Genomic DNA, 121,896 nt, shown 5'->3' on the forward strand with positions numbered 1-121,896 from the left:
AGAAAGTTTACTGCAGGCCCTTTTTGTCACCATCTCTCTTCTGTTCAACACTTACAGCCTCCTTGCTCTCTCCTTATAGCTCCTTTGCCACCTAAACCTTTGCACTCTGCTCTCCCTGCTGAAACACCTCCTGCTGTCTATTCCCATCTGCATGGCACACATGCACTCCATCATGCACGGAGTCTGCCTTGGGGCAATATTTCTGTCAAGGTGTGGCTGATCTGGGAAGCGGGTTACCCATGGAAATGTCTCCCAGAGAGAGAAGAGTGTCTTGGTTTCAGAGCATGAATGTGGCTTCAGAGAAGCTGGGTGACCCCTGATATGACAGAGGTTTGTAGAAATGGGTGTGTGTTTTTAAAGAGCATGGAGGCTGTTGGCATAGTTATTTTTGTTACTTGATCCCATAATCCTATCTCAGGACTCATTTCTCCCTTCGGGAGGGATTCCCACTGTAGGAGAAGCTGTGAGCTACTGAAGAAGAGAATTAGAAGAGGTCAGCTCAATCTTGCCTTCCAGGCTCCCGAAATACCCAACCAGTTTCCAGGAAGTGACTAACATCAGAAAGGTTAGTCTTTGATGGGACGAAGAAATGAGGACCATGAGAAATGACGCTGTCAAACAGGACACTTCAATATTAATCAAGATCATTAGTCACACAAAGAAAACAATGGGAATGTAGAGAGCTGCAGAGGACAACAGCTGTCAGGGGCCAGTGGCAGGGGTCCCCAAGCTGGTGGCATGTGCAGCACACTTGCAGCTGGGAAGACACCACGCTGCTCCCAGAAGTGGCCTGTCGCAAGGTGAGAGGCAGTGTGATCAGCCCTGTTTTGACAGCACTGGAGATCAGGAGCTGCCCGCCAGCTCACACACATGTTCACACACTCAAGCTCATCTGTCCACTGCAGGGCACAACCTTCAGTGCAGATCTGTGGGGCAGCTGTGGGAGGCTGGGGAACACGGACATGAACTTGGTTTCCATCTGTGCACAACAGGGAGGTAGGCAGATGAGACGGGGAACAGGATGCAGGCTGATGTTTCAAACACTGCCAAAGTCTCAGCCCGTGGACTCAGATCCAGTCCTGTCTTCAATTACTGCAAACCTGTAGCCTTGATTCTGAGGTAACTGAAAGGACACCACGAACCATGCCAAGTCCTTTCTTTTTCCTTTTCCTTTTCTTTCCTTTTCTTTCCCTTTCTTCTCCCTTCTACTTCCTTTCTCCCTTTCCTATCTCCTCTCCTCTCTTCTCATTTTCCTCTCCTTCATTTTGTTGGTTTTTTTTTTTTTTGAGCATATACTATTCACAGTCTTCAATGCTCCGTAAATTTTCAGTTATAACAAGTTCTAATCAAAAAGTAAAATCTCCCTATGGATTTATAACTGTAATAAAGCAAGCTGCTCATCGTCGGCCACTAATAGTCATTTGCCGAGGCGAGTATCTCCCGAGAGGAGCCTTCAACCCCGGAGCGACGGCAACCCCCGCGTCACGGAGCCCCCGCTCTGGGCGCCGGGAGCCCCCGCGGGAGCCTCGAGCCCCCGCCAGGCCTCGCCCAGGAGCCGCAGCTCCGCTGCCGCGCGCAAGGACCCACCGGGGGCGGCGCCGGGAGGGAGGCACCGCCCGAGCGGGGAGAACCCGCCCCGGGGAGCGCGGGAGCAGCGCGGGGCGCGGCACTTGGCCCGGCAGCGCGGGCGGACAGCGGGCGGGGCGGGGAGCGCTCGGCTCAGGGCGGGGCCCGCGCCGGGAGCTCTGCTCCGGCTGCCCCGGCGGTGGCAGCGGCGGCACCGGACAGAGCCGAGGGGAGAGGAGGCTGCGGCGCAGAGCTCGGGGTGCACAAAGTGCCTCCGCTCGTCTCTCGGGGCGAGGGTGCGCAATGGGCTGGACTGCGCTCGGTGCGCCTGGTGCGGGTCCTCCTGCAGCAGGGGCTGAGCTGCGGGACACTGTCAGCAGCTGAAAGACGTCAGGGGAGCTGAGAGGGAGGTGCACGGCGGGCTCCAGGCCCAAAGTGTGCAGGGCCACAAGCGTCCATCGTAGCGCATACAGGAAAGGAGGAGAGCGGTAATCCAGGGAGCTGGGAGCGAGTAACAAAAAAAAAAAACCCAACAAAACAAAACCCACCAAAAAAAAAAAAACCAACAAAAAACCAAAAACCCCCACACCTTAAAAAAAAAAAAAAAAAAAAAAAACACCAAAAAAAACCCCACACAACACCAAAAAAAAGGAGGAAGAGGACAATTAACAGCAAGGGGCTTCCTCCAAAATCTAACGTCCCCACCCAGAACCGCTTCACAGCTCTGCAGGGGGCTAACAAGGAAACGCACACTGCACCAAATGAACAACCAGCTGGTGCACCAGTAAGGAGGATCACTACTGGTGTCTCCAGGAAAAAGCAGCGTGTCATAGTAGTAGGGGACTTTACTTTGAAGGGCACAGAGGCACCCATCTGTTGGCCTGACCCAGTCTCGAGGGAGGTGTGTTGCCTGCCAGGGGCTCGGATCAGGGGTGTTCCTGAGAGGCTGCCTGGTCTAGTGAGTCCTGCTGACTATTACCCACTTCTGTTCCACGTGGGAGCTTGTGATATTGACAGCAGTAGCCTGGGCATCATTAAGAAGGACTACAGAGCCCTGGGAGAGGTGGTCAGGGGCTCTGGGGCTCAGACAGTTTGTTCATCGATTCTCCAGGACAAAGGGGAGGACCTTGAAAAGGCCAGGTGGATTTGGCAGGTCAATAAATGGTTAGAAGGGTGGTGCCATCGTCAGGGGTTTGGATATTTAGAACATGGGACTTGATTTGGGAGCCCAGGTCTACTGGAGGCTGGTGGGGCTGGTCTGACAGAGAAGGGGAAGTGCTGCTTTGGTAGGAGACTTGGCAGGCTGGTCAAGGCAGCTTTAAACTAGATGTGTTGGGGGAGGGGGGCATTGATCCATCCCAACACTCCCAGTCAGTTGCCAGCACCTGTAGTAAATGCTGGGAGCAATGCAGAGCTATTTCAGCTGCTCCAGCCAATGAGTGGGCTTCATTTGGAGCTTGGCTCAGATGCCTCTGTACAAATGCCCATAGTATGGGGAACAAACAAGAGGAATGTGTGCAAGGCTACAGAGATATTATATTGGCATCACAGAAATATGGTGGGATGGTTTCTATGGCTGGAGTGTTGGAATGGAAGGTTACAGGCTCTTTAGGAAAGACAGGCCAGGCAGACGGGGAGGGGGAGTTGCTATTTATGTCAGTGATAGGCTGGAGAGCATGGAACTCTGTCTGGGGACGGGTGATCAGTCAACAGAGAGCTTGTGGGTCAGGGTCAAAGGGAGAACAGTGATGGGGGACATCACTGTGGGGATCTGTTACAGACCGCCTGATCAGGAGGACTCTCTGGATGAAGCGCTCCATAGACAGATAGGAGCAGCCTCACACTCGCGGGCCCTTGCCCTCATGAGGGACTTCAACCATCCTGGTATCTGTTGGAGGGATGTTACAGCCTAGCACAAGCAATCCAGGAGGTTCCTCGATTGTGCAGAAGACAACTTCCTCTTGCAAGTAATAGAGAAGCCAAAAGGGAGAGGTGCCATGCCTCGTGCTCACCAACAGGGAGGGGCTGGTTGGGAATGTGACGCTCCAGGGCAGCCTTGGCCGTACCAATCATGAGATGGTCAAGTTCGAGATCCTCAGGACAGTGAGAAGGGATAAATCCCCAGAGGGCGGGGGGGCCAAGACTGCTGATTGATATTCAAGGATCACTTGCTCCAAGCTCAGGAGTGTAGCGTCTCAACTAGAAGGAAATGTGGCAGGAGGGCCAGGAGACCCCCATGGATGGATAAGGAGCTGCTGAGGAAACTTAGAGGGAAAAAAGAAGCTTATAAAAGGTGAAAGCGAGGACAGGCGGCCTGGGAAGAATACAGGGACGTTGTCTGGGAAGCTAGGGACCAGGTTAGGAAAGCTAAGGCCCAGTTGTTAGAATTAAATCCGGCAAGGGATGTGAAAGATAACAGGAAAGGCTTCTATAGGTACGTAGCAAATAAAAGACAGACCAGGGACAACATGGTCCTTCTCTGGAAGCTATCGGGAGAACTGGCTACCCTGGATTTGGAGAAGGCTGAGGTTCTTAATGGCGTCTTTGCCTCAGTCTTCACTGGCAAATGCTCTGACCACACCACCCAAGTCTTGGAAGGCAGATGCAGGGGCTGTGAGAATGCAGACCTTAGGCCCACTGTAGGAGAGGATCAGGCTCGAGACCATCTTAAGAACCTGAACGTGCACAAGTCCATGGGACCTGATGAAATCCATCCACGGGTCCTGAAGGAGCTAGCGAATGAAGTTGTTAAGCCACTGTCCATCATATTTGAAAAATCCTGGCAGTCAGGTGAAGTTCCCGATGACTGGAAGAAGGGATATGTAATCTCCATTTTCAAGAAGGTGAAAATGGAAGACCTAGGTAGGGAATGACAGACCAGTCAGTCTCACCTCTGTGCCTGGCAAAGTCTTGGAGCAGATTCTCCTGGAAAACATGCTAAGGCACATGAAAAACAACGAGGTGGTTGGTGACAGCCAACATGGCTTCACTAAGGGGAAATCCTGCCTGACCAATTTGGTGGCCTTCTGTGATGGAGCCACAGAACTGATGGACAGGGGCAGAGCAGTTGATGTCATCTACCTGGACTTGTGCAAAGCATTTGACACTGTCCCGCATGACATCCTTGTCTCCAAATTGGAGAGACATCGATTTGATAGGTGGACCACTTGGTGGATAAAGAACTGGCTGGATGGCTGCATGCAAAGAGTTGTGGTCAATGGCTCAATGTCCAATTGGAGACCGGTAACGAATGGTGTCCCTCAGGGGTTGGTGTTGGGGCTGGTCTTGTTCAACATCTTTGTCAGCGACATGGACAGTGGGATTGAGTGCACCTTCAGCAGGTTTTCCGACGACACCAAGCTGTGTGGTTCGGTTGATACGCTGGAGGGAAGGGATGCCATCCAGAGGGATCTGGACATGCTTGACAGGTGGGACCATGCCAGCCTCATGGAGTTCAACCAAGCCAGGTGCAAGGTCCTACACTTGGGTCAGGGCAATCCTCAGGCACAGCTACAGGTTGGGCGGAGAAGAGATTCAGAGCAGCCCTGCAGAAAAGGACTTGGGGGTGCTGGTTGACGAGAAGCTTAACATGAGCCGGCAGTGTGCGCTTGCGGCCCAGAAACCAGCCGTATCCTGGGCTGCATCAAAAGAAGCGTGACCAGCAGGTCGAAGGAGGTGATCCTGCCCCTCTACTCTGCTCTTGTGAGACCTCACTTGGAGTACTGCGTACAGTTCTGGTGTCCTCAACATAAAAAGGACATGGAGCTGTTGGAGCAAGTCCAGAGGAGGGCCACAAGGATGATAAGGGGGCTGGAGCATCTCCCGTATGAAGACAGGCTGAGAAAGTTGGGGCTGTTCAGCCTGGAGAAGAGAAGGTTGCATGGAGACCTCATAGCAGCCTTCCAGCATCTGAAGGGGGCCTACAAGGATGCTGGGGAGGGACTCTTCAATAGGGGCTGTAAGGGTAGGACAAGGGGTAATGGGTTCAAACTTAAACAGGGGAAGTTTAGGTTAGATATAAGGAAGAAGTTCTTTACAGTGAGGGTGGTGAGGCACTGGAATGGGTTGCCCAAGGACGTTGTGAATGTTCCGTCCCTGGCAGTGTTCAAGGTTGGACGGAGTCTTGCGTGACATGGTTTAGTGTGAGGTGTCCCTGCCCATGGCAGGGGAGTTGGAACTAGATGATCTTAAGGTCCTTTCCAACCCTAACTATGCTATGATTCTATGATAAGATGATTGAACACCTTGAGTGGGGAAATTCTGCCAAAGGTACCTACAGTTCACACAGGTAACTACTGACAGTTCATCAGGATTAGCAGGAAATGAGGAGGTGAACTGGGAGGTGGTTGTATGCTGTTTTCTTGTGCAAGCTGAGCAAAATGGAAAATGTCAGAGAAAAGCATGAAGAATGAGCTAAAAAACAAAACTTGAGCATCCTTTCAATAGGAATGACTGCAGAAAAGAGCTTTTTAAAATCCCTAGTGACATTTGGAGATATCTGAATCGAGCAACAGGGGGCTGAGAGCAGGTGGTGGGGCAAGATAGGGATGTGCCGACTGACTGAGGGAAAGGGAATAGTCATGAGCCTGCTGAAGATCGTAAAACTCTGACTTCACTGTCCATATCTATCCATGCAGACAAACCAAAAGCCTTTAGTTTTCAAAGTCTCTCAGATTCAGAAAGTGCCCCATACTGAATGGGCAAAATTGAAGGAACTGAAGTGACAGGCCACTTCTGGGAAAGATCAGATTTATCTATTAAAAAAATAAATAAATCTTATTTTGAAATGATTTGTAGTTTCATCTCTTGAGGACTTTTGTAATATCTTGAAATATTGGAAAAGGTTTGCGTTTTTGGAAGAAACAGCATCAATTATCTTTTATTTGAATTTGGAAACAAAATGGAGCCTTCCTAGTCCTTCAGTCAGCACTAAACCAAGGAGGATTAAGCAGGGTGCGGTGCATTTCTTAGTTGTGCCCATTTGGCCTTTTTTTTTTTTCCCCTAGAAGGTTATGGCCTCTCATCTTGAGCTGACATTACACACCAAGTGGTGCTGAAAGCTAGGCTATTTGTGGCAGCAGCTACTTCTCAACTAAATCCCAAGGTTTACCTTGAAAAATGCCAGTCATCCTCCAGTTGCAATACCCAAACCCTGCAGGGCTGGTTAATGACAATGTTTACCAGCTGCAGCAAAAGCATCATTGAGCAACATTCTTCCAGGAGAGGCAACTCCAACAGTGGTGGCAACCTATGGACCTCCTTTCTTTATGGGAGCCAGGACACCCAGAAGCTAAGGATTGGGTGGGGGGAACTATTTTAGGTCTGGAAACACCTGAACTCCTGGAGCCTCACTGAGAAGGGGGAGTTACTGGAGGTGATAACAGCCTGACTGAGGTTCTTGCTGAAGTCTCCTGTCATCTAGAGTTTAGAATTTGTGGGAATTTGGCCCTCTGTCTCAAGAGCATTGTAAGATCAAACTATACTTTCCAGCAAATCCCCTAAGGTCTGCAGAGCTCCAGTGTAAGAGCTGGGGAGTTTCTCAGATAGCTCACTGAAGTGGGAAAAAAGAAAAAAAAAAAAAAGAGGTATTTTAATAAAAAAAATACAAACCAGGGTAATAAAATAAGTATGGTAGATTCAGTGTTATTTGTTTTCATATTAATTTTATGCTGCCCCCACAAGTTCAATATACCACAGCTTTGTATATTAAGAAAACATGTGCAACATGGAAAGTATTAAGGAAGTGTTGTAGAGGCTAAGTTAGAGGAGGGTCATTTCTTTTGGCTGTCTGAGAAGCTGTCTGGAGCTGAGGAATGTGTGTGTCAGCTGATTAAGACCACAGAAGTGATTAGCAAGGGAACCATTAACAATGCTGCATGTCAATGCACATCTTTAGGTTAAGGAGTTAATTGCCTTTCAAAAATGGTTTCAAGACTTCTGTAGACCTGTGAAGAAAACCCAGTGGCAGTTTGTACTTCACATTTTTCAAAATTCATTTCCCAAACACAAAGGCTAGGTATGTCTCCTTATAATTCCTGCTGAGCATTTCAGTGTTGAGGTAAATGGCGAATTCTGTAAAGAACAAGGTAGCCATGAACTACATGAGTGTTTACCCATCACCGCTCTTGTTTGCTACAACTTTCCATTTCCAGGGAAGCTTTTCCTTGATTTATGAAGTGCGCTCCTCTAGAAGTTCAAGTGCGTGTACAACACAGCACCTTCCTCCAAAGTGCTGATGTGCAGCAACCCTTTCAAAATGCCCTCTCCACCCGCTGGGAACAAGCACTTGACATTCCTCCCATTAAATTGTCCTCTTCCCACCTCTTACCTGTAAACCAGGAGGAATAAATATGGTCCAAAAATGAATAGATAAAGATTTTGTAGGCTGAAGGAAGAGAAAGACTCTTGCTGAAAATACTTCGGTGTCTTCATTTCATCTACATGTGAGAAGCCGGGGCACCTCTGCTTGGCAGCGCTGCCTGGACCCACCCTCGGGGACACCGACTGCCTTCCAGCCTTGCGGGTACTGCCTGGAGAGCTGTCCTGGAGGCCTGGGTGTCCCCGGCAGCCTGGTCTGTTGCCTGGACCCCAGGCTGCCTTTACCAAACCCCAAGCCACTGCTCTTCAGCTGAAATACTGAAGTGTGACTGTGAGAAAACGAAGTGGTCTTTCACGAGAGGAAGTGCCACACCATTTCCAGCTTTCAGAGATCTTGTGGAGTTGTCCCTAGCTGGACGATGGAAATCAGGGGTGAGACACAGGCACTTTTCAGACAAGAGGTGCTCACACAAGGTGACTACTGTCCCTACCTACTGTCCCCCACTGGAGCTGCCGGGAGGACTGCACTATACTTACCCAAACTTGGGGTGCGCAGCTATTGCTCACTGTGCTGCAGTCCATAAGCAAATTAAACCCAACAGAAGTCCCAGCTGAACAGAGGAAAAGGAGGTATTTGTTCAGGTCAGCTGCTCAGCTCACATTTTGCTCAGCAACCCATACACTGCAAGACAGAGTGATCAATCCATGATAGACATGATCCATAATCAAGTGGGTGTTTTCCTATCGATAACATGCAGGCACAGTCAATCCTACCTTGGCCAAGGTCAGCTGGCTCAGGCTGAAACCCTACCCTCAGCCAGCCTTGAGTAAATTACTTTCCCCTCTAGCTCTGGGGCCACAAACACTGACCCATGCCACTGCACCGGCTCACAGGCTGGGAAACAATAGAAGCAGGGCAAGCTTACAAGCTCCATCCGTGCCTGGAGAGAATCAGTCTTTTCAGATGATAGATGCTGGGAGGGACAGCTGTGGTTGCGGACACTTTGTGTCCTTGCCAGCACAACCACAGGTTCTTGCAGGAGTCAGGCACCAGCAGGTTTAAGCAATAGGCAATGTCTTTTGTGACTTCAGCTAAATCTTTAACCTGAGGAGAGCAGCTTTGGTTTGCACAAGCACCTACAGATTCAGATGCTTATTTCAGTATTTTTATTTTTTTTTTTTTTAACAGCTGGGCTTGTCTTCTCTAGATATGAGTTTTTCTTGAGGTATTCTGCATTTAATTATCAGCTGGGATGGAAAGCTTGCAAGCACAGCTGTTATTGCAACATTTCAGTGCTTTGACATTCAGGCCCAGATGGAATGAACTGTGCAGAAATGAGAAATCAAGAGTAAAGCAAACTTTCTCAAACTTTCAAAACAATTTGATGTGAGAAACAGGCTGGGATGGATTAAGCAGACACGGAGCCGCTGTGGTGATGAGTCATGGTGCTACACTGATGTGATGCCATGCCATGGTTATTCTGCAGCAATGCCAAGGGAAAGGGCTCTTCCACAATGGGTGGCCCGGAGCCCTGGCCTGCCAAAAATCTCCCTGCAGGGCTGGGTGAGGATTTGACTCTGCCCTTATTTGGTCAAATAGCCTTAATTCTTTTCATGGTTGGAGCCCATCACAGATAATGATGTTATTTGCAGCAGAAGGTATTTGGCTATTGAGTGTAGACGTAGGGGACGGTACAGGCTCCTTGGCTTGGTTGCTGAAGCAGCACCATGGCCGTCACTGCGGGCAGGTATATGCATGCGTGTATACCTGTGTCTACCTGTGATCCCCACAATGCCCAAGAGCTTGGACCCTCTCTAACAAGGTGACTGCAAATTACAAGCATGTGTTCAGACACAACTTCTCCCTTTGTTTGCTGCTGAAACACTGTTTCATGACCTTAAAAAGTTTAAAAGTTTTTGCTTGGGGGAAGAGAGCTAAAATAGGATGGACACTTGCCTCACAAGCCTCCTCCTTCACTTACCCTTGACATTACCTTTCAAAAATGAGAGGAGCACTCAGGACTGTAAGGGTGCAGTTTGGGTTCCTCCATGTGGCTGGGTTGTCCTGTGCATTCACCATGGCAGAACCCACCTGTATGGCAGAGACGTGCCTCCATTCACAGCCCAGGACAGCAGCTTTTGTTTCACATACAAAGCTCACAGCCAGGATATTCCTCTTTCATGCTCATCCTTTCATCAGCCCCAGCCACTGGGTTGCTGCCCCCAGCCAGCTGTTGGGCTGTGCCAGACGTGCCGACAATGCTAGGTCTGGATTTGAAAGCCAGCAGCGAAGTTGTGCTTATGATGAGTTTGGTGCCATCCTCTACCTGCAGTGAGCTTGTCCCAGGCATTCCCAATTTGTGTTAGTATTTCAGGATCCAGAGGGCATCACTTTCCTACCGCTTCCTTCAGGCTCCTGCCCAGCTGGTGCCTGCCTGTCCTCATGCTGGGGCAGGACCCATCTCTCTGGCAGCACACACATCCTCGCTTTGGCAGAGGGAAGTGCCCTGGGCCAACACAGAGAGGCCAGTGATGGGGCTCACCTCCCCTCATGCTAACCAGTTAGAAACCAGGCATCTATTTAAGGTCTCCCATTTGTGGCAGCCCTGCTCCCCACATGTCCACCACCACCACCTTGTTTCCCACCACTTCTGCCTTTGTGCCAGCACAAATGGCCTCACAGCAAGCCAAAGGAAGAAATCTGTTTGTGTTAAAAAGACATATTTTTTGCCAGGTTGGCGTTAATTCATTTCTTTCCCTTGATTTGCGTGGCGCAGGTCTCACAGGGCATTGCCAGGGTGGGAAGGAGGAGCTGTGGGGCCGGGAAGGCAGGACGGCAGTGGTGCCAAAAGGTGGTTTAAGGTGCAATTGTGATGTGCTGAGAGCCCTCCGGTGCTCACCAGCCCTCCGATGATCTTTCTTTGCTGGGGGCAGGCATCTGAGAGCCAGACTGTCGTCTGCAGTGTCAGTGGCAAATAATCAAACACCACAACAGTAGAGACAGGCTCAAGCACTTTTTCCTCTTAGAATTAATCAGATTATTTCCTCAGGATAATATTTTATTAATGTAACTGTAACCCATTTCATTAATACCTTTATTTACGAGCGGTGCCGATCATGGACTTACACTGCTGTACACTGGGCAGGATGCTTGCTGAGGAGGTTCAGCACCTCCCCCCATCAGCAGCACCAGTAGAGGTCTTCCAGTTGTCTTGATGCTAATGCTGAATAAAGTCCCAAGTTTCTGTTTCGTGGTTAGCTGGCTGCAGAGAAAGGGAATTATGTCCTGGCTCCCTCTGGGGGGGCCAAAGAATCTAGTCCACAAGCTTAAAGGAGTGGATTTCTGTGAAGACAGGATTTCAGACAGCTTTATGGAGCTCTCCCTGTTGCCTGTGCAAGAAAATAATCTCTTTGGCTGGCTCATCCCATATTAGCTTCCTGATTCATCCCCCAGACTCCTGAGCCAGGGCCGTCCATACTTCATTAGTTCACTGAGCCTTGTTGCACCTGCCACATACATGTCATTAGGTTGCGGCTGATTAAATAATTCAGTCTCTCTGAAAGGACAGTCCTCAAAAAAGTAGGTTATGTGCTGACGGCAATCCTGTTTGCCTCAAGGAAGGCTGGTGGTACTGGCCAGCGCTGTTGGGTTGAGTGAGATTTTTGATGGAGAAAGAGTTGCAGTAACAGGCTGGCTTTGTCAGAAATACAGGCTGTGATTTCTGTGCCCCAAAGTGTCTTCAGAACAAAGATGACTGCTCTCCTGCCTCTCCAGGGCACAGAAACAGGAATTCTGCTTCATAGATTTTCCCTGTAGAAACTCAACTAAATAATTATATAGGCTGATGCCTAAACATGAAATATATGCAGAGTACAATACATAAGCAAAATACAGCAAGGAATGTCTTCTAATTCCTTTTAGAAAGCTGGATATAGTGGTTAATATAGATGTGATGTTCCCCTTTCTAATAGGACAATACTGACCTTGTATTAATCACAGAATCACAGACTGGTTGAGGTTGGAAGGGACCTCCGGAGATCACCTGGTCCAACCCCCATACTCAAACAGGGCTATCTACAGCTGGTTGCCCTGGGCCATGGTCAGATGGCTTTTTAGTATCTCTAAGGATGAAGACTTTATAACCTTCCTGGGCAACCTGTGCCACAGCTCGGTCACCCTCACAGTAAAACGTGTTTTCTGATGTTCAGGGGGAACCTCTTCTTTCAGGTTGTGCCCTTTGCCTCTGGTCCTGCCACTGAGCACCTCATAACCCAAACACTCTGGAAATTGTCTCTGAGAAGGAAGCCTTGGTGCTAGAAGAAAATAGTGCTCGTGTCCATTTAGTTCTTTATGGTGGGCCCTTGGAAGTGACAATCGCTGAACCCTCCACCAGCAGAAAGACCTTTAGAAGAGAAGCTGGAAACACTCCTATTTACAGCAACAGGAACTCCACATCCAGGCAAGTCAGTCTGGCAGCTTTCATGCTCTGCACTTGGTACCAGAGACAGGACAGGTTTGAGTAAAGTAGTAGCCATTTTGACACTTCTGATTTAGAATAGAAACTGTGCAAAATAATGATGCACTCACTGAAATTCTTTTATTTGTTTTGGAGAATGACAAGAATTATACCGAAGCTGTTTGAGGGTTTTTTTATATGGCTATTACTTACACATTAGATACAATGCTTTAGGATAGCAGCAATGCTGTTACGTGTGTATCAACAGCTGAACAGCAATGCTGCCTATTTGCTCTGAGTATTGACAGTGTTTCTTAATGCTCCAGCTGCTGGAAGCAAGGGATTAAAAAAAAAAAAAAAAGTAAGCTTAGCTGCTTTAATTCTGAAAAATCTGTGGCCAAGCATTAAAAAAGTGCCCTGGATAAAGAGTCAGGAGCCAGAAGTCGCATTAAATAAACTTCCCATTTTGTTTTTAGTTCTTGCTGGTTTTAAGCCCACCCTGTGATTTTGAAAGCTGGATTCATAAATTTCATTCACTGGGGCTTGTAGCACCTTGGCCAACACAACACAGGGAAAGCAAAAATCAAACCCTTTTAGATTAAGTTGGTTTTCCTACTAATTTCTTAAGCCCCTAAAGAACTTCTAAAATTTAATTTATTTTTACCACTTGTGTATTGACTTTTGCATTTCACTCAACTTGGACAATGAAAACAAATCAGCCTTTCTGTGTACTGTGGCTGCTTTAAATTACTGCTTTAAACCTTCCACACCTGCCTACAGCAAACTTAACTTACACATGCAGTGAGCAAATTCAAATTCCCTTATATGTCACCCACTTCCCATTGAATTAAAAGATGCTTAATGAAACTATTGTTGGAAAGTAACAGCTACTAACACATACATCTAGGTTGAGGATTAACATAAATAACTTGTGCCCTTCTAACAGATGAGAGGATTATATGGTATTGTATTGTGTAGGCAGTAAATAATCAACCTGATTTCTTTTAGACAAAAGTTAATTTGAGGCCTGAATTATTATTTCTTCCCTAATGATAAATCAGCTGCATACGGCAAAATGTGCAGTGATGTCTGAGCACAAAAATGAGAGCAACTCTCAAAAGGCTTTGGAAAATTCAAAGAGGATCAATAAACACTCCTATTTGAGGGAAATAAAAATTGAGTTATTTCTAATTTTATTAGAACTGATTCTGATATCTCACTCCTCTCCTGCCTTTGATCCCACTTCTTCTTGAGACTAAATAGATTAGACTGCTAATGAGACACCTCAGGATGTAAAATTACCTGCAAAATTGTCCTTCTCTCTGGGAGCTCCCCAAGCCCAGGCTCACAGTCACCATTACCATAAGCTGCAAAGCAACTCCTGAGCTTGGGATTTGCATTCTCAGGAGATGCACACAGCAGTGCTGTTATCTGAGGGAGTGGAAATCAAAGTGCATGAGGTCAGAGGACAATTTTTATCTCTCTGAAGAGACAGCTAATTTTAGCACTGTTTTTCAGGGAGATGCAGGCTCTCCATCAGATAAAGCCTGAGGTTTCCTCTCCAGCTCATGCAGAGACTTTTCCATGCAGTTCTCTGAGAAATGCACGGTTACAGATTACCTGCTATGGGGCAGGGTGGCTCACACCCTCTTCTGATGGCTTAGCAAAACAAATTATTACTTTAAAATGATGCCTCAGGTTTGATGCAAGCATTGAGAAAAGAGAGAGACAGAGATTCACACCTTCTTCTACTGACTTGTACAGTTATTTACAAATTCTCAATCGACCAGGATGATCCCACCCTTCCAGGGTGCCAGCTCATGTTTGCAGGGCTGCCAGATAGAGAGAGGGGGGAAGTAAAAATCCTGTATTTTACAGAGTCACTGCTTTAGAAATGAGGTGACAACAGACTGGCTTCAGTTTTGGCTACCTATTTAAAAAAAACCGAAACAACAAACAACAAACCAAACAATAAAAGGAAGGAGAAAAGTCCCAGAGAGAGGCAGCAAAACCAGCTAGAGACAAAGAAATGTCTGGAAAAGGCCAGGCAGAACAGATGGGAATTCCTCTGTCTGTACTGGGGAAAAATTACACAGGAAATGATAAAATAACCCCACATATAAAATAATGAATGGCAAATGGAAAAGTAAAGCAGAAACTTCTGTAAATACGTTTGTGTACAGATTATACTGGTGAGTGTGTATTACAGGTATTCCTCTGTCTCAATTTATAGGAGAGAAATTGCTGTGGTCAAAAGCAAAGCAAATGCTGGTCTTGAGCAGACTGTAGCAATCAGCTACTTCAGCTTCTGGAATATACTTCAGCTTCCAGAGATGCCAGGAGAAAAGCCAGCATGTCAGCCAAGGCAGTGGTCATCCAAAGTCTATTTGCTGAACTTTTTTTGACAACTTTGAGATTCTTCCTTTTCCTCTAACACTTTCTGGCACTGCCCAATGTCAGAGTGACATCCTGGATGAGACGGGCCAACATGGAGCAACAGCTCCACGTGTTCTGCGTTAGTGTTGCTATTAGTCTCAGATATTATTTCTGAAACTTTTCCCAAACTCTGCCAAACACCCTTGGGCTTCTGTGCTCAAAGTCTGAACTGAGTGCAGGTTTACATGGACTGCTTTGATATCTAGCTTGCAAAACTGCAAGTAATAGAATCACAGAATGGTTTGGGTTGGAAGGGACCTTAGAGATCATCTAGTTCCAACCCCCTGCCATGGGCACAGACACCTTCCACTAGACCAGGTTGCTCCAAGCCCAGTCCAGCCTGGCCCTGAAACACTGCCAGGGATGGAGCAGCCACAGCTTCTCTGGACAACTGTTATGTCATAAAGAGGCCCCTGAGTTTCATCACCTGCAGCCAAAGCCACCTCCAGAATCAACCAAACCAAAGCAAAGTAAACCCAGAGTAAACCCAATCACGTATTTGTACATGAGAGCAAAATCATGCTGAGTCCCCAGGTTATGGGCTGGAACAAAGACCAGCTAGTAAGCACCTGCACTCTGCTCAGTCTTTCCAGTTTGTGCAAAACCAAACAATTGCAGGGTGCCAGACAAATTCAAAACAAGGCAAAGAATCAAACTCGAGGGAAGAGTAAGAAAGCATGGCTGAGGATCCAACCCATTAAAATATGCATTAAGCTAAGTTAGCTTCATAACTAAGGTGGGGAAGATCAAACTGCATTTTTCTTCCTTAAATTAGAGCTTACCCATGCTGGTAAAACTCAGAGCAGGAGGAAGGTGCTAGCCCTGCTGCCTGCCACACTTGACACAAGCACTGTTACTTGCTTACTCTCACTTTGACATAGCTCCATGGGCACTTAACGGCCAGCACTAAGCAAAGCATGATATATGTAAGAATAAACATACAGGCTTAAAAATGTGGGTTATCATTTGCACTAATGTGGGTGATTAGAGTAAATGGGTTGGGGTGAAACATGAAGGCTAGTTCCACATAAGAGCACCCTAAAAGACCTGGGATGCCTGGATCGAAGTTCCCAGGGGTTTTTGCAGTAACAAAGAAAGCACAGCCCTGAAAAGGCACCTTCTGAGTAACACGATCACCCAGATATCTGGAGAGCAATCAAAGCAACTTTTTTTTCTTTGCCATGCAATATGGTACTACGCACTGGAAAAAAACTTCTTCCCAAAGAGGAAGAATCTCTTTAAATCCCAGGAGACATTTTGTCTAACAGCTTCAAGTGACTGATGCTTCTGGCAGTACTGATTGCTTTGACATCCAAGCTGAGACACCCAAATGGGAGTTGCTTTTCTGATGGTGGAGAAAGGTGCCTCCCAACATGCCCCCCAGGAGAGCTAATTGCTTTGGAAATGCACATCTCTATCACCTAAGGTGATTACTCTGATGGGAAATTGCTGTAAGGACTCATTAATGAAACAGGAAGCCATTATTTCTCATTGAGTATATGGTGTCCTTCAGGAACAGCACGGAGGTATGAAACAAGACCCAGGTGAGATCATGTGCTGACTTTTTCCTCTCAGATAAGAGGGTGAAAACCATAGTAAACAATGCATGCTCTGTATCTGGCTGCTGAACACCGGTATCACTGGTTTAACACACCCTAAACCTGTGACAGACAGCATGAACTACTGAATTCCTTAAGTGACCTTGGAACAGAATAGCTCGTGTATCCAGTGGCAACCCTACATCCAAGCCTCCTGGTAGCAAGCAAAGCTTTTTTAAGCATGGTATTCTTTTGTGTGGGGTGAAGCAAGGTGATGGAGGTAGACTGCCTCCCTGCTACCTCAGAAGCACAATTACTTTTCTTGAGTCACCATTTCCCTCTCTTGTGGTCCCACCAGAGCTGCCATACTGCCTCCTCCTCCTCTTCTTTCCTCCTTGCTGAGCTCTGCGTGCCATTTGCTGTCATGTCACGGGGTTGCACACGCTATCGCTGCTCCACTACTGCTCATCTCCATGGGCAAGGAGGGCCTTATCCATGTGTTTGCCCACTGTTACATCCAAATTTCATTGAAGATAACAGCACAGCGGTGAATAATTTCCCTAAATGAACTACAGGGGAAGTAAAAAAAAATGACATTTCTTGTGGGAGCAGCCTAGCTAAGGGGAAAATCCCCTCTTCCTCCCTTCTTCCCTTTCTCCTTCCCTCCCCTCCAATAAAAAACAGACTAGATGTAATATATAGCCTTGGCCTTGTCTAGCCTATCACATTTCTGATACACAAAGCATCCTCAAAACATCCTCAGGTAAGACATTCTTCCTACCCTATACTATTTATGTTAACAATCAATAAACTTAAAACAATTCAGGATTTAATTGGGAATACTGATTAGGCATTTAGCAGGGGAACCTCTGGGACACAGCTAATGCCCCAGCTTCCAGACATGTGCCCAAAACACTGGGCACCGAGAGAATACTTGAGAGACTGCTGCAAGCTGACCTTATGTACCCAAGGCCTCCTGCTTCCAGGAGCGTTTGTTTGGGGGCACACAGTGCATGAGGGGCTGGCGGGGGAAGTAGTGATGATACCATCAGGTGAAAGAGCTCTCACTCAGCTATGGACTATGGATACCCAGGGGTTTTGTTCACTCAGTTCTTAATTTTCCTTTATTCTGCTTTGCCACAGAAGCAATGTAAGCATCCCAACTAAGCAGGAATGAAGCACTGTAACCTTAAAAACAGCAGAAGGATAAAAAAGAACTTCTGAAGCTTCTGTTTCTTTTCTCTCCCACTTACACACTAAGAACTTTTCTTCCTAGAGCAGGAAGCTGGATCTTTTAAAAAGAGTATTTGGAATATAAATTTAAATATGGAGACCCGATCTAGATTTGCATGAAGGCACCCCAGAGTACCATCTAATTGTAAAAACTAAGAATGGAGGAGCCATCTAAATCCATCCCACTGCAGATGCAGAATAGTTCCCTACAGGACATTTACGAGTTTTTAACGCATTGGCCTTGTGCCTCACATGCACCAGAGACATACATTTAGGCCAATAAAACATCCATTGTCATGGCTTAATGCTGTAAGAATTAATTTATCACTAATTATTTCCTCTTCTAAAGCCCTGTTCTTTGGATAGCTGTGACATAATTCTTAAAAACCACACTAGTTGAAGAGCAGAAGTACACTGTCCCCTCCAGCTCCCTGCCCATGAAGGCCAGCTATTCAAATGTTTCCCTTTTCCCAGTTTAATTACAGCTCTTGCAGTTGACAAGGGGCCAGAAACACTGATCAAAGGGGTGCTGGGGAAAACGGCATTAGTCCTCTTCTGCTCCTGCCTGGGCATCCTCAGAACAAGGGTCTGCTGGAGGCTGGGAAGGGCTTTGCCTGCGTGGTGGTACCTTCCAGGTTAGAAAAGGGTGCGCCTGCTTCGGCTTCACCATGAAGCTACGTCTGAATGAAGACAAAGCGAGGCCTGAGAAAGTAAAGGTGAAGTTTTGACTTAACTGAATCCTAAGGAAATATGATTTCACTTTAAATAAGTCTCTGTCCCTCTTGCTTGCACACAATCCCAACGTAAGTGATTTCATCTTTCATAGTTGAAGGTCAGCCATTTCAATGCCGTATTTTTTCCACAGCGAGTCACAGTTTCTGCTCTCCTGGCAGATCTGCACAATCAACATCCTAAATAAACCACAAAAGCAAGGCAACTTGAAGTTATTGGACGCTTTTATTTTAATGTAGCACCCAGCTCCGTATCACATACATTTTCCAAAATTAGATGGGCATAGTAGAGAACACTATACATTTTGCAGCTTACCACGTGGACAGCCTGCAGCTGTGAAAACAAATTGCTTAAATCTGGATATCTACTTTATAAGTTAAAATTCAAATATATACTAGCCTCAGGGTATTTTTTCTTTTTAGATTAACAGCGATAATGCTTGCAATATGATTTTTTATATAAAAAAAATCAGTAACAGAGTAAAATGTAATGCGTATGTTCATAGCACATTATCATGAAGATAACTGAAAAAAAGCTTGAGAATACATCATCTCTTCTCGAAGGTACTACATCACTTCTTTTCCTGAAAAAATACTTTTACTCTTTAGTCAATAAAATATGTGGCTTCATGAGCCTGTGTATTTTCTTGTCAAGAACTGTGTGTGCTGAAAGCCGAAGGGCTGATGGTCCTGGAAAATGGACACCCCTCATTCCCTGACTCGCAACTTTTACAGGCTCTCTTTCTTCCTGATCTGAAGTTCAATTGAGAGGAAAGCAGCTTATACATCACCAAATGGCAATTTTCCTATCATGCCCATCCTAAATGCTTCCTGGGAAGGGTTCAAAGTCCCAACCATCCCACTCGGGTCATTTTACTGTGCAAGCTGCCACCACCCCATGCTGGTTAGCCCTGGCAGTATCAAGCTGGGACTGTATGGATGATAGCTGAAGCAAGTTCCTCTCTCCAACATGGATACAAAATTCTCAGCAGCAAAACTACTGCCATACACGTGAAAACAGTTTGGAGATAATCTTTTGAGTTAAAAAGGATATTCACCAACTTACCAGTAACAGGGCTGAATCCACTAATCACTGACATTTTGCTACGTCACCAAAATTCTCTGGAAGAAAGAACTGAGAACTGTCTGGAAAGAGGTGGTAATGTTTCCACTGCATCCTACTATAAAATTAATAACTAGAAGGAGGACATTGATCATTAAGGATTAATGTTTGTTCACAGGCAATTTGTTTAAAGGAATGCCTCTGAAATGAATGTGGAAGCTGCTTGCTTAATTACCAGGTCATTATTTATATTTAAAGGCTCAAATAAAAATGGCTTGATCTACAGAGGCAACCAGTCACTACACTTAGATGGGAATTTTTCTTTTTTCACCGCAGAATTACCATGTACTGAAACAAGTATTTCATAGAAAGATATCAGGTGATATGAACATTAACAGATCCATAAAGAAATGCCTCATCAAAAGGAAGACATGTGAGTACACACTTACACACACACTGAGGAAGACCCTTATCTGTTCTGCCTAGTCTTGTCCTGCAGACAAAAATACTTAATTGTCCAAACCAGAACAGCTGCAGGAAAACGAAGATTTAGAAGGGGCCCCAGGTTCATGGTCAGCACATCCTCTCAGATGCAGGGAAGTTGTGCTCCAGCTCCTGTTACCAGTTATCCTCTCTTGCTGGGCATGTTTTGTCCTGCAGAAGTACCTACAGAAACCAGGAAGTAAGAAGAGTGAGACCTCACTTGTGGGAAGGTGCTCTCATTCCTTGGTCAGGCAGATCCTAGTTGCTGTCCTGGGTCAGGTATGTCAGGGGCTTGAAGTTAACTGCTCTCATGTAGCTCAAGAAAGTCCTCTGAACACTGGCAAACTGCTTGTGAAGTTCTCCCTTTCTGACCAGATGGTCTGTTTGGGTCTAGGAGCATCTCCAATCCAGCGTTTCAGAAAGTAAAGGTTTCTGCAAGAAGCGATCATTTTGCTGTACCCACATTCTTCCAAAGGAAAAATATTTTTTGAGAGAATCTGTGAAACTGGATTCATATGTGAACAGACCAGCCAGGGTCTGTTCATAGTAGCCATGACTGTGGCTGCATGGAGCAACTGCCAGAAGCACTGTCTATAGCTTCACAGTGCCTTCCTCTCCCTCTCGAAATGCTAACAGCCTCCCAAAACCAGACACACTTTCTCATTTTGCATGGGTTATCATAAATGCTTAAGTACAGAGACATACAGAAGGAGTAACTTCCCACATTGTATGTATAACCCACCAACATTTCTGCTTGAATATTGTGCTTTACTCTCTCTGTGAAGTAGTATATCATCATCATAGCCAACATTTCACCAAAGAGAATACAAATTAGCTCACTCTAGGCCTTGAAGCTGCGTGAGACATTTGAATGCAAAAATGCAGGGATATTTAAAATTTTTAATGTGTTAAGTCCTGTGGTAGAATAACAACTGAGCAAATATTTCATTGTTGGCTAACCAGGTATCCTAATTTCCAGTGGACAAGAAAACCCTAAGCCCCTGTATTATTTGAAGGGAGACATTTGAAAAAGACATATAAAGCAGACTTTTCCACTCTTCCTTTGAACAGTGTCTATTCCATGAATAACACAAGTGAAATAAATGGAGGATTATTCTAAAGGATGTTCTTACGAAACATGAAAAAGTCCTCCACTGCCTTAAAAATGCAAGGTGCACAGTTCTTTGTAATAATGGAAAAGCTTTCCTTAAAAAATCACCCATAGGAGAAAAAACAAACATGCCACATGATTTTTTCCTATTGAATAGTAGGGGCTTATTAACCAAATGACAATGTAAGAGCTAGAAAGCAAACGGAGTGAGCACTTAACCTCATTAAAAACTCAGGAATGAAACGTGACCAGCAGGTCAAAGGAGGTGATCCTGCCTCTCTACTCTGCTCTCGTGAGACCTCACTTGGAGTATTGTGCACAGTTCTGGTGTCCTCAACATAAGAAGGACATGGAACTGTTGGAGCAAGTCCAGAGGAGGGCCACGAAGATAAGAGGGCTGGAGCACCGCCCGTATGAAGACAGGCTGAGAAGGTTGGGGCTGTTCAGCCTGGAGAAGAGAAGGCTGCGTGGAGACCTCATAGCAGCCTTCCAGTATCTGAAGGGGTCTATAACGATGCTGGGGAGGGACTCTTCCTTAGGGACTGTAGTGGTAGGACAAGGGGTAATGGGTTCAAACTTAAACAGGGGAAGTTCAGGTTAGATATAAGGAAGTTCTTTACTGTGAGGGTGGTGAGGCACTGGAATGGGTTGCCCAAGGAAGTTGTGAATGCTCCATCCCTGGCAGTGTTCAAGGCCAGGCTGGACAGAGCCTTGGGCGACATGGTTTAGTGCGACGTGTCCCTGCCCATGGGGACACCTTAAGATGATTTTAAGGTCCTTTCCAATCCTAACTATTCTATGATTCCATGATTGTTATGAAGATACGAAATAAATGATAACTCCTCAACAGTACCACTACTGACAAGAGGGCAGCAGCTCTTTTGCAGCTTCCCAGAAAAGTCTGCGGTTCTCACATTCTGTCATAGACCAGGAATGACTGTCTGACCCCAGCTATGCAACAGCTGCACAGAAGTCCCAAATCCAGAGAAATGGCTGTTGCTTGTGATGCATAGTGATGTTTAGTTGAATCAAAACCAACATGTTACAAAAACAGATTTTCAGTAACAATTCTGCAAATGCTTATTTTCACCTTCAGACTTCTGGATCCATGTCCCACATCCGTATCGCTTTCAGCAAGAGTAGGCTGTTTCCTCATCACTTTAAACATTCTCATTGATGTCTGTCTTATCTCTCAACAAAACATTTGGCTGCTTTGTAGTCCTCTGATATCCCACTGCAGCCATTCTGTGATACACCCTGAAGGAAGGCTACCCAGCTACTTCAAACCCACTTCTCCTTCCTCTCAGCCCCAGGGCCATCCTGTAGCTATGGGGAGAAAGCATCACACCAACAACAGTAAACACCCTTGCCATTGTTTCTGCAAGGCAAACTTGTACACTTAAATGAGGTCACTGAACAACAGCACATGAAACACCTGCAGCATCACATTTAAGATGGATAACAGGTAAGTGACATTCTCTTGCATTGAAGCACACATCATATGGTGGGAGCAGGGCTGACATCGTTATGTCTGAAGTCACTCAATCTAAGAGTAGTAAGCCAGCTTCCATTGACAGAACTGAGACCAAAGCCAAGGACCACTGCATCCATGGAAGAATCCCCATGGGATTCAGTTTGCCCTGGATCAGCTTAAAAAATAATCACTGCTTCTTCATTTAGAAAATAAATGGGCATTAGCAGCGTCACCCTATCAGTAGCATCCCCAGCGAGGTGCAAAGGAACCTTAATGAAAGCCTGTTGTAGAAGGCAATTATTTCCATCACACATTTTATACCTCATGTATAGCACTTTTGCTATCTTTCTTCTTCTGGAAATACAGTTCTTGTATACATCCTTAGAACAGATCAGCAGCTATGAAGACAACAAAGCAGACTAATACAAATGTAGATACAACAGCTTTTATAAAATGCCCCGAATGCATTTTCAACCTCTTGTTAGAAATATACTCTTGGTTAAAAAAAAAAAAAAGAAAAAAAAAAAGAAAAAAGGAAGAAAAAAGCTATAAAGCAGTGATCTCAAACATGCTAAAAGTATGCAGAGACACTGGCAGTTGCAAGCAAGTGATCAAACACTAGTGGATAGGAAACAGTTATAGCTTAAAACCCACTTTTTTCTTTTGTAATTTCCAAAATAATTATATTTTCATATTTTTCACTGTTCTCTCATATGATTTGAACTTATAAAATACAAGTTCTCTAACATTAAAATACATCCATGATTGCATAATAAACAGTACTAAGAAAATAATTATCTGACGTGATTGCAGATAAAGACTCTATGTCTATTGAGTTTTATTCCGGTAGCACATTAAACTCACAGGAACTCTACCATGATACAATCTTACAGGAATCAGTAACATCCAATAGCCCACCTCAGAGAATGAGTTTTAAATGTAAGCAAGAATCTAGTAATGCTGTACCTCTTAATGACCGGGGCAGGAGGTGATCACAGAATGCGTATAAATCAGGAATTCTTTACATAAATAAAATACTCTCAGGTTATTCATTTCAGTGATAAACCGCATTTACACATGAGGCTGGGAAGAGGGAGGAAAAAAGGCAATGCATCCCTCCGCTCAGAAATATCCAGCAGTCAGATATTTATTTTCTGTACCTTCTTCACCTGCAAAGGCAACTGCATGCCATGGGGTGAAGGGAGACCCAAAAACCGGTCCTCCCCACTGCCACCAGCTTGGCAGAAACCCTGCTCAGCCCCACCATGCTCCTCTTCTTGCAAGGCTGCTGGGACACATGCTCTGCTCTTCCTGCTGCACGGCAGTGTGGGAAGTCACAAGACAGTGACAGGACGAAGCTGCTCCAGCTGCGTTTCCAAGGCAATTCGTTCCTTGTGAACCTCCTGCAGGAGGGAGAGATGTGCTGTAACTTTTGGGATGCTCACATGCACCACCCCGCTCCAATGAAAAGCAGCCAGGCAAACCACCGGCACTGACTGGAGGCTTGGGGCTCTGCTGTGAAGTAATTCTCCTTGCAGTCTCAAAACACTGTACCATTGCCACACAACCACCCTGCACAGCCATCTAGTGCCTCCTCCTTAGAGTGGAGCAATATGGAGGCTTGTTTGGGCAATCACGGAGAGCAGCAGTCACCCAATAGCTTGGGATGCAGCGAAGCTGGCCATAAATGGCTATTTTTACCCAAGAAAACCAGGTTATCTTGAAATCACGTTTCCCTCAAAACTGCTTTTTGATAACTTTTGGTTCACCCAACCAGCCTCTTTCCTTGTGGAAATGAATGAGACAGCCTTTCTAAGACAACACAGGTTTTGCAATATACCTCTTTGACAGTTGTGGCAGGAAGATCACCAGCCTCAGTCAGAAACTAACCGTGAAGGCTTTGGGAATCAGTGATTTTGGGAAAGCCCTTCCTGGTCTCAAGGCTGGCTCTGCACTGAGGGACATTCATAAAAACAGCAAAGCTCTGCTCCATCAGAAAGCTTCCAGGCAGCAATATGACTTAAAGGACAAATTCAGTTTTCTGCTCTCATGTGAACTTAAGCAAATCTCTGTCTTTCCGTGCCTTTTCTACCCTGCTGTAAAATACAGGTAACAGCATTGGCCTGCTTTGTGAAGGTCAGAGAATTTAAGCATACTGAAGGTAGTGCATGGAAGCAAATAAGATCTGAGCCAAGGAATGACAGCAATGTGCTGTCATTAAAAGCTTTAATCTCCATGCCTATTTCAATTGCTGTCCTGTATTTTGCTATGAGTTCAGTAGAAAGCATCCACCCTACCTCTCTCTCTGGGAGATCCCTGAAAAGCAGGTAAAAAATTATATTAAATAAAGTTGAATATGCAATCAAACTTTCACACTGACTGAACTGGGGGTTCACCTCCCTTTCCAATCAAGTGCCCATTCACAACATTCAAGGTAGAAAAAGCTGTAGCTGATCAAAAACTAAAGTCTGTATTATCCTTGAACTAAGACAATAGAAAAACAAGAACTGATATTTAAAAGAAAACAGTCCCTTGAGAACTGTGTTCAGCTCTGGGGCTCACAACATAAGAAGGATGTGGGCCTGTTGGAGTGAGTCCAGAGCAGGGCCACAAAGATGACCAGAGGGCTGGAGCACCTCTCCCAGGAAGACAGGCTGAGATAGTCGGGGTTGTTCAGCCTGGAGAAGGCTCCAGGGAGACCTCAGAGCACCCTTCCAATACCTAAAGGATGCTGGGGAGGGACTTTTTACAAGGCCATGTAGGGATAGCACACAGGGGAATGGCTTTAAACTGAAAGAGGGTAGATTTTGATTAGATATTAGGAAGATATTCTTCACTATGAGGGGGAGACACTGGAACAGGTTGCCCAGAGAAGCTGTGGCTGCCCCATCCCTGGCAGTGTTCAAGGCCAGGCAGGATGGGGCTTTGAGCAACCTGGTTTAGTGGAAGGTGTCCCTGCCCGTGGCAGGGGTGTTGGAACTAGATGATCTTAAGGTCCTTTCCAACCCTAACTATTCCATGATTTGATGTTAAAAGAGAAATCAGCAGACACTAAATATTAGTATTAGATGTTCACGTAAAGCACAGTTTAGGCAGTCCATGTTATACCCAATGCCTGGCTCCAGGAGACAGTTATGTAGCACAACTGATCAGAAGACAAGAAAGCTACACTTGAGTTGCTCTCCTGCACTAGGTGACTCCATCACATTACCAAATTTTTCAGAAAGACAAAATTCACCCTTTCAACTTACTCTAACTGCCAGTGGAGCTGCAGGCCCACAGGCTATAACTTTTCCCAGAAAGCCTCATCCAACCCACTCATACAGCATACTTATCCCCTTCCAGAAAGCAGGAAGTAACGCAGCAGGTCTCATCTCAAAGGATGAACAAGATTCTCTGCTGGAGTTGACACATAACCGATTGCAGAGAGCTTTGTCACCGATTTTCAATGCATTCCTTACCTTCAGCTGCTGCTGGAGCTCACTGTTCAACCTGGCGAGCACAGCATTGGCTTCTTTGTTTTTTCGTATAGCAGTCTGAATAGCCCTTTTCTGCTTGGAAGACTGTCTGCCAGACAGATAAATACAAAACGTTTCAATTAAGAGCCTCAACAGTGGCCAATGCCAGAAGACCAGCCATCCATTTTGCATGTCTGTACTCTACACACACTGAACTACAGTGGACTACACTTCAAAGACAAGATACAAACTACGGATTTAAGAGAAGAAAAATGTAACACTGAAATGAATCAGGTAGACTAGTTGAAAGTAAAATGGTCACATTTATTAACCTGAATGACAGAAACATTTCAGGCTGTCTCAATTATTTCAAAATCACTGTATTCTGATTCAACTTTCAGAATAATCCCTGCATAGCCATGCTTATTGTAGCATCTTGGCATTAGCTCCTTTCAGACACTTGTAGAGTTTGAAGATTCAGGAGTGGTTAACAGAAAATACAAAAATCATTCTATGTGCAAAGAAATGACATTTGCATAAAAATACTGTCTCAGATTTTGGGGGGCACTGCTGACTCTCATGTTTCTTTACTTCAAAAACTAGTGTTTCTTTCATTCAAATCAGTCCACCAAAAACATCTGATGTCACAAACAGGAACAGGTAGATGGCTTATAGATTTTCCTCCTCTATTTTACTGCTTAAATAAAAGCTTTCTCTCCTATTAATATTACTCTATAACCCATGGTAACTGATCCAGAGGAAATCAGAGTTAGGCAAACAGGTATAAAAAGAGACAGTTCTGTACGTAAGGACCAACCTGTTCCAAGAAACACAGGTAACAACAGCAAAAAGGAAAGAAAACACAGAAAATTTTCTGGCTGCATATCCAAGCTCTTTTCCAAATAGATTATTTTAAAGTTTGCATGAGGCGCCAAGACCTCTTGAATGACAAATCTGATCTAAAACAGATGCCCTATTTAATATGGTCCACAGTCCCCACTAGCTCTTCTCTCAACAGAGCTGATAGCACTGATCTTTGCAACAGAATCTGTTTTGCAGCACAGACAGGTCTTTATGCTGTTATCTTCAGTGAACTGTCAGTTTCTTGCTTCACTATTTTGCTTCAAACTATTCTCCATAGGCTATAAGGTAATAAATGATAGGAAAAACAATTAAAAACAGGGCAATATAAGTCTGTGGTCATTTAAACATTTTAGGAAAGATATAGCGAAAGGAGGATTAAGTTGAGGTGTGAACAATGCTATTATCTTTCTTTGAACCACTACTGAATATGCACTCCCTAAGCACAAAATAGCACTTTAAGAGCATCCTAGGAGTCTTATTACTTATTCTAATCTCCAATTATGCAGCACAGTCTACTGATAAACAGTTTGCTAAGAGCTCCTCAACTGATTTGGGCAGCTTGGTTTAGTTTCAGACTGAATCAGATGTCTTTGCAAGGCTTTTGGTGAAGATGGGCTATAATGTTTGCACACTGTTTCAGTTGAGGGAGATGTATATATCCAATAGGGCTTCAAGTGCCTTCATTTACCATTTGTACAGTCCCTCCTCCGCCATTAAATAAACATATAGTGAAACACCTACAAGTCTTTGTTGCTGACATCTTTAACAGCTATATTTATGAGAGCAAATGCTGGGGTTGGCAATCACTGTTTATCACAAGTGGTCTATGGCTCAGCTCATACCATGGCAAGCTTGTTTCTAATCTGCCTTGCGATAAAGAAATATCACAAGGATATGACCAACATCAAGCATTTCATGACTCAGTTTCCTTGACATTTCTCTAGTTGTATCTGTCCATATGAATGAGGAAAATTTCAGAAGATATGTGCAAGGAAAAACCACACCCCCACAGACCTAAAAAAGGTTGTGTAAGAGATGCTGGCTGAACAGCTAGGTTTGCTCTTCAGACATGTCTATGACATACAGAGGTAAACACCTTTGAAGAGGCTATCAATCAAATATTTCCAACTTAAACAGTCACCACAGACTTAGTCTGCATTTGAGAAGACAGTTGTAGATATCAGAGATCTGTATCTTGTGAAGCATTTTCAAAACCAGAACTATTAAGCACAAAATCATGCAAAGAGCAAACCCTGCCACATCAGATCTGAAGGTGCAGTTTGACATGCTTGGTATGGGTTTTTACTTTTGGACTGGGAGGTGAGGCTTGACTGCTGGCGTGGAAGAAGTCACATTTATAGTGGGAGAAAGCTCAGGGGTCTCCAGCCCCTGTGCTTCTGCCCGGAGCTTCCTGCGGGTGGGTTTGGAGGGCGGCTGAGCAAGAACAACCTCCTGCAAGGGAGAAACACAGCAATGTTAAGTCAGGCCATATGTGTCCCATCATCAGGCTGGGGAATAGTTGTGACACAGAAATTGTTGACAGCTGGCCTAAGATTTCATAATTTAAAGAGGTACAGAGCTTAATTCGGATTTGGTAATAGCCTCTCAGGTTTCTGACTTTGAAAAAGGAACAATAACTCCTGCAACCCCTTAATGAATTAAATGATTATACTGGTGTTTTGTCTTCATCTAGATGACAGGCTCTTCAGAACTGGATTGTATAGCTCTGTGTGCAACTTATTACCTCACCCATCCAGCATGGAGACTCTCCCTTCTCCCCTCCTCCCTTACATGAAGCAACACTGAAAAGAGCTTAGAGACACAAATGTATAAAATTATCCATGTAAAATTAACACATTGGAAGTGTAGAAGGCCAGTTATTTCTCCTGATAAGTTACATCAAAGAAATAGTCTGGTTTCTAGGTAAAAGAAAGTATCCTGGATTTTTAACAATTCAGTAGTAAGAAGTGTTTTCATTATTTTAAATTAAGGCATCCTTTCTTTCACAATGAGAAGCAGTTTCAATGCCTTATAGCTGTTTTAAATCTGAAATATAAATATATCCTTTCCACTGTATTCTATTAGTAGATCTCTTTTACAAGGGATATAACTATTACTGCCCCATTTCATGAATGAGAAAGCTAAGACTTAAAAGGATGAAGTGACTTGACAAAAGTGTCACAGTCACAGACTGGAGACTAAATTTTACTATCACTTCTAAAGTCTGGGCCAGACTTTCTTCCTTACATACGTTAACCTTAAAAAAAAACCAAAAAAACAAAAAAAAACCAAACAAATGGGCATTTAATGACCTAGCAATCATAAGGGAAAAAGAACCAACACTGTAGTAAGCAGCCTCACTCAACAGAAGAGACTACTGTGAGTGATACAGAATGAAACTAACATAAGACCATCAATAATTAGTATTAGAGGGATTACAATTATCAGAGGAAGGAGAATTATAAGAAAACAAGGGATTTCAACATTAAAACCCAGTTCTGCCATTATTGGAAAAAAAAAATAAATCTAAAAATACTATTAGATCTTTTGATCAGGATGTCAGCATACCAGCACTGCACAGATCTCAGATAACATAATACTCTGAAATCCTACGCATATGCGCAGCTCCCTGCAAACACACCACGTATGGCAAGTGAGGAACTTGCATATGCCTTCTACAACTATACACTGGGTAGATACCAAATACATTATCCCAGTCTATCATAAACTGCCAAAACCCTAATAAAACCATAGGGTAAGTCCCTCTTCCATTTCAAATGCACTACTGGAAGAAATGATCCAATACCTAAAAGCAGAATCCTCTACAAGGGCTCTTTGGCTGGCTGCTGTTGCACCAGCCTCTGGAAGGTGGGTCAGCACTGCACCAACAACCTGCCTCCTGAGGCCCACAGCCTGGAGCTTCTCTGTATTTATGGATCCAGATGGGATGAGGGCAAGCAGGAAGTGGGTGGACCACAAGTATTTCATTTCCCCAGCAGGGCTGCAAAGCAGGGCAAGGAAGAAGCAGAGCCAAGCTAAAAGTAGCATGCAGTGAGCACAAACAGATGAAGGATGCTGCTCAGAAAGCCCTACCATGTATAGGAAATGTCACTGGACGTTTGTGCCCCTCATTCGGGCAAGAAGTGCAATGACTCTCCCTGGGCAAAGAACATACTACATACAGCACCTGCCAACGGTTCTTGGTTCGGCTGAGCAAAGGTCTTGCAGGCATTTCCTGGCTGCCAGAGAGGGGAGGATCTGCATTTGCCCCCTGCCAAAACCTGTTCTCCCTGGGACCGGTGGAAGGAGGCAGCGGGAGTGTGCCAGGAGTGAGAAAATGCTCACAGACCACTCCATCCCTAAGCAAGGCCCTCTGGAGAGTGCCACTGCAATTAATACAAATGTTATGTTCATACAGAAACATATCAAAAACTGTACATCTCGAGCAAATCTCTCCCAGTCTATCTACATTTAGTGGCAGATCCTGACCTCTAGCAAACAGGTGTGTTTACATCAAACCCAAATCCTCAGTTACTGGAATCAAGAAGTGCATCACAAGCGAGATGGGGGTCGAGCACAATCAAACTCTTTTTATTGTCTTCCCTAAGGCTCCACAATTCCCTATTGATGTGAAACAAATGGCAAGCTGCCTCTCTTAAAGCACGTGCATCAGTGTGTATTGTACTGAGAGCTTTCTTAATGATTTATCTGAGCTGGTGTCACACGCAAACCCAGCTCTCTCTAGCGCCTTGACCTGCAGAGAAGGTAAACATGTACAGTTTGTAACCCCAACCCTCTGTTTAATTGCTTTAAAACTTAAAACAACCACATTTGTTGATGAAGGCAAATTGCTCCACAACGGTACAATGTGTGCAGGTCTCACCTTTTTTGCTGGAATGTTTTCTTCTGCCTGCGCTGGAGGTCTATTCATCTGAGGATGTAATTCAACCTCAGATGGTTGCTCTGTCTGCAACAACAAATCAGTCATTGCTACACCCAGAAAATGAGTAGCAGTCACATACAATAAAGTCAATGAAAGGAAACGTTATACACAAAAGAAAAGTTACTTTAACAATTCAGCAGTAGGGGAAATGGATCTAGGGTGACAGCTGAATAGATGACATATGTCTTTTGCAGATTCTTAATGAAATGGTTTTCTTGTATTTTATCATGCTAGGAAAACAAGAGAAAAGTTTTTCTGTGAAAAAATATGTCTCTGTAAATGACCTAATACCCAGAATTTCTTCTAGAGTTACCCTTATGGTTTAAATAATCAGAGAAGAAGGGGTAGATAAAAGCTAGAAAGATCTTGGATGTGCCCTGTCACCTTATTATCTCCTGACAGTGATGAAAATTCGTTGGAGTAAGCCTCTGCCTTGGAAGTTTGCAAGGCTAGAGTGTGAAAGTTGGAATTATACCAAAAAGCCCAGTAAAGTTTCTGAAAACACAAGTCATAAAAGAAGCCAAATAAATTTTCCCTCCTCCCTTCTCACCTTTCAAACAGAAACTGAGCTGAATGCTCACCACATAGGTCTACGCTTCTGCAAAACAGAATACCCTCCCACCAGCATATCTGACTGAGTAGCAAATTAAAAGGGTTAATCCCTTGCTTTCCCTCTCCTGAAATCTTTCCACATCTTTCCATATTCTTCACCAGGACAGGGCACAGCACATCAGCTAAGGGAGGGCGGCAGGATGTGGAGCTGCCTGCCCCTGAGTGTGCAGCAGCAAACATGGCATAAACACGGTGCAGCTGTTTTCTGTGCAGAAGGGATGAGCTGGCTCTCCGAGACGCGGAAGGCAGGCAGGAGCAGGAGGCTGAGGGCACTCAGCACTGGCAGACTTCTCTTTCCCAACTTCTGCCAAGTTGGAGCCATGCTGACAATAGCCTCCAGGCAACAGGCCATACTGCTCCCTCCTCAAAAAAGGCACATTTCTACACAGGTGAAAGCCTGCATTTAAAACCAAGTTCAAGGTAAAGCACAAACTTTTAAGGGGCCAGGATTACTCAGGGCTTAACCATAAGGCAAGCAAAAATGACAGAAAGCACTGAATTTGGCATACTTAAAAAGGAGGGACTTTTTCATACCACTGAAACTGTACAGAAACTGTATAGAAAGATGCAGGGGAAACATGGTTCTGTCAGGTTACTGCTACTCTCCAACCGTATGGCACTGAACATGTGCAGAGAGGAGGGAGATTCGAGATCTTTTTTTTTAAAACACATACGTAATTCCTTGGGAGAGGAGGAAAAGGTTTTGGCTGACAAGATTTCTCTCTCCCCTTTTTTAAGTATGCTACATCTGTAGTGTTATGTGATGATTAGAAAAACAAAACCTCACCCTGTAATTTTCCAATATTTTAATATTAATATCCTAAATATTTGGATTTTAATAACTATTGGATACTAAGATTTGAATTCTGGAAAACTTTTCATGGGTTGAAGTAGTGCTTTTGTAACTTTAGATTTCTGGTACGAATAGGAGAGTGAAATGGAAAAAGCAATCTTTTTCTGTCTACAAAAATCAAAGACCTTTAAAAGTCCATTTAATGCAACAGAGCATCTCTTTATCAGCAAGCTGAACAGCTCACAACCTCCCTGGTTTCTACAACCACTTTTTAGGTATTTGAAAGAAATGAAGGCTCTAAGCACTGGTAACAGTAGCCCGACGAAGTCCACAAGGCTTTCATGAATGATTTGGGGATAGCAAAGCTCAAATACCCAGCTGAGCCACACAATAAATTTGGGCCCAAACCACAACACTTTGACAAATCATTCATTTAGGGACAGCAAGAGTAAACACAGTCTTTCAGAGCACCACATAATATACATACTAGAAACTCCTCAAGGTATAGCTTTGCTGTACAACACGGAGCAATAACAGAGGAATATGAGAACCAGCTCATAACAACCTTCCTTGGACAGGGAGCACTAGACACCCCCCTAACCTGGGCAGGTGGGCAGTTTCTGGTGCTCATGCTCTTTTCAGAATCTACATCAAAAGCAAGAACATATTAACTTATTCCACAGAATTAAAAAGAATGGAGACCAACTGCATGTTATTTGCATATAGACAAAATGCGGTTTTTGCAAGAACCAATGTGTTCAAAGAGTACAGAAGTAACTAAATATCCTGGCACTCTACAGTGTCAATTGTAAAGAAGCAGGAAAACTGAAATGACAGTATAGTAAAAGACCTAGAGAACAAAAACAAAAACAACCCACAAACTTTTGCAGGAACATCCACATTCTCCCCTCCTCCCCCCTTTTTTTTCTTTTGGTTTTTTTTTTTTTTTTGATGGTCTCATTGCAGGAGAATACTGTTTTAAACTGAAGGGAATTGGGGGGGGGGGGGGGGGAAGGTAAACTTTATGTGGAAGCAAATACAAATCAAAGTGCTGATGGGCAAGATTTCAAAATTTCCAACAGTTTGACATCACTGTTCCTACTGATGCAAGACATGTCTTTTCATTAGCTGAGTGCTGTGATGTGGCTGTCAGCCTAACAGCTGTGGCAACCGCTGTGCCGCAGGGCTGCGGTACCCGCTGCCAGGACATGAGGATGGCAAAGCTCAGCAGCCAGCGGGGCAGGGGATGGCTGGAACAGGCAGGTGGTAAAAATAAATAAATAGTTACATTTGACCAAAAAACTAAAAAAAAAAATCAAACCCCCCCCCCCCCAAAAAAAAACCCCACCAAACAAAAAACAACCCTAAGAAAAAAAAAGAGGAGGGAAATAAACCCAAAAAACAACTAGTTCTGGTGATGCAGCTCATGCATAATGAATAAAACCAAGTGACTGCCATGTCCCTAAAGTGCCACCTAGTGGCATGTGCGACATTTCTGAGCTCTCTGCTTAGACGAGAATACCAAAAACCAGCTGTCTGCATTACTCAGAGTCTGCAGACCGAGCCCGGTCGGCAGGGTGGGCAGACAGCCGGGCTGGACACAATTAAACTTCTGCTCCTTGGAGTCTCCTTTCCCTGTCATGCAGAGGCCAGGTCTCACATTAATGTTCTGCCATCGGAGCTACAAGTTCTCTACGAAAAATCTCCATTCTTCAGAGCGACATGCCTGAAGATGGACAGGCATTTAACCCAGGCAAAAATCTTTTGACCGCAACATACATCAATGCAAAAAAGGTTTGCTCGTTCAGCTAACCCAACAAAGTCCTCCAGCCAAGGCCTTAGAGGCTTTACAAATATGTTCACAAGTTGATGTCTCCCCACATTGGCCCTATACAGATTTTTAAAGGAAAAATAGCTCCTGCTTTTAATTTTGGTAGAGAGATTCTTCACAGATTGCCTTTCCTTTGCTGATTTGGATGTGGGATGAAAACAAGCCCCTGTAGTCTTCTGGTCATGGATACAGTGAGACTGGCTAAAGCATACTCCAGTCTGATCTCCTATAGTAGAGTGTAAGGAAAAGGTAATCCATTAGGAGCAGCCGAGTTGGGTTCCCGTCAGTTCTTCATTGTTTTTATACCATGCTTAGTATAGTCTCTGGGCAACTCATTTCTCATGCAGAAACTCAGCAATGAACTGCCTCCTTCCATCACAGCAATGTCTTATAATTTTCCCACATCTTTGAAACGTCTCACCATTATATTAGAGTTTAAAAATCTTCACCACTGGTTTATAAAACTGAAAGGTTATACAGTATGCAATATGGTCTTCCAGAGGAAATTCAGTTATAGTAGTGTAAAAGTGCTTCAATGGAAGTTTCTCACTCATGTCCACAGAACTGAGCAATCTACTGGTATAGGAAGTGCTGCAGCGCTGGCGGGTATGGCTGGGTCCACATCCAGGGTTGCGGTAGATGGGCGAAGAATATCCTCCTCATGTGCACTATCAGCAGGGCAAAAAAGAGCCTGCAGACCAGGCCTAAGAGTATCTTAATTTTAGGAAGAGTAAGGGACCACAGAAGAGAGCAAGACAGTGTCCTATTCCAAACCTCCTGAAGATCTTCTCTTTGCGAAGACATAAGTCCAGTTATTAACAGGCAGTATCTCCTTTTTCCCCATTGCAGCCTTGTATTTTCTAGGAATAGCCATACCCTCCTCATTCTTCCAGGCAGAAGATAAAACTAGCCAACAAAGTTTCTGTACATCTGCTATGGCCAGACACCAACCTGTGGCCTACAGCCAATATTAAGCATTATGAGAGAGAATTCCTCATCGTTAAGGAGAGCATTAGGAATCACAAATGCTCATTATTTCATCGCATGATCCTTGACCAGGTATTCATAATCTCCTCACTGCTCCATGTGATGATACTCAAGAGTACCTTTTTAAAAGAATATGTAACTCTCACTTAAGCACTAAGTGCTTTGAAAGCCTCAGATGAAAGATTTTCAGAACTGTAAGAGAACACATTACCTTAACAACTGGTTTTCCACTTACATTTCCAGTTCTTCTGCTTTGCAATGCTGGATTATATGTAGATTTCACATGCACTTTTCAAGACAATCTGTCAGTGATCTTCCAGAACAGAAGCTACATGGAGCTTTCTTATTTCTTTTTGCAAGAGGCGAAGTATACATTCAGCCTTCCCCCCAATTATGCTCCAAGCAAACTTTACACATGGAAATAGTCCCACTGTACTCAATGGCACTACTCACAGAAATGAAATTATCTCTGTGCATTCATTGGACTACTCTATAATCATTACCCATACAGTGCCACTGCTTAGCTTTGCAAAAAAAAAGTATTGAGAACAGCTTATCTGCAAGAAAAAGGAGGATACTAAATATGCTTAACGCTCAGCATGTGCCCACTGCAATCTTCTATCATCTCTACGCAAGTTCCTTTATGAGGTATTTTGCTCCTTTCTAAACATTCATATTTTTGCACTTAATGCCAATTTCTAAGAAGTCAAGATGTCTCAATTCCAGTTTCTGCAAGTCTTGTGCCTTCCACACTGAACCATCAATTCTTTTTATTGCTTGTTTCAGAAACTGAAAATGGCAAGATGGAAAGAAAACTCATAGGGATGCAAATGCAACAAGCTGCCAGGGTCTCAGTGTGCTGCCTGCTTTCTCAGCCCTGTGGAGCCCTGAAGTTTTGATAAGCTTTTTCTTTCCCCGAGCTATGTGAGGGCTGGTGATAAGATTGAGGAAAAAGGCAGTAAATACAAACTGCTGCAATGTACAGCCCATTTGCAGGGAAAGAATAGGACCCAGATGGAAGCATTAACAATCTGTTTTAATACTCCACTTCCACAAAACCAGATTAACGTAAGCTAGAAAGAGGTATGTGCATTCCACTGGAGATACAGGCATTGGATTCCTAGCTTTTGTTGTTGTTGATAAAATTAATGTGAAGCCAAATTCAAAAATTATTACAACACATTTTAATTAAGGTACTTGCCCTTCTTCTACTCTCCCAGAAACCTCTTCAGAAAGGATTTTATGGCATCCATCAACTACTCCCCAAATTCAATTTTAACTGTGCTACTTTCCACCACTTCTTAAACCTTAATTTATATTGTCTGGCTGGTTTAGATTTAATATATAATTTTCATGAGAGGAAGATAATCCACTTGTATTATATTAAACTGGCAGATGGCAAAATCTTTCATGTTATAGGAGACTTTCAGTTCTATTACAGTTACAGGCTTCTTCAGTACCTGCTGCACTGATTATACAACATACGTTATTCTGCAGCCAAGACCATGGAGATGATCAAAAAACCCTCCCTCTTCTTGCACAGTGGTTGTAAATGCAAGATAAGAAAGTATTCCTTTGGTTTAATATAAAATGGTCGTCCAGTAGAATACCACCATGTATACAAATAGCATGCTGCCAAAAGCAAATTCTTCACACTTTGTTTTGTAATTTTTATTTCTATGATGAAAAAGTTTCTTCCTGTAAAAATCCAGGTATCCTGCCAGTACTTGAAATTCTTCACATAATTTTACAGAGTAACGCAGTGCCTCAGCTGGCTGAATATTTTCTCCAACCAACCAACCTCATAACTGAGAGAGCTGGGCTTGTTCAGCCTGGAGAACAGAAGGTCCTGGGCAGACCTTAGTGCAGCCTTCCAATACCTAAAGGTGCCTACAAGAAAGCTGGAGAGGGACTTTTTACAAGAGCATGTAGTGATAGGACAAAGGGGAATGGCGTTAAGCTGAAAGAGGGGAGATTTAGGAAGAAATTCTTCACTGTGAGGGTGGTGAGACACTAGAACAGGCTGCCCAGAGAAGTTGTGGCTGCCCCATCCCTGGCAGTGTTCAAGGCCAGGTTGGATGGGGCTTTGAGCAACCTGGTTTAGTGGAAGGTGTCCCTGCCCGTGGCAGGGGGGTTGGAACTAGATGATCTCCAAGGTCTCTGCCAATCCAAACCTACGATTTTGTGGTAACAGAGACAACCAAGCCCTACCTCATCCTCTGTGTATCTCAGCTTTACACAGACATTTGTGGTGGGGGAGCAGCCAGACCAGCTCCCAGCACAGAGCCTACAGGTGGCCATTCCTCTCAGGAGGTCATGAGGTCCCAGCAGGACAGACAGGAGCCCTTCCCCACCTCTCAGCCTCGGTGCTGCAGATCAGCATGGGCATGCACAATCAAAAGTGACAGACCCAGACAGAGCATACCCCATGCTTGTGGCTCTCCGTGGATTCAGCAGAACTTGAAGCCATGTTAGTGAAGACAACTTCTTGAACTGGGTCCCAGTTTTCACTTGCAATTCTGGATAATGCATGGCCAAAAAGCTTCAAGGAATTTTGAAGTATCAAGTAACATTTGGAGAGCAGAACATTTAATATGTTAAAAAGAATAATATCTTTGCTTTCCAAAAACACCGGGTGCCTGCAACTGGGCAGGGTGACCCACCCATCATCCCTCACAGCACTTGATTTCCATGATGACTTCAGCAAATCCATACCTGTAATGGTAACGATCACCACTAAACTGACAGCCTAATTCTGAGCTCATGTAACACAATGAGATTTTAATCTTCAGAGCTGCACTGTACTCGGGATACTTCAATTTGATAATGTTAACAGCTGCCTACCTACTCCACTCCACTTGAACACTTTGCCTTCACCCATAATTTTTTCAGTGCCTGTCAAAACTGCCAGCATAGAACCAGTGGGAAACCAGGTCCCAAAGTCTCCAGAAATAAAAGTCCAGCACAAACCAGTGTGAATTTACAAAATCAACAGGCTTAAAATTTAAAGTCTGGGAAAAGAGACTAGGAACATAAGTTTTTTCAGCCAAGATATACAGGGTTTTCTTCCAGTCGCACTGTTTTCAAATCCCCTTATACAGCACAGGCAGGTCTGAAGATACGCCTTCATTACTGCACAGGAAGGTACTGAAACAGAGTAATTCAAATAAAGGATTGTTGATCTATTTGGGCAATGTTGCAGATAGTGAGCTGATGTTGGATAAAATCCTCAAGTTACATTTGCTCTTCAGTGTTCATCCATAATTCCTATTAACATAAATATGTTACTAAATCTCCCACAGTAAGCAGCTGTGGTAAACGATTTCTGTAGGCTTAAAAGCCAACAGTAATAAAGCATTATTTTGTTTTCCATTTAAAAAAATAACAACAGAGGCTTAAATGAGATGTGTGTACACATTTGATTCCAGTGGAATGTTATTCATGAGCACCCAAAGTTATTTCCTATCTGGAATCTGTGTCACTGTGAATCAGCTACATAGCTATTGCCCTCCTATTGTCATTCTTACTGCCTCCAAGTTACACAAATATTCTATGTACAGCCTTGGATCTGCACAAAAGTTTGTGCAAAAGTCTCTGTTATACCTTTATGCCATTTCTCCTTGATGACTTCAGTTTACTATTAAGTTAAGACCACGCATCAGGAAAAACTACCTTTTTTCTCTGCAAGCCCAGAGAAAAAAAACCCAGTAGGTATTCCAACAAGCTACAGGTTATCTGTTCTGTATACCATCACTCAGATTCGGCGGATGATACAAAACCCCCTAAAAACTTCTTAAAAGCCCCCAAAATTAAAAAAGAGTGGAAAAGCCATAACTATAGCATGTCATGGGAAGTGAAAGAGGTAAAGCATTGCCAGTGTCCAAAGTCTGTACAACAGCTTGCAGCATGTTAAATATTTATGGTCCAAAGAAATAGGGAAACTAATGGAGAGAAAATTATCCTTAAATCCAAGCAGCTACTGTAGACTTGCTAAGTATGAGATGTGCTATTAGGGATTACAGGTGTCAGTGAAGTTACGCAGGCATATACACAGTAATTAAACACTTCAAAATAACATATTATCCCAAATAAAACTCTAGCCTTTGTATAAACCTGTTTCCATACATAATCTTTCCAAGCGCCCTTTACAGGATTTAGGCAAATCTTGAATTACTTACTTTTTTTAATAGGAAAGCAACATGAACTGACACCACCAACAAAGCATTTCATACTGCATTTCACAACATCTTACTGGAAACATCGTATGGGCTGGAATTTGGGTTAAAAGATCATAAATTGGAGATAATGGGGTATCCACATTATAGAAACTTGTCTTTTGCCCATCTTTATGTATTTGATTTATTTACAATCACCATATGGACCTCAGACGAAAGCATCACTCCATCAGAGAAATGTCTGGTGAAAGCTCTGAGGAAAACTTGGGTACAGTTTGTGGACTGATACAAAGTTGATATAATGCTGACTTTAGCAATGGAGAAGAATTCCAAGGAGATGGAGCTACCATAGCCTTTTAGAGGCCACCGGGGGGGGGGGGAAGGCAAAGTTAACACACCAACTCTAAAACCCATCGTAGAGGTAAGAAGAGATGCAGCCACATCTGTAAAGGTGTCCATCCACCAGAGTTGTGGAACAGCACAGGCTGACCACCTAGCAACCCAGCGCCGAGAAGCCAGCCCCACTGCTATTTCCCCATAAACCAGCCATGTCCTCACAGGATCCCAAGATTTAAGCCTCCCACAGTAAGCCTGTGCATCCACTGAGCTCTCGAGTCAAGGGCACAGCAGTATTAGCTCCAAGATTTACTTTGTGCTATGCTCACCCAGTGATACAGTCCTCCGCCCTCATCATTCAGCTGACTGCACTATGGAGGCAGAGTTGGACACAGACATAATTCAAGCAGTTTGTGATGTGACTAGAGACATTTGGCACACTCTGAATAACCAGTGTTTCAGTAACTTACTGAGCTTGATTACCTTGGAGGTTCTGACAGGAAAAATAATGTTTTCCTAAAGGTTGAAGCAAATTCCACCAAAACCAACAGCAACCTAGGACCAAAGTCAAGATGCTATTTCTATGTTGCTATTGATTAAGCTCACAGAAGGACTTCTGCTCCACTGAAATGTAATATCTACGCCTTGGTACCCCTCTTTTACACACTTTGGCCTTTACATCCCATGAGGCCTTTAATCTCACTCTAAAGAGCCAACTGGTTCAGGCTGCTTCCCAGCCATCCATAGAAAACTGCAGTCCTCAGAAGAAATTATTTCCCTCTCCTCCTCCTCCATCAACTGATTTCCAAAGCTCAGCCAAAATAATCACACCACGAGCACGCTTATATGGTGCACAGCCACCTGAAACGTATGTGGGATTCGCTTCATTTCCAAGCTACACTTGTCATTCACAGTGCTTAACTGCAGGCGTATAGCAAAATGATATGGCAATAAAATAGGATTTTCAATAACATTGCTGAAAAATAAGTTAAACCAGAAATTTAAGAAGAGTTTGGTAAATTCTGAAACAGGAAAAGCTGAAGGTGTAATTTCAGCATCATGGCTTTTCTTCAGTTCCTGATCCTGCCTCAGTTTTGAAAGCAGATTCTTCCCTTCAACTTCTTCATGCTCTTTAAATCTAGGGCCCCACTGGATTAATGTAATCCATATGTTTACTCTTGCTTACATCCTATTCGTAAGGGTCAGCTCAGCTGAATTATGACCCCATTACACATACTTCCCTACTGCCTCTTACCTTTATCACAGAAAGGCGTGCTTGGAGATAAAATAAGCAATGTGACGAGCATGGTTTATTATGCTTTCAAGAACCAGTTTTATGTACATTTTTGCTAGATGTCAGAACAAGAATATTTTTATGAGATATTTGATTAGATATCCTTAAAAAGCATCAGAAATAAATTGAATAAACATAAGTGATGCATGTAAGCAAAGCATCAGCTATATATTCATTACTGAGTAGGCACAGAAGCCACTTTTTTTTTTTTTTTTTTTTGTCTTTTGGAAACCAGATATTTGCACTGGAGAGGATTGGATCAAGAATTTCATATAAGAATCTTCTTGAGTTTATCAGTTTAAAAAAGGGCCTATATTCTGCATGGCCCAGTGTAGGACGAGCAGTTGGTTCAGTATTTTCTGGTAAGGAAGCTGCTGGACATGCATAAATAAATTAACATCTCTCCTCACTGCCCTGCTAAGGAAACGCAAATCTATCTTAGTACAAGAAAACTAACAAGTAGCAGAAACCGCTTGAAAACAGCAGTTTTCCTCCCTCAAGAACAGGATTTTTTGTATTCACTGCTTTTCCCAATGGCAGCAAGAGGGCTTGCACTGCACAGGACTGGTGTGCTGTGGCAAGTCCAACCAGTGGCAGGAGGGCTGGCGTAGGTTGCAGCAACAGCTGCTGCAGGAACAAGGCAGGGAGGCAGCGAGCCTGCTGTGGGATCAGGAGAAGCCAAAGGGAAACACTGTTCCCTGGAAAGCGTTAGAGAAAGCAGGAATGCGATGGGTGAAACAAGGAGCATGTGGTGCTAGCAGTATGGCTAATGCCATACCAACTTGGGAGAAGCATGCAAGCTCAGAACAGAACGCTCTGCAGTCCTCAAGGTAGAAACTAGCTGCACTCAGATGCTAAAAAGGGTTGTGGAGAGGAAAAGAGCAACAAGCTGCAGGTGGAGCTCAGGATGACAACAAGCCTTTTACCATTTCTATCATAAGCACTGTGCCGTAGGAGGTGTTCGACAGTAGACTCTTAAGTGCAGATCCAAATCTGAAGTGATGAATGTTTCTAGCCCATGGAAGGTGTCTCACTAAGTTTTTATGTGTAATAGGCAGTTAGCTTCCCCGTGGACTTGTTTTCTATTATTACACTTCACCTAAAGGAGTAATACCTGAAGCATACTTCTGCCTAAGACTTAAGAGAGCCAACAACATAAAAAGAACAAGACACCGATCCTCCATCATTTCCTAAAACCTGAAGAAGAATCTGGATGCAGATACACATGATTTAGTCAATTTGCACTGTGCTGTGGTTGTGTGATGCTCTAAAAGCAAACAAACAAAAACTCATCCAAAAAGCAAACCAAAAGCACACCACTAATGGTTTGAAACTTAGTAACATCACTGACATTGCATTCACTTCCTTTCAGCATTACTTTTTAAACCCATGAGTGAAATAAAATCTTATATGCCGTGGCTTGCTCAGCAGATGCCCTGTGAGCAGTTAAAGCTTGAGAAGCAAATAGCAGATATCAAGCCCATGCCTTTTGGGCATGAAACTCTTATTAGTAGACTAGCCTTACTACCCTTTAATTTACAGTTTTGTGTAGTGGGTGCACGTCAGCTCCACTACAAAGAGATTTAATTAGTGTGTAATTTGACACGGTAACACACTGAGCTAGACAGACCAATGAAGGACACGTATGGAACTGCAGAGCAAACTGCAGATGTGCATTAACTTGGAAGCAAGAATAACTGCCATGGCCAACTCAACTCGTGCTAACCACTGCAACAGTAACATCAGTAAGTGAATAATACACAAAACATTATTTGTCCTTTGTCCATACCTGAGACACAGAAGGTCGAGGAGGCAGTGCAGGCGGTGGTGGGGGCAGCCAGCCAGACCTCACAGCTGAACAGTAAGAAGAAAAAAAAAAGAACCACAAATAAAAACCACATTAATTCTAAATAAAACCAGAATTAATTTCCATGCTAATTCCTAGTGAAGAGGCCGTATTCAACATTTTAATAACGGAAACTGAACTTTACCGAGCAAAACCTTGTTTGAAATAACTTCCTGAGTAGTGACTTAATTGCTGTAAAAACCCACTATGTTATGATACAAAAGCAGATATGGAAGGCAGTAAGCCACAAAAGCTGTCACTAAAGCAATCCAATTCTAGTTTAAAAAAACCCCAGAAACAGCGTCTGCTTGCCCTTGGGACTTTGCTCTTTGTCATTAACATTACTGTTTGTTTTTTTTAAAGTGATGCTTTAGCATTCACTCCAAATAAAACACACTGTGTGATAGAGTGCAGGCTTAAAAAGAAAACATCTGACATGGAATTAATAGGATAAAAGCTTAAATGAAGCAAAAAGAAATCCATTTCTTTGGCTTTATTTTTTGTATTTGCATGTTATCACTTACTGGAGGTATTTTAGAGGAAGGAGAAGTAAGGAGAGGAAGACATCTTAATGGTGAGTTCAGGCCCCTTTAACGTAATGCAATGTCAGCTTTTAATTTGAGCCAGCACAAAGGGAGGGCAATAACCATGTAGGTCCAGCCACTGTAGTTCTCAGTTTCTTTAAAATACCTAAAACCCACTATGGGAAAAAACTACAGGACACATGATGGCTTCCAAAGGCACCTGCAGAGAGGAAGCTAACACAGAGACACCAACCAGGAGTCCTTAGATGGGTTAACCCTCCCCAAGCTCCCGTTGTGCTGAGGGCTCTGCACTTAGACTGGTGATTATTTGCATAGCAAAAAAACCCCAACAATATTAAACCTAGACATGCCTTTTACCACAATAATGAGAAGCCAGTAATTACATTTATACACTTTTTATTTTTATGCATATTTTAAAAAGCCATGATTATGAGCCTTGTAAATGGCTTATCCATTTACATATTTTATACACCAAGTCTAAAAATGTCTACATAGTTGAAAATATGAAGACAAAACATATTAACCATTAAGGACAACAGTGACAGAGTAAAAATGTGTGGGTGAAAACAGTTATAAGTCAGATTGACTATATACAGCTCCAAAGAGACTTATAATATACCAGAGGTTTTTTATACTTTCTGTATATTCATCTCTTTAATAATAATGAGGCCTAATATCACTGATCATCTTTTGAATCAAAATGAAGCCTATTATTACTGTACACAATGCCAAAGACAATTAAACCCCAACATAGGTTAAGCAAGGGAGCCACTAACACATCTGCAGGTGTAAGAGAGATTTGAAAAATACATGGTCATTAGGGTCCTTTGTCTTGCATTTAATTAGCTGTGTTTTAAGACCACTACCATAGCAGCACGATGTCATCACTACTTTCTCCATCTCTTCTGTGCAACTGATCTTTAGAAAGGAACAGTGGAGTAAGAAAACTTCCTTTCATTTAGTCTGAACTTCAGGTTATTACTTACTTTATCTGAGCACCAGCAAAACCAGCTAGTAACAATATTTGAAAACACCATCCAATTCAAACACCAGCACTCTGTATGTCCACCAGCAACACACCAGAATAGCCGACTAGTTGGTTTGCTCAACATGGCATCTTCAGGAAACCTTGATGGAGCTCTACTGTGACACCTCATGGAGAATACCTTACCCTCCCACCACCACCAGTGATTATCACTGTGAGAGTTTCATCTCTGCTCTCCAAACAGCTCCAGTGTCATGGGGGAGCACAAATCATGCACAATTCCTAACAAGCCCACAGCAGCCCAAACATGGAGCTATGGAGTAGTACATTGCTGCCACCAGCATGGGAGTCCCTGGGAAGGGACACGTGGGGTGGGGATCAGCAGTGCTGAGGGCAGGCACCAGCCCCAGCAGCTTCCTTGGCCCTTCTGAATATACATAGTCCTCTCCAAGGCCCCATCATTTTTGTATTTGCTGGTTTATGCTCTGGCAGGACCTCAAAAGCTTTACTGCAAGAGCTGCACTCATTGAGAACTCGCCTCAACTCCAGCTCTAGAGTACACAGCACTAACTGTCCTCCCTCCCTGATTCTTCAAACCCAGCAATATACCTAGGAAAGCAGCAGTGTAGTCTGTATGCACAAAGCCATTGGGCTTGCTGGAAAAGCATCTCCTGAAGTGGTTTGCACACACTGTGAAACTCCACAAGTCTCTTGGGATTTGGCCCACAAAATTTCAGAAGTAATTTTTCCGTCAGATGGTCAAATTAAAAATTAATAGAAGAAAAATAAATATAAACCACAAAACCCCCAAAACCTGCTTCTTCAGCTTTCAAAATACAGCATAAATGAATTTAGTACTACAGAAGTTAGATGCTTGCACCATGTGCATTTGACCCAGTTTCCTCTTTTTAATCCTGCAAAATCTAACTTAAGCTACTCATGAAATATTCATAAAATTCCTGCTGTTGCAGAACATCTTTGGCCTGTTATTAGAAGGAAATCATACTTATGTGAGCACAATTGCTAAATACAAGTTACTTGACTTTGAGGACGCATAAAAACTTATAAAAATCCTCCCTTTTTTTTCCCCACAGGGCAATGAGAAAAAAATAAAAATTAACAAGTGCTGCATGCTTCAGCCTTCTCTATTGCCATTACCCTAAAAGAGGACACTATTAAGATACTCACAGATTTTTATGTGTATTAGCAGGTGACTTGTACTATCAGGCTATTCCAGAATACCTTCCTTCCTGGGAAAATGCCCTTTGCACAGACAGGCTCTTGCTGTTAGAGACAGCATGTTAGCTCTGAAAGCCATCACTAATAGAGGAGGGAGGTCTGTTTTTAAAATGAAAGTACCCTGCGACCGAGCAGCAAATAGCTAAATGTCCTATTTCAGGTGCACACCCCAGAGCTTGGATAAGCTGCATGCCATTGCTCTTGGAAAACAAGTCTTCACAGGCTGTGCAAAAGCAGAGCGAGCGGGAGGGAGCACAATGAGTCTTGCACAAGTTGCCTTGTAGCTAAGCAGTTCACCGGCATACAACCAGGGTGAGCCACATAAAGCAAATCTCATAAAGCACTGTGGAAAGGCCATACAGGTACCACTAGAACAGATTTAAGCATATCCAGCATCCATATCACATGTATTCCTGTAAACGAGAGCATTTTCACGCACTAGTTACTCCCACAAAGATAGCGATAAGGCTTTTGGTTCAAAAATCATGGCTCTTTACTTAGCATGTTTACACTTTAAGGCAGATTATCAGCATGGAAAGCTTCCAGGACCATTTTTCTGCCCTATTTTGGCAATCACAAAGGTCTGATAGCACTAACAGGACACCACACTAGATTAAAAAAAAAAACAAACCCCACAAAAAAACCCCCAGCAAAACAGGTTTTTCCTATCTAAAGCTAGATTAATATTTTAAAACAAACACCAGGCTGTAATTGTAGACTCTGAGAACAGGCCATGCTATCCCATCTGGCCATGCCGCTCTGCCTCCAGCTTCCCTGGCAGACAACAATCTAGGAAGAGAAGGCCAGGGAAAACATAAAATTATCATAGTCCAGTCAAACCTGGGAACTAGGTCTTAAGCTCAACAAGCACAGCAGCAGGGGAGGATGCCAAAATGAAGGTGGAATGAATTTGGGCTTTTGGGATCCTTTAGAGCAACCGGTAAGAGCAACATGCTGTGCCTCTCACACTCAATGATAGTTACTTGTCCTCTTGTTTCCCATTGTTGAGGAAAAGTGTCATAATACACTGATTTTCTGAATGTGTGCTGGTTTTTAAAATTCATTAATACTGGAACAGCAGCATATAAAACTTCTTAAATAATTTCCATGTTTTTATTTAATTTCCGTTCTCTGCAGTTGTCTTCCTTCTTGGTTTTATATATATATATTTATATAAAAATATAAACTTTACCCTAGGTATCACCTCAGACAAATTAAAGCTTTAGATCAGAAAAATGTAGTCCTTTTTCTCATCTGAATTGAATATGTAACATAATCAGTGTCCTAAAGAAGGGTTGTTTTTCTAGGTCAAGGGCCATTTTGTACCTTGCTAGCCAAAGTGAAACTAGATACCACCTACCAAAGGAGGCTGACTTCATCTCGCATCAAAATCCTCCACACTTTTCATCCTAAAATTGAAAGGGCACCCAGTTTGGTCACTCTTCTTATTTCAGTCACCATTCCCAAAAAGAGGAAGAGGCCTCCCTTCCTCAGCTGACACAAAGGGTGCAGCCCTAAGCAAACCCAGCATAAATCCAGGTTCTTGCTTCTGTTCTGCTTCATCACCACCGATACCACCCCTTCCACAATTGGGTGGGGATCATCCAGGGACTTAAATTATAAGAAAACTCTGACAGGGTTTCTCAGTAGTCCTAGAACGCCAGGTTGGAAGGAAACTCAAGGATTATTTGGTCCAACGTTTCTTGACAAAAGCATGACCTAGACTAGATGTCCCAGCAGTCTGTCTGCCTGATGTGTTTGATATTTTTCAAGTGGATGCCAAAGCACTGTTCATCAAGGGAGAGGCTGGTTGCACAGCAGATTTACATCAGTTTATGCTGCTTCAGAAGGTTTAGTTCCCAAATCAGGCTTAACAAGACCAACCAATTAATTTTATCAGGAAGCAAAGATCAGCAATACTGAAAACAGCGCAAAAACTATACACCAACAGAATGAATTATTCTTCAGTTCCCCAAACTACCTAAGGCTTCAGTTCCTTAGGTAGTTTGGGAAGCCGGCATTTTCAACCTTCCACTCTGACACTATTTTGGAGAGTTTTTTGAGATACTTTTCCTGCTTCTGTTGCCAAAGGCAGACTGCAGAAGGGCTCTGCGTCTAAGCCGGTTTCTGTTTACCTCCATCTTACAAAACTTCCCTTTTAGCTCACAGAAACTGGTACTTGGATATTCCATAATACTGATACTGTTCTTTGCACGCCTTCATTTATTTACATTCCCAACAACAGCATTAGTAAGGTGATTGTGAAATAACTATTTTTCAAGTGATCCGAGCCATTAATTCTATTATGTCTGCAAAAAGTTGCAACATGAAAAATTTTAAAGCTGTAGCCAGGAATACAAATTTAATGAAGAACTCTTGTAAGGTGGTTGTGAAATACCTATTTATCCAGGTTCAATAATTCTTACTAGTATCTCCTCAGAAGGTCGTAGCAATGCAAAAAAAGATTTTTGAATCCTGATACTACTTTTTTTCTTTTTTAATCAGGTTTGTGAAAAGACTGAAGAAAGCATTGTCAGCACCAGAATAACCTCTCTTCTTACAGTTAGTTTTGGGAACCTGCTCAGCAGCAGAGCTTTGTGCGTCACAGTGAATGATGTGACATACCTGATGTCACAGACACACTTGTTACAGGTGTGTTTCATGTGCTAATCATACAGAACATTATTCATACCTCAACTGCATGGAAAGTTATCCAAGTACTTTCCAACTAATTAGAAAGAGATATAGCCAGACGTTAAGCAATTACTGCTTCTGCACAGTGAACTCACAGGTGTGACTTCATTTTAGGGCACTGGTGTGCTTATATATTTGATGGGTCACTTTCAAATTAAACAAGCAAGACACCATTGGAGTGGGGATATATGTCTTTTGTTAATGCCCCATCCATGAAATGCAACATGTTTTAAGTAAAATCTGTAAACCAGGTATTTTTTTTAACACTTATTTTCTGGTTGTATCATATGACCACAACATCCGTGTTTTTAACTTCCTGTCCCTCATTTTCTCTAAAACATTTCATTTTCTAGTAACTGTTTTCTCTACCCCTTCCTTTTCTGTGTGTTTCTCTTTGGGGACTGTTTCTCCCCCCCTGATTCCAACCCTTAAAGTAAACTATTCATGATTTTGTTCCCTCTCACTTCACACTCAGCTTCGTTCTCTACCCACAGGGAGGCACAGTCCCTCCACCTACCTCCCACAGATCCATCAAAGCTTCTGACCTCTGGAGATCCCACTGGCAGTGCTGGAGGCTCCAACACTTGCCACCTGTGACCATTTTCAACGCAGATCAACTGGGAGCAGGCACAGGGGAGCCAGGAAGAGCCGTGGGCTACCACCCTACTCCAGTCCCACCTATGGCTCAGGCACTTCTGGAGGACATCTGCATCTCCAATGTCTCCCCTGCAAGGGAGGTAACTTGCCCCCCTGTTCCACATGAGAAATAGCAGGTATGATGGACATTTTTTCAAGGAACAGAGTATTCAAGGAACAGAGCATTTCTCAAGGAACCCACACAGAATCACAAAAATAGGTCAGTAGGGCTGGCAGGGGTAGTTGAGAACATTTCAACCTTAACAATTTTTGGCATAAAAGAGTTTTTGGATTAAAATTTAATTTTTAAACAACCTGGAACAGAATGAAAACAGACTGTTAACCATTCCTCGATCCTACAAAGAGCTACAATATTAGAAAAATGTGGGGAAAAAAAAAAAAAATCAAAAGAAGTTCCACTTACACAAATTGTCAAGAAACATTTACACTTGAAAGCTGCTGAGATTTAGCCCAGTTTGTACACAAGTACTCTCTGGACTCAGCCCTTAGAGATTCACATAAAAATTTAAAAATCTTAAAACACAGAAATAAGTTACCTCATCAGATTCCTATCATGTAATAACCATCATCCATTTATGCCCTCACTATTTTCTCCAGTCTATTCAATCTTAATTATGTCCTTGTCCAGTTGGGCAAAGAAATAAGTTACATAGTTGTAAACACATAAATCCTTCATAAAAAATTCCAAAAGGCTGAGAGGCGTAAAAATCCTCCATTCAAATCAGAGGGAAGACATTTATATTTTATTCAGAGTAAGCTCAGTTCAGTGATCGCATATATTCTGAAGGGCAACAGGACTAGAAGAAAACAGCAGCTCCAGTAATAGATCCGGAGCTGAGTCCCAAAAGAAAGAACTGTATGCTTCAAAAGATTTTTTTTTGCAACATTTATGTTAAGCATTTCACAGTATTTTCAATGCAGCGGTACAGTGCTGGAGAAGAGTACGAACGACATCTCAATTTTGTGTTCTCTATGGTTTATGCATAAAAGGCATTTTTAATTTAAATTGCAGTTGTTGTTACAACCCTTACAACTAAAGATACTGACTGTGCATTCTTAACTCAATGAAGTTGACAACATTAGAGCTCTTTTATACTTTGCAAACAATATTCAGTGAAATGGCATATTTTGCTGATGGTACTTGCCATTATTGCTATTCTAAAATAATGGTCTTTCAGACTTATCTTCCTAATTTACTGTTTTGGTCTGATTAATAAACACAACACAGGAACATGCAAGACAGCACAGCACTACAACATGAGTAAAACCCAGCCCCATTACCCAAGAAAGTAGCTGGATTTGACTAAATCAAGACCAATACAGATCTGCCCAGGGAGGTGGTTGTGTTACCATCCCTGGCGGTATTTGAGACATGCAGATGTGACACTTCGATACATGTTTTAGTGGTAGACTTGGCAGTGCTAGGTTAATGATTGGATTTGATGATCTTAATGGTCTTTTTCCAACCTAAATGATTCTATGAATACAAGAAAAATGAGAGGAAGGGGTTCTGAAAATTAATTACTGAATTAAATTCACTGTCACCTATATTCAGCACAAAAAAGGACACTACTATTCTAGGTTCCCCTTGTCACTTTTGAACCAAAAAGTTAGTTGAGGAATCTGTATTTATAGTAACACAAACAACATAACCCCCTGCATAATCCCTTAAAAGCTTGCCTTCAGTAACCAAGACTTGCGGACAGCTAACTTCAATAGATACAGATATTTCCTAGCAAATATAATTAAGCTTTAAAGAATACAGAAGTTAATGCAGTAATCGTACTTATCTAGGTTAGGTTTGACAGGTTTTTTAGTACCCGGTTCCATCTGCCCAAAAGGTAAAGTCACCTCCATTTGGCTCACTAAGCTAAAATATGACGTAGCTGAAAAAAAGATTGCTGAAACCAGCTGGAAACAGTATTAGGGTAACTATTTGGACCTGTTTGTATTAAGAAGCATATGACAATGGAGCAACCATCATTTTAATTCTGCAAATCCTCCTTCCTACACAACTACAGAACTGTCTATTTGATATGTGGATTGAAAATTCAGAAATACATAAAATTTGGCTGTGATCAGGCAAATAAGAAAAAAGACATCTCAACACCGCTATTCAGAAATTCCACATTTTGCAAATAAAATCCACCAAGCCTGTACATTTGAGGAAAGGTTGTGTTAATTGAATGAAGTAATAAAGGCTTGATGAAGTAAAAGAAGTAACTAAGAGTCTTCAGAGGTATGAAAAAGAGGATGAAAAAATGTGATGCTGAACAAGAGCCTTCCTCTAGCACTAATAAAAAAGAAAGGGTGCAGAAAGAAGTTTGTACTGACTGAGCCTTCTGCAAAAGTACCACTTTAAACTGTGTAGGAAACGTGTATATTAAGAAATACAGAAGTGATGTGGGGACACATTTATATCACAGGAATGCTGATGCGCACCAATAAATCTGCTCTCTTGTTCCTTTTCTGTGAACACATTTAGAGTAGAGGGAACATGTTCTTGTTTGGCAGCCATCACTAGCCCAGCAGAGATAAATAGAGGTTACAGATCTGACTGTAGTTAGGAAAACATCTGTAACAAAAACCACTGCACTTACAATAAAATGCTAGCTGTGCTTCCCCCTTACCAAGCGTGGTACTTAACACCTCACATTTTAAAAGGGAGAAAAAAAATCAAAAAATACTAGCCCCACATTGCTGGCTGAAATCAGCACCCCAAAGGAGCAACTCCAGGTTACAGTATTTGCTCACAAGACGACATTAGAAATAGTGCCTGCATTCCACACATTCTTCACTGCAGCGACAGCCACAGCAGGAGGTGAGTTTCAAAAGCAAATGAGTGCCGAAAACCTTCAGTCAAGAATTCATTTATAAATAGTTATATGGCTGTTTTGATGAATAACACAGAGATACTCAGTCTGCTCCCATATCAACTACACTGTTTATGACAATTTGTTGTTTCATCGAAGCAAAATCTCTTTTCCAAACAAGTATCCTTTGTTCAACAGAACTGTTAATTGAAAGATGTTATGCAATTAAGGAATGAAACTAAGTGGGAAATAAAATGGTTTTCAGAGGCATCTCTATCATCTAACAAGACCCAGGCTGCTGTCTCTGCCTATAATTGCCAAGAAATAAATCCTTTAGTAGTTGTCATGGGCAGAAAATGTAACTGAGCAAAAAGCCAGAAGACAGCAGATGCATTTTGGGGTTTTAATACTTAAGCTGAGACTTGCCTCAGTCCCACAGTTACCCTAAGGCAGACCCTAGCTTACAGTTGCTGCTGAGGGTATAATGTGGCTGCAGGACCGCCAGGCTCTGAGCTGTGCCAATTTTGCCCCCCTCAATACCTGCCCCATCACCCAGATCACAGGACAGATGAAAGGGAGCACAAGGAGCCTCAGAGAGCAACTAATTCTGCAAAAGACCTTTGTGAACAGTGTAGGAAAGCTTTGAGGGCCACAGGCTCCCAGGCCTCACTCTTGGCTCCCAGAGTAAGACTAGACAGTGGGTTAGAGTAGAAAAGATGATGTAAAGCAGGTCATAAAGCAGTATGCATTTATACTGACATTTTTGTTTCTACCTAAAACCTGCTGTTGTCTCTCCAGGAATGCATAGAACCTAGCCAAGTATTTTCTTAATATGTACACAGGCCAAATGCCAGAGACTGTACATTCAACAAAAAGAAACACTCTGAGAATCTAGTAGTACTGAATTTTTCTCAGATGCTATCACAAAGACTACATGATTAAAAAAAACCCCCATAAAATCAAAGAGATTTCTGTCTCTTAACATCTCTTAACAGAAATTCACATATGGACATTCCAGAAGGTGGGGCTTTTCAGTAAGTTCTCATATTTTTTTATATTTTTCCAGAGTAACACTACCTACAGTGTCCCAGAAGAGTGCAGCTATGGAGTATGAATGAAGGAACCTCCTTCAAGTGGACTTATGTCCCAATTCAACAATTCTGAAGCACAGTTTCTGTGAGTAATGCATTGCTGGATATCCCAGCCATCACAAATAAATGTTCTGTGTTCATACTTGCCAGGAGAGGGGAATCATAAGATGGTGGCAAACATGATATACCAACAGTAAATAAAACCAAAAAAAATACCCTCCCAAAAAAACAGTGCATGCAACAATGATCTGCCACAGTCTTTGGCCGAATTTACTTGAAGAAATGAGATTTTTCTTTTTCTGCCCTTTAAAAATGGAATAGACAAAAAAATGCTTCAAACCACTGATGGCTTTACAATTGAAGAACTGATACCTATGGATCAACATGACCAACGAGGAACTGAAAATAAAACTCAATACTACTGAGCACTCCTTTGCAGGTGTGGGAGAAGATTATCCGCCAAACTCCTAAAATCAGATTTATTTTTGAACAAGAATTAGCAGGACAAAAACTAATGTACCAAAATAGGATTATTCTAATCATGTTGGATATACTCCGAAAACTATTTAAGTGGTGGATTTTACAGTCTGGTTTTCTCTACTGACACTAGGCAATATGGTGATGCTAGAAAGGATGGTCGTCACAGCTAATTTTTCTTGTTCAGCTGTGACAATGAGACTATTTTTGAAAACCTAGGAAGGAAGGAAAACAGGGAGAAAACATAAAGCCAAAATTCAGTCAAGAGTACATTGGGACAGAAAATAATCAACTGACTTGTGGATAGAAACACATCAGGTTTGATATTTATGCCAGGCTGTATTATCCCAATAGCCAAGAACTGTAAATGGTACATTGCCACCACATGGTCTATATTGTAAATCTGTATCTTCTGATGGCAGATGGAAACTATTCTAACTTTTTTATACTGTCAGCAGAAGTAAGAATACAGCTTGTTATTATACAAATGTGTGCAATTTACATCACATAAACACACATACGCACTTCCTTTTCAGCAAGGCAGTTAGTGCTTAATCTATGTCTTCCTTCAAACTGCCTCTTTAGAAAGTGCAAAGCGCACCTTGGTAAAAGAGTTTGGCTCTGAAACAATGACCACTCCCTGAGGAAGAACTGTCTCTAGGTGAAAAAGGTATCTGAACATGATGAGACTCGAATTTCTAACTGAGAAGCAAAATCAGTAGGGAAAAGGATGAGAAAAAAAGTGAGATGATCAAAACAAGGGAAGTGGAAGAAAAGAAAGCAGCTCTATAAAAACCCATTATCAATAGGATGTTGCAGAACAGCTATTCAGGGCTTAGTGACAGGAAAGAACGTGCATATGTTTCTGAAAATAGGATTTCCAATGCTGACATTTTACTTCAAAACAGAGCAAGGTAAATACTCCATGGTACCTGGGCACACTGGGATGAATTGATTTAATCCCCTCCTGACAATTCAAATTTCTTTGAACTGGAACCCTTCTTCGGGGTGGGCTACAAATTGTTTAACAAGTTCTCCCTTAAATCCTCCAAGGCTACAAATTCCTCCTTATCTTTCACAACGAGTATTTACATTTTTGACACAGAATAGAACAGCTCCATTAGAGGAAGATAACCAGCACAAATATTTAGCATTGCCAGCAGGGAACATTCAAGAGAGCAAAAAATTACAAGCCAACACCCTGAAAGTACAGGAAGAAGCTGAATCTCTGGGAGGTCTTCCATATTTCTGCAATCTGGTAGCACACTATACTTCAGGTTTGTCAACCTAGAGCCAATTTTTGTTCCAACTATAAATAGTCATAAATTTCAACCTACTATGATGAACAGTTTTAGGGTGACCAGAGTACTTTTTTTGCAAGCAATCAGCTGCCACTCCTTACTTAATTGCCTCATTTCCTGTGAGGAAACCCTCCAAAAAGTATTGATAAGACAAGTTACCCTTTCCTGCACTCACTGTAACACTGTCAGCTTGTGTCTGTTCCTCAGAAAAAAATGTTCTGTTACTTCAGAAGTAATGGTAGCTTTCAAAATAATCCATTTCAAAAGCAAGGTGATAATTTTCATTCACAGAATTACTTTTTCGAGAATTTACATTCTCCTTTCATTTGTGTTCCAAGACAAACTTAAATCCAAGTTTATTTCCTTCCAGTTATACTTTTTATCTGGATTCTGAGAGTATTACTGCCTTAGAAAATGTGTCCTTGGCTCTGTTTGGAGTTTTATTTTGATATATAAATGAAATCAAAATTGGAGGGAGGCAATAGATCCCTCAAGAGGAACCAGTCAAAGATCAGGAATTGCTTCTGTGTGTAAGGCGGGGGGGGGGGGGGGGGGGGGGGGGGGGGGGGGGGGGGTGTGTGTGGAGAAAAGAAAGAAAGTAGTTTATTCCTGTGCTGAACCCTGAGTTTCAGGGTTCAGCACACAGAGCAGGACTCCTGAATTCTCTCTGCTGTTTGCACAAAAAAAGGCCCATACAGCAAGAGGTGAAACTCTTTTCTCCAACCACCACATTAGAGAGCCCAGTTAAGACATTCCTTGACACTGTCAAACGTTAGCTTTCATCTGAAGCATAAACATGACCATGTTTAACCTAGTCTGAGTCAGATGATTGGTGTGCACCACATAAAGCTATGGTCTGGTTCAAGGACACCACTAAAGCACAGCGATGCTGGATGACTGCTGCCCTGAACAGAAAGCTCCTCTTTCCACTGCTCCCTGTGCAAGGCAAGAGGAACACTCAAACACTAACATGCTGGAAAGCCATTTTCTTTCAGTTCACTCCAGCTACTATTCTACATTTTCTTTCTCTCCTCCCAATATGCACCCATGTCAAAAGAAATTACCCTTTCTTTTTAATCAAAGAACGGTTTCTGACTGCTCCCATGCATACGGTAGACTTTTAACATCAAAAATGTTCGCTCACTTTTCTCCCAGTTTAAACATTAAGGGTTTTTTTCCAGCTTCTGAACCACAAAAAGAAAATAGTAATAAAAATCACATATATTGTAGTTACTGATGAGAGTTGTCTATACAGCCAGACTAGTTATAAACAGCCAGTGATGACAGACTACCATATGTTAAGCTTCCCATTATCGTGCCAGAAAATTATAATCACCTTATTTATAGCAATAGTGATTTTTTCCCCTCAATGGCAATATAATGCAAGAAAGTGAAATTACTTCTGTTCTGTAGTGTATTAATGCCTATAGCAAAGGCGAGCACATGCACATACTGCCAAGCATTTGTGCAAACAGATCAAGTTGCCAAGTATGCAACTAATCTAAATGGTCTCAAAATGGGGAAAGAAAGCAAACATTACCTTGTGTGTTTTGTTGAAATATTTTGTTCAGATCCAAAGAGGAAGCTCTGGAATGTGATTTCTGTGGCCTTGGAGGTGGAGTAGGGGGCTCTTCTCCCTTTTTCATGGCATCTTCTATTGATGTACTAGAATAAGACCTAAGGAAAAACAGAGGGGGGGAAAGGTAGAAAATTATTTTATTTCAGAAATTAATTTTAAACAACTACAGTGAATAGTACCTAAAAATACACTGACCAGAACTCAGGTTCATGGCAGAAATTCCTTGCCCTAATGACTAGAAGCTCCCACTTGTACTAAGACACTTGCAATTTCGCAACAGATGGACCTACACATCTGGAGAAAGGAACGAGTCATGCTTACAGGGCTAGTATTATTTTAAGGCCTTTTATATCACAGCTTCAGGCCTTCTTACCTAACTTTAACTGTCAACAGGATAATTGTAGCTACTCTTTTGAATAAACCTGAGTAAAATTCCCCCCCTCCCCCCCGCCACTTAGAGTTTCTGCTGCCTTTCCCAACTGTGAGGATAGTGTTTCTACACGTATACCTTCAACCTACCACTTGCACGTACACATTTTGTAATTTATAATATTCTAATATTTAAAATAATTTTTTCCTAACAGTCACCAAATTCCACTAAATCCAGAAAAACCAAATGGCTCCAAAGTGACCAAAACTGATAAAATACATGGCTCAGTACCTCTTTCCAGACCTTCCCACATCACATCAATCCCAATGCAGTATATTTGCTAAGAATTTTGATTTTGCTGAAGTGTCCAATATTTTTCAGCTGTTGTAGTTACCAGTTTTTTCTGTGAGACTGAGAGCTTTGTTCAAAATGAGCATTGACAATGTGAGATGTTACACTTACTGTAACACATTATGCATGCCAGGCAAGACCAAAAACACATTCGAGTAGAACAGAAATAACTCTCACTAATGGGAAATGGATCTTTTTTTTTTTTTAGCCAAACAGGCTGTTATTAGAAAACAGCTCTTTAGCAGGACAGACATTTGGCAATGCTCATCCTATGTTTCTGATACAAACTTTAATAAATACAGGAGTGAAAGACGTTATTGCTTCAAATTTTACATGTGACACAAAAACGTCTACTGATGCTGAATTTTTTGTCTTCATAGAGTTTTGAATTCTATAGCCTTATCAGATCAAACCTAACTAAACCCCCCTGAAATAAATGGAAAAGCTTTCAATCAGGATCTTAAGGTTATATACTTCTACTTTCCATATTATGCAGTGTGTATTTTCTTGCACTAAAATCGTGCAACTTAACAGTTTGAGATTCTTAAATTTTTGTTAAAGATCAAATAAGACAGCAGCTACCAGGCAAAAATATGCCAACCCAGCAGCGCCAACACAGAGCCCTGTGACAGTGAATCGTTGCTTGCAGCAGGCAGACGGGCATCTAGAAGTCAGTTAAGAGTCAACAGCCTAAGAACCTACACAGCTTAGGCTAGAAAGCCATGAGACTCTCCCGAGCTGAGAGCTGTAACAGACTCTAACTGTAGCCTCTGGTGGTCAGGCACACCTGAAGACAGAGACCCTCAAGTCTGTAGAGCCCTCTAGGCTGTGCAGCAGAAGGTCTGAGTTCAAGGATGTGCTCAAGAACCTTTAGTCTCAATGTCTGCATTGAAGTAGTGACACACAGTCAGATGTGAGACAATCATATGTGACACCGTAGTCACATTGAAGTGACTTTTTTCCAATTTGTTTAAGCATTTGCTATTTTATACATTTTTGCATAAAATACTTTTTTATACCTTTTTTTTTTTTTTTTTCCGTATTTGCTATTTATGATTCACTAAGACGGCGAGGAAATTTAGAACAGTATGAAAACTAGAAAGCTTTGGCTAGCAACAGAAAAATAGCCCACAAGGCAGTTCAGCCTGCCTGGATGTTGGTCCTAAGAAGAGAGCATTTCAATCTTCCTCCATCATGCTTATAGCTGATTCTCTCTTATTAGCAGGCTGTGTAAGGAGGGAGCTCCTGATAATACTCTCATTAACTGAGGAAAAAAAAGAATGAAAAAATGAAGCCAACTAGCACCCAAACCAAAAGTTTTAAGTGCACCATATGGCTACAGAATAGTGAACTCCAAACCCAACACATACTCCATTTATACACAATATTTTCTGTCACAGGTTTCTCTTTACTTTTAAACATCCAACTTCAGCCTATGTCATTTCTAGTACACAATAGTGTAAGCCTATTAGCCCCTCCATCACACACCAACTAGCCATAGTCAAGTACATGCACTCCAATGAAAGGATTCACTCACCCACATCTGAGAGCTGAGCTACCACTGATGTTTCTATGGGAGCGTGCAGTGTCTCCCTCCATATGCAACCACTGTGTAGGTTACACAGCACAAATTTGCTAAAAACGTTCTCTGTGATGGGGTGATCCCCACTGTCCCGCCCCAATGTCCCTGAGGCTCGGCTGGAGGCAGTCACCACCCTGACAAGGCAGCAGGGCTGGGCAGACAGGCAAAAGCCCTAGTGCCTTATGACCAGAGACCAGGGCCCAAGGGCAGTACTTATGTAGGGTCTGTAGTTACAGACCCCCTCGTAAATCTGCCTGGTCTGAGCTGTACTTTCAGCACAATACCGATGGGGGAGTGTGGGGGGGGTAAAAAACGTGACATCAGTTCTTACGCCTTGTGTCTAACACCAGAGGAACATAGGTGTTGTCCTGAAATAGAAATGAAAGCAGTACCTGGATCGTGGTCTGGCTTTAAGTGCATTAGATTCCTGAGCAGCTGGAACAGAAAAGAGAATCACTAAGACATCATATTTAAAATAAACACTTTTAACTGCAGAATCAGTGTTTGTTAAAAATGAGAGTGTTGCAAATGTGGATGTGAGAGTGTGCTCATCTCACATGAGCAATTTTTGCTTTTCCTTCCCCTTTGTTTTTGTAGTGTGTGGATGTCCTAAGAATTCAAAAGCCCACATGTGGTCAGAGCTTCACCTTTTAATTTGGTTACCAGACACAGGTAAAGCAATAGGTCTGACAGCTCTGACCTGTGCTCCTGGACGCAGTTGTGACAAAGCAACATAAAGAGTAGCATAAACTTTCCACAGAAAACATCTTACTCCTAAGGTAGATATCTATTAGTTGTTCTGCTTCCCAAAGCACGAAGTTTTATGTCCTTCCTAAATACTTGAACTAAATAGTATAAACGTACATCTTACCATCCATAAGAAAAATTAACACATCAGGTTGAGACTACTCTGACATTGGGAAGGAAAGATACTTGAAGGTAGAAAGCTTTACAAGCTAAGTGTTGATAAAACACATTTCTATCAATGTAAAGATCAGTTTCTTTTACTTGGATGAATTCCAAACATGCTGCAACACACAGGTTTCACCTAATAGGAAAACAACAGTGCTGATTATCTTCTCTGGGTAATTCCTTGAGGCTGTTCCTTGGTTTACGTTGTCTTTTTGTGACTTTTACTAACATCAGATCATTTTAAGAAAACACATCTGTGATTGCTTTCACATTCAGCCCACCGCGATATCCTCAAAGTATTACAGTAGCATCAATGATCCCAATGCACACACAAAGTGATCCTTGTACTTTTCCCATTATTCTCCTAATCAAGTTACAACATTTAGAAGCAAGGAAGTTGGAGAAAAAAAAACCCAAAATCCATAATTCTCAGAGTTTCTAGCTTCCTTCAGATATATGCCTACTTCCAAGTCAGATGTTTATCACCAGCTACTATACAGCACTACCTGAAATACGGCAGATCCTTCAAAACACAGAGCAGGAGCTACCTGTGGTAGCCTCTGGCAAATACTGACTTTGTAATGGCTTGCATTGTACTACTGCGTAGAGCCTCCCCAGGAAACTTTAAGCTCACAGAAGACAAGTAGCAGCATATGGCACATATACAGCCACACACTTTCTTCATAAAAGAAACCGCTTTTAGAGTCACGCAGTGCTAGTTGGTGCTTTCGATGGAATAAACCCAAATGCAGCTGGCAGTGACACAAAGGACCACTTATAAACCAAGTTCTAGTAGATTACTGTCACCACCAAGCTGGCGCAGTGTCATTCCAGATGTCTGTGCAACGAACTCTTCCTAGCAACTAAAGGAGGGAGAGGGAATTATTATTAAAATATGCAGTGGTGATAATCCTCCTCTCTCTGTCAAACTCCCAGAATACAACTTCAGACACCGCTTCCCTACAGCCATATGACCCAATTTTTCCAATGCTGAAATTGCTGATTATTAAATTACATGCACAATTATTAAATATATGCCACTTAGAAATAGGAAGCATAAATCCTTTCCAAGCTAAGCGATTTTTAAGAACCTTCAAGTTTTCCTTCTTTCATGGAGACCGTAATTCTCTTCATACTTCTTTTAGAAAGCCTTTCCTCTAAAAACCTGCAGGTAGAACTGACATTCAAACTCTCCAAGGACATCTTGTTGAGGTAAACAGGAAAGCACACAAGGAAAAGAGAATCCCAAAATGACTACTAATAAAAAATGACAGCAATAGAATACTACTGCCAAGGATTTTCTTTTAAGCTTTTGAAAAATCAGGACATCCAAGGCTACAATAAGCAATACTCAGCTTTACCTTTCAAAAGTAGTAGTATACTGTAAAAAAAAATATTGTAAAGCAGGTAGTTCATTATTAGGACATATGAATCATTACGGCACAATTTCCATAAACATGCAGTTACTTTAGTACGCTCAGTCTGTGCGGACTTTGTGTTTGAGGTGCAGGTTTACACACATACATGACAAAATCATTCAAGATGATACAAAACTATTTATCCAGTTCATGAGGCTTCCATATTTCTATAGCTATGGATACATAAGGCTAACTTACATGGAACTGATAAAAAGTTAAAGCTGTTGAGAAAATTAATTACATTTATTATTTAGAAGTTTGTGCGATTCTTGGAGTAGTAGAGCCTGACGAACAGAACAGCGTGGTCTGCTCTAATTAAAGTCATATACGATCATGAACTCTTATTTGCTCATTCACAGGAGAGTGTGAAGGTTCCAGTTTTGGGTCTTTAACTGCTCCCACACCCCTCTTCCAATGCAACTGCATTTTAACATTCCAAAGGATGTTGACTGAGTACTTTCATCTGTAGCCTAATATGTTACACTCAGCTGGTGCCACCTTGCTTTACAGGCTGAAGATCTGGTGGAAAATTGTACCATAAAAGGTACAAATATGCCACATGGCTAAGAAAAAAAACAAACCAAAACCCCAAAGAATTCCCCACTAGTCTAAATCCCTTCCACTGACTCAACTCTTAGTGGTGGCCTAGGCAGAAAGGTACAATCTAAACTCTTGCAAATTTGGACCTCAACCCTTTAATAGTAGAAGGCCAACAACAATCTTGCATTTGGAAGCCTAAATAAACTGGCCAGGTATTTGGAGATGCTGAGCATATAAAGTTTTTACTGATTTCAGACTTCTAGTCCTCCTGATGGCAAAGAAAACTCTCCCATAATGAAGCATGACAGTATCATCTTTGCATAAATTACATAATTTACATAAACAGTCCAAATGTATAACCAAAGGCGGATGTAAATTTTCTCCCACTTCATCCCAACTGAGTTTTCATCCTGAAGGTTAATGATTACAATGACCTTTCAGAATGGTGACCAATTCTGAAATAGCCCTTCAACTACTGTGCTGTATCTGGCCCATTGGGCAGATGAACATTTTTACTTCTAACATCAATTTTATCATGTAGCCTGTGAATGTGCTTGCTCAAATCCTCAATGTGCAGGACACCAGGGGTGAAACCCCTACAGTGACAGAAGTCATGACAATGGAGTGAAACTCTGCCACCATCTCCATTGGTACAGAAACACAGCAATGCTGCTGGAGGAACACACCAGCATTGGGATGACCTCCCTGACTAGGAAATAAAGGACATGGGGAAAAGAAGTTGGTGGCAAAGGAGATGTGCAGGTGATAATAGGGTTTGGGTTTCTTTTCCTTAAGTGAATCGAAGATGGAATTGCTGAACTGAAAATAAAACTCCCCAGGGTGCTCTGGGTATAACTGGGGGAGAAGGAGAACAGAACTGAAAGTCTTAACAACCACCCGCCTCTCCCCCTGAGAGGGAAGCATAACAGTGTGTGTGTGAAGGAGAAGCAGCAATCATTTGAGAATAGGAGCTGAAGATAAGAAATCTGGCAGCTGCCAAGTGTTTGGGAAGAAGCCAGGAAAAAAAGAGTTGGGAAATGAGGCATGCAGCTGTTGAGCAGTCATGAATAAATCGAGCTATAAGACAAAACTGCTGTAACAGACATGTGGGGTCAGTTTTCTTAATCAAGGATATCTTCACAAGTGAAAACATTTATGCAAAGGGAAAAGAAAGCAAGTCCAGATTTTAGCTTGACTGGGAGCAGGGAGGGCTTGTGAACACTCTTACCACTCTAGGAGAGATCAACAATGATGAAGGCAAGGGAGGTCTGAAGAACTGAACTGAACGCACTCGAAGTTTCTGGAGCAACTAAGTAATTGTGTCATATGCTGTTCCAGAAATAACATTTTCCAGTATGATAGCAACAAGGAGTGTATGTTGGAGTTGGAGAAAGAAAAATCAGGGATAGTTTCAACAAAGAAACACCCCCTCCAAATCAAAAGCCTGCATCAGTGCTGTAAACGCCTCAAGGTTGGTGTTGCCCTTAAACTCCTTGTCAGAAAATATGAATGCTCAGTTTTCACCAAAAAACCCAGACCATTTCAGAATGGCTACTGAAACACTGCATAGTTATTCTGCACTTTAGAAGAAGTCTTACTAAGGAAGTACGACATTCATGCTCTTGCATATTCTTTGTAGCACAGAAAAGCTTCAGACTCCTTAAAAAATGCTACATTAAAAACATTTCCCACATGTGAAGAACACAAACAATGAGGGAAAGAAAGCAAGAAAGCCTCTGACATTCTGAAGCAGTATTTAATATTTATCTTGCATGTAGTAGTCATTCTGAAGTAGAAGCTAATTTCAGGAGTAAAATAGTATAAGAGCAAAATGATCTTAAAATTAATCAAATTACACTAATTTAGGCTTACTGTGATATAAAAATATTTGATCAAAATTCTAACGGAAGTAACAACTGAAATCTTATTCTTCTTACCTGTTTTCACAGTCAAGTGCTGAAATTCCTTTGGTATCGTTTTGAGAGCAGTGCTTACTTTAACAGCTTAATGAAAAAAGCAAAACAATGAGAATTACTTTAAGTATGTGCAGGTAAAATCTACAGGTATCAGCTCTGAGAAAGGAGCATCTAAACCGCTATTAGAACATCTAATAGCGCCAAACATACTTGAAAGGAAAATTAGCCAAATACCCTCAGAACACCTAAGCACTTAAAAAAGTAACAATTTTAAGAGCACGAAAGTCAAGAACAGAAAGGCCTATGCCCAAGCATCCAAATAATCTCAAATTTTGAGAATTTCGGCATTTGAGTGCCTAAAACCAAGGACGACTTCTGTTTTAGAGATCAAGCACTCTCACAGAGATAGAAGCTGGTGCCACTGGGCAGAGCTAGGACTCATTTCTCCCAGGTTACAAACCTGGAAAGCCAAGGTATGTGAGGGACTGGCTGCTCCTGGCAACTCACCAGCCTGCTCCAGAGAATGTCACAGGGCACCAACAGAGCCAGGGTCAAAATTTAGGAAATCCCAATCTTTGTGCTTATTCCCCTTCCACTGATGCCTACACACTCCTTCTTAATTACTTTATTCGGGTGTCCTTAATTCACTAAAGCATATTTTAATGTACTGTAATACACAGAATTCTAGACAATCACTTGGACTGAAGTCCCTCATCTCCATCTGCCTTTATCAAATAAAACACATGGGAAAAGTCTGGTTCTTGTGATGCAGTTCTACTTACATTATCTTCCACATTTAACTATATTATAACCTGACAGAGTGGAGCTAATTTACATGTACAGTTTTGAAAATGCAGAAAAATTTGCTTCTACAGTCCTGAACTACAGGTTCTTGATTTCTGGGGACACTTCCTCAGTCAGGGGAGCAATCTGCTCTTACATTTGTCAGAATAACAATAAATGGTAGAACAAGAGCACTTGTTCTTTGCCTGAAGAGGTAGGAATCTCTGTCACAGATACAGCAAATCTTCAGCCCTGAAGGACTGAATGTACCAAAACAGCTTCCCATCTGACTTAACATGTCAGCTACAAAAAGAAAAGCAGTTCTTCACCTGAACAGGGAAGAAAAAAAAAAATTCCCTTAATAAAAAGTAAGCCTTCCCTAGACGCTTCAAAGCAACAGCCTTCAAGGTTCCAAGTCCTGCTCTGGTTCATTATGAATTTTACAACAAAACAAACCTTGTCAACAAAACATTACTTTCTTGGAATACCCTGACTTGTCAAAATGTTTTACAAACACCCATCAACTCTGACAACCTTTCTTTGAACCAGGGACCCTGGGACTCTGCCAAACTCTGTCACACTTGAATGTGGATTTAGGAATGTAGACTACCTGGTCTCACAGCTCTGATGCAAACTTAACGTGGGAGGTCAAGATTTTTTTTTTTTTTTTTTTTAATTAATGTATAATCCATAGTTCCGAGAATCAGGCAACAAAATACCCACAAGTGTGTTGTTTGCACAACTGAGGGACCTGAAAGGCACCAGCAAGTGAGAACCCGAAAGGCTGGCTAAAGGAAATGTAAAAGGGAATGAATTCACTGCGTGATGATCCACTGACAATTCTGGAAGCCCTGGAAGCTACTGAGTGGAAAAAGATTACTTCACACGGCTTGTTGCTGATGGATTTTAAGTGAAGTAAATGTATCAAGTATACTCAATCCAGTTTGTCCAAAACTTTTGTTTTGCAAGAAAATAGAGGGGGTGGGGGGTGGTTTTTCTGTTTGTTTGGGGTTTTTTGTTTGTTTTTGTTTTGGTTTTGTTTTGTTTTTTGGTTTGTTTGTTTTTTAATAGGAATAAAAACTAACTTTGAAGTGTTGTTACTTCCTGCAAAAAGGGGAATCCAAGATTTGGCACAGTGTTTGGCACTCTTACAAAATTCCTGAGAACAACAATTACAACTTTGTTAAAAAGTGCAGCATTAATTGCCTTCAGACTAGACTTATTTTAGAAGGTGCATTTCTTATCATTCTTATATGATAAGCCCAATTTTGAAGCAAACCTATTCATTCATCTTCAACTCAGCTGCTATCAATAAGTTGTCTCTTTAATCTACACCAACACATAGCCATCTTAGAAATTAACCATATCATTGCTTCTATCAGCAAATGTATGGGATTACTAAAAACACATAGAATTTAACCCTTAATGGGGAAAAAATATATTTATTAGAATACCTTCTTTGTCATCTTTCTTTCCCTCTTGTAACAGGGCAGAGTTATCAGCTACCTCTTCAGCTGATGTCTTCTAAAAGAAACAAAATTTACTTATTACACTGATTGGTAGAGCTCACACATTTCCACAGTTAAATATTTAAGAATACAGGTTAACACAAATAAAAGTGATAATCTCTCTCGCACCACAATTTGCTTTGTCAGATTGAAGCAGCATAGGGGAGCAACAGAAAGACAATATAACTTTGCTTTTTAAAATACAGCAGTTCCATACCTGAAATTCGTTAGAGAAGCACTTGCACAATGAATTACAAGGAGCTAAGGACTATATGCAAGGAGAGACTTCTCCCAACAGAGCAATGTCATTCTGTGTTTTCTTTTCTCTTTGGATGTCACATCCATGTTAGGGTTGAAGAAACCTTCTCTAGCCCCTTCCTAAAAGCCAGTCTCCCTAGCCAAAACTCCAGAACCCAGTAGTTCTGCATTTAATGCCTTCCAGCTGAGGCAGCCAGTCCTTCAACTACTCTCTTCTTTCAACATGCAGTCACTGAGATGGGAAAAACAAATTTCATTAGCACGTCTGCTGAAGGCCCATTCAGGCCTCTGACTGGAAAATGGGGAACTTCTCCCCAGTCTTATTCCTTAACTTTTCTTTATTTCAGCAATGACTTATAGGCATTTGTTGTTCTTGTAACTTCTGCTGCCTAGCTCGCAAAATGGAACCAGGAATAAATTCTACCTCCATCATGCCTAAGAGCAAGGATACACTTTGCAACCAAAACAGCAATAAAGCAATCATCAGAAACCCCAAGCTTCTCTAAATATTAAATGATGCTGGTTTTGTTCCCAGGGAAGAGGTTGGACCTAAAAATGGCCTGAAATCCAATGGGCCTAAAAAAATTGAGAAACACAGATTTTGTTGACATTTAAAAAAAAAAATAATAATAATCTCAAGTCAGTAATTCAAGGCCGAGTCCAGAGTAAAAGTCTATGAGATCTGTTTTATGAAGTCGCATGTAGGATTCCCTAATGCTTCCAAGGAAGCAACACAGCAAAAATATGGCATGAGGATTCTGAAAATGTATGAACAAAACACTTCACATCCACAACTAGCCCTGACACTCTAAATTAGAGTGTCAGACTAAAGGCCTAATTCAGTAAATGCTTGAAATCAGTGGAATGACTGTCACAACTTACAGTGAACTGCGAGCATGACATTTCTGAGGGAGTTTTAGAGCAACCCCAGCCAGTCATTTTATGCATATAGTGTGAAATCTTGTGTTTTATCTTTAAGCTTTTGGCAGTGACAAAGCTTGTGGAAAAGAGCCAAAGGAATGGAGGAAAAAAAAAAAAAAAGAAGGACCAGAACCAGAGTGGGAGACAAAAACTTGAGAAAAAACAAATGGGAAGACGAAACCTCCTTGGTCAAGAAAAAGCAGTCACCCTTGTTATTCCTGAGCATAACATTGGCAGTCTTTATGTGTTTTGTGAGTTTAACAAAGCCTAGCATCAAGTGACCTGTCTTCTGCCATTATTTTCTTTATGAATGCATTCAAGAACTGTTCTTATTGTACTGCAGTACTGCAGTGCAGCAGTCACAGTAAAACTGGTCTTCTGAAATGAAATGAAACAGCCTGAATGGATGATAGGTGAAAATAAACATGGAGATAATGGATAACTGAATGCACTGATAATAGAATATTTTTAATGTAGTGATCAAGTATCTCCATGGTATTTCTCCAAGTAGCCAAGCTACAAATTCAATTCCAGCAATGAATTACTGCACTTAACACAGAGGGAGATGAATTACTGACCTTCCAAATGATAGTCAGTGTATTAATTCTGAAAATAAAAATATCAATTGAACAAAACAAAAAAATTAAGATGAATCATTCTCAAAACAGTTTTGAGAGAAGATCCATTAATCTTGGATAACAAAGGAGCAAAATAACAAGGCCCTGAAACAAACAACTTTGTCCTGTATGTCTAGGGCCCAGATAGTGAACAAATGGAACAAACCCAGTCAAACAGTTGTGAGATAGCCAGGAACTACTGTCTGTGCTTAGCCAGCAGGCAATAATACTGTAGGTTCTTCATTTTCAACCTAGCCACAAAAACCCTGATTTTGCAGAACATCCTGCCACCCTGCAGAACCTAGGAATGGAACAGAAAATCCAGCTATTCTCCCAAGAACATTATCTGACTGGCAAAGGCAGCACAGTAATCTACAAAGTACTGGCAGTTATGGTGAGAATGTCTCAGGAGGAGAGCTCAGACATGAAGGCATAGGAGGTCTGAAAGCTTAACTATTGAAAATTGAATTAAAAATTAAACATAAAATGGGATTTGTTGCTTGTTTAGTTTTTTTACATTTTGTGCTATATACCTTCTACAGCTATTTAATTATTACTATAACATTCCCACTATTATCATCTCCATTGCAGGAGAAAAATTTAAAAATCAAAAAAACATACAATCTAATTTCTCAGGAAATCATCTCCTTCTAGATTTATCCTTACTCTGCACATACATCTTAAGGACCACAAACAAGAGCAGCCTAAAAACCAGACATTTAATAAGATTACAAAATTGTATTGGTTAGGTTACTGAAATGATATTTTATTTCTAAGAAACACAAGATAACTCTGAAAGCAAGATTTCTGAGCCTTCTGAAATATATAAAAGAACATTCTAATCTCACAGTCCTGTGCTACTGAAGAGCAAATTTCCTCAGAACCTTGCAATAGCCAAGACCAATTTGCATATCTGGGTAGCCTGGCCTAGTTCCCTAGGCCAGAGAGATACTGAAGTAGATCCTGAACTCAAGAAGTTACATAAACCGAAGCTTTTTAATTATTTGAAAAAAAGATGCATAATTATATGTTTAGATCTATTTTACTATAGTTTAATTATAAATTATATCTTTTTAACTTGGAAACAGCATCAGAAGGGCCCATTCTTGCAGTCAGTCTGCCATTTGATTGACTACCTTAAATACTAAACCCGTAAATCCCCCAGTATATATATTCAGAGTAGCAATATCCAGGTACAACTCAGTGGCCATGGTTAGTTCAGCTATACAGGATCTTTAAAGTTTTGAGTTTTAACCTCGGTGACAAACTCTTCTCAATATAGTTTTGCTTGCAACAGTCTTCCGTTATAAGGCTGGTATCTGTTGTGATATTGCTATAACGGATCCACATTCTTCCCTCAAAACACTCTTCCCAGCTCCTTACAATTACTACCTAGACCCTTGCATGGTAGCTTCTTAGACTACGAAAAGGCTGGATATTAAAATGGAGACTGAATCCCTTAGAACAGAACTATGCATGTCCATACTGTACAAAATCTGGAATAGTTTAAGCCTCCAAAGAAGCAAAGTACAAGGAATCGGGACAAGCCAAGACATTTTTCTTCTCATCACCAAAACTGGGGTAGCAAGTGTGCAAATGGAGCATTCACTGTAAACAGAAGAAACACTCGAGAGCTACATGGTCAGGAGTGCCTGACTAGAACAAGGTCTGTGCCTGAAGCCTGACATTTTGGACTAATTCCAATTCAGAAGGTATTTCACTTGAGCACTATTCTTGTGCCACAGCGCTGCTCCGGCAGCATGGGCTCTGCCCCTCACCACTGGCTCCCAATGACAGAGGACCAAAGGCAGCCCAACAGAACATGAACAGGTAAGGTGTATTTCTCTGCATGCTCCAACGTCGCACAAGGCTGGAGTCCCTTGATGACTACTGTAAATTCTGTTATGTGGGAGTACCTTCTAAAAAGTGTGTCAGCCCTTTCCACACACTTCAGAAATTGTTGAGAGGGGTTCAAGATGGCTTAACGGCAAGCTTAGAGACTCCTAAAGTCCCCTCAGAGACCCGCAGATCTGCTGCTACCCATACCACAGTCACTGTGAAGCTGGCCTACTGCTCTGCACTCTGCAAGGTAACTACCCTTCTCATGCCTCCTTACCTCTGACCGACTGAAGTCCCGAGTCTGCTGACCGCCTGGCAACGACTCAGAGTAAGAATCAAATAGTGCACAGTCACGCGTGGGCTTCAAAGAAGCTGCAAGGGAAGGAAAAAGAAGGGGGGGGGGGAGAGACATGCCAAGTCTTTGGTTAATACATGCTTCTTAAGAATGTATTCCAGCACCATTTGCCCTTTCATTCCTACATATCACTACTGATCTGTACACCACAGATGAAAAACACCATGAAGAAAATCTTTCTGTCTTGTATTTTGAGTAAATCAATGTCATGAAAGGGTCAGCATGTATTTCTGGTGGAGACATAATTGTGAAATCTGGGAGAAGTGATTCTTAGTAAACATTAACTGCCAAACAACAACTATTTATTTGCATTTTTCCTCCTTACAATCCAGTATCAAGTTAGTTGGCCTCATAGTTTATACTTTGCTGTCGTAGGAATGTTGAAGGTACTCACCAAACCTTCTACTCCAATTTTTTGACATACTGAATACTGAAAAGTATAATAGAATCTACATTATACAATCAAATTGAAGCAAAAAGCAAAGACACCAAACACTAGATGCTGCAGTATACAGCATCTTTAACTGAACAACATTGGGGGGGGAGGAGAGGGGGGAACAAATTCTAACTTCTCATGGGAATATTCACAAGAACCTCATTTCTATTGCACTAGCTGGAAGGGACCCGAAAGATCATCTAGTTCCAACACCCCTGCCATGGACAGGGACACCTTCCACTAGACCATGTTGCTCAAAGCTCCATCCAACCTGGCCTTCAACACTGCCAGGGATGGGGCAGCCACAGTTTCTCTCAACAACCTGTGCCAGTGCCTCACCACCCTCACAGTGAAGAATGTCTTCCAAATATCTAGTCTAAATCTACCCTCTTTTAGTTAAAAGCCATTCCCCCTTGTCCTACCTCTACAGGCCCTTGTGAAAAGTCCCTCTCCAGCTTTATTGTAGGCCCTCTTTAGGTAGTGGAAGGCTGCTCTAAGGTCTCCCCTGAGCCTTCTCCAGGCTGAACAGCCCCGACTCTCTCAGCCTGTCCTCATAGTAGAGGTGCTCCAGCCTCCTGGTCATCTTTGTGGCCTCCTCTGGACTTGCTCCAACAGCTCCATGTCCCTCTTGTATTGGGGACCCCAGAGCTGGACACAGTACTGCAGGTGGGGTCTCATGAAAGCAGAGTAGAGTGGGAGAATCACCTCCCTCAACTTGCTGGTCACACTCATTTTTTGATGCAGCTCAGCATATGCTTGGCTTTCTGAGCTGCTAATGCACATTGCCAGGTCATGTTGAGCTCCTCAACATGAAATATACTGAAAGGCAGAATAATCAGTTTGCACATAAAATTTCTAGTTTCTGGCTAGCACCTAATTTTCCTGAATAAATTAAGCTCTTGCAAATCTTTCTTAATTTACAGTACAGTGGGTTACATACAGGGCAAATAGCTTTACAGATTCTCTAAATTAGTTTTAAATAAAAACTTTCAGAAAAAGAGGTGGTGGGTCAAATTTTTAATAGAGCTGTGCCAGGACAGCACTGGAACCTGTGCTTGTAGTTTACAGAACAAGCCATAAAACTAACAAGATTAAATTATTCTTTAATGCTCTGTCTTATGCTCCAAGTCACTTTATTTGAAGCTTTAGTACTTTTATCAGATGCAAATATTTCACTTGAACCAAATTCTGCCTCATTCTGAAACTAATACACTAACCTAATGAAAAAGAGTTTCCAGTAATCCTCATTGGGGTTATTATGAAAACATTAAAAGAGTTTCTTGACCTTTTAGGATTTTAGGCAGGTGTATGAGGTACTTGCTTACTTATCACTACTTTAATTTCAGAAGTTGATACAACCAGGGCTCTATGCTATTCATGGTGTTAGTGTGTTGAGATGTTATGCTTTTTATTAAGGCAAGTCTTTGAAAAGACAGATTTCTGAATCCTGACTAGGTAGAAGAACAAGCACGAGACATTTTCAGATCCTCAAGCTAACCAGAATTAGCATATTAGCTGAGGAATTTAGAGTGTCCACATCAAACAACCAGTCCTTTCACCTCTTCCACATACACCAGCTTGAAATGCTTGGTTGTGTACAACACCATGAAACAATCATCTAAGAGAACGGTAAAGACCCCAGTGCTGAAAAGGAGAAATTAGGGAAAAGGAGGACTCCCCCAGGCAACAACCACAGCTTACCATGCTTTTCCTGCCATTGACATTATGATTCCCTACAACCACAGATAGTTATTTCCATTGGAGTTTTACCCAAAAAGGCTTGATGTGAAGACACACCAACAAGAACCTCCTTACAAGCTCATTTACCATGAGGTGCGAGAGTAGCAAACAAAGTGGTGGTCCTGGAGGGAAAAGGGTAGCTGTAATTATGAAAAGGGACTGTAATTAGAGACTAAAAGAGATGAAGACTTGGAAGTGCAGGTTTTACAGGAGCTTCTCACTTTGGATATGAAGATAGTGAATTATAAGGAACATGACTCCACCAGAAATTACTTCACAAATCTGATACAGGGTGAACATTTAATTTTCCTAACTGCAGCTTGATTTGCTCTTTTCCTGTCTTTTAATATATTCAGTGTCATCAAATTCAATGGAGATTTTATTAGGTCTTAAATATTATCCCTTAGCACTGTAATTATCATCTGTGATTAATCCTCCTTGCCCTAGAAAGTCATGCACATTTTTTAGATGGAATAGTACGTATTTCAATATTCATTTATAATTAAAAGAGACATAACTGAAGAGAACAAATGAAGAGGCAAGTCTCTCACTGCACATTCTTATTGAGGTATGTTATAGTTTGGATTCATTTATCCCTATGCTACACAAATTGTTCTAATCCCCCCATCATTACTGTAAATTGCTTATAGAAGAATCTGTGGATTACATAAAATAAATTAAAAAAAAAAAAAAAAAAGTCAACCTTTGATATAACCAGTAACTGCATCTAACAAAATATATTGGCATTCTAAAGCAGTCCAGCCTCGTTTTCAACACATCTTCAAGAGACAGATACTTAAGGGAAAAATCATCAGAAGAGTCAAAAGCCATACTGGCTTTTTACTGGATTATCTTTGCTACAGGTATCATCTGCCATTTTAGCTATAATGACACCTGAAGCACACTGGAGGAAAGAGGCAGATATAAAGAAGCAGGTAACTGCTACACTTTGCATTGCTATTTTTTGCTTTTATACATTCCTTTTACAGCAACATTAAAAACACATGCATTAAAAAGTATCTGGAGAGCCATCCTACCTGCAGGATGGAAAATGAAACCTGTCTTACAGGCACGTTGGGTTCCTAAGACGGCAACAGGAACATGACTTGCTGCAGCTACGTTACCTGCTTGGAGGTACTGGGGCAGCAGCGTTTCCGGCAGTGTCTCCGGCAGCTGGTAACCATTCTTCCTTGCAACCACAAGGTGGAAAGCAGCACAAAACTCAGGGAGTGTCAGCGCCCCATCACAATCCACATCGCTCAGCTCCCTGCGGATACAAGAGACACATGTTTTCCAAGCCATTACCTCAGGGTAATATACATGTGCAATAACATGGGAGACAGAAATGCAACTTCGAGAAGGAATATTTTAATACAAATGTCTCTGTCATTTGCACTTGATTGTAATTTTGTCTCATGAAGATGAAGCAAGCTAATTTATTGGGGCCTTTCAGTTCTTAAAAGAAGCCTATAAGAAAGATGTGGTGAGACTTTTCAGCAGGGCCTGTTGCAATAGGACAAGGGGTAATGGTTTTAAACTAAAAGAGGGCAGATTCAGGCTGGATGTGAGGAAAAAATTCTTTACAATGAGGGTAATAAAATACTGGCACAGGTTGCCCACAGAGACTGTGGCTGTTCCATTCCTGGCAGTGTTCAAGGCCAGGCTGGATGTGGTTCTGAACAACCTGATCTCATTGAAGATGTCCCTGCTCATTGAAAGGGGGTTAGACTAGACAACCTTTGAAGGTCCCTTCCACCCCAAACCATTCTGTTTCTATAGTGACTTGTCACATTTTGCTTTTTTAATTAAGTAAATTTTTATTATGTATCATACCATACAATATGATGGTATATTAGAACATGAAATACGTATCTTGTACTTCCAAGGGTGAAATTAACTTTCCAAAGGTTGGAAGCAATTTTGGCCAATCCATGAAGGATCTTAAGCCATTTCAAGCAGAGAAGGTTAAAAATAGACTTCAGCAACAGTTAGTTAGCACTATTGACTAGCCTCAAGAAAAGAGTTAAATTAATGATCTTTACAAGTTTAGATGTTATTGTTAACTTCTCACTAAAGCAGTTCTAATTCTAGGATATTTCCTAAACACTAAAACCACTCTTCATAAATTCAAGAATTCAATTTTATAAATTAACTATTTGCAAGAACTGAGTAATATTTTATCATGAGCACATGGTGGACTAAAGCAAACAAACATATAACTTCCTACTCTTTGAAAGTAATGAGATTTTTTCAAGCTGTTGAGGTTATAGTGATGAAGACCAAAACCTCCTATGTGTTTAACACAGCAACATGACCTGATAAATCACATCATCACAAAATTATAATTATCTACTAGAAAGGAATACTTTTCTTTAAATTTTGCACAGAGAACAACTTGTGTCAGCAATAAAAATGTGTTTTGTTAACATATCGGGTTAATCCATTCTTCTTAAGTATTCTTAAATATAAATTCCAATATTCACTTCCCCTAACACTATGTGTCTTCTGTTGTTTGGTTTTTGGTTGGTTTTTTTTGTTTGTTTTGTTGGTTTTTTTTTATTTTCACAACTGACAATCCGCTTTGAAAAGATTCCAGACATTCTTTGACCCTGACAGATGTTTAGGCTCTTGCAAGCTTTTCTTCTTATCTCTCTTTATAAAAGCATATATAAATTCTACCACCATTTCTGATCAATGTTTAAAACTGTTCTTCCTATCTGAGATGCAAGGATGACACTGAATTACAAAGCACCATGTTGTTTATTGTCAAATTTTATCATGTACAGTTCCATCTGCAATCATTTCTAAATAAGCTCATTAAAAGTGTACTGGTTCATTAGAAAAACACTGATGAATTATGTAGCTGTACTTACTAAAAATTAGACATTAATTAGGCCTCCTCTGACAAAACACAGCCAGAAACATAAAACCAACAACACATCTATAACATTCCAGATGTGCTTCTCCTCTGTGTCATTTAGTGAAAAATGTGACTTCATGGAGCTAATGATGCTGCTTAAGAACAGCTCTCAGTTATATCTCTCTTCAAACCTTCCCAGTCCTGCTGAGCAGGTGAACATCTCCCCAGAAAACAAACGTGTCAGGAAGATCAATGAGCACCCTGCTGCTTGGGCCTGAAAGTGATTCTGGAGATAAGAGCAATAATTATAATTGAAGACACTTTTCAGAATTTAGCAAGAACTCATGAATTAAGCATCTTTAAAAAAAAAAAAAAAAACCAAAAAACAAAAAACAAAAAAACCCCCACCCAACACCCTCCCCCCCCCCCCAAAAAAAAATCCAAAAAAAGAGGATACACATCCCCAACACTTATTACAGTACTTACCAGATGTGAGAAAGCTCTGGGATGGGCAGCTTTGATTTTGTGAAGAAATTCTTTGCTACGGAACCTGTTGGGAAACCATGCCTTATCAAGTATTGGAAATTAGTTGTCCAATTATTTACCTTTGACCAGAGCTGCCATGCCAGAAGCAGCTGATTACACCCAAGAGACACTCAGATTAACTGAATGCTACTATAGCTGTTGGACCATTTGTCTCTTGCTGAGTAAGTGACAGAGAAAGCCAGAGTGAGCTGTTGACCTCATTTCCCCATTGCCTCCATATGGAAAAAATTAAAGGAAGGAAAACACACTTTAGTACTAGTGATTCTAACCAGAATAATTAGTATGTCACTAATGATGAAATAACAGACACAAACAGCTCTACTTCACCCCTAGAAGCCATGTGTGTGGCAGTACAGTGCTGCAGCATCTACGCTGCTCTCCCAAGAAGCTGCTTCAACCATGACTTTTCCCTTCAGGCTCAGACTTTTGGGGGAAGGGGAACCAGGAGACTCAGCTAGCACACAGCTACTGTCCTGCTGCAGGCATTCTCATTCATCCTGCCACAAAAGTCCTTCTCATTCTTCTCCTAGCTAACGCATCCGCTTTTTCACCATCCCATATGCATAGGCTATCAGGGTTATCTGGAATCCCTAACTGGATATAGGCTCTTACAAAACATAAGGCAACATGAAGCACAGACTTCCAGATCTATAGTCCTTTTCCCCTTGGGCATTCAGGTCAGATCACCCACTGCAGTACGTAAGAAAAGCTGTCACAGAGACAGGTTCAAGATTCACCGAGCGCAGCATGTCCTCTCCAACACCGGATGCCAAGAGAGGAGTATGTGACTATGAAGAAGCCATGTAATAATAATGTACCTCCAGAATATCCCCCCCCCTCTGACCACCTGCAATTCAGGAACTTTCTCAACCAGAGGTAACACTTAAATATTCAGTAACTTATGACAGATTTCTTCAACCACAGATTTCTCAAATAACTTCCTGAACCTGGACAAATCCCTACTGTCCATACCACACTGTAGCAAGGATTTCTACAGCTTAATTATTTTAGGATGCTGCGGAAGCTCAAATTTATCATTTATGAACAGTAATTTTGGATGGGCAAGGACTGCCTGAGCACCTTGCTCAACATAAAGGAAAATGCACAACTACCTGAGAGGCTGTATATGCATATATACATGCATACACAGTTACAGACATATAATAAGTGTGTGAGGAAATACAAAGTTGCTGGACAATCATTTTCTCTTTCAAGTGAATTATATGAAGGAGTCTTAACTGAGGCAAAGAACTGGTGAAGCACTGATTTCTGTCAGCAGCAGGTTATTCAAATTTTTGGCTGGATTTGAGCCTCCTGAACCCTAGTAATACAGCAGGGCTCAGTAAAAATGCCTCAGTTTACAAACTGTGACGTCTTCCTTGCCAAACCAAGGCATGAAAGGTACTGCCTGTACCCACAGTGACTCTCATGAGCACCCTGATCCTCCTATTCAGGATGGAAAGGTAATCTCATGCTGTTAACAATACTTTTAGCATGTGTGTGCTATCCAAGATTTGCTTCTAATCATCTAAAGATCAAAACCTCAGTCTGCAGAGCCATAACCACTCAGGCTTGGCCATACAGGACAGTTAACTGCATGCTTAGCTTTCATCACATGGACACACTGCCACATTTCTGCTGGGAAAGCAAGCACAACTCTAAGGGTTTTTCAGCTCAATATACACTGTGATCCACAAATACAGTGGATGTAATACAGAGAGCCCACTTTAATTTTTACTGAATTGCCAACACTTCTCCTTTAGATACGATTTTTTTCTAAAATGAGGATATATAAGAAAAAAACATAATAGGCACAGTATTGGTTTGCTTTTTGAGTCGTCTGCCACAACCAACTTTTTCTCATAAACTCACTCCAGACAGAAAAAAAGAATTAATTTATCTACTTAACACTTCTCACTTCTCAGCCTGGTCCCTCTGTTTGACATGCACGGTGTTTGGTAGCAATTACCTGAAACAAAGGAGTTCAGGTCAGGCTGCAGGGACCTGAACTGGTTGATATAGTAGTCTCGCTGCTCCTCTGTTATCCTCCAAGGGTCATCTGAGTAGTGGGTGCTGCTGTCCTGCTGCTCCCGCTCTGCTGAAAGAGACTGAAGGGAAGGACACTGATACCAGCCGCCAGTGGGGGGGCAGAAGGGCACTGGAAACCTCAAGAAACCACACTCACTCTCTTCTGTTAGGCAGTGATTTACATTTAAAATATTTTAAAAAGATGAGAAGCAGAAACAGACACACAGATAAGTCTCACTACTTATCCATTAAAGCTGAGGCTAATGTTAGGTATCTTTACCCAGACAATTAAAGGAAGTTTTACATGACCAAAGCTAAAAGAAAAAAGAAATCTTATGACTTCTGATTGCAAAAAAGCAAAGTCCGTGTCAAAATTTGTTACCTTTGGATTCATTTTAGGGGTTCATTTTGGCTGCCATGCATTACAACCCTGAACTGCACACTGTACACCTGAAATGGATGGAAACAGTAAAGGACCTAAAGCTGTATTTATGCAGCACAGTGCATGAAAACTTAGCTTTACTAAGGAAGTATATATTTAGTTATTATGGAGCTACACCGCTTCTGGACCCTCTGCCTGCCCCAAGTAACTCATGCACACATGACACCAAGCCAGGGAGACATGCAAAACTCTTGAGATCTCCTCAACCCTCTGTCACTTCCCACGGTTTAGGTAAAAATCCTACTTCAGGAAGAATATTCTGGAGGAAAAGGACATTTTATCCATTTATGTCTTTGTTTTCTGATTGACTTGTCTAAGGGAGGTAGGTATGTCTGACAGGCAGAGTGGCGGTATCTAGAAGAGGGCTGCTGGTACAGTTACTACCTTTGTTAAACTGGAATAACTTAATATTCAAGATTTAGGCCTGGATGACAATGCTTTTAAAGAGGAAGGGCAAGAATGAACAATAGCCAGAGTCCAACCAGCTCCAAAACCCTTTACTCTGACATACCTGTCCATTTCCTAAGAATCAAACACAAAACACTGGTTCTGAAATACATCAAAAGATCCCCGAAACAGGCAACATCATAAAGCTTTAAACTAATTTTCATTTCAAAGTGCTACACAAATGCACTCACTTTCCTTTCAAGTTAGCACAAATTATGCGACACTACCTGTATTACATCTTTTCCTGAGGCTCAGGTGACATTTTAATATGGGTGTGGGGTGCTAGGCACTTGGGAAAAGGTACAGAGTCTCTGAGTCTTACTTATTTAGGAAAGCTAATCCTTAGGGTAAACTATGTGTTTGCATAATAAATGCACAGCAGGTATGCGGGAACATTGGAAAGACCTGCTTTTGCAACCAGCAGGAAAACGTAAGACCCATCTCATAAAACCAAACAAATGGGCAGAAATTCATTTATTCTATTTGCAATGTGATTTAACCAACTGGGGTGAAAAAAATAATACACAGAATATCAGGCCATAAATTCTGCGCATGTGTTACAGACAACATTCTAAATCAAGCAGGAATCTCTGTGAAACCTCATAGATTTTCAATGAAAATTTTTACTCCTGCTAGGATAACCTCAATTTTTATTTTTTTTTTTACTTTTTAACTGAAGATTCTCAGTATAGTTTTCCTATCTATGCTATTTGATACTACTTCTACTTAGCTTCAGCAATTTAATTAATTGGATTATTTATTTTAATTCCTCCTTCCCATCAGCTTTTTATTTTCTTTTTCATATACTAAAAAAGCATGTTTCAGCTTCTACTTTAAAAACACCATGGAGAACACTTTTTACTTTTGATGTGATAATTTTTCTGCCCTTTTTTTCTTTCTGTATTGTTTTATTAGGAGTACTACTAAAGAAAAACATGCAACTCGTTACCCGATTTGGAGTTGAGCAGGTGAGTGCAGGTTTGGCTCCATAATTCCCTGATGATGGTCCATCTTGCTGGTGAGTAGAGTGTCTGACTTCATAAGGAGCTACAGACATTTAAAAATTAAGTATATAAATAAAATAAAAATAAAAGGATAATCAAAAAGATTCTACTAAGGTAAAGGAAATCATTGAATACCACAAGGTCAAGAATCTACCTTGTAAACCTAGTATCAAAATCCATTTTGTCTTCTGCAACAATATTCCGGCCACATACTTGTCTTTCATGTCACATCATTCTTCAGACATTACTGATAGAAACCGTTAGTTACATATTACTAAGTAACAAAAATCATTGTTCATCATGTTGAAATACATATTTTTACAGCCTGTTTATATATTTATACATTTTATATACTTATAGCCATATATAGCACAAGAATGCATTACAAATAAGAAGAAATAATTCAATGGAGCTGCAAAAAATATGCTTTGACAATGTTACCAATTAGTAAATCACTAATTTTTTATACAGTCTTCTTTCCCCCTTCCCTAATTTCTGCTGAAAATCAAGATACATTTTGCATTATTTGGAGTAAAGTTAGCAAATAAAAGTAACAATTACTTCTTCTTTTGCTAAAATACATCACTTACATTCCACTGCAGCAAATACAGTAAGGGGTGGCACAACACCACATTTAGGAACAATGTTTTAAAAACAGGTGAAGTATGCAAACAAAAAGGCAACCCACCCACAAACCCTTACAGATCCCAGAACTTCTGCTGCCAGCCTATTTAAAACTTACAGGCAGAACTTGAAAGACCCTTAATGAAAAGCAAGATCAAGAAATCTTAAAAAGGTTTGGACCTTAAAAATTATACCCCTAACCCCCTTGGTTTTCTATGTGTTCTTATCCTGTGTTGGCATCTATTTTTATTCCTGTACAAGCAACTTCTAATTTCAGAAGAAAAAATACGGGAAGGAAGTTGTGAAACATACAGATGCCCTTGGAGAGGAGATTTAAACACACAGCCACACTGCTCTGTGTTTGCTAGCAAGAAAAGCATCCAAAACTATCAAGAAAAAAGTATAGTCACGGTTGCAGTGCAAAGGGCTGCCCTTGAGGACACACCGCCCAGTTTCATGGTCAGACCTGCAGTGCAGACCAGTCAACCTGTGTCAGTGCTGTGGCACCAGCACCTCCTGTGCATACACTAACACAGTGGCTTCCAGAACTAACCTTTCAAGTGCTCTTCAGAAAACTGGAAGGGTCCTAATCTTAAAGGCCAGGAAGAACCAGTAGGTCACCTAGCCTGGCACTTGGCACAGCATGGGCCGTAAAATGTGACCCACTTACTGCCACTGAGAATACATTTGGCTGAAGTATCCCCCGTGGGATTAAAATAGGAGAGATTCCTCTGTTGGAATATAGGAGAAATTCTCTTTCTGGAAAATAACCATAGTGTTCTATACCTGTAGGATTTTATCACCTTAAAAATTCAAGCTGCTTAATAATTAATTTTAGAAGAAATTGATAGCTAGATTGGATGATGCTGCCTCTACTCACTTTGCACAGCCACTGACCCCATGAGTTACACTTGCAACCAAATTCGGGGTGGAGGGGACCAAACAAAAAAACCCCAACATCCAAAATACCCCCAGAGTACTGACCAGTCTGGGACAGAGTCCCAGAAAAGAGCAGAGGTGGCACAATCAGCTGCTCCTGATGGCCATCTCCTGCCCAGCTCTTCAGGGTGTGGGCTATCTGCTGCATGTCTTCTTCACTGGAGCAGAAATGAGCTGCACCAGAAGACCACCTCATTAATATTGCTTATTTCAGAAGTCAACCATCACTGTTTTGATCAGTTATGCCAAAGGTGGGGTGAGGAAAAATGCCATCACTGAACAAACAGCAGTTTACCTAATCAGCAAATGAATGCCTATGACTCAGTACTGGTATGATTTTCACATGAAGGCCACTTGATAGTGTCGAACACGGTCTTATCATGGATGTACTGAGTTCCAAAATGAAATAGCTCTGTATTTTCACTCATTTGTAAACAAGGACAACAGCTAAAAGGACTAGCACCACACACCACTCTTCGCTCACTGCAAACACACTAACTGAAAGCAGGAGGAATGAGGGAAGGATGATACACACAAATGCCTACTATTGCCAGCATCTTGGTCACCAGATGTTGCAATTAGGAGAGCAGAAGAACATTACTAAGGCTTTAGAAGTTCCAGTTTCTAACAAAACTGGCTTTTGCCCACTACCTTCTTACTAAAATCAGAATGTTTTGCCACCTCCTCTAATGGCAGTGAGATCAAGGACAGAGCATTATTTTTGATGTATTTTTGACTGATTTGCCTAAGTTACATTGTGGGGCTGTTTTTATATTCATGTTTTACTGTTATTTCTGTTATAAAACCAAAGAGGCCACAGAGATTATTATCCTTTCCTGCAAAGGAAGGTTCACTGCCAACTTGAAAACTAACATGGTGGCTACTGAAATCAGGAGATTTTCTCCCCCTCTAATAAAACCAAAGGCACCATGCACTCTGAAAATACTCACAAGCACCCTGACACTGTGATACATTATATAGTCTTGTCATCGATTAGGTATTCGCACCTCTGAGCCGGGACATATAAATCTAACTTGCTTACCAGAACGTGAATAGGAAGACAGGATTGAACAATCAAAATAAAGTTGATTAAATAATTTTTCAAAATACAGGTCTACTTAAATTTTTAAATCACTATGCTGATTGTCAGTTGCATTTGAAATTTGATGCTTCTGAGAAAGAAAAAAAAGAATTTAAAACAATGTGTGCATCCCAATTTTTATCCTACCTCCATGCTGCTGCTCCAGACCACTTCTTGATTTACCATATCCGTAACTTAGGGGTATTCTCTGGTAAGTAGATGGAGAAGCAGGAGGTGAGCAGATTGGAGACATTGGAGGAGATTTGGGTTCCTATTTTAAAAACACACCAACACAAAAAGCAATTCTGAGACCAAAAAAGCACCAAGTAATCCTGCACAGTTATCCAAACACATACAGCGTGACGGACAAAGAGGCCTCAAATACTGCAGCTCCTTCAGGCCCTTTATTTCCAAGAAAAAGCTCCTGAGAAAGCAAAAGACAGATTTTGGTACTGAGCCTTCTAGAGGTAAAGCATGGCAATGCCATAGCAAAGCTTTGCAATGAACAGCTTAAGATATTTTGCTTCCAAAGATGCCTGAAGAAGTACACGTAGAAGGCTTAATGTGAGTGGGTATCTTTGAATTTACATAACACAGTGTGAGTGCATTCTTTGTGGGAGAGCATTTTTCATATAAAAACTTATTAAAAATTAAAATAAATCTCTTGAATCAGTATTTTAAGCACTCTGTAGATTTGTAGGTGTTACTGGGTAACTATCCTAAAGCTTTCTCTTTCCCTTGACATACAGAGATTGTTTAGGAGGAGGATGTGATCCTGAAACAGTTTACTGAGTAAAAAGGGAAATATAGCACAACAAAGATAACCGAGATGGAGCCAAGGGCTTGAAGGCAGCGTTCCGCTTCAGTGTCAGTACACGCAGGCAGATAAACATGCTCTTCTTCCTCATCCTGTTATTCTCACCATCTTGTCATCGGCTCATTCCTGTTGGTTGACCTCAGGCTGGGAATGCTGTTACACTGACAGACTCTGTGATAAATGTGTGTGCATTACAGGAAGATAAAATGCCTACCACCAGGCACTTACAACATGACCTGATACAGTACCAGAGAAGAAGGTTTTCCCCAGGCCTGGGGAAAATTATGCAAAACAAGGTTGCACTGTGAAGCTGCTTGTATCTGAATAAGTGCTCTCAACTCTACTAAGAACAGGTAATACAAATCTCCCTTAGAGAGCTTTATTAAATTGGCTACTCAGAACAAAGAATGCTGGGACAATGTTTCACTGAGGACAAAAGAAAAGCAGATTTACTCTGGACCACTCCTGAGGGAGGCTAGAATGGAAGAAAACCTGGTGGTCTTATCCCACCCAGAAATAGTGGCTCGTGATTCAACAGCTCTTCTCTAGCTGAATATTTCTGTAGTGACTAAGTATCATACTGGCCATGAGAAATTGCTTGCTTTCCTTCTCTTTCACAGACAGGTTCCTATTTGCTGCTCCTCCCTTAGGCGTCTCCAAGAAACAGTGCTGGACTAAGTAGGAGGATAATGCTGAAAGAACTTACACAGAATATTACAGTGCTGACAGCTTTATACAAGCTCATATAGACAAACTCCCTTCAGGGATGCAACTGGGATGCATCAAAATCAGAGCACAGCCCAATGGGGATTATTTGTATGTCAGGAGTTCATCTCCTGTCTAGTACTGCAAAACTGAGTAAGCCCATGTGAGTGTAATCATTTACAGGATTGGACCCAGAAGGAGAATGTGTAATAACATATTGGCATGAAGGAGACAAGCCTGTTACCTGTTTGTCCCCTTCATCTGTTCTTTTGTAGGAATTTTTTTCCAAAGTTGCATGTGGAACCTGAAATTTAACTCCATGGAGTTCTGCTGGAGTCCCGTAACGTGCTTCACTGTCATTTTTCAGCGCCATAAACCGTGGCAGGGGCAATTCTTCATTAAAAGAGAGAAAAATTCAGCTGAGACTACAGCACATTAAAAGTACTTTAAGCAGTATCGTCTTGTAAAACCAATGAAAAGTTTATCTGTAAAAGACTACTATTTATATTTTGCAACATTTTTAAGTGTGGAACTCCTGTGATTATTTTGTATCTTAAAAAAATGTGAATGTTACACAAAGCTACATTCACTAGCTTAATATATAATCTCTCCATGCAAAGAGAAAGAAATAAGCCTTGTGCACATTGTTAAAGCAAGCAGCAAACTCATTTCCTGCCTTCAAAACGTTGTCTGTAATGAAAAGAATGGTTTCCCACAGAAACTGTGGAACTGATGAATTAATCAGTCAGGATCACAGTATCCTCAACGCTGCCATCGTAGAAGGAACAAATTCAAAATGGTAGGGTTCAGAGATCATGCCAAGGCCTGGTGAAATGACCGTGTCAAAAGGTCTCATGTCGCATCTGCTCTGCAGAGCAGCAGGGTGACACTTTGTCACCCTTTAAGACAATTCATGATTAATTTGAAGAAACACCATTTATTTTTGTGCACAGTCAGCCTGAAAGATCAGTACAATTAAAATTAACAGAATGCTCAAAACCTAGCAAAGCCATACATTACTTCTGTAATCATTTACACCTACAGCTACTACCAGGAAGAAAAAGAACTCAATTTGGGTTGGTACATGTAACTCAGCCCACTCTAAAGGCACTCTCATATTTCAAGAGAAAATGAAATTAGCACTGGAAGCATTTCAGTAACAGTAAGCAAGCAGGACATCAATGCAAAGACTGCAAGTACCCTTTTTCACTCAAGTATGTGGATTATTTGCACTCCCCACTTGGAGTACTATGTGCAGTTCTGGTGTCCTCAACATAAGAAGGACATGGAACTGTTGGAGTGAGTCCAGAGGAGGGCCACAAGGATGATAAGAGGGCTGGAGCACCTCCCGTATGAAGACAGGCTGAGAAAGTTGGGGCTGTTCAGCCTGGAGAAGAGAAGGCTGCGTGGAGACCTCATAGCAGCCTTCCAGTATCTGAAGGGGGCCTATAAGGATGCTGGAGAGGGACTCTTCATCAGGGACTGTAGTGATAGGACAAGGGGTAACGGGTTTAAACTTAAGTTTAAGGGGAAGTTCTTTACTGTGAGGGTGGTGAGGCACTGGAACAGGTTGCCCAAAGAAGTTGTGAATGCTCCATCCCTGGCAGTGTTCAAGGGCAGGTTGGACAGAGCCTTGGGCGACACGGTCTAATGTGAGGTGTCCCTGCCCATGGCAAGGGGGTTAGAACCAGATGATCTTAATATCCCTTCCAACCCAAACCATTCTATGATCCTATGCTATGTGTGTAAAACACACTAAATCTCACTTAGTTGAGGTTTCTACATTAATTTGTTGGTGGTTTTTAGGGTTGGGTTTTGAGTTTTTGGGGGGGGTGTTCAAATTAACATCCTTAACAAGGACAGCAATGCAAGAGAGAGCACGCAAACTGTCTGTAAGGAAAACTGACAGACAAATCCAGGCCACCCTGCTTCACCCCTGGTTTAAACTCCCCTTCCAGCCAGGCACTGAGCTATGCCACCTGCATCTGATCCCTTCCACCTGGTCGGGAGCCCGGCACCAGAGGAGCTCAGCTCACACAGGTCTGCACATGCTTGCCAGCCTGGCTTCCCCCTCAGATGCAGGCGGACCAGGGAATCCCCTCACTGCACCTTGTAACATAGGTGGATTTTACATTTCATTGCCCTTAGCAGGGACAGCAGACCCGAAACTGTGATGGGAATAGTGACCCAATTGCGAGGCTATGGCTACGTCCTGACTTTCCTACCTCCTTCTCTGGTCTCGTGGCTGGCGCTGAATGGTGGCAAGCACTCTTGCACAGGGCACAGCCCCATGGCATGGTTCAAACATCTGCCTGGGATATGGGAGCTAAGGATTCAAACCTGTCCAGGCTCAAGCTCAAGCGTAAAGCCATGTGTTTTGAAGCCCGAGCCCTGCTGAGGCAGGGCATGCATCAGTGAGGCAGGGCATGCATCACCAAGGTAAAAACAGTTCCTGCCATTTAGCTGCTATCAAGGTTTTGCAGCTAAAAGGGACTTGCTTTCTCTCTTCATCGCTTGAGTTTGATAAGCCTCTTTAAGAAGCATTTTTCTCCATCAAAAATAGTACATTTAATATTACTGTCAAGTCACTGGGAAGAACAAAGCTGTTTTAAATTACATCTAATACACGTTTTCAAACCTACTGATAGGAAGCATTAGGATTTTGTCACCATTACCTATTTATTTAAGCAGGATTATTTGCTAAAGCATGATGAGTGTTGCAAGCTGCCCTGCACAGGAGGACCCCTGACTTGCCCACATACACCACAACAAGCCTCCACCCGACTCAGCAATCAGCTCCCACTCTGGACAGCTGTCAAGATCAGAGGCTGAAGGTGAGAGAGAAGTGCATTCCCAGCACTGATCAGCTGTCATTCATTCCATTCCTTTGGTAACGCTTTTTCCAGAAGAGGATGTCATCCCAGCGTTGCCGCACATGCAATTCACTGCAATTTTCTACCAATCACTTACAGAATATAACACTACCTTCTACTCTTTCTCTGCTCCTCGAAATACAATTTTTTCATAGATATGTTAGAAGAAAAAGTTTACCACCACAGAGAGCTGACAAGCATTAAAGAAAGTAAGAAACAAGTGCAGAGCGCTGCAAGCAAAATTTGCTACTTACCATTCTTAATGCTCTCAATCCGTACTGGGAACCCTGACTGAGCTGCTGCAATTAACTTCAAAGCAATATAAAATTGAGCGGGACCAAAATAACCCACACGCTTGGCTCCGCAAAGTTCAGTAATCTAAGAGAGAAGACACACTGTTAGCTAAATGCATTTCACTCTTCCAGAGAACGTAAACACCTCTACATAAACAAAGAAAAAAAATCTTTAAACAATGAAAAATGCTTGTTGTATTTAAAGATTTCCATTAAACATATTTGTTTCAACTCTGGACATTGCTGTTAGATCACACTGCCCTTAGTACATCAGGGACAGGTAGGTAGTGGTTAAGCTTTTCAGAAGCATTGCTGGGTAACACTGCTATTGTAAAACAACTTACGGGTTTTCATACTACATACGATTTTAATAGCAAGTGAAATGATAACTTGTTAAGTACACTGTCTAGTAGAACACTCCCATTGCACAAGCTATAGTATTCACAGAAAACTGTACTTAATAATAGCCCTTATAATGACAGTTCAGACAATTACTGTAACTGGAACATAAACGCTACATGAGAAATACCTCATTGCACTGCTTGAGCAGAACATTTTTCTTTATGAAAATTAACATGGTCTCAGCACTGAAGCTTAATTTCCATATATACACTTCACTGTTTGCTTCACTCGGCCACCTTTATGAAGCAAACAGCTCCACATTCCCACGCGCAGACAACAGCTAAACAAATAACAGCTATCAGCAGGTTTTAAGTACAGGCACAAATTCTCCCATCCCTGGAGCTCCCAGATGTTCACAAACAAACCCCAGCTGGGCATTGAGGTTAGAATGAAGCCCCATTCTCCTGAGATGTAAAGCGAAGCCCCACATCGTTTTCCTGAAAATACACCTAGATTAGCAACATCTCCTGGTTGGTGAGGTGCATTGCCCACATGCAGAAGGACAGCAGAGCTGCGCCAGTCCTTCATGCTCTCTGGAAAACCACGTCCCAAGCTCCCAAGCTACGACAACATGACAGAAACTATTCCATGTCATGTGTATAAACAAGTAGCACACAAGAACAATCTATTTTTTTAATTTATTTCTATATGTATACATATAGACACATACAGTGGCAAAATGTCACATGAAACAATTACTAAAAAAGAAGTTTTAGAATGGTAGTTCTTACTAATGAATGAAAACTATCTTCAAGCAAACTCTTCTCTGAATGTGGCTTCTGCTTTGCCTGAATGAGCTCTGACTTCCTTCTCTTCCTGCAAGATTCAGAGATGCATGGCTTAATTCCTTGATCACAAGATGCATCAAGCAGCTTTCTTTTCTCTTACTGCTTGATGAAAAGGGAGATTGATTCTCTGTATGAGGACAGCTTCAATTAACTGGCGTTATTTGCCATCCCCTTTCCTCTGAGTATCTTTTTTCTGAAGTCACTCTGGCTTTTTCTAATTATTTCCTTTTTACACCACTCCGCTCCCCATTGCTGGCCTTACTTCTTTTCCGATGGGAACGCAGGGCTCTTGGCATGTGCCTGAGATGGATGGTGCTGAAGCATGATTAAAAATGGGAGCATGGTGGGGATGAAGAAGCAGGTGGAAGGGAACTCCTCTGATGAGAACTATGCCACATCTGGACCATAAGAAGGAGCCGCACCCCGGTGTTGCAGAGGGCTCCCCACTGCCACAGGGAGCAGCACTGTCCAGTGTAAGGTCCCACTGCACCAGAGGGTCCCCCAACAGCAGCCCACTGGGGTCCTGGGGCAGGAGCTGACGCTATAGGTGGATGCCTGCTGAGCTGTGGGAGCATAGAATCACAGAATGGTTTGGGTTGGAAGGGACATTAGAAATCATCCAGTTCCAACTCCCCTGCCATGGGCAGGGACACCTTCCACTAGACCGGGTTGCTCAGAGCCCCGTCCAGCCTGGCCTCAAATGCTTTCAGGGATGGGGCAGCCACAGCTTCCCTAGGCAACTTGTTCCACTGTGTCTCACCACCCTCATAGTGAAGAATTTCTTCCTCGTATCTAATCTAAATCTCCCCTCTTTCAGCTTAATGCCATTCCCCCTTGTCCTATCACTACATGCTCTTGTAAAAAGTCCTTCTCCAGCTTTCTTGTAGGCCCCTTTAGGTACTGGAAGGCTGCTTTAAGGTCTCCCCAGAGCTTTCTCCAGGGTGACACCCAACTCTCTCAGCCTGCCTCTGGTGTGGCTGCCTGCCTGTGGCATGGATGTGCTGCTGGAACAGCCCATCGCAGTACCTGCAGTGTTTCAGGAGGGCTGGGCAGAGCATCAGTATCATTTCTAAAGCCCAAAACAGGTTCTTCCTCTTTGCCCACAGATGCTCCTAATTCACTCTGTCCTGCTGCCTCCACCTCCCACTCCTGCATGATTTCTCCCCATCAGCAGCACTGTCTCTGCCTGATGTAGCGGTGTAGAGCTATGAACCAATCGGGTTTGACCCAGGACATGGAACATACACCACGGCTGTGGCCCAACTGGCTCTCCATCGGCACAAACTGCCCAGGCACACCAGACCCCACAGCTCTGGGGACAACACTGCTGTGGCAGGTATGTGAGAAGCCACCAGCCGGGGGTTTACTGTGCATACCGGGCACACAGGTTCAACAACCCAGGGAAAAGTGGTGGAGAAGGGGCACAACCAAGCTGAAATTCAGACTGGGTAGACAGCCCTGTTTAGTTATGGGAGATGTTAAATGAAGGCCAGTGCTGAATAAGTGAGTTTGTAAAAGCTGGGCATCCCCCTGCACCCAGGCCCTCCCGTGGGGATTATGGCGCTCACCTCCTGCTTCACCCACAGACAGCACTGGGATGGCAGCTGCTGTGGCACAAAAACACCACGCAAAATCCCTGGGTGTACAAGGGGTGTACCTTAGAGCAATATTTCTTAAGACTCCTTTCCTGCTATGGCATCCTGCACTTGCTGGTGTGGAGCAACAGATTCACAGTGATCTGTGTTTCCTCTCACTGGCTGCTGGAAAGAGGAAACACTGAGCAATAGGGGCTGCCGCCTTCCTGAAAAGACACTGAGAGTTAATTTTCCATATCTGTTTCTATACTTTAAAATATTAAGGTCGCTGAATGCCATAAATGCTCTGCTTGCTTCTGATACGGAAACGTGAACATTTTATTCTGATCAAGCAGACTAAAAAAATTTTATCAAGGGTACACCATCTCTCAAAAGCACAGTGCTGTTTCTCAAGCACACTTACAGCCAACCAACCTGAAACTGCCTCTAATTTTGCTCTTTGGTGGCAACAACAGAAATATATTTTGTAGGCGCAAGTTCCTCTGTGCTATTCATGCAATTAAATCCTTATCTCTTACTTAATAGTCCAGAGCAAAAGATACAAGCTGACAAGAGTAGCCAAAATCATTACCCAATTAATTGCAGGTATTCATATAGATTAATTGCAGGTACAGGCATTTACTCTTACATTTAGAGGTTCCTTGTACATTTAAAGGAGGGGGTCTTGGGTTCATTCCTTCCAGACAGCATTTCGTACTACCACATCAGGACCCTGCTTAGAGCTACTAATGGGAGCAGCCCCTGTCTCCAGCAAACCCAGAGGTAGGTAGCAGATTAGCCTTTATCCAAATTTAATTCCTCAGAACATGCTGCCTGCTCAAATTTCCACAGCAGCTTAGACTGAATACTGCATTATTTTTTTGTTTCCCGGTTTTACCTTTCGCAGGGTCACTGCACATAGCCTCTTGATGGGCAGATTACATTTAGTGATATGCAATACTGAAATTAAGCTAGTTTGTGCAATATACTATTAAAAGTCTCCAATATCCATCTGAATTAAAGGCATTGTATATGAACGTGATATGATTTTTTTTCTTCCAACCTGAAACTAGGCTCTTTTTCTAATAAAAGAGAGAGCACTTTGCAACTAAGATACATGAAAATATCCCCTGAAATAAAGGAGAAACATCAGTTCTTATTTCACTCAACTGATGCTTAAAACCAAATTATTTCTATCCTTTCCTGTTGTCAGTTTGGGCTGCATACTTTTCAGCAAACTAGCAAGGAAACTGATATTTTCGATTTGTGCACTGCTAAACAGACACAAACGTAAATCAAAATGGGATTTTAATAAAGAACAATTGACAGTCAATATTCATTGCAGGTTTTTTTGGTCTTCAGCAGAAAGCCATAATCCTCCAGTGACAGCTGAATATTGTAGAAAAGTTCAATGAAGAACATGTTGGAAATAATTTTTCATGGTGGCAGGTTACAGATGTTGCTTGCCAAATCTAACGTCAGGATGATAAACAGAATTAGTCAAAAATTGATCTGTTCAATGGTTTGTGAGGCAAGAACATGATGCTGAGTGGACTGAGTTTAAATTTACTGCAAGGTGTAACTGCTTATATAAAACAATTTCACAGGTTATTTGCCAATTATGGATGAAAGTTCATTTCACACAACATGTAAAAACATTTCTCAGAGAAGGATGGAAAGCTGTCGTGTCTAATACCGTGTTTGCTCTCAGTCAGTCCTGGAACAGCCCCTCTCAGTTCAATGGGATTTCAGCAGGTACCCATAAAACACATGACCATGCAGCCATAAGAAGGGGGAGAAAGAGCCAGGTCTAGGTGCCTGAACACTTTTCTGACAGGCCAGAAGTTTTTCTATGGTTGTAAAAATATATACTTTCTTTTAAACAGATTACCAACTCATCAACATTAAAATTTAAAATGTAGCTATGACCTGTTTGGAAGAATGACTGTTTTACATGATCGTTCTCCATGCAAACTTCTAATAGAAAAGCTTTAAATCTTGAGATGCTGGAAGACAAAGCAGATTTTTGTATTTATTATCCACTCACTGCTCTGCTCTATCGGCTGACAGCAAGTGTTATTCTTGTAATTGCTCCTTGAAGACATCCCACATGAAGCAGCTTTTCCCAGCACAATCTGACATTGTTCCAGCTCTCCTGAGCACTCTCCAAACAAGTTTCCACTGCAGCCTCCAAGAACACTGACCTCGCAAACACCCTGGGCAGGTCTAATTTAGATTGCAAGAGCTAAACTTCAGGAAATTAACATGAGCCTAGAGCTGAAGTGTGTTTTCCGTAAGTTGAAAAAGAGGTAAAATCAGAAACAGCTATTCCATAATCCTATGGACAGGCTGAGATGACCATCCTGCAGCCTCAAGGAAAGGTTTCCAGCTGTGAGGCAAAGGTAGAGCTAGGATTTTTGCTTTTCATTTAGCCATTGACACTGCTATGGCACCCTCTGTATTTAGCTGGCACAGTTTTCCCCTGTTCCGCACCGCTGTTGCTACCTGCCAAAAAGATGGCCACTGCTTGCCACTTGTGGGCAAGCCCAGCCCAGCAGCACTCAAATCTTGTGTAGGTTGTGAGACTCTGAGAGGAACACATGTAAGCTGAGTACATATTCAATGCACTTGGAAAGAATAACAGAATAGTTTGAGTCGGAAGGGACCTACAAACGTCATCTGGTCCCACTCCCCTGCAATGAGCAGGGATAACTTCAACTAGCTCAGGTTGCTCAGAACCATATCCAGCCTGGCCTTGAATGTCTCCAGGGATGGTGCCATCTCTCTGGGCAACCTGTGACAGTATTTTACCACCCCTGTCACGAATTTTGTCCTCATATGCAGCCTGAATCTCCCCTCTTTTAGTTTAAACCATCACCCCTTGCCCTATTGCAACAGGTCCTGCTAAAAAGTCTCTCCTCATCTTCATTATAGGCCCCCTTTTAAGAACTGAAAGGCCACATCACTGGCACCTACGTTAAAGGAAATTTTCTTGTTGTACCTTCCATCTCAGCGCAACCACAGAAAGCACAACTTTTTTATTTGTCCTTGCTCAAGCTATAATGAGGTAGAAAGATCTTCCAATTCATCAACTACCTCTGTGTTTTAAAGAATACGTTGAAAAGCTTCTGCCACTAGCCGAGGCATACCTCCTCCTCACCCAACGCTCTCTGGACAACAACCAGCCTTCAAGCCACAGCCAGACCTCAACCATGAAGTAACCCCAGGCTCCCTTCTGGATCAAGCACTCTCTTATAACTGTTTCAAAGACAAATATTTGCAGCAGTGGCTTATCAACAGCAGCTTATCAACAGCTTATCTCAGAGTTGTGTCATGCATCTGACCCATTTCACCTTTTTTTTTTTTTCTTAATGTGTGTTTACAGGGTCTTCGATCTGCTTGTTACAGACAAGTTTTGCTACATTCTTAAACTGGTATTTCTTTCTGAATGAATCATTGTTCAGATATCTGTAACACTACCTGGCGCCTGTGGCTATGCATCTATCTCTGCATTATTTAAAGCAAAGCAAGAAACAAGGCATCCTGGATCCAGGAGGATTACTGCCTGGGAAGGCAATAGGAAGAAGAGGAACATGCTGAAGCAGTCACGTACCCAGCTGTACAGAGGAAGAGGCTCTGGTATGGATTAGGTTCTTTAGCTCTGCTCCTTCATATCAGTGGTATTTCTGTAATGATTTATTTTATTCTGTCATCTTGCCTTTTGAAAAGAAATGGTTTATCCATTTTAGACTTTCATTTTTTAAACATCACCTGAAGTGCTTATTAAAAATCTAGCTATTTTGAGCAAGCAGGGTTCCAACATCTAAAACAAAAGGCATTTAGAACAGCCTAGCTTAAGGCATGAGGAAACACATACATAGTATATTTTTAAAGACCTAACTACAAAACATTCTCATTGTTTCAGCTCTGCATGATCATTGCTTTACACTAAAAAACACCACAGTTTTAAGTTGCAAGGCAAGCTACTGATAAACTGCCAAAGCATAGCAACTTCAGTTAACACAGCGGTAACAGCAGCAGAGACCAACCGCATCTGTTAGGCAAAAACCTGCTGATAGCACTGCCAGGGTTTCCCCAAATTCCCTTCTCTGGCACTACCCAGAACCATTTACATCCACGTGCCACATCTTTGCGCATCCAGGGGGAAAGCACTTCAGGAACAGGGAAGTATTCTTCCAGCAGCCCCAAGCAGAATCTTCTATGCCAACACGAAGAACTACTAGGCTTATAATTCAGCACACACATATGCACAGTCCCACACAGAATCACATGAAACACACACCAAAACCATTTTCAAACAACTCTGGAGTCTCACAGTGAAACTTAACAGCAGAAGTATTTTATATACTAGAAAAACTCGATTACTGAGCAGAGGTTAAAAAACCCCAAAAGTACAAACACAACTGTTTCCACTTAGCAGAGCCTTGAGAGCAAGCAGGGCAGGAGCAGGGCACTCGTGCTCAGTCAGTGCAAGGGTCGTCCAAGTCCTTCCTCTTGCACAACAGTCAGCTGCAGATGCCTACAGAAACTCAAGCACATGAATCACACGGTACTTCAAGTAGGAAGACTGACAATGCCAGCATACCACAAAATATTGATCTGAATTGCACAGCTACCAGGACATGTGAGTCAGCACTGTTAATCAAAAGATTTCAATTATTAAGGAGTGTTGGTTAGAAAAATGCTGCCAACGACTAAAGGCTGCTGATGCATGCTAATATTCATAAGCACTGAAGTACAGCTGAAAGAAATCCCATCTCCTACACTCAACCTTTTGTCTTTAATATGCAAATGCTAATGAATCTTTTATCAGCATGTGACATGGAAAAGGTGGACACTTTCATCTAATGTCAATCTTACTGGGAAGTTTAAGAGCCATTGAGAAATACCTGACAGTCTCCACACCAAGTAAATTATTTTCATGATAGCAGTGCCTACAGAATTAGGTCAGAGGTTGTTATATACATTGCTGATACTTCATTCTGTCTTTCCTTTGAAAGAAAAGCCTAGTATCATCTTCACTAAACACATGCCTTTAAGATTGTGTAAAAGGCCTGCAGGGGTGAAAGATAAAGTAAATTGTTTTCAAAACCTCCTTGCCTTTTTCTTCTCGCTATTGGGAAAATGAATGCTCCAAGAACAGCATTCATTCACCTGAAATTGTTCTAGCTTTGTTTCATATTCACTAGTTTCTATCAAACCCATATAAAAAACTCTCTGGGTCAATAAATACGTCTTGTGCCAATAACTTTGTATAGGGTGAAATTTTAATAACGCTTATAACACTTGGAACACAAAAATTTGAAGTCTGAAAACAGGTTACTCCAGATTTTAGAGCTCAGCATAAAGATACCAACAAGCAGTATGGATTTTTATATGAGTCCACTTATTCATTGAACTGCTTCACATTCTTTGTAGGTAATCAGTTCCTCAGGATCTGGATATGGAAACGCAGATATTCAGCAGGTCACTCTCTGAAACACTGTACACACAGCCTTGCCAAAATCACTACTAAGACCTGAAATCCCACAAAAATCTGCAGAGTATACAGAATTGGGTTATAGATGTTTTCTCTGCTTTTCAAATCTTACTGTAGAAGCAGGGGAGCAAGCATAATGTCCCAAGTAAAATGGCAAGTACAGAGCTGTCACACTGCCCCATCCAAACAAGTAGGTTGCAGGAAGTGTCCACAGGGCTTATCCGAATTTCTCCTGATGCATTCCCCTGCTAAGAGCATTTCACTCTCTTGGACATGAGACATGAGTTTCATAAAGCCCATCCTACAGATGGTTAATACCATATATTTTATACGTTGCAAATATGCTTCTTTAAAGGCACTAGTCAATCCAAGGATTTCTGTTCATTTTCCTGCTCACCTCTTCTCTTCCAAGAACGTATCTAGGGATACAACACAAAGAAGGTCCAGGAGATTACGGAAGAGAACCCACGCCCTCCAACTCCTGCCCGCTCAGCAGAGACGTTATCCTGAACACCCTCACCCACAAGCAACTGACACTGCAAGAGGAGCTTGGTGGAGGCAGGATATAACTATCCCACACTGGAATTTTGCCAGGGCTGGCACTGGTCCAACAAAAATACACATCTGTTCCTAAAACTTTCATTTTCTGGGGGTTGAACCGAAAGTAGTATGGAAACCTTACTGCTAGTGACAGTGAATGGAGAGTTCTTCAGCGCAAATGGAAATGCTGTGTTTTGCACAGAAGCTGCACCAGCACCCAGCAGGAATGAAAATACAGGATGATCACAGAAACATTAAAAGACAACACTATTTTTATCAAGGGATAGATTTTTGGGAAAGGTAGTATATTCTTCTGTTTTTAGCATTTTAGATCACTTCAGCAACCAAGCTGTTAATTACTGCAAGGAATACTTTACACAAGCAGTATATCCATTAGCATATTTTCATCTTGAGAGTAATTTTCACTGACTTAAAATGTGGCACTCATTCATAAGCTTAAATTCGTTACTTAAAATGACATTTATTATTAACTCAAATGTATTTCAATATACTTATTTGTTAAAATCCATTCAAAACACCATCTATACATACAAAACTGAAATTAAATGTAACTTGAAGATCAGCCTTAACAACCAAACTTTTGTTGGAAAGGTTTCTGCAATCTGTCCAAGCCTTTTTTATAAATGGAATGCCCTCTCCATTGCTGCAGTTCAGATATGGATTAGAACACACACCCTGAGTTTAAAATAAATAAATTGAAAATACTGAGATTTTATAACGGAGCATGAAGCCATTTAATGCAGGACTTATCTAGCCTGCTTAAAACCACTTGACTGAATCTTGCAGTTTGTTATTACACAGAGAGTCCTTATCCCACCTTTTGTCAAATTTCAGTCTCTTAACAGCACACCATGGACCGAGAAATCAATTATTTTTTAGGAAAAAAAATCACTGGTTTGGATTGAAGTAATTTTTTTTGTTGAAGTCAAAATTCAGTTTGAGTATTACTCATACAAAACAAGTATGTATTACAGGAAAATCCACTTTATTTATATACATCATGAAGTGTTAAGACTCGATTTACCTTACCCTCTGAAGAAGCTAACATCTACTCTTTGTTCAAATAATTCTTTAAGATATGAGCTAACTTACAAAATTCAGCAACATAATTCCATTTTGTTCTCATATGAAAACATCATCATAAAAAGCTTTGGTGTGAATAACACAGTTTGTGAAAACACTCCCTACCACCCATAAGGAAGCTCACCAAGCACACCTAAGGAGCAAAAAATAACTTGAAATGGCTGAAAGTAACAAGCTTTGAGTTTAGTAGTAAGGAGGTAACATCTGTGGACACACTGTAAGGTTTCATGAATTGACAATCAAAATATCCTCTCAAATTCAGAGACTCTTTCAGCACCTAAGGAAAAAAAAAATGGAAACAACTGCTTGATAAATGTTGAAGTCAAAGTACTGTGAAGAAAATGGGCAGAAAGGCATGTAATCTGCTTTGTGAATGTATAAAAATTAACTGTTTTATTAAATAAAAATTAACACTTCAAACTCAAGTGAAGGCTACACAAAATAATGGACCTTTTCAGTCAAATCTTTCTTTTCTCATTCAATGGCAATGCTTAAAGACCTCACTCTGTTCAAGTACACTGCATTGCTAGGGGTGAATCCCGGTAAACAAAGCTATTTTAACTTGCCATCACCACTGAGAGGTCAACAGGACTGCCTACAGATAGTACCGCAGTATGCTTCTGCTGCCTCTACAACAGCTGCCTTATTATTTCCACATTTCTTTGCAACTACAAGGAAATACTTCAGGAGTTTCACTCTCAGATACTATGCCAGGATAACTTTACGATGTGTTCCATTTGTAGGCGTTTTCACAGCTGAAAGCATACCAAGAGCAACCGAGAGCAAACCTTGTGACAATTACTGTTATCTTTACATACCCATGCAAAAACATTTCTCTACTTATTTTGGAAGATGAACTGCCTTTTCTTCTCAGTGAGTGCACTTTAACTTGTTGATGGGATGCAACCCCTCCAGCCACCATTGCAGACCTGCTGCACCCAGTTGCACACCTCAGCCAAATTAGATGTAAATAAATAATTCATCTCGGATCATAATCAAACAAGGCACCTCACTCATCTCTGATCAAAATCAAACAAGGCACCTCGCTTGCTACCGCTCTACACAGGGACAAGACACTTGGATGCTGAACCCCACAGGCCATATTTTAACTCATAGTACATCTGTGGAATCAAATTGGTTGCAGACGACAAGAGATCAAACATGGAACATACCTGAAGTCGACCAGAAAAATTACAGTAAAACATCTAATGTTTACAGTTTTACAGTTCAGTGGCAGCTCAAATTATTACAGTACAAGGCCTGTGAGGAAATTAAGAATCTTTTAGCTTTGAAGTTTCTGTGTAAACATGGATTTCTGCTGTGTAAGATCTAGTACACAGGATTTTACGCCAAATAATGAGGTAGTCTGGGAAACTAAAAAGCCACAGGCAGACGTGGCTCAGAGTCACTCCAGCCACTGGGAGAGGCAGTAATCAAAACTCTCCACTCAGCCATCATCAGTATTTTACCTCATTTTGGCCATGTTCTTCCGGTCACAAGCAGCAGTAGCACAGTGGACTGCAAGTGAAGCCATCCTTCAGGTTTCCTCCCACAAACTCTTACAAAATCCCCGTCCAAAGCTCAAGAGACACCCACTTCTCCATCCCGCTTCTGCCAGTACTGGAGCCCTTCCACAACACCCTCAGCAGCTCAGGGGACAAGCAGCAGGGCAGTACCCAAATGCGCCTGCCCAGCTGCCAACCTTTCCTCTCCGTGGGCTCATACCCCCACATCAGGGTTTTCAGAGCAGTATGGAAAGCCCCTCATTTTGCATGTAGGCATGGAAACAAAGGGCTACACAAAGGGTTAAAGCAAATGTTGCTCTAAAAAAATCAAACAAAACATGCAATTGATTCATTCAGCTTTCCCATGACTTTTGGGACAAAGGGGGACGCAAGCAGGCTCCTGAAGCACTTCCCAGCACTTCCATGCACAAGGCATTCCCAGGGCATGCATGTGGGAAACATGCCCAAACCCCACCAAAATACAGTGACAAACCCAACAGGGGACTGATATGTAGTGGAGCTGGCCAAAAAAATATAGCAGCAAAGTTATTAGCTGCAAGTTTCTGGACTTCACTGAAGAAAGCCTGGTGCATGGATCAAAGCAGGATGGCCTCTCCAATAGAAGACTGTTCATAGCAAGATTTTTCTACAAGACAAAACTCAAGTTAATCCCTTGATTAACTTGATCTATTTGTTTTCAGTAGGCCTTGGTTCCAGTAAATAAAAGAATAAAGCTTTTCTTATACACTAATGCCTAACATAATTAATATCATTCACCTTGTATCGCAAGATTTTTAACTTGGGACAGTACAATATAGATGAGTGCTTAAATATTGAGCACAGTAACACCTTTATGCTTGTTTCCATTTCCTTTCCTCCCAAATCTTTAATTGCTTAAGACAACTGTAAGACCTAAATATCACGATATGCAAAAACAAATAATACACCACTTACGAAACACAGCTCTCTTGCAAAATCTTCCATAGCATTACACAGAGACATATACATTATTATTCAGCATTAACTTTTAGCAATATGGGTTTAAAGATATAGCAAACTATTTAGAAAAAACACTTTTTTTTTTTAAATCCAAACCCACTTATAAAAATCAAAATCTGTAAACCTGTACATTAAACAAAAAAAAAAAAAAAAAAAAAAAAAGGAGACCAAGAGTCACACAAAGTGCTTTAAATTATGTCTTTTCCAAAGTCCCAGAGGGAGCAATTGATGAAGCTTGTTTTCCAAGTCTTGGTAGCAGAGTGAAGATTTGTGCAATTTAAAATTAATTGATGTGTTATTAGGAGCATTGCACTCAACTGAAATAGCCATAATTCACTGACAGAGAGGTGAGTCTGGAGTGAAATTCTGTAAAATTATTTTCTAACCATCAGATCAGTGGCAATTTGTGTGGAACAGCTGAGGCTGGTTCACTCTGGAAAGACAAAAGTCACTAATGGCACAGCCTATTTCTCATCTATCACAGATGCTGCATCATCCATCACACCTCACTGCTGCAGCAATTTCTGCTCAACCTTTCTCTCCTATCCTCAGATAAAGATAACAATAGCATAATTTGCGCTTGCAAGACTGTCGAAAACTGCTTTGGACTTCTAAGACTTCAATCAAATACTGAAAGGATATCTCTAACAGCCCCTTCTCCACATACGGTATCTGCTGCACTGCACCAGGGAGCTGCACAGGCTTGCACAGCTGAGGGGAGCAACCCAATGGCTGAGATTCGCAAGAGGTATGCAAATCCCCGTTTAATTTCTAAGTTCTTGGCACAACTTTCAACAAACATTTGTGGCTCAAAATAGCAAATTAATAAGGAAGAACTTAACACATTGGGCAAAGAAAAGACCGCTGATTTATTTGACTCTGAAGAGATGGGTAAAATGGAAAGTGATCTGTGGCTGGTATTGCATACTGATTTCAGATATCCAAAGGCACTAATGACCACGGCAGGAGACATACACTACTATCTGCAAAGCAAGAAGGAAGTGTTCAATGAAATCTTACTGATTTTCACCTACTAGCAGAAACCCCACACACTGATTTTAAGAAAGATTTTTCACTCTTTTCTAGACAAAAATACTACAACTGTTTCCAAAATCATTCCTATGTCTGTGCTTCCTCCTCCTGCACATTCACAAGTAACATTTTGCCATTTTTGCACTAAGCAAATGAAAGCTTCTATCCCTGCCTCTCATTTCCACAGGCCAATTTTATAAGGATATGAACATAGGTATTTGTGATCCAGGTCTCATTTCACAAAACGCGCATGAGCCAGCACTTATCTTTAAGCCTGCAAGAAATCTTCCTGCAATCAAACGGGACAATTCACAAAGCCAGGATCACCCATGTTTGGATAATATCCAAAAACAGGCCAGTAAATCTGCACTTGCCTTAGAAAGACAGCTCTGAGCTTCTCTTCACAAACCCTGTTGATCTGTATACTCAGTATCTACAGTCTGCTCTCATAATGGCTATATTAAGCAATTATTTAGCATTGGTCCATTGTTCAAGGAAAAGGAGCTCAGCAGAGACATGCTGGAAAAGAGTGGGATGCAGTGGGAAAGGGTGGCCATGTACCGGTTCTATCCATGGCTGCCACCAAAACACCTTCTCCTGCTCCTGCACACACAGTGACATATGCAAGAAGAGCTCACAATGTATTTGAAATGCTCAAATTATTCAGTTTCTCATTTCTTCAGTCTTAATGCACCAACTAACATGCTTATTTTAATATACCTCCATTATTAGGACAAATCACACAGCAGGCAAGGTATTTAAAAATATTAGCTGTGAGGCTTTTATGACTCTTTCACAGGACTTTCTGGAGTTAATCTAGAAAAAACAAAAAGACATCTGTACATGTTACTATATATCAAAATAAAAAGGATTTGTAAAAGACTGTCACATGCAGCTTTTCTAAATATCTCTTAATTTTTAGTACTACTTTGCTACGCTATTGAAAATTAAGCCTATGCACCAGGACAGTGAATGAACTATTTAGCAATCATTTTTCCTTTCAATTGCTTTATTTTCTTCCTTGTTCTTCAATACTGGGAAGCTTTACATTTAGGCAGAAGTCTTTAGGCAAATTATTGCTTAATGTAAATGAAAGCTAGATACCAAAAACCAAGCTTGAGTTGCACGCCAATTCATGTCTTAAAGGCAGCAGCCTCTCTTCCTTCTTCTAACCCTCTACCTTATACTTTGCACAATTCCCGCACTAAATGAAACAAGAATCCTGCAGAGCAAATAGTTTATCGTGCAATTAAACTCTACAACGCATTCACAAAAGGGGGCCAAAGTGCAAAAGCTTTATTAAGAGCAAAACCACAGAAGACTTTTAATAAATCTATATTTTAGCAAGCATGTACTCTCTGTATGACTGAGCAAGAAATTCTTTTCTTCTCTAAGAGCTGTACAATTCAAAAAACTTCTCTCTCTGAGATTCACACTAAACAGCCCCGTGAAAATTCACTTGGAAAGCTCATCGGCTGAAAACCCCCAAGTTTTTTAACTGCTTTGTTAGTTGGGAGCTGAACTGAGAATAAGCAAAAGCACTAGTACTTAACAAATATATAGTCTTGCCCCTATTTTCCTTGCCTAAACCATTTAAACTCCTAAGAGTGCAGGAACCGCTTAAGCTTTTAATTCCGTCAGTGCTTTTGCGCAGGAATCTGGTGGCTTAGGAGACTTACAACGAGCACTTTGTTAAGCATGAGAAGCAAGATACAAGGAAAGTCCTATTCCCAACACTTCTCTCCACTCTCGTCCCACCTAACAAATGTTGCTCTACCTACCTGGCTGCTGTCCGGCAAGGGTGCTGCTACAAAAAGTGCCTTCAACTTGGGATGAAGTTTTATTTCACAGAGGGAAGTTAAATTTCAGATGTTCTTAAACCACGACAGCAGCTTACAGAAAGCAAGTTTAAATAGAAAAGAAAAATATTTAAATAAGACAGAACAGACATTATTGCTACATTTCTTCACTTGTAATCTTTCAACTGTGGCTTAGTTTAATTTTCCTGTTGAAACTAGGTCAAAACACAGGAGTATTTTTTCCACTTGTGTGAATACTTAAATTCAGATTGCATTTCATCACTGGTTTTGGGGTAGGCTGAGGGGAGGAAAGAAGGGAAGAAGAGTTAAGATACTGTTGTTTGGGGTTTTTTTTTGCCTTACAAGTGCCTGTGGCTTGCATAGGAACAGGGAGGAAATGCCAGTTTTACACTTCTCTCCTGTATGACCCATCCACTGCGTAACCAAAAATGTACCTCCATCTGCGACCTGCTTCTCACCACAGCTGTAGGCTCACTGTTGAGCATAAACAGGAGTTTTGTCTGTCTTCAACTTCTTCACCAGGCTAACCTTCTAAGAAAACTGTTCTATAACACATGTACAAAGCATTTTCAGCCTCTAGAAACAAGTTTCAAGCAGAAAAAGTCTCAATGCTTCTACCCATAAGCACTTATTCTTCTGTAAACAAACCACTGCATACATATTTCATAACATTATCCATTTGAAAGACTCTCATTTTATAAAAAATCCTACATCAAGGTAAAATTATTTTTTAAATAATCTGTGCTATTATATTAGTTCTGGATTAAAACAACTTGCCTGCTCCAACTAGTAACACGAAAATTAAATACAGCCTTGTGCATTATACAGTTAAAAAAAAAAAAAAAAAATGCAAAGTTCCTAGTTCTCTGAAAAGTTCCTGGTGAGTACAAAGTCCTGAAGCATTGGGGACAGGGGCGCCTTTTCTCAACATGCATCATAGAATCACAGAACGGTTTGGGTTGAAAGGACCATAAGATCACCTAGTTCCAAACCCCCTGCCATGGCCAGGGACACCTTCCACTAGACCAGGTTGCATGGCAGATACACTGCATAAACTCGCTACAATTTCAAAACCACATTTGCGATTCATGTCACAAATAATTCTGAATCTCTGCGTGGTATGTACCTTACTAGCTCAAAGGAGGTATTTACTACTGACAGATAAAACACATCTTTGAGGATCTGTATGCCTGTAGATTCAGGTGATCTTGAGATACATACAAAACCAGGATGATTTTAATTCTGACAAATGATGACAAATTGTGCTACCTTTTTCTCTCAAATAAACAGTGAGAAATATATCAATCTGCTGTTTATTTTTATCTTCCTATGCAAACCATCATGGAAAAAATGTGACAACTGTAAATGTTCCAAAAAACAGCAAAATACCATGGAAATAATATAAACAGCTTGGGAACAACAATTTAAAAAAAATATTTTTCAGAAAAATAACTCTGATTTCTTAAAATCGCCATGCCCTTTTAGAAACCTATTTGTTTACCTGTACTTTTCATTCTTCCAGATTCAGAAATGAAGAAAACCCTTTGTTCACAACAAGTCATGCAAAAATGATCCAATTAAACTACAGTTTAGAATGAAATATATTTGTATTCTGTACCTTTCTTTTTAATGTCACAATATTTGGGCACCATACCCTAGGGTCTCTTTGTTTTCGAATCCCTCAGAACTGCTTTCATAATAATAATTCTCGCAATACTGAAAATCTTTGGCACCATACTTCAATGTCAAAAGGAATTAATTCAAACTGAAAGAATACAAAACCTTTTGTCCTTTTAAACAAGAAATTTTAATGAGGTATATAATAGTATTTATTGCACATCAAGAGTACAAATTTAATTCAGACTGCATAAGAATACCAATTATTTTTTTTTTCCCCAGCCTGCTAAAAAAGCTGGAGCTATTTCCACAGAGTATTAACCTTAAAAATCTTGACACTCTCCACAGGAAATTGAATTTCTGCAAAAACTTTGGGAAGGATTCGACTTGGATTCCCGCACAAGGTATTTAAAGCCTCTTTAGGTCCAAATGTACAACACAGCCCAGAGATGAGAGCGCAGCATATAAAAAACAACACATTGAACAAGTTGGCGTCGAACAAAACTTTTGAGAATAGAAGTCCCAGACGAGCAGAATGGAAGGTATCAAAACACACAATTCAAGAGTTTAACATTTTTTACTAAGTCTCCTTATTAAGCATTCTCTAATGAAATAATTTTCATGGTAACTGCTGATCTTCTATACGTTTTGACAGGCATGTAAGATGGTAACCATCCAACTTATCTTGCTGCCATGAGCTTCATGTATGGTTTGTTTTTCAAGGAATGAATAAGAAACATTTCCTACTCAACAAGACGCTTACTATGAGCTCATTCCCTTAGAGAGGAGCTAGGTTTGGGGATTTTGTGTGGTTTTTTATTACACGTTGGTGCCAGGATTTCCAACGAAGGCCTTTCAAAAACTGTCCTCTGATAACAGGCCTTCTTTTCTGGTCCACAACCAAGGCTGGTTTCAAAGCCAAAAGCATACATGACCGCAAGTAGAAGCCACTAGCATTAGGAACAATCTTTTTTGAACTAGAATTTGGGGGGGGGGCGGGAGAGGGGGGGGAGAGAGAGAAAAAAGAAAAAAGAAAAAAAAAACCCAAACAAAACAATCCCAAACACTGGCGAACACACTATATAATACAATCCACCATTTTAATGCATCAGTAGGAACTCTAACTTCAAGCCTGCCTTTGTGGCAGGTTGCTCTAAGATGGTTTAATGAGCATCAAAATCTTCATGAATTCTTTACAGATTAGCTCACTGGGATGAGGGGATGGTCTTGAGGCAGGCAATGACCCCTGGGCACAATTCACTGATGGACAGTGAAGTTCATGCACTCAGCCAGTACGTTTTGGCTGCCTTGGGGGCTGGGGGCAGCAGCATCACCAGGGCACACAGCAGACCCGTGACCAGGTGGCACAGCCCTGTCCATAGGGAGGACCTCCCCTGGCAACGCAGTTCCCCAGGGACACTTTGAAACTTAACGGCACGCCTCAGGCGCAAGAGAATCCCTGCTCAAAGCCCAAAGGATCTGAAGAATCATGCCCATATGGCTTTTATTCTTATGTCTGATGTGACCATTTGTACTGTTGTCTACCTTATTAGAAAATGCTACCTCAAGATTCTTGAAGAAAAAATTTCTCTGCTTTCATTTTCCCAAGACTTGCTGCAGAAATGTTCAAATGTGTAAATGACAGTTTGCAACACTGAACTAACAGGAGGCACAATAACAGTTGGCTTGAAAAGGGAGAGGAATAATCTGTTCTTCGTATCCTCCATAGTCAAACAATAAACATCACAAGGCTTAAAACCCACCTTCTTAAATCTAAAGATAAGGCAGCTGAAGAGTACATTGCCTATAAAAGAGAGTTATCACCAGGGATTAACAAATTTCTCAAGAATAACACAGAAATGGGATTTTGCTGCAGACAGGAGAGGGTGTCTAGGGATGGTCTGAGGTCCTTTCTACAGCTGTAGATAATCCAGCCTCCTATAAGGATAAGGCTGATGTGATCACACTGCACCAAACACTCTCCCCAGTACTTTTCACAGCCCATTAGCTTTGGCATCCATTTGGTTTGAAAGAAGGGCAGAGGTGTCAAGAGAAATGCATTTCCCAGCCTCTGATTTTCATGGATCTTAGCGGAATTGCTGACACAGCTCAGCCCCTTCTCTGTGCTGACACAGCCATCAGGTAGCTAGTCAGGGCACGGGTTGTTTCTGATCCAGTTAATGTTTATGCTGCCACTGGCCCATGAAAAGTGCTATGCAGTGCTCCTGCTGCCATTTGCCTTTTCTCTATGAGAAAGGCAGTGTTCAAGGCCAGGAGCAAGAGAGAGAAGGCACCTCCAGGGCTACTCTTAGGACGTGAGTCATAAGCACTATAAGACAAACCCACGTCTCTGGGTCCCTACCTTTTGCTGTTTCATAAGAAAACTACAGAAACCTCCTTTCTTTTCAGTGGTACCTAACATCTACAAAAACCTCAGACATGCTTTGGCTGATTATTGTTGAGTGTTGTTTATATACATTTCACAGCTACAGGTTGGGCGGACAAGTGATCCAGAGCAGCCCTGCAGAGAAGGACCTGGGGGTGCTGGTCGAAGAGAAACTGAACATGAGCCGGCTTCAGTGTGCACTTGCAGCCCAGAAACCAGCTGTATCCTGGGCTGCATCAAAAGAAACGTGACCAGCAGGTCAAAGGAGGTGATCCTGCCCCTCTGCTCTGCTCTCGTGAGACCTCACTTGGAGTATTGTGCACAGTTCTGGTGTCCTCAACATAAAAAGGACATGGAGCTGTTGGAGCAACTCCAGAGGAGGGCCATGAGGATGAAAAGGGGGCTGGAGCACCTCCTGTATGAAGACAGGCTGAGGAAGTTGGGGCTGTTCAGCCTGGAGAAGAGAAGGCTGCGTGGAGACCTCATAGCAGCCTTCCAGTATCTGAGGGAGACCTACAAGGATGCCAGAAAGGGATTCTTCATCAGGGACTGTAGTGATAGGACAAGGGGCAATGGGTTTAAACTTAAACAGGAGAGATTTAGGTTAGATACAAGGAAAAAATTCTTTACTATGAGCGGTGAGGCACTGGAACAAGAAATTTGTGAATGCCCCATCCCTGGCAGTGTTCAAGGCCAGGCTGGATCAGGCTCTGAGCAACTTGGTCTAGTGGAAGGTGTCCCTGACCATGACAGGGGGGTTGGAACTAGGTGATCTTAAGGTCCTTTTCAACCCTAACCATTCTATGGTTATCCTTTCTTTTACTCCCTGTCACACCCTGAAAAGTAAAAATGACAGTCAAAATCCCATCTCACTCTTACCAGTGATCAAACCTTACTCACTCTTAGTACTGCCACTCTTCCTGATGATCAAACCCCTGGACTCGTGCTCCTTCCCACCAGTTTCTTGCTCTGCAAGTAGCAGAGTCAATAACAAAGAGCAGGGAAATGTTCAGACCCAGCTGACTAGGACTAGAGTGATGAAGGGTATATGGCCTATTGCTCATGTCCTGCTTCTCAGCAGAAGCTCAGCTATCGTGTTTTCAGCACATGCATGACTTGGCATGCTGGTTAAACACAAGCATACAGGACTCACACCCTGTGAAATTATTCTGCATTCCAAATAGTCTTTCAAACAAACCATGCCACAAACATTTTGTGTAGCTTAAGACCTCAAACACGTTTCCAAAGTCAAAAGGTACATGGTCAAGCAAAGTTTGGCTCATTATTAGATAATTTTTTCCAAGGTTCAGTATCAGCAGAAACACTTCTGCAATGAGATGAATGATGGAATTTGTTATATTTAAATTCCACTGGAAATAGTTGAGCAGTTTTTATACAAGAAAGTATTTCCCTGCAATGTTTATACTTAAACATTTCTGTAATGAAAGTTTGAAAATAAGGCAAATTTTCCTTCCAAGTTGAGAAAAACAGACAGCAGAGATATAGTAAGAAATTAAGGGAAGTCTATTGCCCATTTTTACTCATAATAATAACCACTGAAATTTTTAAAGTATACATAAAAACCTGTAAGTACTTTCAAAAGGTTACATGATCCTCTTAATTATGAATTAAATAGATATAGAGATAATTAATGATACATATCTATGATAAGAGAAATATTTTTTGTTAGGACATAACCTCACTGTAAAGGGGAATCAGGCAGGCAGGAGAATCTCCTGCATGTCAGTGCAACAAGGGCAGTTCCTGCACCACAAACAGTGAAACTTCCTGAAGGGAAACCACTGCTAAATTATCTAAACTTGTTAAACATGGCTGAAGAAATTAATGCCTCCTTTCACAAACAAATGAAGAATGAGCAAATAGCAATGAAGTTGGGTATTTAATTTACAAGCAGCTATCAGTTGTGACATGCTGAGACGCCACACTATGTGCGAGGGGCTCGCCTGCTTGCTGTGCCAACCCACCTGTTCATCTGAAACCCCAATTTGAGATGAGACACCGCTTGGGGTCACAGGGAACCTGAGCCTAAGTATAATTAGGGGGAAAAAAAAAAGGAATGGGCATGGTCTCTCCAGCTCCCAGGCAGAGAGCAGTGACAAAGTCTGGAAACACTAAGAGAAAGTACTGGCATTAAAGGAGCAAAAGTAGTACCGGCGCATTGTCTTCAGGTCCCAGGGAGTTAGAGGGAATTTATAGGGCAGAAAGACAGACAGCTCCCAAAGCCCAGCAGTGATCACAGAATCACAGAATAGTTTCGGTTGGAAGGGACCTTCAAAGGTCATCTAGTCCAACCCCCCTGCAACGAGCAGGGACATCTTCACCTAGATCAGGTTGCTGAGAACCACATCCAGACTGGCCTTGAACATCTCTAGGGATGGTGCATCCACCACCCCTCTGGGCAACCTGGGCCAGTATTTTATTACCCTCATGAACTTCACAACAGCGTGTTGACCATTTGGCAGCACTCTGCAGTTTGTAATCAGTGTCATATTTTGTGCCTCTGCGTAAGAGTTTCACACCACATCCAAGGCAGAAAATACACTTTGGAAGTAATGCAGAGATGCATCAAATTTGGGTTGCATGCGAACAAGCTGCCTGGCAAGCTCTTCGGGGACTACAGTAAACCTCTCAATGGTAATGGCATATTTACTAGCCATATACATAAGAATCCATCTCCAATGCATCAATGTCAAAGTACTTGCATTTTTCTTAATGCCAGAAAACTAAGGAAACCAAAGGGGCAATAGGATTCAGCTCTAGTGTCAAGGACATTTTCTCACAGTAATCCATTTTTGCAAGACATGCAATTATATAAAAAAAAAGGGGAAAAAAAAAAAAAAAGCCCTAAGTAAAGCTGACAAAAAGAGCAAGAACACATCCCTTCCGTTTCTCTTCCCACTATTTATTTATTTCCTGGCAGATGCAGAGAAGTGCTGAACCAGCAGCTCTCTTGGCTGGTGGAAGTCACCAGCTGGAAGTGAAGGGAACAAAGAGCAGCGCAGGTGGAGCTGCGTGGGAAGAGACTGGGGATGCAAAGAGGGGCACAGAAATAGCGACACAGAGCAGATACGGAGAGACTCCCCTTCCTCTCCACTCACTACCACAGTAACTTTTAAAATGCTATTCTACAGCCATCTTCTATCTCCTGACCACACCACTATTTAGAATCATAGAATTATTTAGGTTGGAAAAGACCTTTAAGATCATGAAGTCCAACCATTAACCTAGCACTGCCAAGTCCACCACTAAACCATGTCCTTAAGCGCCACATCTACATGTCTGTTAAATACCTCCAGGGATGGCGACTCCATCACTTCCCTGGGCAGCCTACATCAGTTCTATGAAGTTGCCCAGAAGCAGCAGAACTGACAAATCCCAACTTTTTCTGGACCTTTGACTTCAAGTGACACTCCTCTACTGATTCTTTAATGTTTACCATGGGCTGAGTTCACTTTGGGACTTTTTTCTCAGCAGGAAAATTAATAGGGTTTTCTTTTACCAAATAACTTGGGTCTTTGATACAACTCTAATGAACTTTTCAAAGTCTCTAAATTTTCTTGAAATTTTGGTGAAACAGTTACCAAATACAGAAGTTATTACTGGGCTGAATTAATAGCATCATTGCACAAGCTTCGTTTCTTTTGAAAACCAGGACAAAAAAAACTCAACCCATGACATGGGAAATTGGCAAATTTTAGATGACATTAAGAAAGACGATGTGGAATAGGCAGTATCAAAGGAGATAATCTCATTTTTTTGCTCATTTTTGAGCTGAAACCACATGCCTATGTAGGAAATGGCAAGACTTTTCAGGAATATAAGCTCATGTTTAGCCATATAATGATAACCAAAACACCATTAGTTGGCTGGTCATTCCCAGCAGAAGATGAAAGCTTGTGGTGCATACAGAGCAGGGTGACAGGTTAAGCAAGCCCCTAATAGAGAACCAGAGGAAGAATGTCTTCCCTGTAGTGTACGTTACACATTCAGAAACTCAAACATGTCTTCAGCCATTTGACCATTCAATGGTTAATTAGACTGATGGCTGTTCACACAAGGGTATAACTAGCTTTCATATTCTGCTTGCAACCTGGGTAATAAATGAGCTACTACTGCCATGGAGAGGTAAACTTAGCATTCCTATTGCAAATGAGTCCTTCTAACATTACATTTGTAGCAGTTCTCCCAGACCAACCACAAGAAAAGGCTAAGTCAACAGAGTGAAACATACCATAACAAGGTATTAAAAGCACGGACAGGCAAACTTCTAACAGAACAGAAACATCAGCAGCAAAAGAAACATTTTGTATTCCAGGGGACTCAAATGTCATTTTAGGTTAAAATTTTTTTAAGCATTAAGTTTGGGAACTGGTTCACTATGTCAATGTATATTAGCTCATGATCCAAATTCACCTTTCCTTGGAACTACAACTCCAGTACGCTCTCTTGTTACAAAGCTATAGCCCTTACATCATCTTACAGCAATGGTGAACTGGTTTTGAAATTGCTTAATGACCTTCTACAAATTAAAATGGCTGTACAATGTTGCTTGCAAGACACGTTGTCTTGCAGTAGCCACCAGTGTGCAAAGCAAAATTTCAAGTATTTAGAGTTGGCCCAAACAATTTTACTGCTCCAAAGAAAGTTCCTCTCTGTGCTCTGCAGAGCCACATACAAACTACACCACTCAACTAGACAGTGCCGTGGAAACTGTAGAAACGCTGTTCTGGGAAAATGACAATTTCACCACAGGACAGTCCTGAAACTATTTAAGGCACTATGTATTACCAGAATTTTCCATATGGAAGGGAATCAGGAACACGGAAAACTAGATAGCACTATTCATCCACTTCTGTAAATGTATTTCACATCTACAGCCTGTGACACATGGCTTCTCTCTCATTAAAATGTCAAACACTCAGATTTTGAAACTTAACTTACCCTGAGTGACCCAGTTATTAGAAGTATTACCCAAGTATTACTGTGCCTGTCTCAGTATTAATTTGTTACTAATATTGGCACTTAGATTTTGCCAAATAATTTAAACTATGTAGTGGGGGGGAAAGGGGAAGAGGAGATTCACCAACTTATCCCCTACTTTTGCGCTTTTGGATGTTTCCCCTACTCAGAGATACTGACCTTAAGACCTGTCCTTCAGTATCTGAACAGAAGAACTTCAGTCAAATTCCAGAGTGCCTTATTTTGTTGCAGGGCTTAAATTTAGTAGTTACACTAAAATTAAGTGCCTTGGTAGACTTTATGCTTTACCTCTTGCACACTCCCCCCTGCAATCAAATATATGCATGGTAAATAATGCAGTCTAAAAACAGCTAATGAGTATTTCCGAAGGAAAAAAAAATATTCCTTTGGAGAATATCCTCATCAAGGACAGTCCTGATTTAGATTAGATCAAATAAAAGATATAATTACTGTAATATAGCTTGGGGGGAGGGGCAGCAGAGAGAGAAGGAAAATAAAGGGACTGATGACATGACGTAAATAGCATTAAGAACGATTTTCCTGCTGACATCAGCACTGCCCAGTGCTGCTCTTTCTTGTCCTGAAACAATATTTGCTCTGGCCAGCGAACCAGGAGCTGTCACTCTCTGAGGGACCAGGTGCTGTAACATCATCACCCCCTGGCTCACCACCCTGGTTCCTTCCTCTCACAATGCTCAAAACATGTTTTGAGAGGCATGACTTCACAGCTGTATTACTTCATAAATATCTCTGGAATAACAATTTAGTGCTGTTTTTAAAAAAAGTCCATGGTTAAGCAAGTGTAGCAGTAGGTTACAAGTGCAAAAAACCCCAAACATACTATTTGTTGTATGTACACCTCCATCACATACTAGATGTAGAAAACAGAAGGCTGAGGCTCTCAATTTCTAACTTCAGCAGCATCTCATGAGAAACTCAACCTAAAAACCAGGTAAGATTTGAGCTCTGTAATTTTGTTTGGGGTGTTTTGTTTTGGGTAGGTTTTGGGGTTGTTGCTATTGACAGGCTTTTCATAAGACCTCTCAAGGACTCTGCAGGAAGCTTCCGGCACCAGCACAATTTTAAACCTTACATTATCGCTTTTTAAAGGTTACCAGATTCTAGCCTGTTTCACCTTCTATCTGCAGCAGACATTTGTATTTATAACCTGCTCATCACCATGGTTATCTAAAGCATCTAATAAAAAACAGAAACAAGCAGCTTCCTGGTTCCTGCCTTTTATTACTCAACAACAGAGAACAGCAGTTAACAACATATTTATTTTTGCCTTCTGATCTTCTCCCAAACCAGACATCCCCCAATACACACATTAGCCAAGTCCTTTGAGCTTCTTTTCCAGTCTGTTTCACAGGCACTGCTTGTAATGAGATTCACTACTGCCCTGTTTCTACTACCCCCCAGCTCCCTCATCCTCAGGTAAGGTCTCCACTTATCTTACATTCTTATAAGGGGAAACTAGTTTTAGCCTATCTGTTCTTTATGCTTCCTACCAGGTCTGTAGGGATCCCATGTAAGCATCAGAAGCACAAAAAGCTACTGAGAGGCATGAATGTCATTTACCAAACCCAGAAAGGAACCCAGCCAGTAACCTAGAAGTCAGCCACAATAACCTACAGAAACACACTATCCCTTTGGAATAGCTTTGTATTCAGTTTCTTCCTCTTACTCTGTTTAAGGGAATTACTGTATTCTGGGTCCAAAGGAAAATTTCCAGGACCCCTTTTTACCATTAATACTAAATTCAGAATTTACAGAAGAGAAGAACAGACGGCCAGGACATATGGGACATGTCCACATAGCTAAATAAGAGACGTTTCTAGCAGCTACAGTCACCTGGGTCTTCCACAACTTCCAACAATGATAGAAAAAACTCATTCTTCAGAGATTTAAACATTTGCTTCTCAATTTTCAGAATGAGGATCAATTATACACAACTGTGCATGGTGGATCTGGCGTCTCCTTGGTGTCTCCTACTCCTCATTCTGAAAGCAGTGGCGGAAAGTGCTTCAAGTTGCTAAAAATGACAGGAGACAGTATCAAAGAAGGGAAGAACACCACACACAAACTATGACAAATCCAGCTAGATGGCAACCACCAGATCTAGTCATCTTGAACTAGACTAATTGAAAATACTGCAAAATCTTGAGTTTCTTCCTGAGGAGGAAAAAAAAACAAAACCCAGAAACAAAACCAAAAAACAAACAAAAAACCCCACCACAAACAAAAAACCATGACACACCCTAAAGTTACCACCATTTCACCCAACATGCTTGCGCCTTATGTGCTGAAATGCGTCGTGCAGCCAGTGAGAACCTACTTGCTCGCATCTAAACCAAGTGCTTGTCCTCAATTCAGCTAAAGAGCACAGGACTTCAAAGAAGCAACATCAGACAGAGTCAAAAACAACATCGTCTCCACTGCCCGTGCACAGTATGTCAGCATGGTATAGCACATTTTATATCACAATTTATATTTGCATTTCTGTCTGTACATACTAAAGGAAAAGCAGCCTACAACTATTAAAACACAAAGTTGTTCTTAAAGACAGCAATTATTCAGAGGAGGGAAAGAAAAAAACCAAACAAAACCATACATAAATCACACTATTGAGTTCATTTTGCCTCCCTTCACATTTATTTTTATTTTTGGCCCTTGAAACCTCAGAGTACGTCACCTTTTACTGCTCCATTGCTGTTACTGTTGGTAACAAAATAATTCTGACTGTATTTGTTAGCCCACAGAGTCACCCTGTTTTGCAAACGATTAGACGCATTGTTTTATTCCGAAAGACCATCATCTTGGCTTCCATAGGACATCACTGTGTAAATTATGCCAGAAGTAAATAATGCATGAAATGTGAAACATTACCTATGCCAAAGCTGACCTAATGTTTCTTGGTATGGAAAGACAGACTTTAAGAAGAAGAAATGATTTTTTAAAAAGTAAATTCATTTGAAAGGCTTATGCCAGGAAACACTTGAATTTTATAATAATAATAGTAATAAATAGTAATAACAAAGTAATGCTACAGACATTTGCTATTGAAAATAGAATTCAGTTCATGACTCATACTGCAGTGAGCAAGCAGACACCATAGATTATGTTCAGACAGCTTAAATTCAAGCTCAGCCAAGTGTTTCCCATTAGCCGACTCTAAATTTTCAGTGCCACCAAGCCAGTGGGAATTACGGAGTCTAAATCCAGTGCTTCAAGTATGGCCCTGCTCAAAGGAGTAGCTCCCCACCACCTCCTGCCAGAAAGGAGGACCTACCAAGGTGCACATTCAGACTGCAGGATTACGTAGATGTGAGGGTAGGATACTAGAAGAACCATTTGCAGCTTTTTTGGATGGGGTATTGCTGCTCACGGGAGTTAAAAACCCACAAAGATGAAAAATAAAGCAGCAGAAGAAAACACTGAAGATGTGTTTTGATAGTCAGGCTACCTAAAGTTTCTCAAGACCCTGCTGGGGATTAATTAAGGCATTTGCTAATAATGTTGCTGTAAGCAGGGCACTCTTGTTGCTCTTCTCAGTAATTTCTGCTCATTAGGAAGGCCACTGAATAACTCTCCCAGGTCAAAGAGACTATTGAACAGTCAGCGTGCAACCATGGGATAGAGTTAAGCAGACCTAGTCCCAACAGGAGACCACACACCACAGGCATGCTCTGCCCAGGGCAACGCTTGTCAGAGGCAGCTTCTTCAACACTCCTCTCCAAATGTACCATCCAGTCTAAAACAGCTGCCAGCATGAAGCAACCCAACCTTAATGTTTGCAAGGCAGATCATGGGAGAAATAAACATTATTAAATAAACTATTTAAAACATTATTTAAGTCCAAAGATATAAGACCCTAACTTCGTATTGTTTAGATAAAGATCCGTCTCATCAGTTGAGTCATTAAAGGTCATCATTAAAACAAGATTTTTTTTTTTAATAAATACAGTAACATTTTTCTTTTTGCCAGCAAGTAACATTTTAAAACATATTTAAGCAACCACATTAATAGACATTTTAAATTTTGTTTTGTAGGAAATTTGCTCCATTATCAGCTCTAATAAGATATACGCCTACTAATGTAAGTACATGTGATACATGCAAAGTTAAATTTAGAGGAAAACTGGAATTCATTTGAAAATACACAGACCATCTACATCTGCTAGGAAACAAAAACCACACATTTCTTATGTATACAAACATTTGGAAGTTTATAAAACATGTTTTGTCTATTAAACAGACTGGTAAATAAACTAAGTATAATTTGCAGCTAGTGATTTAGCTGATTATTTCTGGTCACTGTGTCCTACAAGATCACAGAACTAACAGCTCTCCTCCTACCACATCCTTCCACCTCATCATTGTGTCTAAACTGCAGGGGGAATATAAAAAAAAAAAAAAAAAAAAAAAAAAAAATCGTTCTTCCTGACAGAGTTCTAAATTTTATGCAGTGGTCACTAACTAATGCTCCTTTATACACTGGGAAAAGAAAATATTCCCTTTGTTCAGGAAGCGCAGATTTCTATTTGTCCACAGTTAGCTTCTACTCCAGCAACCTCTTCTAATTAATTATGCACTAACTCAGCTATTCAATGGTTTGACTGTCTTCAAAAGTTACCCATTAATGTTTTATTTTACCATACTGTTGGTGTGTTTAGATGTTAATACATCAAAGAGTCTTGCTTTACAAATACTGTATCAAATGTATCTCTCGATTCATAATACTTTAAATTTAAATAGATTATTTATCCTGATTCCTTGTCACAGAAATGCTTGTTCCATCTTTCATGAATCTATCTTGGCTAAATTTTTCAGCTCAAATGAATTCCTGTTCTCAGAGTTTATACCAACCCTCCTTTGCAGTGGGTGTCTGTGCTAGATTCACCCACTGAAATAGGTAAATCCCACGTATAACATCTTCTTTGCAAAACAGATTGTTGACAACGTCAATCAATCTGTATATAAACATCACGATACTGACAGCATATTGCTTTAGATACATGCATAAGTAAAAGAGGTTATTCTCAACTGTTTGCTGAACCCACTGCACTTACATAAGTACCATGACAAAACCAATTATTTTAAAAAAATAGTACTAATAAAAAACATTCATCATCATCATCCCAGCTTCATATTGCAGCAAACTCTCATGACAAAAGTTACTGGGTTTCATCCAGTCTTTTTCCTCTTGTAGAGTTATTTTAAATCACTGGCACAGCAAAGCATTATTTTATTGGAAAATAAAATAATTAATTCATACTTGGTTGTTATGAGGGTTAACTACTGAAGGCTGCAGGCCCTGAGCAGGCTAATTCTGACCATCCTGCTGAATGCCTGTGACAAGCAGACCTAGGAGTTTCTGGTTTTACAGTGTGATTTGAAACACACATTTTTCTTCTTTTTTTTTTTTTAAATAGATAATACCACTATGGTTTTTACCTCTGGATTTTGCATGTTCCTGCTCACATAAACACAGGTTTCATTGTGACTCTAGAACAGCAATGACAGTTTGGGGGATTGCAGCCAGAAGTACTGATATGATGATACCGAAATGCCAGTTTTCCTTTCCTCTTCTCTATTGAGGTACGACAGAGTGAATTTTATCTTTGCTAAAGTAGCCAGACTTTCCTCACTCAAAAAACTCCTATTTTAAGTGGCACAATTCTTGTTCTTTTCTGCCTGGTTGAGGCAGACAGTTAATACCAGGCCAGCTATTTATGCAGGTAGTAATTTACGCTTATGGAAATAAAATCTAAAAAATATACAAAAGCCAACCCTTAGTGGCATTTTTCCAAAGAAATATTAACTTGGAAATTTGGTTTTTTAATCTAGTCACACTTCTGCTTTTTTGAACACAAAGATACGGTTAAACTGTAGAGTTGTAACTATAGAGACAAGTCACGATAAACACAAATTAACTGACAAACACAAGATCGCTGGTCTGTGTTCCCTATTCACACAGAGCTGGAAGGAGAGTCCCAGCTAAAGAAAAAAATGCAGCATTTGTGCAGCTCCAGCATCACACAATTAGTATTTGTCATCCCCAGAGCTCAAAACAACACAGTGTGTTCATTTGCAGAGGAAAGAATGCAGTTTTGGGTCTCTGTGCTGATAGCACAAGTCCACATGTAAGATTAAAGTTTATAAAACTGGGAATTAAAGATACCATCAGATAACCAAGTGAGAGTAAGTCAAAACCTAATAGAGATAAGCATTTCATTGTAAATCTTGAGTCCAATCCTGCTCCCTAATTTCTTAAGGCAAAATCTTCAGAGACCACAGTAATACCAACAAACAGTAATACAGAGGTACCTCTCCTTTTCTGATCAGTGAGCAATGACTTTATAAAGCACTCTTTTATTTGAAATCCATGCAGACATTGGTACCATTGGTACTTGGCACTCATAACAAAGGCACTTTGGGGTCCCGGACTCGAGGAGCAAAGGCTGTACTCAAAATGAGGTCACAAATTGGTTGCCCAAAGTGAGACAAGGCAAACCAGCCAACATCAACACCTGTGGCACAGCAGTTCGTGTAAAGTATTGACATCCCAATACACTCAGGGAACATAATCCAACCGATTCCTCCAAGAAAAAGGCCAGAAACCCCAGGGGGCGGTTTTGCCCTTGTGGGCATGCAAACCTGTTGTTGTCATCTACTGATGGCCATCAGTGGTGTCTCCTGCCCAGAGAGGCAGTCACTTCTCCCTTCTTCCCAATTGCTAGCATACCTTTGCCAGCCTTCTCCCCTCATAACAAGCATTACCTACGTAACAGAGTATACTGTGAGATTGCCTTTACTTCAGCAATATTTCTATGGCTCTGGTGAGTTCAAATTTTTTTTTTTTCAGGATTTTTTTCAGGATTTTTCTTTGCATAGATTCAGTTCTTTTTCCCTTTGTTAGGGGCCAAACCATAGGGAGCACCATTTTCAACTTGACCAACATGGGTAAATATAAATCCATCTGATGCTGATGAGTTTCTTCTCTTTGACAATCTACATAACCTCATAGCACGTGACTAGTCTGCTCCTTCCTTCCTTGACTTAAATATTGTTTAAAAAAAAAATAAATAACAAAACCAAAACCAATCCTAGCACAGATCCTTCAGGCAAGAGATTATAGGCATTTTACAGAGTTACTTTAAAAGCCCTTGAAGGTGAAAGGTGAAAGATCTGCCATAGGCTTTGTGCAAGTCTAAATAAAATCTTAATGGTTCTGCCCTTAACCACACTATATGGCTAGTCAAAGACTTTCAGCACACGGGGGAGGTATGATTATACGTTCTGCAAAAACCATGCTGTCCTGTCCCTGCTAAGTGTCTGACACTTTTAATTTTAGTGCTAACTTCATCCATTTTTCCAGAACTGAAGTAACTCTTGACAAGTTCATCCTTCAAACCCATCAGGAAAGTTAAATAGGTACAACTTCTGCTGTATCCTACTGCCCAGCAGAATAGCTGGCTTTAATGAGCCTGGGTGTAATGAATCTGTGTTCAATCGCTTCATTCTTAGCAAGACTCAGGACTCTCGGGTGCACACCATCTGCTCCTACTGACCTGGCTGCGCCTTGGAATTTTTCCATTTATTCCAGCATTTCCTCTTCTGGCATATGCATCGACATTCCCTACCTGCTCACTGTTACATAGCCTCTTTACCTGAATAACCTCTTGGATCAACTAAACCAATCTTTAAACCAATCAAAACCCTTGCCTGTTTGCTGTTTGGGAGCACGCATCGCTGTTTTTCCCCACAGGAACTGACATACTGAACATCAATACTCCAGCCACGATGCACTCACATGATTTTTGCCTAGATGGCAAACCCTGCCATTACCATTAAGGAAGATGGAAGATTTCCCATGATGGTTGTGAGCATCAGACTATAAGGAAAGGCTCATTCTTTCTCACAGATTTATCCCATTTATTACGTAAGTACGAATTAAAGTACAGGGGCACTAAATCCTGGTTCTGGAAGCATACTGATCTGTAAAATTGCTCCTCAATTAATACCTTCAGAATAAAAAGCCATAAACTGCATACTGCTTACTAATGGCCCACAGCAGCTCCTTGTCATAGCCCACACAAGGGCCAAGGAATGGCGTTAAGCACCTTCTGGACTGTGCAGGGTCCGCTTAGAAATCCAGAACTGTTTTCCAGTCCAAATCTCTCTATTTCTGACACAGCAAAATTCAGCATGACTATTTCTCAGTTGGTCAGTATGGATGCCTGTATATAAGCACCAATTGTGATGCACAAGGATTTAAAAAGCATTAAAAAAAGGCAAAAAACTTTCATGGTCTACAATTATTTCAATATCTTAACCCACACGAGCTGCCTCTGACTAAAATGGGTGCTCCCTTTAATAGCAGAAAACATCTACCATGAATCTCTGTGCCTGATTCCCATAATTGTTAGAATAGTAGGGTTCTTTAAACAGAAACTATTAGACTGCATTTTGGGAGGATGATAAAAGACAAAATATCAGCAAATATCTCAAACAACTTTGTGGGGCTTCCCCCCTGTAAAAACATCCACATTTCCATTTCTCTCTCTCTCCCTCCCCCAAAACATTATGTTAATTCTTTTTTACTTAAATTCCATTAAATATTAGTAAGAACACCTGACGGTGGTGAGTTCTGAGGGCAGGCACTGTAGCCATAGAGTAGAATGCCTATGATTAATGCCATATAAACAAGAGAGGGAGGGCACGAAGAATGAAGATCCCCAGCTCCCACTGGCTTTATTTTCTGACTATTCCTGAACTCAATTACAGGTCTATTTTCCAGTAACATTCTCCTCGCAGCATAAATATACCTGGAAATACTCTAAAATAGCAAAAGCCAACAAAAGCATTAGAGAAAACCCCAAAATTCTCAGGCTTAATTCACACATCACTATCAAAATGACCCCCAAAACATATACTGATAATAATATGATAAGGTAAGGAAGTACATAGCAAAAATAAAAGGGTTTTTCCATACTTCTTTGGAAAATGAAATGACTAATACCAAAGTCACACAAATTTACTAACACAGCTTTAACAAGTTTCTTAAATATACTTTCTTATTTGAAATTAAACACCCTCTTCTTTCTCTTTACAAAGGAGCTACTCCTGGTGCTGGATCTACATGAAAACTGTACTTTCACCATCCCATTCACCTGCAAGACCAAGGCCCCAGTGTGGCTTAAAATGAAGTTGTACTACAGTGCTTGGTAACATTTTTGATTTTACAGATCTGGTAAACAATGCAGGTAAGAGAAATATCACCATTTTCGCTCATTATCACCTGTATAATGTGAATTTATGTAAGTCATTACGAGATGACCTGACAGCTATCAGGAAAGCAGGAGAGGAGGTTGGTACCCTTAGGCAGTATCCAGGTATAAGTATACTTCAGCTCAATTTCAACATAACTTTTTTCTGCTTGATAAATAAAGAGCTACTGAAGAACAGAATTCCTGTAAACAAAATTTCAAAAGGGCAGGAATACCCTGCCTGTGTTTAGTTTATTGTCATAACTATTATGCAGCTGTGGTGCGTTAGTCAAATTACTAACCCACAGGTGGGGAAAACCGCAAGTCCGGCTGTTCCCTCTCACTGGAAACTGGATGACACAAGCCTTCGTGCCCACTGACTGAGCTCCTCCTCACAGCTAAGCAGGGCTGCGTCTCCCTAACACCGTTGGGGACCACTTCTGGGACCCTGCTGCCCTGATGGCATGAGACCCTCTTACTTCAAACCTATATGCATTTGCTCTCAAGAACAGGCATGTAAACACTGCAACATCATTTCATCTACAGCATTTTTGTCACTTAAACAACACTTAAAGAAAAGTGCCAGTGTTAAGTACCAGCGTTAACGCAGGAATTGGACACACCACATGTCCGTTACAGCTCTGCGAACACAGCTGTCTCTGTGCGCGATTCGGGGGCCCTGCTGAGAAAAGCGGTGCCATCACCGACCGTGCCCGCACACCGCGCTCCGCACAGGCTGCGCTCCGCCGCGGCACGGACACCAACACCCGGGAGGAGGGAAGGAACGCGGCTGCAGAGCACCAGCAGCACGGGCAGCCTGCCTGACAAGACATAGCGGGCACGAAGCAGCCCCGCTGCCGCCGTCCGCGCCGCCGCGCTGAGGGGATGTGCCCCGCTCCCGAGGCGCTCTGCTCCGCGCCCGCACCCACCGCCGCGGAGAGCCCCGCAGAGGCATAGGGGCACCGCGCAGCCCCTAACTTTCGGGCAGAGGCAGCGCCTCTCCCGCAGGGCTGAGGGAGCGGGTCCGGTCCCGTCCCCCCCCTCCACGCACCCCGCAAGTTCGGGGCGAGACGGCCGCCCCCCGACCCACCTGGTGCAGCGTGTCCGGGGGCAGCTGTGAGGCCCGGAACAGCTCGCCCACACTGCTGCCCCCGGCGGCCACCTCGGGGGGCGGGCAGCACCGCGAGAAGAGCTCGGAGTAGCGCTGCTGCTCGCTCTCGCTCAGCGGCAGGAGCAGACCCCCGGTGCCGGCGGCAGCGGTGGTGGCGGCAGCGGGCCCCCCCGCCGGCCCCTGCTCCATGGCGGGGCGGCGCAGGCAAAGCCGCGCGGCGGGGCAGCGGGGGGGACGGGACGGGAGGTGTGGCGGGCGGGAGGCGGTGCCGCGCTGCGGCGGGGAAGGTGGAGCCCCCGCCCCCCCGCCGGTGAGCGCTTCGCAGTGCCCCAACCCCGCCGTGCTCCAGCCCCCCGCCGCCGGCCCCGCCTCGACCCGCCGCTCCGCCCCGCACCCGGCGGCCCTGCCTGCGGACCCCGCCGGCAGAGGCCCGGTATGGCTGCGGTATGACCGACCCGGAGCCTTTTTAACCCCCCTCCTTTTTTTTTTGTTTTAGCTGGATGCGCTCCGGGAAGACCTTGGAGCAGCTTCCAGTACCTAAAGGGGCCTACAAGAAATCTGGAGAGGGACTTTTTACAAGAGCATGTAGTGACAGGACAAGAAGGAATGGCTTTAAACTGAAAGAGGGTAGATTTAGATTAGATATGAGGAAGAAGTTCTTTACTGTGAGCGTGGTGAGGCACTGGCACAGGTTGCCCAGAGAAGCTGTGGCTGCCCCTGGCAGTGTTCAAGGCCAGGTTGGACAGGGTTTGGAGCAACCTTCTCTAGTGGAAGGTGTCCCTGCTCATGGCAGGGGGTTGGAACTAGATGAGCTTTAGGGTTCCTTCCAACACCAACCAGTCTGTGATTCTATGATTAATCTTAAATACGTCCTGTGCTTGGCACCAGGATGGGCCCACAGGCACCAAGGGGCCCTGCACCACCACCACTGCCACCAAGCAGGTGCAGAGGCACCGGAACCCCTCGTGCAGCTGGGTGGCCCATCTCACTGGTGCCATGCCACTGCTGCACAGTGCCTGTCTTTGCCACACCCCTCCTAGCCCTTAGGGGCTTCCCACCCTGCTGTGGTGCCCATGCTTGTGGAGCTTGGCAGCACTCGGTTTTCCGCCC

General features: G+C 41.8%; 1 protein-coding gene across 4 annotated transcripts; it reads right to left on the reverse strand.

The window, feature by feature from the left end:
• Positions 1-18,486: 18,486 nt before the first annotated feature.
• REPS2 (RALBP1 associated Eps domain containing 2) lies at positions 18,487-121,014 on the reverse strand. Of its 4 annotated transcripts, XM_030477092.1 has the most exons (18): positions 120,766-121,014; positions 86,097-86,220; positions 83,214-83,362; positions 81,595-81,718; positions 78,749-78,846; positions 76,852-76,990; positions 74,823-74,886; positions 72,601-72,743; positions 69,223-69,317; positions 65,257-65,326; positions 63,041-63,106; positions 58,626-58,668; positions 55,892-56,028; positions 42,493-42,557; positions 30,616-30,699; positions 28,039-28,184; positions 25,872-25,977; positions 18,487-23,813 (listed from the first exon to the last, which is right to left on the reverse strand). In XM_030477092.1, exons 1-18 carry the CDS (start codon positions 120,973-120,975, stop codon positions 23,745-23,747), a joined length of 1,932 nt encoding a protein of 643 aa, XP_030332952.1. In that variant the 5' UTR covers positions 120,976-121,014; the 3' UTR covers positions 18,487-23,744. The 4 variants fall into 4 exon arrangements, with proteins under 4 accessions (XP_030332952.1, XP_030332953.1, XP_030332954.1 ...); XM_030477093.1 differs by lacking the exon at positions 30,616-30,699; XM_030477094.1 differs by lacking the exon at positions 28,039-28,184 and having other exon boundaries at positions 23,533-23,813.
• Between the last annotated feature and the right edge of the window lie 882 nt (positions 121,015-121,896).

This window comes from Strigops habroptila, chromosome 2, assembly GCF_004027225.2.
Source record: "Strigops habroptila isolate Jane chromosome 2, bStrHab1.2.pri, whole genome shotgun sequence".
Lineage (NCBI taxonomy): Eukaryota > Metazoa > Chordata > Aves > Psittaciformes > Psittacidae > Strigops > Strigops habroptila.

Coding starts and splice junctions, on each gene's coding strand:
- REPS2 (XM_030477092.1), bottom strand. CDS start 120,975: ATGGAGCAGGGGCCGGCGGGGGGGCCCGCTGCCGCCACCACCGCTGCC. Junction 65,327..69,222: donor GGGACTTCAGTCGGTCAGAG/GTAAGGAGGCAT, acceptor TGTTTCTTTTAG/AAGACATCAGCTGAAGAGGT. Junction 56,029..58,625: donor AAAGCCAGACCACGATCCAG/GTACTGCTTTCA, acceptor GTTTTTCCTTAG/GTCTTATTCTAGTACATCAA.